The sequence below is a fragment of the Delphinus delphis genome, chromosome 3, assembly GCF_949987515.2.
Source record: "Delphinus delphis chromosome 3, mDelDel1.2, whole genome shotgun sequence".
Classification (NCBI taxonomy): Eukaryota; Metazoa; Chordata; class Mammalia; order Artiodactyla; family Delphinidae; genus Delphinus; species Delphinus delphis.
Genome location: NC_082685.1, coordinates 50,888,485 through 50,995,559, shown reverse-complemented (window position 1 = coordinate 50,995,559; position 107,075 = coordinate 50,888,485). Strand labels below are relative to the sequence as shown.

Below are 107,075 nucleotides of genomic sequence, written 5' to 3'. Positions count from 1 at the left end.
GAAGCAAGTACATATTTTTGTTAAGTTCTTTCTTCATGGACTTGACATGTTCTAGGGGAAACTAGAAGTCATGGCCCTGAGCCACCTTTCTTCAGGACTACTCTCCACCATCCGTTTTCAAAGAACCATCCACATATTAATTCTCTGATGTTCCGTGATTCATTGGCAGACTCAATGCTTTCAGAGCCCAGAGTTTTATTTGTTTGGGTTTGTGGCTCTAAAGAAGTGTTAAGTTTGCTCTACCACCGAGACTGATCAGAAGAAGCAAAGGGGAAAAGGGAGCTCCCTTGCTGGAGAGGTTCGCTTGCACCTCTGACCACCTCTGACCACAGCCAAGAGAAGCACTGGGCCAGTAGCCGGTGTGTGAAATGCCATCTACTCTTCACACAGTGAGGGGTCATCGTGTGACAGTGGAGAGGTCACCCAAGTCTCTTTTGCCAAAAATGCATATTGTTCCCAGCTGTAAGCTTGTGGAGCACAATATGTGTTTTTGCATGAAACAATAAAAGAGGTTTATTTTCACTTAATAGACCCGTCCCTCAGGCCTGGTGTTTTCAGTAGCTGGCTTGGAGCAGGGAGCACTTTATCATGTATCAAACGCCAACATTGAGCATTTTATTGTTCCCAAAGAGATTTGGCCCCTGGCAGCTGCCCTGGACATCCAAAAGGAGGGCTGAGAGGAGTCCTTCGTCAGACAGGAATTGCTTAGTATGTGGGGATGGCTGAGCGTAGGGGTGAGTGACACTTCCCCTCAACACTCACCAGGCTGAGTTCGCCTCCCTAGAGCAAACTCCGGTTTGCGCAACCACGAGGGCCCAAGAAGGCCTCTTAGCCAGAAACTTTCTCTGCTTACTTAGTGCAGGAGTTAGTAGCACAGCCTCAATAGCCTGACTGCCTGTCACTTACCAGCTGTGTGGCCTTGGGCAAGTTACTTAACCTCTCTGTGACTCAGGTTCTTGTCTGGAAAATGGAGCTGTAATACCTCCTTCCTGAGGGATGTTAAGGATGAAATGTCTTAAAACAAGTAGAATGCTTTGAACAGTGCCTGGCAATACAAGCACTCAATACAATTCATGTTTTACCACCTTCATAATGTTTGCTCTATCCACCAACCAATTATATTATTATTTACCTAATGTTCTTCTTTTAATTAACTCAATTTTAACCTAAAACTTGATAGAAAACTTTATATCCCAACTGTAAATGGAAAATTATATCATTTGCAGCAAATATAAGGTAACAGTAAATAGTAATAATAGCTGATATTTACCAAGTCCTTGCTCCTTCCCAGTCATTGTGCTAAGTGTCTTGACTTGTTAAAATACTCACAACCCTATGAGGACAGTACTGTCATTTTACAGAGGAGGAAACTGAGGTACTAACAGATTAGCAAATTTTCCTGTAGTTACACAATTAGTAAATGAAGGAGGCAGTCCAGCTTCAGACCCCAAGCTCCTCAGCATTGCTCTGTGTTGCCATGTTAACAAGAGCAAAAGTATTCTATTCCCATGGTAGATGGCTGGTGAATTAGTTTCCTAGGACTGCTGTGGTAACAAAGTACCACAAACTGGGTGGCTTAAAACAACAGAAACTTATTCTCTCACAGTTCTGTAGGCCAGAAGTCCAAAGTCAAGATGCTGGCAGGGTAGTGCTCCCTCCAAAACCTCTAGGAGAGGATCTTCCCTTGCCTCTTGCAGCTTCAGGTAGCCCCGGCATTCCTTGGTTTGTGGCAGCATCACCCCAATCTCTGCCTCCATCTTCACATGGCTGTCTTCCCTCTGTGTGTCTACCTCTGTGTCTCTTCTCCTCTTCTTGTAAGGACAGCAGTCATGTTGGATTAGGGCCCACCCTAATGACTTCATCTTAATTACATCTGCAAGACTATTTCCAAATAAGGTCACATTCAGATATATGAGGAATTAGGATTTCAGTAGCTCTTTTGTGGGAAGGGGTTGGGGGGGCATAGTTCAACCTGTAACAGTGGCCCACCTATGGCTTTGAATTTGGGGCTGAAAATTTACAAATGCTGGAGAACTGTTCATGATCAGCAACAAGCTGAGACTTTCTCCTTTATGCCAGTCAGGACTGAAGGAGTCAGGACAAGGGAAGGACAATGCTCCTGCATTACAGTGATATTTAGGGCCCAGTCCAGGTGCTAACTGATTCACTTTGCTGTACACCTGAAACTAACCCAACATTGTAAATCAACTATAATCCAATAAAAGTTTTTAAAAATAATAAAAAAATAAAATAAACTGTCTTCTGCCCCATCATTGGTACTTTGGGAAAAGAGGCTTAGCTTAGCCATATAATAGTTCTTCCAGTTTCCCAGACATCTCTTGTGAAAGGGGAAGATGGGGGAAAATGCAGCCTTCCAAAACTCCAGGCAGGGTGACGGAGGGTAAAAAACTCACCTCTCGAATCTGCCTAATATGGCTGGGCTGGGATAGCAAATTCAGACAAATAACAGAGTCTTCATTGGGGGTACGTGTAAAGAAAGGACAACAGTAAAGACAGTAGTGGGAAATCATTTATTTTCATACTATTTCAGTGAAACCTTAAGAACAATCTCTCTACTAAGAGGGATTTGAGAGAAGGGTGTGGGGAAGTGAGGAGGAGATTTCTTGCTCTGTCAGATAAGATTTTCATTAGTCGAAGGGGCCGCATAGATTTCGTAGAGTTGGGAGGTCCTCATCTTGAGTTCCCGGGCCACCTGGCAGATGGAAAAAGGCCAGCAGCAGTGCACTGCCAGCCAGTCCTCGCACAGTGTGCCCTAGGGGAGACCGGGTCTCTGTTCTGGCTCAATCGCACAGGCTCAGTTGCCTTTCCCAGGAACCTCCGCAGTATTACCTCATGGCCCATCCCACCCACTGCCCCCAAGATCCGCCACCACCCTGAAGTCATCGCCCAGGGACACAACTCCACCGCGTTACCCAAGTGCCAAGCAGCTCGACTGCTAATCGATCCTTGCAATTCAGAGACCTGCCCTCAAGACTTCAAACCTGAAACCACTGTCTCACTGACAGAAAATTCTCTGTCAACATCTTTTTATTTCCTCTTAGAACTTAATGTTTATAATTATTTTATTTACTTTTTTGGAGTAATAAATGCACATGGTCCAAAATTCCCACAGTAAGAAGGAATAGGAAGTAAAAAGTAAATCCCCCCCTTCTACAGCTCTCACCAGCCACCCAGTTACCTGTCAGGGGGCTACCATTGTTGGTAGTTCTTATATACACTTCCAGATAAATTCTATGTCTAGGCAAATATATAGATACATACAGATACATACACATTACATTTTACCTACATATATATTCTTTTTAAGTAAATCGTTACATACTTACATACCTTACTCTTTTGTTCACTTAAAAATATATCCTAGGGATCATTTCACATGAATATATAAAAAGATGCCTTTAACTAATGAGAACCTACTGTACAGCAGAGGGAACTCTACTCAGTGCTCTGTGGTGACCTAAATGGGAAGGAAATCCAAAAAAGAGGGGATACACGTATTTGTGTGGCTGATTGACTTTGCTGTACAGCAGAAACTGACACAGCAGTGTAAAGCAACTATACTCCAATAAAAAAACAAATAAAATAAAAAGATGCCTTTTTATCTGTCCACATCTTAGTAGGTATGACATGTCTGTCCTCAATCTCTCATTGTACCTCAGTCTCAGCTGCACTGGAAATTGGCTCTTTGAAGGGTCCCCAGGGAACCCCCAAAGTGAATTCTGTATATGCTGATGGGCTACATTTTAAGTGAGATTATCCCAAGTGTATCCTCCAAATTTGGTGCACTTCTACCTATCATCTTCTCTGGATGTAATAAGAGACAGAGAAACAGAAGTGGTCAACGATCTACATTATAATAGGTCCCCCTTGGAAATACCCTTCACAATGTGGCATTTTCGTTAATATATATCCTAGTAACAAATGAAATCAGAAATTTCTTCCCTTTCCTTTCTCAAAGTATTCCACTAAGTGTGGTGTTTTTAAGCATCCTCACCCACACCTCATTTTTTTTAAAAAATCACAGGTTTGAAAGGCATCCAGGTTCTCATACAGATCCAGCTTCACATATATATCCAAACACACTTACCCGTATTCTATGTCTCTCTCTGGTGCCAATTCTTAGTGCAAAGGTGGACCCAGGTAACAATGGCCAACAAAAACACTCTCCATACTGCCTGGCGATGTCACACTCAAGACACATGGGACAAATGAGACCACAGAAACCTGTCAATAACCACATAAAAGCAAGCTCAGGTTCTCAGTTGTGCTTAGAGCAACTTCACATCACAAAGAGCATTTATAGCCCTATGCCATCAATTTAATACTGCATTGTCCCCCTGCAATCAGGGACTGAGAATGAATGACCAATTTGCAAAACTCACTATATGAGAATTGCCATAACTGAGCCACACCAAAATTGTCTTCTTTTGTTAAACACTGGCAAAGCTGAACCTGCCACTATTCTGATAACGTTCACTACAGTAACTGTTTTTTCTGTCAAGAGAAAAGCATTAGATAATTTTTTATAGTTGAAACATAACTGTTGCTTCTCTTATGTTCATCTATCTAATTTCAATATTTAAAATAGACACAGTATAAGATACTTTTGAACAGCAGGCGTCTTCTTCTATAAATGTGATTGAAAGCTCTTATATGGTACACTGATTCTGCCTGCTATTCTTATAAGGACTTTATTCTATTTCTCAGGCCAGAAGGTTTCTCTAATGTTTGCAGTTGCATGGAGCCACTGACATCTGCCAGTTTTAATCTGTAAACTAGTAGAGGCTTGGTTCCTTGAACATCAGCTGGAAACAGTTGGTCATTTATTCATTCATTCATCTTTAACTACTGATATTGTTTCCTACACATCCTGCATGAACCATTAACACAGAGGTTCTCTTTTAAATACGTTTTGGGTCACGGAACCTTTTGAGAATATGGTGATAGCTATGAACTTGCTCCTGAAGGGGAGAGAAAAATACATGAACACAGACATGCAAAATTGTGCATTCAGTTTCACGGGGTTCAAGGATCCATTGAAAACTATCACTGGACCACAGGTTAAGAACCCCCAGTAAACGATTAAGATGCTATATCATTGCAAAAGATGACAACCTTGATGAATACAAATAATTTGAACTATGAAAGAGCAAAAAAACTAACCATAACCTTTAAAAATGTATTCAATAAATGTTATTGAGGCATAATTTATAAACAAGAAAATGCACAAATCATAAATGTTCAGTTGGATGAGTTCTGACAATCATATCCACCCACGTAACCAAACGTGTAGAACACTGCCATCACCCCAGGGAGTTCCCATGTGCCCCTTCCCAGACAATCCCGGTCCTCCCACCCCCACTCCAGACATATCACTATTCTGATTTCTATTCCCATAGATGAGTTTTACCTCGATTTGGACTTCGTATAAGTGGAATCATGTTTACTTTTGTATCTGACTTCTTTTGTTCAACATCACATTTCTTGAGATTCATCTATGTTGTTATGTATATCTGCAGTTTGTTCCTTTTATCGTTGAGTAGTATTACCAATGTATAAATGTTCTACAAATTGTCCACTCTCCCATTGTTTATTCCATTTTTTGCTATTATGAATAAGCACTATGAATATTCATATACAAGTCTTTACGTGGACAAATATTTTCATTTCACTTGGGTGGATTCCTGGAAATGGAATTGCTAGGTCATGGGGTAGATTTACGTTTAATTTTACCAGAAATTTACAAAGAGTTCTCCAAAGTATTTGTACCATTTTACCCTCCCACCAGCAATGTATGAGAGTTTGTTGTTCCACATCCTCACCAACATTTGCAATTGTCAGCCTTTTTTATTTTATCCATTCTAATGAGTGTGAAATGGTAGTGTTCATAGCCTTCTAGTTCACCAGACACAAAGGCTTACATGCCATGTCACTAGCATACTAGAAGAATTCCTTGTCAAACACCTGTCTCTGTTGCCTCATCCCTCCCTCCCTCTTCAACAGTGAGGAGTGCAGAGTTCCACTCCCAAATTCAGTGACAAAGAAGCAGAAATCTAGGAATGCTGTTTTATCTTAGAACCTCCAAGGGATGTGCCTGGACTTCTCCAGTTTCATATAAGAGGTGAGGTAGAACATGTGCATGGAGGGCATGAGGACTGGAGTGGAGAGGGGGACAAGGAGCAGCCTATCTGAGAAACAGAACATCTATTTCGTCAGGAATCTTAAGAAAATCACGAAATCATGTATTATAGGCATCACTTGGCCCAAAGCAAACACTAAATTCATCCTTGATTAAGTCTGGGATGTTTTGTCCCACATTTTAAAAAAATCATTACTCCTAGCGAGATCAGCAGGTCCCACTCAGCACTGACAACTGGTATCAACAGGTCAGAGGACAGCAAATGGCCCATGAACGTGCAGTGAGTTCAGAGTGGTAATACTGTATGCAACCCTGAATTAGGGGACTTTGAAATCATGGCACATAAAAATCAATCAAAACTTATGCATGAATTACAAAATACTGTAGTGTATATCCCTGCAGATAAAAAATTAATCAAAAGTTGCATAATTATAAAGCTAGCAAGCTAAGTGAGTAATAAATTGTCTTTACCCAATTGCCTGAGCTGCACCACTTTAACTGGCAGAGAGAAATGCCCACCATCCTCAATAAGCATATTGTAAAGAAGTTGTTTTGTGCACTGAAACTCCTGTACCTTATTTTTATGACTCATGTAACACATGCTGTTAATTTTATTTTTAAGCCTTTCCATTTGTATATCCAGGTTATCTAAGTGTTCATTATGAGGGAGTACTAGATACTGAGGAAACACACCCAAAATTCAATTACCTTGGGACAGAAGTCAGACATGATAAAAAAAAAAGAACACTATAAAAGCCAAAGTTTTATTATATAATAGATAATATTTATACAGATTTCACCATGTGCCAAGCCCTGCTAAAAGTACTTTGCATTTAGTAACTCATTTAATTCTCACAACAATCCTATAAAATGTACTATTATTAGGCCCATTTTACAGATGAGCAAACTAATGCCCAGAGGACTTAAACAATTTGCCCAAGTTCATACATTTGTTAAGAAGGGGCAGAGGTCACGTTTGAACTCAAGTAGTCTGGCTCCAAAGTCTTAACTACTACACATACCACATATGCCCAAATGTTCTCATGTTTTATGTATTTAATTAGTAAATAATTGTGGACTTGTGTGTTCTAAGACAGTGCCCTCACTACGACTGTTTGGTATTTATTCCTGTGGAGAGTCTGAAATCATGCAACTTCTTTAGGAAAGATCCTTGGGTCAGGTGTACCGAGATGGAGTGCTGTGGGATAAACACTGTGCTCAACAAGAGATGCACAAGGGTAGGATGATGGAATCCTTTGTCTTCAGGGGGCTCTAGGAGGAAATTTCGCTAAATAAATCACAGACCAAGGATAAGTATCCAGAACATACAAAGAATTCCTGAAAATCAATATATCAAGGATTAAACAGAAGAAGAAAATGAACACAAGACATGAACAGTTAAAGAACAAATACAAATGACCAAGAAAAAACATGAAAAGCTGCTCAATGTCGTTAGTAATCAGGGAATTGCATACTAAGATGATCAGAAACCATTTATTACCTATAAGAATGCCAAATTTTTCTAAGGTGTTTTTTATTTTTGAATTTTGTTTTATTTATTTTTTAATACAGCAGGTTCTTATTAGTCATCAATTTTATATACATCAGTGTATACATGTCAATCCCAATCGCCCAATTCATCCCACCACCACCACCACCCCCCTGCCGCTAACCCGCCTAGGTGTCCGTAAGTTTGTTCTCTACATCTGTGTCTCAATTTCTGCCCTGCAAACCCGTTCATCTGTACAATTTTTCTAGGTTCCACATATATGTGTTAATATATGATATTTGTTTTTCTCTTTCTGACTTACTTCACTCTGTATGACAGTCTCTAGATCCATCCACGTCTCAACAAATGACCCAATTTCGTTCCTTTTTACAGTTGAGTAATATTCCATTGCATATATGTACCACATCTTCTTTATCCATTTGTCTGTCAATGGGCATTTAGGTTGCTTCCATGACCTGGCTATGGTAAATAGTGCTGCAATGAACATTGGGGTGCATGTATCTCTTTGAATTATGGTTTTCTTTGGGTATATGCCCAGTAGTGGGATTGCTAGATCATATGGTAATTCTATTTTTAGTTTTTTAAGGAACCTCCATACTGTTCTCCATAGTGGTTGTATCAATTTACATTCCCACCAACAGTGCAAGAGGGTTCCCTTTTCTCCACACCCTCTCCAGCATTTGTTGTTTGTAGATTTTCTGATGATGCCCATTCTAACCAGTGTGAGGTGATACCTCCTTGTAGTTTTGATTTGCATTTCTCTAATCATTGGTGATGTTGAGCAGCTTTTCATGTGCTTCTTGGCCATCTGTATGTCTTCTTTGGAGAAATGTCTATTTAGGTCTTCTGTCCATTTTTGGATTGGGTTTTTTTTGTTTTTTCCTGCGGTATGCGGGCCTCTCACTGTTGTGGCCTCTCCCGTTGCGGAGCACAGGCTCCGGACGCACAGACTCAGCGGCCATTGCTCACGGGCCCAGCCGCTCCGCGGCATGCGGGATCTTCCCGGACTGGGGCACGAACCCGTGTCCCCTGCATCAGCAGGCAGACTCGCAACCACTGCGCCACCAGGGAAGCCTGGGTTGTTTGTTTTTTTAATATTGAGCTGTGTGAGCTGCTTATAAATTTTGGAGATTAATCCTTTGTCGGTTGCTTCATTTGCAAATATTTTCTCCCATTCTGAGGGTTGTCTTTTTGTCTTGTTTATGGTTTCCTTTGCTGTGCAAAAGCTTTGAAGTTTCATTAGGTCCCATTTGTTTATTTTTGTTTTTATTTCCATTACTCTAGGAGATGGATCAAAAAAGATCTTGCTGTGATTTATGTCAAAGAGCGTTCTTCCTATGTTTTCCTCTAAGAGTTTTATAGTGTCCAGCCTTACATTTAGGTCTCTAATCCACTTTGAGTTTATTTTTGTGTATGGTGTTAGAGACAGTTCTAATTTCATTCTTTTACATGTAGCTGTCCAGTTTTCCCAGCACCACTTATTGAAGAGATTGTCTTTTCTCCATTGTATATCCTGGCCTCCTTTGTCATAGATTAGTTGACCATAGGTGCGTGGGTTTATCTCTGGGCTTTCTATCTGGTTCCATTGATCTGTGTTTCTGTTTTTGTACCAGTACCATATTGTCTTGATTACTGTAGCTTTGTAATATGGTCTGAAGTCAGGGAGTCTGATTCCTCCAGCTCCGTTTATTTCCCTCAAGACTGCTTTGGCTATTTGGGGTCTTTTGTGTCTCCATACAAATTTTAAGATTTTTTGTTTTAGTTCCGTACAAAATGTCATTGGTAATTTGATAGGGATTGCATTGAATCTGTAGATTGCTTTGGGTAGTATAGTCCTTTTCACAATGTTCATTCTTCCAATCCAAGAACATGGATTACCTCTCCATTTGTTGGTATCATCTTTAATTTCTTTCATCAGTGTCTTATAATTTTCTGCATACAGGTCTATTGTCTCCCTAGGTAGGTTTATTCCTAGGTATTTTATTCTTTTTATTGCAATGGTAAATGGGAGAGTTTCCTTAATTTCTCTCTCAGATTTTTCATCATTAGTGTATAGGAATGCAAGAGATTTCTGTGCATTAATTTTGTATCCTGCAACTTTACCAAATTCATTGATTAGCTCTAGTAGTTTTCTGGTGGCATCTTTAGGATTATCTATGTATAGTATCAAGTCACCTGCAAACAGTGAAAATTTTACTTTTTCTTTTCCAATTTGTATTCCTTTTATTTCTTTTTCTTCTCTGATTGCTGTGGCTAGGAATGCCAAAACTATGTTGAATAATAGTGGTGAGAGTGGACATCCTTGTCTTATTCCTGATCTTAGAGGAGATGCTTTCAGTTTTTCACCATTGAGAATGATGTTTGCTGTGGGTTTGTCATATATAGCTTTTATTATGTTGAGGTAGGTTCCTGCTATGCCCACGTTCTGGAGAGTTTTTATCATAACTGGCTGTTAAACATTGTCAAAAGCTTTTTCTGCATCTATTGAAATGAGCATATGGTTTTTCTTCTTCAGTTTGTTAATATAGTGTATCACATTGATTGATTTGTGCATATCGAAGAATCCTTGCATCCCTGGGATAAATCCCACTTGATCATGGTGTATGATCCTTTTAATGTGTTGCTGGATTCTGTTTGCTAGTATTTGGTGAGTATTTTTGCATCTATATTCATCAGTGATATTGGTCTGTAATTTTCTTTTTTTGTAGTATCTTTGTCTGGTTTTGATATCAGGGTGATGGTGGCCTCATAGAATGAGTTTGGGAGTGTTCCTTCCTCTGCAATTTTTTGGAAGAGTTTGAGAAGGATGGATATCAGCTCTTCTCTAAATGTTTGATAGAATTCACCTGTGAAGCCATCTGGTCCTGGACTTTTGTTTGTTGGAAGATTTTTAATCACAGTTTCAATTTCAGTGCTTGTGATTGGTCTGTTCATATTTTCTATTTCTTCCTGGTTCAGTCTTTGAGGTTATACTTTCCGAAAAATTTGTCCATTTCTTCCAGGTTGTCCATTTGATTGGCATAGAGTTGCTTGTAGTAATCTCTTAGGATGCTTTGTATTTCTGCAGTGTCTGTTGTAACTTCTTTTTCATTTCTAATTTTATTGATTTGAGTCCTCTCTCTCTTTTTCTTGATGAGTCTGGCTAATGGTTTATCAATTTTGTTTATCGTCCAAAGAACCAGCTTTTAGTTTTATTGATCGTTGCTATTGTTTTCTTTGTTTCTATTTCATTTATTTCTGCTCTGATTTTTATGATTTCTTTCCTTCTGCTAACTTTGGGTTTTGTTTGATCTACTTTAGCTCCTTTAGGTGTAAGGTTAGATTGCTTATTTAAGATTTTTCTTGTTTCTTGAGGTAGGCTTGTATAGCTATAAACTTTCCTCTTAGAACTGCTTTTGCTGCATCCCATAGGTTTTGGATCATTGTGTTTTCATTGTCTTTTGTCTCTATGTATTTTTTGATTTCCTCTTTGGTTTCTTCAGGGATCTCTTGGTTATTTAGTAACATATTGTTTAGCCTACACGTGTTTGTGTTTTTTACATTTTTTCCCCTGTAATTCATTTCTAATCTAATAGTGTTGTGGTCAGAAAAGATGCTTGATATGATTTCAAATTTCTTAAATTTACTGCGGCTTGATTTGTGACCCAAGATGTGATCTATCCTGGGGAAAGTTCTGTGCACACTTGAGAAGACCGTGTAATCTGCTGTTTTGGATGGAATGTCCTATAAATATCAATTAAATCTATCTGGTCTGTTGTGTCATTTAAAGCTTCTGTTTCCTTATTTATTTTTCTTTTGGATGATCTGTCCATTGGTGTAAGTGAGGTGTTATGGTCCCCCACTATTACTGTGTTACTGTCAATTTCCTCTTTTAGAGCTGTTAGCAGTTGCCTTATGTATTGAGGTGCTCCTATGTTGGGTGCATATATATTTAAAATTGTTATATCTTCTTCTTGGATTGATCCCTTGATCTTATGTAGTGTCCTTCCTTGTCTCTTGTAACATTCTTTATTTTAAAGTCCATTTTATCTGATATGAGTATTGTTACTCCAGCTTTCTTTTGATTTCCATTTGCATGGAATATCTTTTTCCGTCCCCTAACTTTCAGTCTGTATGTGTCCCTAGGCCTGAAGTGGGTCTCTTGTAGACAGCATATATATGGGTGTTGTTTTTGTATCCATTCAGCAAGCCTGTGTCTTTTGATTGGAGCATTTAATCCATTCACGTTTAAGGTAATTATCGATATGTAAGTTCCTATGACCATTTTCTTAATTGTTTTGGGTTTGCTTTTGTAGGCCCTTTTCTTCTCTTGTGTTTCCCACTTAGAGAAGTTCCTTTAGCATTTGTTGTAGAGCTGGTTTCGTGGTGCTGAATTCTCTGACCTTTTGCTTGTCTGTAAAGCTTTTGATTTCTCTGTCGAATCTGATGAGATCCTTGCCAGGTAGAGTAAAGTTGGTTGAAGGTTCTTCCCTTTCATCACTTTAAATATATTGTGCCACTCCACTCTGGCTTGTAGACTTTCTGCTGAGAATCAGCTGTTAACCTTATGGGAGTTCCCTTTTACGTTATTTGTCTTTTTTCCCTTGTTGCTTTTAATAATTTTTTTTGTCTTTAATTTTTGTCAATTAGATTACTATGTATCTCGGCATGTTTCTCATTGGGTTTATCCTGCCTGGGACTCTCTGCGTTTCCTGGACTTGGGTGGCTATTTCCTTTCCCATGTTAGGGAAGTTTTTGACTATAATCTCTTCAAATATTTTCTCAGGTCCTTTCTCTCTCTCTTCTCCTTCTGGGACCATTATAATGCGAATGTTGTTGCATTTAATGTTATCCCAGAGGTCTTTAAGGCTATCTTCATTTCTTTTCATCCTTTTTTCTTTATTCTGTTCCACAGCAGTGAATTCCACCATTCTGTCTTCCAGGTCATTTATCCGGTCTTCTGCCTCAGTTATTATGCTATTGATTCCTTCTAGTGTAGTTTTCATTTCAGTTATTGTATCGTTCGTCTCTGTTTGTTTGTTCTTCAATCTTCTAGGTCTTTGTTAAACATTTCTTGCATCTTCTCGATCTTTGCCTCCATTCTTTTTCTGAGGTCCTGGATCATCTTCACTATCATTATTCTGAATTCTCCTTCTGGGAGGTTGCCTATGTCCACTTCATTTAGTTGTTTTTCTGGGGTTTTATCTTGTTCTTTCATCTGGTACATAGCCCTCTGCCTTTTCATCTTGTCTATCTTTCTGTGAATGTGGTTTTTGTTCCACAGGCTGTAGGACTATAGTTCTTCTTGCTTCTGCTGTCTGCCCTCTGGTGGATGAGGCTACCTAAGAGGCTTGTGCAAGTTTCCTGATGGGAGGGACTGGTGGTGGGTAGAGCTGACTGTTGCTCTGGTGGGCAGAGCTCAGTAAAACTTTAATCTGCTTGACTGCTGATGGGTGGGGCTGGGTTCCCTCCCTGTTGGTTGTTTGGCCTGAGGTAACCCAACACTGGAGCTTACCTGGGCTCTTTGGTGGGGCTAATGGCAGACTCTGGGAGGGCTCACACCAAGGAGTACTTCCCAGAACTTCTGCTGCCAGTGTCCTTGTCTCCACAGTGAGCCACAGCCACCCCCGCCTCTGCAGGAGACCCTCCAACACTAGCAGCTAGGTTGGGTTCAGTCTCCCTTGGGATCACTGCTCCTTCCCCTGGGTCCCGATGTGCACACTACTTTGTGTGTGCCCTCCAAGAGTGGAGTCTCTGTTTCCCCCAGTCCTGTAGAAGTCCTGCAGTCAAATCCCACTAGCCTTCAAAGCCTGATTCTCTAGGAATTCCTCCTCCCGTTGTTGGACCCGCAGTTCAGAATCCTGACGTGGGGCTCAGAACCTTCACCCCAGTGGGTGGACTTCTATGGTATAAGTGTTCTCCAGTCTGTGAGTCACCCAGCCACCAGTTATGGGATTTGATTTTACTGTGATTGCGCCCCTCCTACCATCTCATTGTGGCTTCTCCTTTGTATTTGGATGTGGGGTATCTTTTTTGGTGAGTTCCAGTGTCTTCCTGTCGATGACTGTCCAGCAGCTAGTTGTGATTCTGGTGTTCTCACAAGAGGGAGTGAGAGCACGTCCTTCTACTCTGCCATCTTGGTTCAGGGCTGGCCACACTCTAAGGTTTTTAGAGCATGTCAAATGCTGTGGGGCACCACAGAGAAATAGGTGCTCCATACACTGATGGAGATGGAAACTGGCACAGTCACTTTGGAAAGCAACTTGGCTGAATCTCATAAAATTTTAAATACTCTGGGATTCAGTAACTCCACTTGTTAGCATCTACCCTAGAGTAATGCTTACACATGCACACAAAGAGGCCGGTACAAGGATATCCACTGCAGCATTATTTGTGGCTTCAAATTTAAAACAAGAGTACATTAATAGACAAACGTGTAAATAAACCATGATGGTGCAGATCATACTAGGGAATAATTAAGAACACAATGAAAGATCAATTAAGTACCAACAGAGATAAATCTCTAAGACATATTTTGAGTTAAAAAAATCAAATTGCATAATGATATTACAGCATAATACCATTTATGCTTTGTTTAAAAAGTTACAAAGCAATAGTATATGTTACTAATAGATGCATATGTAAATACAGAGAAAAAGATCTGGAAGAAAACACTCCAAATTGATTTAATAAAAGAGTGACATGGTTCCCTTTTCTGTAATGTTTCATTTCTTTAATAAAGTGAACATATTCATGTGTTATTTGTGAAGTAAAAAATATATATATATATGCAAGTATGTGTGTGCACATGTGTGTGTGTATGTGTGTGTACTTTTTTTAAAAAAGAAGCTCAGGCTCAAGAGAGATCCATGCCATAAATTCAGCCTCTTCCCCTTCCCTCCAAAGGCCTAGTGGTCATGTCAGCTCCCACAGCCTAAACATTCCTGGCCTATTCTCTAACATGAACTCCACCCTCAAGCATGGAATGTGGTTCATCATTCATCCCTCTAACTCACAGGGGGAGTCAAGATAAAAAGAAGGCGGCTACACAAAACCACAGTGTGGAGCCCCAAAGAACATAAGTAGGAAAGGTGTGTGGAAATTGCAGCAAGGCACATTTCAGGTCAATTATCACAAAGAGGCAGAATCTAACAATAAGAGATGCTTAAAAAAGGAATGGTGGGGGGCTTCCCTGGTGGCGCAGTGGTTGAGAGCCCGCCTGCCAATGCAGGGGACACGGGTTCGTGCCCCGGTCCGGGAAGATCCCACATGCCGCGGAGCAGCTAGGCCCGTGAGCCATGGCCGCTGAGCCTGAGCATCCGGAGCCTGTGCTCCGCAACGGGAGAGGCCACAAGAGTGAGAGCCCCGTGTACTGCAAAAAAAAAAAAAAAAAGGAATGTGGGGCTTCCGTGGTGGCACAGTGGTTATGAATCCGCCTGCCAATGCAGTGGACACGGATTCGAGCCCTGGTCGGGGAAGATCCCACATGCTGTGGAGCAACTAAGCCCGCGCACCACAACTACTGAGCCTGCACTCTAAAGCCCACGAGCCACAACTACTGAAGTCCGCATGCCTAGAGCCCGTGCTCCGCAACAAGAGAAGCCACCGCGATGAGAAGCCCATGCACTGCAAGGAAGAGTAGCCCCCACTCACTGCAACTAGAGAAAGCCCACATGCAGCAATGAAGACCCAACTCAGCCAAGAATAAATAGATAAATAAATAAATAAGGAATGGGGCATGCTCATACATTGTGGGAGGGAGTGTAAATTAGTACAACTTCTAAATGGAGAGCCATTTGGAAACATCTATCAAGATTTAAAAAGGTACGTACTATCTGACCAGTAGGTTTACCCTCAGCAATTGTCCAACAGATAACTCACGCACATACAAAATGGCACCAATACAAGAATACTCACAAAGCATCGGTTTGAATAGCAAAAAGTCTGGAAACCACATAAAGATCCACAAATAAGAATTTTTGGATAAATAAATTATGGTACATTCATACAATGGAATCTATGCAGCAATTTAAAATATTAGCTTCAGAAGTGCTGATATGGTCTGCACAATATGGTCACCTATATTGTTAAATTAAAACAAAATAAAGATGCATAACTGTGTGTGTTTACAATTCTATTATTTGTGTCAATTATATATACCACATATACAGAAAAAATCTGGAAGGATAGATACCAAAATATTAACGATGTATATCTACGACACTGGGATTACAGGATACTGCTTTCTTCTTTTATAGCCTTTTGCATTTTTCTTTTTTACCATGATTATATGATACTTTTATAATAAAAAGCTTAATCTATTTTCATTAAAATTTTTTATATATTTATAAGCATATAGACTATATTGGGGCTCAGGTAAGAGTGGTGTCCTCTGAGGAGAACTGGGCAGGGCAGGAGGGCAAGGATGGAGTTGCTGCTTTTCATATACCTAAGGGGTAGGTACTTTTGAATTTTGCATCACGTACCTGGTAACCTATTAAAAATCTTTTTTTTTTTTTTAAGCACTGAGATGGCTCCAAGGGAGAGGAGCCCTCCTCTCCAGAAATGTTCAGAAAGCCAAGGCTGTCAGGTCCTTACCAGGCTTGCTACAGAGGGGACTTAGACAAGCTGGTGAGGGGCCAGACCAGCTGACCCCAATATCCCTTCTGAATCTAAGTCTTTGTGATTGTTTCAATGAAGTGCAGGAAAGAAGGAAGCAAGTGAGAATACAGGTTAAAATTCATTCATAGATGTGTCATTCAGGAAATATTCATTAGCGCCTTCTATTGGTCAGGTGCTCCGCTGGGCAAGACCAGTGAGCAGGACCAGTGGTCCCTGCTTTCAGACTGCAGTGTACAGTGTACAGTTTACCCAAGATACAGTTCAAGGACATGAATCCCAGTCTGAGGCCTTTTCATGCCTCCTTCCTCTTCCAGAAAACCAAAGAAATTCTTGGACTGCTTCACCCCACCCACGTTGGGCCTCTGATGGCTTCTTGTCCACACAAAGCCCTTTACTGCCTGGTGCTTGTGGTGCCTCCACAGGAAAGGTGATTTTAGTGGCTGGTTCTTTCCCATCTCTCAGGTATCAGCTTAAGTCAGTTCCTCAGAGAGGCCATCCTTTGCCCCCTGTAATTTCCTTTCAAAACACCTTGTTTACTTCCTCCACAGCACTCAGCACCACTGCAATTATTTTGTCTATTTGCTTATTGCCTATGTACTCTCAGAGACCGTCTCTGTCTTCGTCACTATTATATCTGTAGCGCCTATCACATGACCATACATAGGTAGGAACTCAGTAAAGGCTGGCTGAATTACGAACCAGTGTTGATTACACCTTCCACATAAACCTCCTCTGGGGCAACATCACAAACACCCCCAGCTGGAACAGCCAGCCTTTCACCCACAAGGCCATTTCACAGCCACTTATTTCACCTCTGCTTCAGCTTCACATCTGAGCTTTCAGAAACCACATCCTCAAAGGACACAAAAGCACCCATTTTCTCATCCCAGGGCAGTGTGAATTCAGAAGAAAGCACAGAGGTGGGAAGAGGGAGGCAGTTTAAAAACCAGAAGTGCAATTAAATGAAGAAGCAAAATGTCAAAAATAAATGGAAATTATCACTCTTCATAATGTACCCTTTGCTTAATGGATGACAAATTGTAGCAGTAATTCTCAACATTTAATGGTAAACTATCCCAAGATGGGAATCTGACGTGAAACAGTCATGGAAAGAAGATGTCCCTTTTGTTTCCAAGTTTGTCACAAGTATTGTCACAGTGATGTGATTAAAATAAAACTTTGTGGATGAAGTAGCCCTTTTAAACAAGGAAGGAAAAAAACCTAAGACTCATAGCACTCATACTCCAGCTGCATCCTGGGAATCATGGTGCAGATCACCAGTGTATAAATTGATACTGCCTATAAATTTTTTCTTGTGAGACCATTAGCTTAGAGATAGTATGAGCAGTTACAAAATGGAGGCCCATCCAGGGAACAACAATTAGGACACAGTACATTTGAGATCAGCCGGTACTGTATATTCATGGCCTCTCCTCCACAGATCACGTCCAGCTGTAAAGAATATTGTATTCTCCACATGTCATTCCTTCTTGCCCCTAGAATGGGCTCTCCAATGGACAAGCAGGGACCCAGAAGACCCGTGTGGTTGGTCTCCTGAACACTGATGGGGGTGGAGCACAGAACTAAGCAGTGAAACAATGTTTAAGGCTGAGGGGGTGGCATGTGGTCCTTCCTTTGGTCAACTTTTTAGGTACTCTTGGGATTGGGCAGCAACCAACCTAAGTCTCCTGATTCTACTCTTTGCTCTCAACACTCTGGAAAATAAAAATTTATAACAACAATGACATTAATACCTATGATTTACTAAGTGCATTATTGTATATTTGTTGGAATTTTCATAGTAACACACCCCAATTGTAAATTTAGGAATTTATCCCTTCCCTATTGTGGGAAATAAGAGAACTGTCATTCAAAATGCCCTGGCCTAGTCAAGCAGCAGTCATGACCTAGGCTAGGCAGATTGGGCTCCATTGCTGAAACAGCAATTCTCAGACAGGAAAGCAAAAGGATTAAAATGTTTGGAGTTGACCAGATTTTCAGCTATCTCCTGATAATGCATCTTGTCCCTCCTAAGCTTAGCTTTTAGTTGATTTCCTGATTTTGTGAGCTACCCCATAACCTTCTAATGAAATCCTATGTTTGCTTGTGTATTAATTTCCTAGGGCTGACATAACAAAATACCACAAACTGGACATCTTAAAACAATAGAAAGTATTCTCTCATTGGAGAATTCTGGAGGCTAGAAGTCTGAAATTGGCGTGTTGGCAGGCTTCGTCCTTCTGGAAGCTCTGGGGGAAAGTCTGTTCCATGCCTCTCTCCAAATTTTTGGTGGTTGCTGGCAATCCTTGGCATTCCATGGCTTATAGATGCATTATTCTAATTTGTGCCTGTCTTCACATGGCCATCTTTTCTGTGTGTGCGTCCAAATTTCCCTCTTCTTACAAGAACACCAGCCACTGGCTTAGGGCCCACCCTAATCCACTATAACCTCTTTGTAACTTGACAACAATGCAAAGAACCTATTTCCAAATAAGGTCACATTCAGAGACTCCAGGTGGACATGAATTTTGAGGGGACACTATTTAACCCAATATATACCATACAACCAAAAAAAACTCTGATCCAGTTATGTTCCAAGCCAGTGTTCTAGAGAGGGTTCTGTGCATTATCTGCTTTAATCTTGACAACCTTTAAGGTGGGCACCTTTATTTACCCCCATTTCAGAGCTGGAAAAATGAAGGCCCTGAGAATTTGTTCAAGGTCAAATGGCCAGTAAGAGGCAGAGTTAAGATTCAAGGCAAGGTCTATATCCAATACAAATGTGCTCTCCTAACCACTACATTATGTTCCAGGCTTTGCTCTACTTGGAAATGCACTGATACCCTCACCCCTCCAACCACGAACTATAAGCTATGAAGGGAAAATGGTCCACTCCCCAAACTGGGGCTAGGTCTCCACATCTCCACGTGGCTATTCTGCCTTCTCTGTACCACAGTACTGGGTGACAACCAAAGTCAGAGAATGTGGACAAGAACCAGGAAGAATCCTGAGTGATTCAGAGAACAGCTGCCATAATTGTCTGGTCAGAAGTACACATGGGTAGCTGTGGCAGGAAGAAATCTGCTGAGCTCTGGGTCAGATGGTCAAAGGGACAGCGATGGAGGATAGTGTTTGGTGCTGGGCGGTCTCTTCTCTGTGAGGCCCAGGCAAACAGTGAAGGCTCAGGCTTGGATGATCAGAGCACCAAAAATTTTGTTCGAGTTTCTGCCTCAGCCAAGACTCAGCTGCATAAGGACGTGGATCAGGTAGCAGCTCAGAGCTCTCTGGTTGATCCATCTTGTGAGGCTTTAGGATAAATCCAGGTCTTGCCAGACCCTCTAAAGGGTGGGGGAGCCATATTCTTCAAAAATAGCAGATCCAGAGTCTGTTGAACTTAAGAGATTGGCCCTCATCCATCAAAAAGGACAGCCCCCCACGCCACCCCCCACCACCCGGCAAAAAAAAAAAAAAAGATTCTGTGACCGAGTTACTCCCTAGGGCAAGAACATCAGGTCCTGGAAAAGGATACTGACATGTGGTACCAGAGATGGGTCAGAATGTCCTAAGGTAAAAATAGAATCAATGTGCTTTGAACTTCAAACCCAGTGGAAAATCATGCAGCTAGAGGGCAGTGTTGTTGGTACTTCTTTACATCTAAACCAGTGTCTGAAAAGATTTCAATCAACAAAGGGAGCTATTCAACCTAAATGCCCATCAACAGAAGAATGGATAAAGAAGATGTGGTACATATATACATTGGAATATTACTCAGCCATAATAAAAAGGAACGAAAATTGTGCAATTTGCAGAGACGTGCATAGACCTAGCGACTCATACAGAGTGAAGTCAGAAAAACAAATATCATATAACATCACTTATATGTGGAATCTAGAAAAATGATACAGATGAATTTAGTTGCAAAGCAGAAAGAGAGACACAGACATGGAGAATGGACATATGGATACAAGGCGGGGAGGGAGGAAGGGATGAATTGGGAGACGGGGATTGACATATACACACTATTGATACTATGTATAAAATAGATATATAATGAGAACTTACTGTATAGCATGGGGAACTCTACTCAATGCCCTGCAGTGACCTAAACGGAAAGGAAATCCAGAAAAGAGGGGATACATGTACACGTATAGCTGATTCACTTTGCTGTACAGCAGAAACTAACACAACATTGTAAAACAACTATACTCCAATAAAACTTAATTTAAAAAAAAACAAAGGGAGCATCTTTTTATGATTGGTCTTATTCAATGACTGGTCTTCCTCACTATTCTGTGAGGAAAGTACTACACTTTCCTTACAGAAATACTAGAGATAAGCAAAAAGAAAAACTATTCATTAGCGTACCATCTGGAGACACTTGCTGTAAACATTTGTATTTATATCCTTCCAGATATTTTTCTAAATATTCCCCCTAATTAATGTCTAATGTACATGGTTTTACAATCTGATTCTTTAACTTAAAATTGTATCTCAACATTTTTCCATCTCAGGAAGTATTATTCTACAATATGACTTTTCATGGCTGTATAATTCATTGTATTGAAGCCCCCACTGAACATTTAGGTTGTTCCAGATTGTTGCTACAATAACCAATGCTGCAACAATTTAATGATGCTGCTAAATCTTTGCACATGATTTATTTCCTTCGACTAAATGCCTAAAACTGTAATTACTGGGTCGAAGGCTACATAACACTTGAGGCCCTTTTTATAGGTGTTACTAACCATTCACTGGGAAGCTTGTACCAATTTATACTCCATCAGCTGCAGATAAGGGAGCCCATTTTGTGTGTCTTTACATGCAATGGATTTTGTCATTTAAAAAAACCTTTGAAGTCATCACTTATTTTATAAAAACATCCACATCCCTGAAAAGCAAGATCCTTCCTGCCAAGGAGTGTATTTGAGTCACTAGAATATTAGTCTAGTTAGTCTGAAACCATTTAATTTCTGTCCTTGTGCCTGATGCAGCTTTTCTACCCACTGGTGTTTTAGGAAAGAAAATAGTAAAGGAGAACTTAAAGGAAGAGAAAAAACATACAAATTCTCCTATCTCTGCAGACACTGAAGAGGCCGGTGCTCCAGTCCCCACCAGTCTGGACAATCTTTGTGACTGTGGTCCTGCCACTGGCTCCCCGGACAGGCTGCTTCACCACAGCCTGGGCTGGTGCATGGCTCCTGGAGAGTCAAGGATGGTGATTAACTTGGAAACAAAGAAGATGGTTCAGAAGGATAATCATCAAGCCAAGACACAGTGATAAAGAGACAGGGACCCAGTGATGCCCAGTGGCTCTTATTTCAGAGCCCAAGCTGACTTCACCATCTCCCTCCCTCCTCCTCCATCACACCTCCTCTGATTTTTTGCCCCATTTCTATTAGTGGCATTATTATTCCAAGTTCTGTCACTCAGACTCAATGTCCAGTCTACTTCCTCAGTGTTTCTCAGTGTTTAAAAATAAATTCACAAATAAAGCCCCAGCATGCCACTTCCTGGAAGCCTGACCTTGGTTAAGTGGCTTAACCTCTGTTTTGTTTGTTCAAATTTAAGATGAAAAAACTACCTCACAGGGTTATTATGTGGACTGAAGGACAGGTAACTTGTTTATTGTGCACACAGCCTGTGTAACAATGTGACCCTGAGTGAGGCTGTATGCAAGGATTTTGAAACTTTGTTGAAAAGACAAATAAGGAATTGGACTGAATGGTACATCTAAATCTGGACGAGGCTACTAAAGTGGGACAGGTAGTATCATTTAAATGAATAACCCAGACTTCAGAATATATCTTGATATCAAACCACTATATGGTTGTCCTCGTGCAGCCACATAGTACAACTCTGGTTCGATTTTCCCTGAAGGGCATAGATATTCCACTCAGTCATTCTGAAATAGAAATACAGGCCCAGGGGGTGGGCTTCAAAAGTGAGGTGAGAAAAAAACTTCCTTCTTTTTCTGGGGCTGAAAGTTAGTTTTGCCTGAATGCCTACCCTGGGGATACCTGGAGTGAGTCCTATAGTGAAGGGTACGCTGTTATCTAGCCTCATGGAAGGGGCATGTCAAGAGTGGGATAGAGGGGCCCGAGAATGAGTCTCAGCCTGTACATAGTAGCAGTTATTCTGTTTGGGGCTACCCTTTTAGCAAGCTTCATTAAGAGTTTTGTACCTGGTCTCTGATGTGTTATGAGGAAATAAAGAGCTTGCCTCATACTTGAGAGAAAATAAAAAGACAGCAGAATTTCTTCCTGTAACAGCCGTTGTTACAGTAATAGTCACCAAAGTTCTGCACCTGGGACACCTGGGACACAAAACCTAGAGGCCAGAGTAGAATACTCCTGAGCATCCTTAAGGCAACACCCTGTGGGCATCTTGCAAACAGCTGTGGAGCCCTTTGAGAACCTCTGATTTGGGACATTAAATCCAATGGGATTTCAAGTTATCATAATATGGGGAGCACTGTTCTTGTTATTATGATCACATCTCTCTTTCATTCCACCAATACTACCCACACCCTCCCAAACCTGACAGCACATTGGCTTGTTAAAAAAACAAATTCCCAAGCCTCACCCCAGACCACTGTACAGGACTCCAGGGATGAGGTATAGAAATCAGTGTCCATAATAAAGTTCCCAGGCAATGCCCACGTAGTCATCCTGATAACAGCCTGAAACCTGATACAGGTGGACTTGGAGACCACTGATGATCACTGCAATGGCTTCTGCACCTCCTACCAGGTAGGTGGCGATGTCAATGTAACAGAGATGGCAAGGAAAATAGAATAGGAGGTAAGGCAGAAGGGAAGAGGATGCTGGGAGCACAGCCAATCTACAGTGCCAGTGAGACATGAGGGGCATCCCAGCCAACAGCTGGGAATGCTGCACAAGAGCTTGGAAGAGCGAGTAGAGTTGGGAGTGACCTATCTACAAGTGTGAAAGTAGAGCTATGAAACATCCCCACCCTTTTATCCATTTGGCATTATAGACAATATGTAGGGTCTAACAAGCTTTTCAAGAACCTATCAAAGCGTTTGAGACCTGGAAAAAAGTATTGGCTACAAAATATAAAAACTGCAAAGTTGGGGCTTCCCTGGTGGCGCAGTGGTTGAGAGTCCACCTGCCGATGCAGGGGATGCGGGTTCGTGCCCCGGTCCGGGAAAATCCCACATGCCGCGGAGCGGCTGGGCCCGTGAGCCATGGCCGCTGAGCCTGTGCGTCCAGAGCCTGTGCTCCACAACAGGAGAGGCCACAACAGTGAGAGGCCCGCGTACCGCAAAACAAAACAAAACAAAACAAAAAAACTGCAAAGTTGAAATTAGTTAATGCTCAATTAAACACAAAAACCTAGCATGATACCTGTCACATGAATGTCCAATTTGGAATTCACACATATTTTATTACATTTGAAAACAAATTACAATTCTCTCATTTTGCAAAAAAAAAAAAAAAAAAAAAAAAAAAAATCCAAGAATGAATGACTGCTGAGAAGCAACAGCTAATCATAAATTACTCAAAGCCAAATAATTTCAAAAGCAAAATTATTAAAATCCTTTCACTTAGTATACAGAAAAGAAAAAGGATATAACATAGGTATGGGTACATGTTAATATATTTGCTATGATGTGGGCTAACGCTTACTGCTATGGATTGAATTGTGTCTCCCCAAATTCATATGTTGAAGATCTAGCTCCCAATGTGACTGTATTTGGAGGTAGGGCTTCAAGGAGATAATTAAGGTTAAATAAAGAATAGGGGTAGGATCCTGGTCCAATAGGACTGCTGGCCTTATAAGAAGGGAAAGGCCATGTAAACACTCAGAGAGAAGGCTGCAAACCAAGAAGAGTCCTCACCAGAACTGGACCATGATGGCACCCTGATTTTGGACTTCCAGCCTCCAGAACTGTGAGAAAATAAGTAGCTCTTCCGTAAGCTACACAGTCTGTGGTATTTTTTTATGAAATTCTGGGCAGACTAAGACACCTATGAAGACTTCAGATTGGTCCTGAAGAAACTACCTCTATACATATCTTCTCTCCTCTACTTCCATGTGAACTCCTTGAGGTCAGGGGGCACCTGCTGCTTCTCCCTGTATCCCCAGAATCCAGTGCACTCCTTGAAAACTAGTGGGTGCACAACAACTGTTGAATTGGATTAAACTCAATTCACACATCTCTTCCATTATATCTGAGTCCTCCTCAAATCTAGCTACAGATTACGTGACCTTAACCATGTTTCATTCTCTAGTAAAGGCACAACTCTCAGGTGTGAATTGATTACATAAAAACATCAAGAGTTTTTATTGAGAGTAGCCTAAAATCTTCTTGCATGCCTCCACATAACCCAGGGCATTTACCTCTCAACGTGATCCCTGCAAGCTGGGACTTCCATTATTACACTAAGAGTTTCCAGCAATTTTAGTAAAGGAGTTTCTTAGCGCTGGGCCCCTAGATTAGATTTTCCCCTGAAACGCACTTAGAGCTTGGAGCCCTAGAAGAGAATTTTCTGCTTCTATCTCAGCATTATATGTGTAACACCTATTATGGCAAGGAAGCCTGTCCTCTAGCTATTGCAAATCAAATAACTAAGAGGGTAGCTTTTCCTTGGTGGGGGAAAAAAAGGGGTTTTTGTGTGTGTGTTTGCCTAATTTTGAACTCAAGAACTGTATTATTTTCTTTCCTTAATACTCTGAATCTTTGGTGATTTTTATATTAAAATGTTTGAATTGACATTCATTAGCTAAAACATTTCAGTTCAAGATTATAGCTCATGTGTCAAAATTAAAATAACAAGCACAGCTACCCTTCACCGAGTACCTGCTATGTGCCAGGCACTTAGTAGTTCCTTTAAGAACTGAATAATTATTCAGGGGCTGCTACAGGTGTCAGACTAAAGTAGCTATTGCAGCTTCCTACATAGCTTTTAGCTCTGTATATTACTCTAGATAGATAGAATCTTACACTACCAGTAATAAGAATGAGTTTGGAAGCAGTGGGTGAAGCTGATGGTCACACAGTTTCTAAACCAGAGTAGCTATCCATTTGCCATCAAATTCAGCAACTTCTTCATTTAGTGTAAAGAGGACAGAGCTTCGATTCAGGCACACTAAAGTACAAATGTGGCTCAGCTGCATTCTAGTTGTTTGACCCTGTAAAATACAACTTGTCCCAGTCCTCAGCTCTCGTCTCCTCTTCCATAAAGTTGGACTTAAACTATCGTGCCTCCATAGTCGCCCTGAGGATTAAACAAGATTATGTACTTGGCATATAGTAGGCATGCAGTTGATGGCAGCTACCGTTATTATTTAAATTAAGGATCTTGCACATACCCTAGGGCATCCTGAACACTTTTCTCAGAAACGAAGAACAGAGGGAGGAGATTGGGGGCAGTTTCTCAGTTGTCATATGTGCTACCCAAATACCTTAAAATTCAATCAGGGTGACTAATCATCCCAGTTTGCCCTGGCCTAAGGGATTTTCCAGGATGGAAAACTTTCAGTGTTAAAATTAGAACAGTCCCAGACAAACCAAGAGGGTTGGTCACCATAAAGGAGAGAAGCAGAGAGAGGCTTCAACTGGTGGGAGGCAGAGGACTCACTGCAGTCATTCTAGTTATCAGCTCCTACCAAACAACGGATGGGACACACAGCCTTCCCCATTTTCAGCCTTACCCTAACCTTCACCTCTTCTAGCAGCTAAACACATTCCCCACTGCATGTTCCCACACACCTGGTGCTTCAGCCTGGGGGGGTTTCATGTCACCCTCTACTTTAATGAAACTTGCAGTACTAAGAGTTTGTTCTGCCTTCCACTGAGGCCTCCTTGATGAACCATTTCAAACTCTTAACTGAAGTCAAAACTCTTGAGTTTTGGTTTCAAAAGGGTGGAAATTAATGGCAGCCACCAGAAATAAAGTTTCACTTGGTCAGGGTGCAAAATTTTCAGTTAAGAGTAGAGACACCTTTCCATCCAAGCCAGCTCTTCTCTTTCACCAGCCAAGCAAGGCCAGAAGGAAATAATCAGTTGCCTCCTTTTCAAGCACACATGGGAAATGATAGCAGCTTTCTTCCTGAGCCCAGTTTTCTTTTTCCTGGCTCCTTATAGGAGGATATTGATTTGATATTCCAACCAAAGAGCAAAAGCTGGGGGTAAAATCACCCTACTCCCTACCTCAAGCTGGAAATAAAATGTTGTTCATCTTCAGATGATATGAGTGAAAGCAATAGAGGTGAGTGTGTGTTGAGGAAGGAAATATCCTCAGGAAACTCAGAGAAGTAATTTCCAAACCAATTCATAGTTAATAGGTATTTTCTTGTCACTTGGGATATCCTTTTCCCTTCAACAATAAGCTGATTCTAAACTTAGGTTCAATCCAAAATGAAACATCTAAAGAATGTTGCCTTGATATTCTGGAACCTGAGGTCATAGCAGTGTAACTGGCAGACATCTTATTTCTTTAAAGACAGGTACACAGTTAACTGTGGGCATGTCCGTCTTACTAACCTGAAGGGAGATACTGCTGAAGATATAGTGTAAGTTAAATAAAAAGAAAACTACTCTTTGGTGGAAAAATCCCTTTGCTTTAAGAGATAACTCCAGCAAACATTTATCTAGCTAAGTGTCACTTGACCTTTCCTTAGGGGACTCAAAAGGCTACAGATTTCCGCCATGCCTTGTAACTGAGAAGTAGTGGGGGCCTCTCATCATCCCCAGGGCTGCTGGTCCAATTAAGCAAGAGGGTATGAGTCCCACAAATAACCTGAAAACAGAGACAGAAAGAAAGGTCTTGCAGCACAGATATCGTGCTTGAGACCACGTAATAAAAGATGGTTTCCTAAAGTTTAAGCTACGCTAAGTTGTCCCAAGTCTCTAAGGATTTTTACAACTTTTAGAAATCTCCTACTCTTCCATGGACTTCATTGAGCATGCCGGGAAAGTGTTGCTACTTCTTCCCTACACAGCCCAAATGGAATCTGGTGAACAAAGCAGGGTTTGGCTGGTGATCGCCTCCCTACTGCTCTGAATCTTCAGGGTCTTAGGAGCCTCTGAATTATGTCTCTAGAGCATGTCTTATAGAGGCACGGACACCAGAAACACTAGGAAAATGTTCCTAGAGGAATAAAATTAGAGAAAATTGCACATTGAGGGGAGGGGTCTGTAATGAAAATTCAATGTTATTTATACTAGAAAGACAACAGGCGGAAATTGCCAACTCTACTATATATTCTCATCAGACCCATAGAGAATGATTGTTTACGGTTCTGAACTTCAAAGCATTTACTTGAACAGGGTTGTTAGCAAAAGCCTATATAATACCACCCAAATCAAGATCCTTCAGATACAGCTTCATAATTGCCTTCACTCACTAGGTTCTGGACAACTCTCATTGTCTTCTTAACTGTAAGGATGCATCCCACATGAAGGACAGCCATGTTTCTTCTGCTTACCACTCTATTCCAAGTGCTTAACACAGTGTTTGAAACACTATTAATAAGCACTCAATAAGTTGTTGAATAAATGTGCTATATATGAAAATTCAAGTTTATAAGAATAACAGAAATTAAGTGATTACTAGCTTTGCAAAAAGATTTACAATAAGATTCCTTTGAAGAATGAGCAACCATTGCACATGTAAGCTGATCCCATATTTTAAAATTTCATTTGTGCCAACTTTTCTAATCAAACATCTATTGTATGAAGTGACCAATCCACATGCCACACAGCTCTTTCACCTAAAAATAAATGAAAAAGAGAAAGAAGAAAAAGAAATGTTCTTCTTTATAGAAGAATGACAACTATTTATGGAAAAGAAATGGTAACTGAAACCCAGTCCCCTGAAACAGAGTCCCCTGATGAGTTTATGATTAACCACTCTATCCAAAACTTTCTCTTTCTTGTCCAGCCCCTCCTCCCCTCAGGACTGAGTAGTATCAAAGAAAAGGGGAGACTGAAGTCGAGCAGGACCTTGCAGGGCCCTCTCAGGTACAAAAGTCCCTCCATGTTCCCTGTTTCTTATTTGTAGAAAATGGCTTTAGTCTCCTAGACCTTCCCCCTAAGTTCTAAAGGGCTAAGACTAAGGCAATTACTAATTAGGGAAGTGATGGAATGCAAAAATAAAGGAAAAGCAAATAGTTCAGCAATAAAACAGAGGCCGAGCTCCTCCTAAAGGGATATACACACAATCTGATGCATATCTTCGAGTTGTTCTGCAGAAACTAAGACCCCCAACCTGGAAGAAGATGGTGACGATCTGCTGACCATAAGCACAGAAACCTCAGACTAGCTGGAACCAGAAAGTTGATGATTAAGATTCCCAAAACATTAGCCTGTTACCTCACCACCAACCAATCAAAAGAAAGTCCAGGAGCTACAACCCTCACCCCAAATGTTGCCTTTAAAAACTCGTACTTGAAAGCCATCAGGGAGTTACAGTCTTTTGAGCACAAGCTGCCTGTCCATTATCCTTGCTTGGCACCCCGCAAATAAATGCTGCACTTTCCTTCACCACAACCCAGGGTCAGTAGCTTGGCTTTGCTGTGCAGCAGGTAAGCAAACCCAAGTCTGGTTTGGTAATAATTTTCGCATTAGAAAATCACCATTTTGCACAGTTTCCAACATAATTTATTCAGGAAAGGATCGGGGGTAATAAAACCATTAGGTAAAAAATTGGGAACAGGACATTTGCAAGGTGCTAAAACATCCTCTACAGATTTCTAACCGTAAAAGAAATAACGGATCTTAACTCTGGAGAAATACTCAAAATGTATCTTTACAATGGAAAGTCCTGAGAGTGTTTTTTTAAAATGTATCTTTACAACAAAAACTCTGAAAGTGATTAAAAATATGTATCTTTATAATGGAAAGTTCTGCAAGTGATCAAAACGTATCTTTCAAAGGAAGAGTTTGAGAAATTATCAAATTTAGCATCACTAAGAGTGGGACAAACTGATATTACGTATCGCTTGATATGGTACAACAGGAAGTAATGTTTAACCTAAATCTCTTTGTCTGTAGACCATGCTGTCCAACAGAAATAAAATGCGAGTCACATATGCAATTTAAAATTTTCCAGAAGCTACTTTTTAAAAAGTAAAAAGAAACCGATGAAATTAACTTTAACATATTTTATTTAATCCAATTTATTCAAAATATTATTTCAGCATGTAATCAACATAAAATTGAGGTGTTTTACATTCTCTTTGTCATAATAAGTCTTTATTCTACGCTTTTACAGCACACGTCAATGCAGACTACTTACATTTCAAGTCCTCTACAGACACATGTGGTTAAGTGGCTAAATTATTGGGACAGCACAGCTCTAGACCTAACTCCAGTATAAGAAAAACAAGGGGTACAACAAATCACCACTTAGTCCTCCAAAGTGAAAATGCAGTTAACCTCTCCTTTGTCACATTCCTTAAGCCCTTAGAAGTAAGGACAGTGTCCTTACTGTTTGATATGAGTGTTTTTTTTTGTTTTTCATGTGTGTGGGGAGGGGAGGAGGGTGTTTGTTTTTCATGTGTGTGGGGAGGGGAGGAGGGTGTTCCCTACCTTATAATCAATTAAGCTTTAAGGATGGCAGTGAGCAGTTAGAAAACTTAATTGATGCTGTAAGTCTTGGGTGGCATCTAAGTATTTTCTAATACAGATATGAAGTTATATCCAAAGATATTAAGGAGAGAAAATAGCATAACAAAGTATCAGCTAACACTGAGAACTTACCTGAGCCAGGCACATAAGTATCTAGTAAACAGTCATCAGAATGACTAAGTGAATGAATTTTTCAAGTGAAAAACAGAAAGACAAAACTACTACAAACTATAAAAGACATGAAGGAACATATCTTCTCATTCCCACCTAAAAATTTGCAGTGACTCTCTAGGTAATTAAATCAACTTCGAATTTCTGCCTGGAATCCAAGAATTGTTATAATAAGGCCCAATTTACTTACCTGTTTCCAATTTCTCTCTCATTCCTCCAAGATAAACATTCCATTCCCAGCATTATCTCCCAAACAAGCCATGCATTTGCTTTCACCTCCTAGCCCTTATCCACACCTGGTTCTAAAAGCTTGGAATGCGGCCCTGCTCTCCTAGCTGCTGCTCCAATCCTAATCATCCTTCACAGCGCACCTCATCTGTGAAGTCTTATCTGACTCAAGTCCATAGAAACTTCTCCCTCTTCTGACCTAACAGCCCTGACATCGCTGGCCTTGGTCAAATACATTCTTGTTTCCCATGCATGCATTCCTTGTTTAATAAGTATGCTGCAATGGACTGGAGCTATGGAAGCCAGGGCTCTAACACATCTCTGCCACTGATGTATAGGATTTGGACAGGTCACTTGTCCTCTCTAGACCTGTTTCTTCACGTGGCCTCTTTGCTACCCCTTCAGCACACCAGCTACACGCCCCTGCCTCAGAGCTTTTACACCTGCTGTACCCTCTGCCTAATATGCTTTTTTACCCAGATTATCTGCTAACAAAACTATACATGCATTTACCCTTGGACCTACAAGCCAACTTCCATAAATTTAAGATACACTTCCACAAATACAAAACCACATATCCACAAAGTTACTCACTATATAATTCTATACAGGTTCTATAAAATATCAGAAACTTAGAAACACCTAAATGCCCATCCATAGGAAACTAATTGAATGAGTTATGGTACACCTTTACAAAAGTATAACACAGAGGAGAGAAGAGGAGGGACAGAAGGGGGCAAGGGAGGAAAAGGAGAAGGACAAAGAAAGAGATCTCCATGACCTAAAGTAAAAAAATAAATACATACATATATTTATCAAAAAATAAATTTAACTTAAAAAAGCAAGGTATAAAATAATTATCTATAACATCTACTTTTTACATGAGAAAGGAGGAAGTAAAGTACATATAAATAAATATTTGCTTATTTTTACAAAGAGACACAGGAAAGATAATCTAGAAACTAGCGAAATGGTTAGCTATAGAAGATGGGAATGTGGTGCCAGAGAGTAAAAATTCTCTGAATGCATGTAGTTTTGACTTTCAAACAGTGTAAGTACTTTACTTTTTCAAAAAATAAATAAAAAGGGGAAAAACCCATAAAATTGAGTAAGAGAAACAAATGACTTTATATTAAAACCACAAATGAAAAGGAATTCATTCAAGTAACATTTAAACACAGTGCTTTGACTATTTCCCTTAGTGAGAAACACCTTAAAGACACAAAGAACTGCAAATTTGTTTTTCAAAAAATATATATTGAACTCTACTTAGTAAATTTGTTGTTCATAGTAGCACTGCATTGGCAAGTCTGAAGTTATTAACAGAGCAAATCAGTAAATATACTGAGGTTCTTGGGAACCAGAATTTTCACTGTGTGAGAAGAAAGATACAGATATTTTCAGGGAAAATGCAAGAAAGAATTGTGGTATTAGATAAAATTATGATTTTTATATATACATATTTCTTAGCTCTGCCTGTTAGAAAAGCCTAAAAAAAAAACCCACAACTTAGTAGCAATGAGCACACAAAACACCCAGATCTTGCTTTCTTAATACCATTCTCCATTAAAATGAAGCAGAGGTCCTTGGAGAAAAAACTGATTCCTGTTCTGGGGACAGGAAAATACAAGGTGAACAGGAAACTGCTTGTGCCATTAAGCAAAGAAATGTTCCAAGACTGATGGGGAGATAGCAAAAGCACACAGGAACTAGCTTGAACGGGGCTCCCACTGGATAACTCCAGAAAATCTGAGCAGTCAAAGTATAACAATGGTAACAGATCATAGCATATATGAAAAAAAGAACCCATCAGTCCATAGTGGTTTGTAAAGAATGGTGAAAGGCAAAAAATGGAAGCAAAGGGGAAACCTCTTCTTTACAGAATAATGATACCTAATACATGTAGAAGAAATGATAAAACTAAGAACTCACCCTATTACAACTACCCATGTAGTTACTGGCAGAAAGATGATCGATGAATGCTACCATTTCCTGAAAGTTTGCTGGTAAACAGGATATTCACATAAATTTTAAAATATCACCTTACAGGCTACTTACTAATTACAAAAGGGAAAGATTGCTTTTTCAATGGAGAAATCTGAAGATACTACTTTAACCAAGTGATCAAACTTAGTATCATCAGTAATGGGAACACACCAACAAATATGAATCTGACAATCATCAATACATGATGCAGTGGGAAATATCACCCTGTAGTAGTCTTGCCAAGATTTTAAAATCTGAATCCAACCATGAGAAAACAGACAAATCCAGATTGTGAGGCAAACTTACTAGCAACTGGCATGGAGTCATCAAAAATGTTACTGTGATGAAAGACCGAAAAAGAAAAGCTGAGAAACTGTTCTAGTGTAAAGGAGATCAAGAGACATGACCACGAAATGTAATGCTTAATCTCTGAATAGACTCTGAAAAAAAAACCCTAATATTATTGCTAAACTACACTGGGCATATAAAATATATGCCCAATGTTACATTTCTTGGGCAAGATATATATATATATATATATATATATATATTTTTTTTTATTATACAAGATAATGTCCTAGTTCTTAGGGGTTACATGCTAGAGTATTGAAAGGTAAATTGTCATGGTGTCTGCAACTTACTGTTAAATGGTTCAAAATTTTTAAAAACTATATTCTAAATGCAAGGCGGTATCGTGGATAGGATCCTGTAATAGCAAAAAGACATTAGCGGAAAAACTGGTAGGACTTCCCTGGTGGCGCAGTGGTTAAGAATCTGCCTGCCAATGCAGGGGACACGGATTCTATCGCTGGTCTGGGAAGATCTCACATGCCACGGAGCAACTAAGCCCATGCACCACAACTACTGAAGCCTGCGCCCTAGAGCCCGCGTGTCGCAAGTACTGAAGCCTGCGCGCCTAGAGCCCGCGCTCTGCAGCAAGAGAAGCCACTGCAATGAGAAGCCCGCGCACTGCAACAAAGAGTAGCCCCCGCCAGCTGCAACTAGAGAAAGCCTGCGTGCAGCAACGAAGATCCAACACAGCCAAAGATAAACAAAAATTTATAAAAATACAGGCATATTAAAAAAAAAGAAAAACTGGTGAAATCCTAATGAAGCCTTTAGTTAGTGGCAGCGTACCAGTATTAATTAGTTTTGACAATTGAACCAAGGTTACATAAAATAACATTAGGGGAAACTGAGTGAAGGGTGTACCAGAACTCTCCATACATTAGATGCAACTTTTCTATAAAGCTAAAACTATTCCAAAATAAAAAGTTCATTTTTTAAAATGTACGTTTCAAGAGAAAGCAAATGGAGCAAAATGTTAATAACTGGTAAATCTCAGTTGACAGGTATATGGATGTTTACTAGCCAATTATTTTAACTTTTCTGTAGGTTTAAAATTTGTCAAAATGTGAAAAGAAAATAAAGTGACAGAAGGTTAAAAGCAAAAGAATGGAAAAAGATATTCTACCTGAACACTAACCAAAAGAAGACTGATGTTATTATACTAATGTTAGACAAAGTAGCCTTTAGGAAAAAATAAAGGAAAACTTCCTAATTAGAAAAGTTCAATTTACCAGAAAGACAGCAGAATCTAAATTTATATGCACCTAATCACACAGCATCAAAATTTATAAAACAAAAACTGTCTGAACTAGAAGGAGAAATATGTATATCCAGGGTCATGAGAGATTTCAGTACGCCTCCAAAACAAAGAGTACACCAAGAAAACAAAACGGTAGGATACAGATTTGAACAATTCAATCTGCAAGTATGACCTAATGCACGTATGTAGAATTCCACAACTGCAGAATAAACATTCTTTAAAAGCTCACATGGAACATGTATAAAGAATGTTCATACACTGGGCGATAAGCTTGTCTTTACGGGAGGAGGCGTAAGGCAGGCTTCCAAGGTGCTGGCATTGTGATATTCCTTGACACGGTGGTGATTACATAGGTTTTTGCTTTGTTGATAAATTCTGTTTCGTAGTTCATTTTTTGTGTGTATTTTATATATTTGTGTGTATATTATATATTTCTTATTGTTGGTCAGTTTATGTGCATTACATTTTACAACTTAAAAAGAGTTAGAATCCTTTAGTAAGGTAACCATCTCCCATAAAACAATAAGCCCAATGCAGCTTATTTTTCCTTCAGCATTTCAACTAGTTGCTGTTTTTTGCTTCACACCTGATGAAGTAATAGGCTTATGCTTAGAGGCTTCCTTCTACAAAACTTATATATCTTTAAACATAAAAAATATATTCAGCCCAGCAAGACATTTATTCTTAAGAGAGACACATAGGAATTGAGACTGAGGGAACAGAGAATCCATGAATCCCAACTCACACTTAATCCAAGGAAGTATAGGTTCATAGGCTCATTTAATAAAATAGGCACAATCACTTACAATAGTAAAATTATTTTCCTTTCACCTTTCTTTTTTTTGGGCAAGCTCATTTCATTTAATTTGCCTAAGTTAAACATTAAGTAGGCTTTAGGCCTCAGGAAGGATTACTTTGATGTTGGGAATAACTAAGGCTATGCAGATTGAGGGAGCAGAAAAGAATCTAATGGAGGGCAAACAAAACAGCTGCCCCAGAAGAACCAAACAAATATGACATGATTATGGCCCATAGTAATCTTAATATAATCTTTATATCTTAATCCTGATATAGTAGTAGTAGTAATAGAAGGAGTATTCAGTAACATTTACTGAAGGCTCATCATCATCATCATCATCATCATCAGTAACATTTCTAAAGGTCTACCACCTGCCAGGCATTATGCTATATATAAGATTTTCCTAGATTGGTTCATCTAAACATCTCCCAGTAAGCCCAGAAAGTAGGTAAATTACTAGTTCCATTTTACAGATGAAGAAATAGGCTGAGTAACTGGCCAAAACCACCCAAGTAGCAAGTGGAAGAAATGGAAATCTAACATAGCTAGCCTGACTTCAGAGAATGTAACCTTATCCACTCTGCTATACAGCCTGTTCCTAGCAGATAAACAATGATTTGCACTTAATGATCTCTAAGGAATATTTCAGTTCTAACGTTCTATGATTTGCTTTAATGATTCTATAATAGAGCATTCAACTAGGCCCAGTAATCTCAAACTGTATAAAGCAAAATAAGGAAGCTCAATAAAATCTCTTTACATGACCTGAAAATTTAGAATTCAGGTTCCTTAGGATTATCAGAGTTGGACTTTCGCCATATTAAACCCTTCAAGAAATGGAAATGTTTTTCCTGTCTGTCAATCAATACCTAATATTTTTTCCTCATATGAAAACAAATGGCACAGACAATATCAAATGACATTCCAGAAAGAATAAGAATTTGCAATGCTGTTGGCTTGATCCTTTTTGTTTTGGTTTTTGTTTTATTTATTTATTTATTTTTGGCTGCATTAGGTCTTCGTTGCTGGGTGCGGGCTTTCTCTCTAGTTGCGGCAAGCAGGGGCTACTCTTTGTTGCAGTGCTGCTCAGGCTTCTCGCTGCAGTGGCTTCTCTTTATTGTGGAGCACAGGCTCTAGGCACATGGGCTTCAGCAGTTGTGGGACATGGGCTCAGTAGCTGTGGCGCACGGGTTTAGTTGCTCCGCAGCATGTGGGATCTTCCCAGACCAGAGTTCGAACCCGTGTCGCCTGCATTGGCAGGCGGATTCTTAATCACTGTGCCACCAGGGAAGTCCCCGTTGGCTTGATCTTTAAACACAACTGGACTCAAGACAAATCTGATAGATGCAGATTTCTGGGGGAAATCCTAAATCCTAAAATTTCACCTAAATTTAGTGAAAATCAAATAAACTGTTTATAAACTATTGATATTAGCCTTGAAAAAATATTATTGGTGGTTAATTGGATATATTAAAGCTAAAAAAATTCTTATAAACATAAGACCTATTTGTTCTTTATACAAAATACTGAGTGATCATAATCAAATCAAAATATTCTCATTTGTTCTTTTAAAATCATCATGAGAGTTCTTTTTAAAAAGCAAAACTAGCTGCCTAATTTACTCTTTTAGAAGAAAAACAGCTAACTCCACAATGGATAAAATATAACAAGTTGTTAGATACTCCTTAGCCTCATAAATAATATGAAGTATACCTCATACAAGAAGCATACTGACACTTTTGTAATAATCTGAAATACTAGAAGCTTCTGGGAAATGGAAATAATTTGTTAAAAAACAAAAACAAAGTATGGTACAACTACTTCTCTTTGAGGCCTCAATAAGGAAAAAAAATTTATTAGGTCCAGGAATCCAAGAAAACTTAGTGTATTTACAAGTACATGCAGAATTTGATGGTTAGAAATGAAATCTATTTAGGTCCAGCCTAAGATTCTCATAGTCCATCTATAGGCACAATCATAGTAGTAATATCCCCAGAAACCAGGATAAATCTCCAATGTGTCTGAATTTAATGAACCAGATAGATCATTGTATCACCAATATCTGCCCATAGCCCATTTTCAGTAAGATGAATTTTCTTGCTCGTGAGGTCCACGTGGAAAACAGCATGCTCAGAAATGGGGGTCTTCTCAGCGTGCTCTTTTCCCAGGACGGGAACTCGCCGAGGCCCCAACAGTGGATCATCAAATCTCATCAGTTTCACTTTGGAAAGGTCTACAGCAAAAGAAAGTATCAATATGAACATTTAATTACAGTCACTGACTCAAACCCATGCCTGAGCCTGATAATTCACACTGGTTGTTATATCTAAAACAATATTTTCATCAGATTACTAAATAGGACCCGATGTCAGAAAGCAAAGCTGAATCTAACAAATCTTCATCTTCTGTCAACTTTTACCCAGATCAAAGACCAGCAGAGATTCTGGATAACACATCTCCTGAATTACAAACCAAGGGGAGGGATTGATTATATTTTTGAGTATTATCCTATATGGTCTCTCAAATCACTTTTAATACACTTCAGTTAACCATTTTTCAGAATATTAAAAAGCCTAAAACTTATTTATCTTGCTTGTCTTGCTTCCTGGAATACTTAAAAGTTCAAGAATTGTGGCTTTTGGGGAAAGATAATTTTGGAAAAAGAATTACTACTCTAAGAAATAGCATTACCAGTTTCTTGTTTTGCTCAAAGGATGAAAGTGTATTAACAAGCTGATGAGAGACAAGGAAAGAAGGGGAATGGCCGGGGGAAAGGGCGCAGGTTTTAGAATTTTGAGCTTTTGGATGAGTTCCAACCCTCCCTCGCTTGAGATTTTCCTGATCTGCTCTTATGCAAGCTGATAAGATGGCTCCTGGTAAAGACAGCACTTGTCCCTTGAACAAATTTATGATCCAACAATCCTGCCAACAACTGAGCCCAAAAGAAATTTATTTATTTCAGCAATTCTGAGACTTTTCAACATCAAATGGTTTTATTTTATATGGTAGAAAAACACCATAAATGACTACAAATGCTGATTCTGGATTTACAGCTCATTCTAAGTGTAGCATGGCTAGTTTATACTTAACCTGATCCACAGAAACTGAAGATATTTTCTGAATTACTTCCCACCCCTTTCTAAAGTAGATTGCTGGGTGGTCCATGAGCTACACTCCCTCATGTTGCCTTGAGAGTATGAAACTTAGCATGAGAGGGATAAGGTTTAAAAAAAGATAAAAGGAGACATTAATGCAGCTGGCGGCTATGCCAGGAGTACAGGTTATCCAGGCATTCTATTCTCCTTGGGAAACAAAGACTAAAGGACTACAAGTTTAGGGTAGGGATCCTGGGGCTTATAGAGCAATTATCTGCAACTACCATGAAGGCAAACCCTGCCAAGAGTCTTTGTAGAGTCTCTGCAGAGGCCATACAATCTATCCCCATATACAGCACAAGCCCTGAAAATTAAAATGGGAAAGGAGCACTTACAGTCTTCATGACAGCTATGGTCTTATTTGGGGGGAAGAACACAATTCATTTTAACAGCTACTGCAATTCAACATGCACATCAGTGATAGCAAATTATTTTCTTATGGAAGTAGTGACAAGTCCTACCGGCAGATTTTATGCACAAAGCCTTTTACTGAAGATCTGCCTCTGTCTCTCTCTCTCACTCTCTCTGAAACAGACCTCCCTCATCATTCCAAGCAATGCTGAATCAAACTATTTCAAAGAAGCCTTAATACCCAACCAGGCTTCTAAGTGGCAAAACACATCTGCTTTGATGTTTCACGATGTAGTTCACTACTGCCAATAAAATTACTGGTGCTTTCTTAGTGGTTTTACTATCTTTTCTTATCCCAGACCTCTCTTATCATTGAAAATGTTGAAATTTAAGTCTGCAACTACACAAGATTTAAGGCACTTAAAGATGAGAGTGATTGAGAGTCCCTAGGGATTGATAATGTGAAATGGAGCTTTTCACCTCCAAATTATTAGTTCATATGTGGCATGGGTGGTAAGTGATTTAAAGTCATTATCGTCAAATAGTTGCTCCATGGCCTTTGTGGACTGAATGACGATTTTAGCTAGTGCCTCCTGGACCTAGATCATAATCACCCTCAATACAATTGGCACTAATTGGATGACTTGCTGGCTATCACAGCAGACAGACTGAGAAATATGTTATTGAATTTCACTCCTTTCCCATCTCATATACTCAATATACTCAGTCCCCTTAGATATCAAAGTATTCTGAGGGCTTCTGGAAAAGTCTTAAGTTTAGAGCTTTTCTGTAGATACTTGGAGGAATACCAATTGCAAACTCCCCCTAATATTTCTATCTATTTTCCAAATTCACAGTAGCCACTAATACCAAACTTAAAGCACTTCATGATAATATTATTCACAGCTAGAATGACAAAGGATGTAAGAATTATGCCAGAGGCTCAGTGAGAAAAGACGAGCTAAAGAAAACACATCAGTACAGTTCTAAAGAACCTAGTCAGTGCTGCATCTGAGTGTATTTAAAAGGGAGTCAGGTTTAACATTATATTATATAATCCAATTTCCAATACAGGAATAAAACTTCTTATGCACTATAACCTCATAATAATCCTATCCAGCATGTCCACACAAATATCTATTTTCTTTAGAAGCCACCATATTGTTCTTCAAAGTTAAGAGTTCTTCCTATTACAAAAATTTCTCATGACTGAATATATGCAATATAAAACAGCCAAAAGGAAGGCCACAAAAAAAAAAAAAAAAGGAAGGCCACAAAACGGCTTCCTATATGTTCACACTTCAAAATTTTCAAGTTCTGCTTTTTGTGGCCTATAAGTTCTAAGGATGGCATTATCATTCTACAGTACCTGGTTTATTGAAGGAACACGCTAAATGTCTACAACAAAATGGATGAACCTGGAAAACATTTTGCTAAGTGAAATAAGACATACAAAAGAACAATATTGTATGATTCCACTATACAGGTACCTAGAACAGTCAAATACATAGAGTAGAAGAGTAGTTACCAGCGACTACAGGGAGGAAGAACGGGGAGTTACCATTCAATGGGTACAGAGTTTCAGTTCGGGATGATGAAAAAGTTCTAGAAATGGATAGTGTGATGGCTGCACATCAGTCTGAATGTACTTAATGCTACCGAACTGTACACTTAAACAATGACTAAAATGGTCAATTTTACATTATGTATATTTTACCACAATTTTTTAAATGTCTGCAAACAAAAATATTCCTAGTCCTAACATATTGCTGGTACACAGTGAAAAAAGTATCAGTGTTTCCCTCATGCTAGTACACACTTTCCCTTCACCCTCACAGGTATAATTCTCAAGGCCCTATCAAACAATGTTTTCTCCATAAAATCATCGCTGATCACCACAGCTGGAAATAATGTCACCTTTTTCTGTGTGTAAATTTTACTATATCTCTCTTACTGTACTCAGCAGTTTCTCCTTAGATTATGATTATGTACTTCAATAGCTTAGTCCCCTACTCCTTCACTAGATGCAGCCTCCTAATGAACAGTACTTTGTGGACTCCCCAAAGCCCCTAGTACCTACAAAGGAGTCTCTGCATACACACTTATCTCTACACACACTACACATGATATTCTCTCAAGAAATGACAACAGAAGGTACACGAATGACTTCAAGAGAACAAAAAATACATGGTAGAATGAATTCCAAAGGGCTATTTTAAGTCTTCTATGTAAATGGAATGTTGTTACCCTGAATATAATTCCATAAATTGGTCACTGTATGGGATTTGTAAATCTTTTCAGAAAATTTTATACTGATGGTATTTGGCCCAATCAACTCTTGATTACCATAAGAAGAGAAGAGAGAGATTATGCAAAATAGGGAATCTCAACATTAATTTGTCTTCATAATTTGGAAGAAAAATAATACAGAAACAAACTAATTCCCTTCACATTCTTCTCAGCGTAAGACCAGCTGAGTAATTAAAAAAAGAAGCTATACAATCCCACTACTGGGCATATACCCTGAGAAAACCATAACTCAAAAAGAGTCATGTACCACAATGTTCACTACAGCACTATTTTCAACAGCCGGGACATGGAAGCAACCTAAGTGTCCATTGACAGATGAGTGGATAAAGAGGACGTGGCACATATATACAATGGAATATTACTCAGCCATAAAAAGAAACGAAATTGAGTTATTTGTAGTGAGGTGGATGGACCTAGAGTCTGTCACACAGAGTAAGTCAGAAAGGGAAAAACAAATACCGTATGCTAACACATATATATGGAATCTGAAAAAAAAAAAAAAAAACCAGGTCTGATGAGCCTAAGGGCAGGAGAGGAGTAAAGATGCAGACTAGAGAATGGACTTAGGACATGGGGAGGGGGAAGGGGAAGCTGGGACGAAGTGAGAGAGTAACACTGACATATATACACTACCAAATGTAAAATGGATAGCTAGTGGGAAGCAGCTGCATAGCACAGGGAGATCAGCTCGGTGCTTTGTGGCCACCTAGAGGGGTGGGATAAGGAGGGTGGGAGGGAGATGCAAGAGGGAGGAGATATGGGGATATATGCATATGTATAGCTGACTCACTTTGTCATACCACAGAAACTAACACAACATTGTAAAGCAATTATACTCCAATAAAGATGTTAAAAAAAAAAGCTATAAGTTGTTATATCAAATCTAATCATAGGAGATCTAGACTTAATCTTGCTAAGAAATTAAGATTATTTACATATTTTACCCGGAGGCACACTGTCTAAAAGAAAGAATATGAGCTTTGGAGTCAAATATATCTAAGTTTGAATTCCAGCTCCAGGATTTACTAGCTGTATGAACTTTGCAAGTTATTTAGCCTTTCTAACCTCCATTTCATCATCTGCAAAAGGGTAATAATACCCTAAATGTTACAGGGTTGTAAAAGGATTAAATGGCCAATACATGGCAGACACTCAATAACTTTTACTTCTCTTCCTTCCCCAGGAACAGATTCTGTCAAGCAGGTTAGTTTGGAATTAAGGGAATATGCTCCTTCATTCTGAATACTTCTGAGCATTGGAAATTGCTTATTACAATTTTAAAGCTAGATGGAATCCTGGAAAAATATCTAATCCAGTGTCCTCATTTCACTAAAAGAGAAATCAGTTTAGAGCTTAAGTGACATGGCCAAGCCACCAAGCTACCTAGTCACAATGCCCCAAAAGAAAATATAGGTGTCCTGATTCTGGGTCCAACACTCTTTCCACAACATTACATGACTGTCCCTAAGCAGGACAGTTACTTTTCTTTCTCCCCTCTGCTTAGAACTCATCAAATCCACAAGCTACTGCCAAATGTGCACTTCAAGGAAACCATTTACCTTTGATTCCTCGGTCCACCTTCATTAAACGCCGGATTATAGAATCACGGTTATCTCCTTGCCTGATTTCAATTTTGGTTGAGAAGTGGCCATTGAATGGCTGAGAATTCACTAGGGAAACTGATACACCAGGCTAAGAAAATAAATAGAAAATGACTGTTATAAGAAATCAAACTTGAATACTGCTGAGGGAGAAGGAATCTCTGCTAGATTTTTAATGCCCAATGAAAGACAGATTTAATTCTGGTATTCTAAAATCAAGACCAAGGGATACTCAAATATGAAAGAAAAAATGTACAAAAAAAAAGCTCATGCTTATAACCAAATGCCTAGGTAAAAATGACTATGAGTACACATATCAATACGGATGATGGATAAAAACAATAATTCTATTTTCTCTTCTAAAACTACCACCATTTATTGAATTCCTACTATGTACCAGACACTGTACGAAGCACTTTATAGACATTATTCCTGTATCCTGAAAGGCAGTTCCTTAAGACCCTTTTTCACAGATGAAAAGCTGAGAACCAGAAAGATTAACAAAGTAACCCAAGGTCACATAGCTAGTAAGAGGCAGAGTCTCATCTTTACTGAGAATAAACTCATTTCTATGACATACTAACTCCCACATAATATAAACGATATAGTTAAAGAACTTGCTCATTATTTTAAATGGAAAAAGTCAACTGAGCCTTATGAAACTTAAATACATAGTAGCTTAATGGAATGCTTGAAAGAAGCTTGAAATAAACATATTTGTATGGGGAAAACTATTTCATGTACCTATATTCATGGCCCAAATGACTGTACTTTTAAAAGCCACCATATCTTAATGTAATGAGACTATTTATAATCTGATGATAAATTTAGGAGGTCTGTATGATCATGATTACTTCATTCTTTCAAAATAGACTTCTTCTGCTTGCTGCATTTTCAATTAAATGTGGTAAAAGTGGCAGGATATATGTAAGTCCTCTGCTTATCAAGAAAAGTAGGGCATTTTATGGACTCTCACAATGGCACTCCAGTGAACTTTACCAAATGCTGCCATTCTGAATGGATTCTTTAAGAGTTAATAAATAAAATCTCCCCAAACTTCAAAACCTATTTATCTTCACCAGTAATGGTCAAAAACTAAGAAATTAAAAAAGCATTTCCAGTATAATGGGAAATGATGCATCAATCTGGTTTATGCCAGAAACCAAAAGTCTTGAATACCATTACTAAACCAAAACTCATCTGAAATATGAAAGCTCCTTTTCACTGTTTAAAGAAGTTTCACATTTCAATGTCCACTATCTTTTTTTTTAAGTCAGGTTTTGAAAACCATATTCTTATTTTTAAAATCACAATCAACATCTGATGCTACCTGTGATAGTAGAGTAAGGAAAAGTGAGGGCTGCATTAACCAGGGAATTAGAGGACCTCAAATCCAGACCCACTACTAACCAACTAAGTGGCCTAAGCCAAGCTAATCATTTAACTTCTCTGGACCTCACTTCTTTCCATCGTTAAAATGATGGTTTTAGGTGTAAAGCTCTCTAAGGTCTCTTCCAGCTCTAAAATGCAATGATTCAGTGAGATTCTTTCAACTTACTTCTGTTCTAAAAACATTAAGTGGTTTCCCAGGACAGCAATCTTCCCTGACTTTATCTTCTGCTTCAGAGGCAAACTTGACTTCTATGTGTTCTAGCTAAGTAGAGGGGAAAGATGGAAGTCATTAGTATCACTTAATATGATTGGAATTAGTCATCACCTCATTTCACCAAAGAGCAAAACCAAGTTCTCCACTTATCATAAAATGGCCTGTGCAGTTTTATTATTTTCCATATAAACATTATATGAAACCTATCATCAAGTATTTAACACTCATGTTAGATGCCTCATAGTATGTTATTTATATAGTCATGTTTACCATCTTCTATCAGGAAATCTGGCATCTACCTGCTGCCTAAAACAAAAATCAGTATAAAAGGCTTTCACTCAAATAAATGGAAAAACTCAGAAATGTAGCAAATTGCATATACCTGAATACAAGATGACCCTAAATAAAGTGTTCCCATTGTCCCAGTGTAAATATCCAAGAAGTTTTTTGACCTCCATGAGTATATATGAACATTTAGAAATATACATAAAATAGATGTCTACTAATACTTACTTTATTAACACATTTATAATTACATGGCATAAAATGCTTATTTAGAAATGCTTATTTCTTCCATTCCTGTATTTCATAAGACAATTTTATTCAAACTCGAAACCTGTACTTTTTTATATTAGTGTTTTCATTATTACTAGAACCACTTTTTGAATCCTCTAACACAATTTCCTATAGAAAATTATCTTTCCTTCTGCCTAAGGTGAATGAGAGACAGCATTTTTAGAATCTATATATTAAATTGTCAGTGGGGCAGGAAGATGGAATGGGGAGAAACTCAGATATGTGAAAGCTACTGGTGATGTTCTAGTTCCTGAGTTGGGCAGTAGATTCATGGATGGTGATTATATTACTAATTAAGAAAAAAAAACAGGGCCAAACATGGACCACTGATCATATATAATGAATCAAGGATTCTAATTAATCCAAATCTGTGATTCTGAGGTCTTAAAGGGAGGGGGGAAAAAAGCAATCCAGAATACCCCATAATATGAGAGATTTTGAAAGCATTTGAATATAAGGCCTCTCCTAATTTTTTTTTACGGATAATTTTGAGAGGAAATCCAGGCATATACAGTTAGTATTTTAGGAATAGAATAACTGATAAGTGAAATAAGAGAACAGATCATTTCCTCTTCCTGTAACTTCTATACCACCCATTCTCTTTCCCCCCAAAATATATTTGGCAAAGGTACTAAACATAGAAGATGAAGTTTATAAAAAGGTTTATTATAAAACTAAAGAACTGGACTGTTTACGATAGTTAACTAGTTGTTATAATCCCAGGCCCCTCTTACCTCAAGGGAATTGGTCAGATAGACTATATTCTCCATGAGCACTGCCTGTTCGTCAAATTCTAATTGCAAATCCAGAACACGAGGTCCCATCTTCTCCAGATTTTCCTAGCAGCCAAAATGGTTTTGAAAAACAAAATCGCATTACGAATATGATGAAAAGAACATATTTCTCCCAAAGCAATCAGTGTCTCAAGTGATAATATCTTCAAATTTGAACAGTTAAAGGAAAGGCCTTGGACTCATGGTTTCCCTTATCTATGTTTGTTCGCTAATGAAATTACTCGCTGAGAGTAATTATCATTTAAAGTATGATAAGATTAAGACAGCACTGAAGAGACTAGAAGGACAAGGTTTTCAGATTTATAAAAGAAATATGATTTCATCATTGTTAATTTACCCTGACTTTATATGCAAATCCAAAGAACTCACTTTGACAAGGAATCAAACAAATGTCTTAAAATACCCCTTCAGGTAACAAATAAAATAAAATAAATTAAATTAAATGTTCCCAAGATACCACATCTGTAAAGCTATTTCAAGAAACAGTGAATTAATAATAACCAAACAAAACATTCCTATAAATTTAAAAATTTTTTTAAAAGTCAGATTATATGGGTACTCAGATAATCCTGCGACATATAAAAAACCATTTCTTATTCTTAATTTTAACATTAAATATCAATATTTGCTGCTCAAGATGTAACCTTCAAGACCTAAGTTCATAAGCACAAATACAGTTAACTGCCTAGAACATGTTTCACTTACATGAAAGTGACCTGACATGATTCTTAATATTCACTACCTTCATTTACCATCCAAGTTGTTTCTTTTCCCATGAGGTGCTAGAAAACCCTTTTCTTATTCCCAGATTTATTAAACACTTTTCAAAGTTTCAACCACTAATTTGCCTCATAATACCAAGTAAAACCAATATTACTGAAAAAATATTTTACTACTCAAAAAATCTAACACTGGTTTTTCAAAAAGCCAACCTTTGAATCTAGCATCATTTAAAATCAGTTTCACTGGATTCTATAAAGCATGTCACCAAAATTAATTGCCTCTGCAACCAACAATGGGATATTTTGTTGATTTCCCCATATTGACAATGGATCTGACATTATGACCAATGGCACTAGCTGGGAACCAATGAATTACGAGCATACCAGCAAATATAACTTATTATTGTAGGTCAAGCCATGATTTTAAATTATTTCTGAAACTTCAAATACCATAAGGCTCAGACAGTTGACTCTGGTTCTAGGAGAATTAAAACGCTTTCCTAAGAACACAATCTACTCCAATACAAGACAAGCTAAGAGTTTTGGTCTCTTATCAGGCAGGTATCTGTAGCCCACAAGATTCAATAATTAATCTAAAGTATAAGAATAACCATTACATGTTTAGCAGGCTGGAAGACACTGATATACATTTTCTTAAAAATGTACTGAGCCTACTTTTTGACAGGTAGTATTAAAATGTATTATGTGTATTAATTCATTTACTCCTCACAGCACTCCTAAAAGGTAGGTTCTATTAATTTCCTATTTTATAGATGAAAAACATTGTGGCCCACAGAATTTAAGTGATTTGTCTAAGTCCTCCAAACTAAAAAGTGACAGAAAACAGGATTTGGGCCAAGATTTGTCTGCCCCCAGAGTCTGAGATCTTAAGCAATATACAGTCTTCTTTCTGTTTCTCTTTGTCAGGAAATCCTCCAGATCAGTTATATATATGAAAAAGACTAAGAGTTTAACCCAAAGATTCTCAATGGGGGAGCTATGGTGGGGGACTGATTTTGCTACCAGGAGATATTTGGCAATGTATGGAGGCATTTTTGGTTGTCATAACTTGAGTAGGGGAGGGAGAAATTCTACTGGCATCCAGTGGGTAGAAGCCAAGGACACTGCTAAACACCCTATAGTGCACAGTACAGCCTCCCACAACCAAGAACTATCCAGCCTAAAATACACATAGAGCCATTGTTGAGAAACCCTGATCTAACCACTATGAACAACGTTTATCCCGTTAAGCTAAACCTGTACAAATGTAGAATCTTGTTCCAGGAATAGGATCTAGTAAAAATACCCCAATGTAAGCTAAAAGACTGTTTCCTCCTTAAAGTGAAAAGAAGAGAAGGTAGAATATGAAGAGAATCATTTAGTGCAGTAATTCTCAACCAATTTTTCTTCCACAATACATATATTTCACACACTCGGCAATTCCACAGGTAAATCCCAAATCTGATCACTCATTTCCACAACCACTGATTGAAAAGTGCTATTTTAGCAGATTTCTTGGGGGAGACTGTGCCCAAAGTGTTCCTCTTACTTCTACTATCCTATCTAACCATTACCCATGTGGTCACAGCTGCACAAGGTCCACAGCTTACCTTAATCATGGCGACAAATGGCATCACTTTCTTCATGTATTTCTTCAATTCTGGCAAATTGACTAGTTCACTAGCAATGACCTTGTTATCAGGCAATTTTCCACTGTTGGTCTAAAAAAAGAGTGGGAGACGAATGTGAAGAAAAATATTTTAAAGATAATATAGGATAGTAGATGTAGCCAGACATGAAATGGTGGCCTCTACCAATCTGCTAGAGAGCAGCACAAGAAGGTGCAGCCTCTAGCATCACAGGGAAGTGAAAGGTAAATGAATAATACAGAAAGGAGTCAGTCTCCTCTTTCCTCTAAATTCAAAGGACACATGTTTTTTCGGGTAAAGGAGAAAAGCATGTGCATGATGCTGAAATATTTAATTTTCCCTTACACTAATGATACTCTAGGATTGTAACATTAGATCTTATCTAGTGATAAAATGGTCTTATAAAAATCCTATTTGTCTTCAAACTTCAAACTTCTCAAAGCATTTCATTAGTCACATCAAAATGAAAACTATACAACTATCATATAAGATGGATTATAATGTCTGCTTTTGAACACTCTGCCTTATAAATTGTTACCACAAATGTGAAAAAAGAATCTCTAACTATCAACCTGTTAAAAATAATATAATTTCTATCTACCAAAAATAAATATCTATATCATAAGCATTAATATGCACACAGTCCCAAATGAGCTGCCTGAATTTAAATTCACTCGTGCGAACATCAATAGAGGAGAAATAAAGTAAGCGGCCTTTCCAGACTTTTGGGTGACCTATTTTCTCCTTATTGTAAAAGAATCACACCAAAGCCAAGGGTTGGGAATAAATCTAAAAGAAAAGTAACATACAGTAAGATTTCCAATAATCTATTTACTTTCAATTCTAACCTTTACTAGAGTACATAGGAAAAAATATTTTCTCCACTTGCCAATACGTTGCTTTGAAATACATAAGAAAAAGGAGAGGGTGGAACACACGCTTTTTTCCTTATGTCACGAAAAAGGTGCCATATTGAACGTAAGAACATTCTTGTTGATTATAAACTGACATTCTTTTAGTTCTTTTGGATGAAAACAAATGAAAATTTTAAAGGAAGCTGGTCATTCCAAATAATGCCAATAGATGATGTTGATTTCAAACTATGTAATCTAGTCAATAAATATAAGTAAAAATATAACTTCTAAAAGAACAGTGGTGATTAATTTTTTAATATCTGGGACATTACATACCATATTCGGTTCTTCTGCTTCCTTGAAAATGCTGGTATGAATATATACGCCACTGAGGCAAAATTTCATTTTTCTAACTACCAAAGTAGCTTTTACTCTTTTACTTACCATAAGTCAAAAATCTGCAAGCAGATTCTAAAAGCTACACTCCATTTCTATCAAACGCAATTGAAGGAAGAGGTAGTTCTCCATAAAAACAGGTTCACATATTGTAGAATACAAAAATACTTGCTCTTCTCTTTCCATTAAATCTTACAAATATAAAAGTTCTTCTGAGTATTTCTTGGTTAACCATGAAAAGTACTGAGGCAAAATTCCAATAAAGGTCTAGAAAATCAAAGCTAAGGATTTTTCCTTTATATTACCACTTTATGCTTTGGCCATAATCCCTATTTGGTCTCTCTCTTTCTTTCTCTTTTTAAAGTGCGCCTTAATGGTTTCTGTCCACCAATAACTGTTGCTTATAACCTGAGCAAAAATTCTACAACATATACTTTGTTTCCACATTTTGAATGTAAAAGGAAAAAGGAAGGTGAATTTTTTTCTCTAGGAAAACCTAGAATTAAGTTTAAATATTGAGTTCCCTTTAAATACAACTATCATATTTAATAGCTATTTACCTGACAATCAAAAACACAACATCAAACTCTCCATTTCTATGGGTAATTACCAAATTGGACATTTTCTTTTAAATTACTCAAGAGCCAAGCTTCAAATTTTTTCAAACATAATAACGTTAAGCCGTCATGAATGCCAGTGTTCAAGGCACAACAAATCCAAAATGCAAACTCAGCCCTTTTGCTTCATAATTTTAACCACACATATGAAAAAGTCCCACACCTTCTGATTACATACAACTAGATCTAGTATTTTTTTATGAAAGTTTCAGAAATGATGAAAAACAGCTTTTCCCTCGGCATCCTCGGCATCCATTTAAGAGCCACCAAGGATAACAAATGGCATTCCATGTGTAAAGGTAATTAAACAAAGCTGCCTGTCTTTCTTCCCCTAGACATTGCCAACATCCTAAAAACAAAAGCAGCATAGGCAGAACACGACACTGCTGGGGTGAGGTGGGGTGGGAGTCTATTGAGAACGTCACCTCAAAGTGATGACGCAGAACTGACAGGGTGATATGTTGCCAAGACGGATAGTTCTTCGCCACATAGATGGTGCAATGTGAAGGCTTCTGAGGGAGCTGCTTGTCAGTCTTCTACAGGGCAGAAGAAAGAAAAAAAACATTTAATCACTTTCATATACACCAAAAATGAAAGAACCCTCTCCCAGTATATAGCACTACTGCCTTTAACTTAAAAAATATGCATACAATAGAACTGCATTAGAAATGAAAATAGCCCTACATTAGCAATGAAAATGGCCCTAAGGAAAGTTGTCTTTATTTTCATTACTATTAAATGTTATTTGACCAATAACTTTTAAGGAATGACATTAAAAAAAAAAAAAAAGACTTCACCTTCCCTTTAGCTGGTATCATATAGTTCTTGAGTCGCAATCTAAGGTCATGTGCTACTTCCATGAGATACTGAGAGGAGCGTATCAAGCTTTCATCCACAGGACCTGCCAGAGGCCATGAAGCATTCATAACTGAGTCAGGCTTTAAAAAAAAAAGGTTCAGTGAGATTAGACAACACAACTATTTTATGATTCTTGGTTACAGTTTCATACCAAGACATGGTGTGTAACTGTGTGCTCAAAGTTCAAACCTGACTACACATAACACGCGTCCACAGACCCTGATCTAATGTTCCCTAGAATTCAAGCTGTGAAGTCTGACTCTACATTCTTAATTAGCATCCATTTGTACAAGCATATTGATACCCACACACATATGCTCACTTTCAAAGAAAATTATGTAATGCTAATTTGCCTAAATTTAATCTTTGTTATATAAATTATGCATACTCTCAGTTTTTATCCTACTAATACATCCAGTACTGAAAGTATGGCTATTTGGAATATATATCATGAGCACATTTTTGCATTGTTCACACATTGAAAAATACAAAAGAGCTTGGCTAATAATGCTGGAAAGGAGTTATTAAACCAGCCAATCTGTTTATCTGTAAGCCTGGGAGAAATAAATTTATCTTCACAGTAAGAATGCTAATATAAAATCCCTGAATATGCAGCCCTATATATGCCAGGAATTTTATATAAAACAAGAATATTTATGCAAGTATACACTTCTATCTTTGTTTATAAGCAGCTCATAACAGTTATTTACGTCTTTCTCAGTATTTTCACCTTTCTAAACAAACAGTTGAGAAAACAGTATTAGTTATAGGTGTATTCAAATACATTATAACATTTCCTAATAAGAATTAGGTGATAAACAACACGCACAAAGTCACATTATTAAAATATATACAATAAAAATAAATAAATTTTTTAAAAATTAAAAAAAAGGGGGGGGCCTCCCCGGTGGCACAGTGGTTAAGAATCCACCTGCCAATGCAGAGGACACAGGTTTGAGCCCTGGTCTGGGAAGACCCCACATGCCACGGAGCAACTAAGCCTGTGTGCCACAACTACTGAGCCTGTGCTCTAGAGCCTGCGAGCCACAACTACTAAGGCCACGTGCCACTACTGAAGCCCGCGTGCCCAGAGCCCGTGCTCTGCAACGAGACAAGCCACCACAATGAGAAGCCCACACACCATAATGAAGGGTAGCCCCCACTCGCCGCAACTAGAGAAAGCCCATGCACAGCAACGAAGACCCAACACAGCCAAAAATAAATAAATAAAATAAATATATTTTTTAAAAATTTTTAATAAAATAAGATTAAATATATACACCGTGTGTGTATAAATTAAGGCATATATACCCGATGTAGCTTCAATTTAAGTGCTGTAATAATTATGAGATAATGAACCCAATATTATTCTTGAAATACTCATTTTCAGTCTTTCTCTCTTAAGTCACATTATTATCCCAACATTTATTTAATGAGGCCCAAATCAAAACCACCCAGAACATCTAAAATGCATAAAGTTACCTTTCCCAGGAGTGTCCAGATGTGCTCACACAAATGAGGACAGAATGGAGCCAAAAGAAGTGTCTGAACTTCAATAAACCGGAACACGAGGTCTCGGTGCATCCCTTCTATGGCCAATTCACGGTACTTATCTTTCGCAGCCTACAAAATTTGGAGTTATTTACCATTTCTCTCCCCCACTTCTTTAAAATAAAATTATAGGGAAAAAAACTCAGTATCTCTGTTTTAATGCATTTTTAAGTATTTAGTCTTTTAAAATTCCATAATAAACTTTAGTAAAGGTTTTACTTTATTTTTAACAACCTGAAAATAAATGTGTATCAATCCTTAGGTTAAAAACAATAAATTGTTTAAATTTATACATCTTTGATAATCTTTGCTATTAAGCATTTCTTTTTAAGCATTTCTTAGCCATTTAGGGTTCTTTGGGGGGCGTTGTTTGTTCATGTCCTTTGGTAATTGTTCTTTGGGCCATTAGTATTTTTTTGATGGGCTTGTCAAAATCCTGAAATACAGACTGTAAATAATTTTCCAGTTAACTGTGTATTTTTAAGATGATTTCAGTTATGATTTTCTTATCTATGTTGGCAAATTCATCAGAACTTTTTTGATTATTCCTTTCTTTTGTTTTTATGATTAGGAAATCTTTTTTCAATTCTAAAATCAAATAAATGTTCACTTAGCCCTGTTTTTCAGAAAAAAAAAAAGTAAATCAATCCTAACAAAAGGATAATGCAGTTTTATACTGATTCTCAAGAAAATCTGAAAAAGACATTTTGCAATGGACATAAAAGATGAACAATTTAAACTGTGTACTAAGGGTGAATGCTCAGTAGCATGTATTAATAGCATCAAAAAGGCTGTAAATATGACACACTGCTATGCTCAGCACTTATCCTTATTTAATCACATCTCTGAAAACCAAGTTACATAAATCCCAATGTGATATTTTACAAAACTGACTGAGGAAAGCTACATTTTTACTTTAAGCACTTGAACTGCCAAACTTGAGGATATGCTGACACCTTGTGGAAAACCTCAGAAAATGTTTGCTTTCAAACTAATAGCAATTAGTTACAATTATGCCTTTGTTTTTTATCAACTTTAAAATGTTTTCCTGGAAAATGTGTCTAATTTTTAGATTTAACCTCTTTATTAACCCACAGCTCAACTAGGAATAGAATTACTTATATTAAAGAGACATAATACAAAAAGTACCCAAGAAAACTATTTAAAATCACAATGTATTGAATATTTTACAAATTTTCAGTCTCCACTTAAGATGAGTTATAATGCTACAGCAGGAGGGGAAAAAACAAGAAATACATCATATTGACACTGACGTATTTTATAGCTACGAAAAGAATAGCCTACCTGAAACTCAAAAAACCCTGTTTTCAAAGCTTCTTTAAACATCATCTTTTCATAGTTTTGATCTGTTTTTATAATGCCTGCATTCATTTCACTATTGAATAGGAAAAAAAAGGTAATTGAGTTTAAAGGCAAGTATATATATATAGGTATAAAAAACTTTCACACATACTAATAAACATTAAAATGAGAACAATGCATGAAACATTTAAGACTGCTCAACCACAAAACCATCTTTGTATTCCTCAAAACTGACCACTGCAGCCTCGCACTGTCTATCCACTCTTGAGTGTTGTCGTAACACTACTTAGGGCTCCTGTTTATGAAAACACAGTTAACCACATGCTTGTTTAAAAATTCCTTGATGGTCACCCTGATACCAAAACCAGACAAAGATACTACAAAAAAAGAAAATTACAGATTAATATCACTGATGAATATAGATGCAAAATTCCTCAACAAAATACCAGCAAACAGAATCCAAAAACACATTAAAAGGATCATACACTATGATCAAGTGGGATTTATCCCAGGGATGCAAGGATTCTTCAGTATACGCAAATCAATCAATGTGATACACCATATTAACAAATTGAAGAAGAAAAACCATATGATCATCCTAATAGAGGCAGAAAAAGCTTTTGACAAAATTCAACACCCGTTTATGACAAAAAAACTCCAGAAAGTGGCCATAGAGGGAACCTACCTCAACATAATAAAGGCCATATACGACAAACCCACAGCCAACATCATTCTCAATGGTGAAAAACTCAAAGCATTTCCTCTAAGATCAGGAACAAGAAGATAAGGATGTCCACTCTCACCACTGTTATTCAACATAGTTTTGGAAGTCCTAGCCACGGCAATCAGAGAAGAAAAAGAAATAAAAGGAATACAAATCGGAAAAGAAGAAGTAAAACTGTCATTGTTTGCAGATGACATGATACTACACATAGAGAATCCTAAAGATGCCACCAGAAAACTACTAGAGCTAATCAATGAATTTGGTAAAGTTGCAGGATACAAAATTAATACACAGAAATCTCTTGCATTCCTATACACTAATGATGAAAAATCTGAAAGAGAAATTAAGGAAACGCTCCCATTTACCATTGCAACAAAAAGAATACAAGACCTAGGAATAAACCTACCTAGGGAGACAAAAGACCTGTATGCAGAAAACTATAAGACACTGATGAAAGAAATTAAAGAGGATACCAACTGATGGAGAGATATACCATGTTCTTGAACTGGAAGAATCAATATTGTGAAAATGACTATACTACCCAAAGCAATCTACAGATTCAATGCAATCCCTATCACATTACCAATGGCATTTTTTACAGAACTAGAACAAAAAACCTTAAAATTTGTATGGAGACACAAAAGACCCCAAATAGTCAAAGCAGTCTTGAGAGAAATAAACGGAGCTGGAGGAATCAGACTCCCTGACTTCAGACTATACTACAAAGCTACAGTAATCAAGACAATACGGTACTGGCACAAAAACAGAAACACAGATCAATGGAACAAGATAAAAGCTCAGAGATAAACCCACACACCTATGGTCAACTGATCTATGACAAAGGAGGCAAGGATATACAATGGAGAAAAGACAGTCTCTTCAATAAGTGGTGTTGGGAAAACTGGACAGCTGCATGTAAAAGAATGAAATTAGAACACTCCCTAACAACACACACAAAAATAAACTCAAAATGCGTTAGAGACCTAAATGTAAGACTGGACACTACGAAACTCTTAGAGGAAAACATAGGCAGAACACTCTTTGACATAAATCACAGCAAGATCTTTTCTGATCCACCTCCTAGAGTAATGGAAATAAAAACAAAAATAAACAAATGGGAGCTAATGAAACGTCAAAGCTTTTGCACAGCAAAGCAAACCATAAACAAGACGAAAAAACAACCCTCAGGATGGGAGAAAATATTTGCAAACAAATCAACGGACAAAGGATTAATCTCCAAAATATATAAAGAGCTCATACAGCTCAATATTAAAAAAACAAACAACCCAATCCAAAAATGAGCAGAAGACCTAAATAGACATATCTCCAAAGAAGACATACAGATGGCCAAGAAGCACACGAAAAGCTGCTCAACATCACTAATGATTAGAGAAAGGCAAATCAAAAGTACAATGAGGTATCACCTCACACCAGTTAGAATGGGCATCATCAGAATATCTACAAACAACAAATGCTGGAGAGGGTGTGGAGAAAAGGGAACCCTCTTGCACTGGGCATCATCAGAATATCTACAAACAACAAATGCTGGAGAGGGTGTGGAGAAAAGGGAACCCTCTTGCACTGTTGGTGGGAATGTAAATTGATACAGCCACTACAGAGAACAGTATGGAGGTTCCTTAAAAAACTAAAAATAGAATTAGCATATGATCCAGCAATCCCACTACTGGGCATATACCCAAAGAAAACCATAATTCAAAAACACACATGCACCCCAATATGTATTGCAGCACTATTTACTATAGCCAGGTCATGGAAGCAACCTAAATGCCCATCGACAGACAAATGGATAAAGAAGTTGTGGTACATATATACAATGCAATATTACTCAGCCATAAAAAGGAACGAAATTGGGTCATTTGTTGAGACGTGAATGGATCTAGAGACTGTCATACAGAGTGAAGTTAAGTCAGAAAGAGAAAAATAAGTATCGTATATTAACACATATATGTGGAGCCTAGAAAAATGGTACAGATGAGCCAGTTTGCAGGGCAGAAGTTGAGACACAGATGTAGAGAACAAATGTATGGACACCAAGGAGGAAAGTGGCGGGGATAGGGTGGTGGTGTGCTGACCTCGGAGATTGGGATTGACATGTATACACTGATCTGTATAAAATTGATGACTATTAAGAACCTGCTGTATAAAAAAATAAATAAAATAAAATTCAAAAATTAAAAAAACAAACAAAAAAATTCCTTGATGGAAACTTTATTAAGAAGCCCAAAATGCAACATGAAAATAGCTTTACTAAGGCTGTAGTCAGGTTTAATTGTTGCATTTTAAACAACTGACATTGGATTAAAAATATATTCCTTACACTACCCTCAGGCCCTTCATAATTTGGCCTAATATGGCCCCAACTTGTTTGATCTCCTACTTCTGCCCTCCACATACTGTACACTTCAAATAAATACCATACTCTTTCCATGGCTTTCTCCTCTCCTTCAAAAATTAGGTTTACTTTTCAAGAAACCCAGAACTCACATGCCATCTCCTCTAATTTCCCTCTATCCCTACTATTGCACTTATAATTGGTTGGGTAAGTGTTTTTCTCTCCTGCTAGACTACAATGAAGGATCAAGTCTTATTCATCTTTGTAATACCAGTGCTTCGGATGTTTCTGATACAAAAAGACTGATAAATGTTTTTTGAAGGAAAAAAGAAAAGACAATTCTTTCCCTTTAACCTACTTTTCCTTTAACCATTCCACCCTCCTCTAATGCAAGACAGCATGGTAAAATGGTCATGAGAATGGGCTTTGGAGACAGAAACAAATTCATATCCCAAGTCTGAAATTACCAGCTTTGAGACATTTAATGAAATACTTAATTTTTCTAAGCTTCAATTTTTTTAACTATAAAATAGAGCTAATATCTTTATCATATAAAATTGCTAGAAGGCTAAAATCAGATAATGGATGCAAAGTAATTAGCATAGTACCTGGCACAAGTAAGCTTTCAGTGAATAGTAGTTATTATTAACATCTAATTTATTTAATAAGGAAAAAAAAGAAAACTTAAAAATACAGCAGGACTAAGCAACTCTAAAGTACAAAGTGGTTGGGGTCCATAGATTACCTGGCGAAAACTCTATCATTGAAGGTGTTGGCAGGACCACTTCTTAGGCTATCCCAGTTGGCAACCATTTCTTTCACCCATTCCACCCAGGTGTACAGACGGAGAATACCTGCATCTGCCATGGTTTCCACAAAGTTAGCATCTTCAACAGTGTCACCAGCATCAGCCAGAGCCAAGCGCATTCCTGGAAGAAGAAAAAAAAAATCAATCGATGATTTAAAAATGAGGTTACTGCATATCAACTACGTATCCAGTTGAGTACACTGCCAAGCCTACATATAAATTAAGAAATAACAAACGCTTTAAAGGACTGCATATATCAACAGCAAAAATAAAGATCACCAAAAGTAGAATCCATAATGATGTTGCTAAAATATCTGAATTTTCTGTATTGATTTGCATACACTTAGCATCAATATGTGTTTCTTCTCAGGCATGTTGAGTTAATGAGATAAAGTGATCTTTAATGAGGCAGAGGGAAAAAATGCTAAACTGGGGAAAGATATCCCTATCAACATCTCAGCCTCATTTATAGGTAGCAAAATATTATTGTATTTTAATGCAATAAGAACACACAGAAGTGGGCTCCCCTGGTGGCGCAGTGGTTGAGAGTCCACCTGCCGATGCAGGGGACACAGGTTCGTGCCCCGGACCAGGAAGATCCCACATGCCGCGGAGCGGCTGGGCCCGTGAGCCATGGCTTGCTGAGCCTGCGCATCCGGAGCCTGTGCTTCGCAACGGGAGAGGCCACAACAGTGAGAGGTCTGCGTACCACAAAAAAAAAAGAACACACAGAAGTGCCTTATGTGCACAAATACAGATTTTCTTAGTCCTAAAAGCAGATTCTTCCAACTTTCCTACTAACGAAATACAACTTTTCAACCAAAATCTTCCATTCTAAAATATTGAAAAAATCATCAATAAGAGTCTAAGTAAATTACAGGACATCCTTGCAATGGAAGACTATATTGCTGTAAAAGAGTGAGGTAACTCTTGTGTATCAACATGAAGTGATCTCAAATACGAACTAAGTGAAGAAGGCAAATTTCAAAACAGTATGTAGGGTATATGCTACCATCTGCGCCTTAAAGGAGGAGATGAGAATATGTAACATCAAGTTATGTATGCATTAAACATCTTTTACAATACACAAGAAGCTGAACACATTTTTTTAACTTTTTATATTGAAGTAATTTTACAGTTACAGAAAAGATGCCAAAGATGAGAATAAACATATACCATCTACCGGACTCTCTTAATGTTAACAGCTTACATAACCACAGTTTCAAAAGCAGGAAGTTAACATTAGTATGATACTATTAACTGAACTACAGAGTTTATTCAAATTTCACCAGTGCTTCCTCTAATATCCTTCTCTGTTCTAGGATCCAATCCAGAATCCCACCTTGCATTTGACTGTTGTATCTCCTTGGTCTCTTCAAATCTGTGACAGTTTCTCAGTCTGTCCTGGACCTTGACTTCTGATGAACAGTAGTCAGGTATTTAATAGAATTTCTCCCAGCTTGGGTTTGTCTGATGTTTTCTCATGATTAAACTGATGTTATGAACCTCTGGCAAGAATATCACAAAAGTGATGCTGTGTGCCTTTCTCAGTGCATCATTATCAGGGAGGTAGGTAATGAGGAAAAAAAAGAAAACTTAAAAATACACCAGGACTAAGCAACTCTAAAGTACAAACCTAAGCAACTCTAAAGTGCAAACCTTCCTCACTTGGTCAGGTAGACTGTCTGCCAAGTTTCTCCACTGTAAAGTTACTGTTTTTCCCTTTGTGATTAAGAAATATCTTGGGAGAGATACTCTGAGAATATGCAAATAATCTTTTTTTTTTTTTAACTTTCACCCATTTATTTTGGCAACCACTGATGGATCTTGTCTGTGACAATATTACTATGATGTTTGTCTAATGGTGATTTTATATTTCACTCAGTCCTTCTACTTTATTACTTGGAATTCTTCTGAAAGGAAGAACAGTCCCTACTCCACTTATTTATTTATTCAATTATTACTATACATTCATATGGATTCATAAATATTTAATTTATTCACTGGGTTATAATTCAATACTATCATTATTTACTTTGTTTCCTAAACTGCTCTAGCGTGGACAATTGGGAGCCCCGTCAGGTTGACTCCTGTGCCCTTTCAAACTGTCCCCATCCTTTTTTAAACATTTCCTTACTTTCTGGCATCATAAAATGTTCCATGCTCATCTTGTATGTTCCCTACTCCAGCCCTCAAATCAACCCTTCTCCTAGGAACCCTAGTTCCTTTTATTGGAGAATGGTATTTGGAAACCAAGATCTCAATGCCAGGTGTTTCATTACCCATGGGCTCTCTCAGCAGAAAGAACTAGGAAAATAAATGCATGTATACTAACCCACACATTAATCTATGTTTATTTTTATATCTGTATGTAAAATAAAACCTGTGAGTTCATATTGATGTTGCCAATTCCAATCCAACACCACAGGGTTCATTCTAGCATTTCCTCTTGACCTATTTATAGCTTCTGACAATGAGCTCTCATCTATAATATATTTATTTGTTAAATCCCAGTAAACCCATAAAAGTTTCAGAATTGCTAATCTACACCTCTTTAAAAGAAAATAACTACAGTATTTGTGCACAGTTCTTTTTGCCTTACTGTGTTCAGTCAAAATACTGTTTTTCTAAGTAACTTAGGTTAGTTCTTCCCCAACCCCTTCAGTGCACTCTCAAACTATAGTAGCCATGATCAGCAAATGATCAGCCATGATGACCAAAGACTGGATTACATAAGAAATGACTGGTTCTTTCAGGTTAGACAGTGCATTTCTTCTCTTGACAAAGTAACAGTTAAATGGAATAGTAATGAGGCCAGAGAAAACATATTTTTTGAAGAAATAATGCTCCTAGGTTCAAGTCACTTATATGTATACCAAATATGGAGGAAATACTTTGAAAAAGGTTCCTACATACTTAACATCTCTACAAACCAACTATTTTTTTTCTTTAAGATTTTTTTTTTTTTGATGTGGACCATTTTTAAAGTCTTTATTGAATTTGTTACAACGTTGCTTCTCTTCTATGTTTTGGTTTTTTGGCCGCAAGGCATGTGGGATCTTAGCTCCCCGACCAGGGATCGAACCTGCACCCCCTGCATTGGAAGGCGAAGTCCTAACCACTGGACCTCCAGGGAAGTCCCCCTACAAACCAACTCTTTAATCTTAGAAGTAGCATGAAATTAGGAACAAACCAGGTAGCACTTACAGTGAGTTTCCTTTGAAAGAAGACTAATAATCTTAGCTTAAATCTGTTCCTAAACAGATCAGATCAGCAATTCTTATGTTTTAAAAATTACGTTCCTGTACACAAAGAAAACATGAATATTTTAAAGTACCGGTAAAAGCGAAAGAGAAAAGCAATGAAACTGAAACAACAATGCTAACTTGCCTTCTGTAATATGAGGAGAACTGGACACTATGCAACAGCAATAACAAAAAAGCATACTCACCATCGGCTGAATATTTGTCAAGAGCTTGGGTCAAAGTGAGGAAGTTGCCTGTGGATTTTGACATCTGAAAGAGAAAGTCAATGATCAGGCATTAGTAAGAGTATATATAAATAAAATAAACCAAATCAGCCACATCAAATTAAATAGGTTGGCCACAATCAGATAAAAACCAAAAGGATCAGAAGCATGGAAAGGAAAAGATACCTTATACTAACTTTATAGAGGAGAAAACTGAAGTGACTTGTCTGAGTCACTAATCTAGTCAGTGACAAAGCTAGGACAGCATCTCCAGTCTGATACTCAGTCCACGGCTCTTTCCATTAACCAATACTGTCCCTTGGGAATTGGTTTACACACATGGATGATTCCACTATAACTCTGGAATACTTCAGCTGGTCATAAAGAAGAGCTTTAGGGCCTCCCTGGTGGTGCAGTGGTTAAGAATCCACCTGCCAATGCAGGGGACATAGGTTCGAGCCCTGGTCCAGGAAGATCCCACATGCCGCGGAGCAACTAAGCCCGTGCGCCACAACTACGGAGCCCACGTGCCTAGAGCCCGTGCTCTGCAATAAGAGAAGCCACCGCAATGAGAAGCTTGCGCCTCAACCAAGGGTTGCTGCAACTAGAGAAAGCCCCACTTGCTACAACTAGAGAAAGCCCACGCACAGCAACGAAGACCAAACGCAGCCAAAATAAATAAATGAAAGAAAAATTAAAAAAAAACACAGAAGAGCTTTATAGCAATTAGAGTCATTCAGAAATGAATGGACAAGCTCATGAGGTCAAAATTAGGGTTTTAGGGAACCTCCTGTCATTAGGGTCACAACTGGCTACTCAAGTTGTGCTCTGCCTGAAGGCAGCACAACTAAGGAGGAACTGTGCCCAGCCTAGCAATCTTTACTATTTAAAAAATGTTTATGTTTTTGTAACTTTGCTGATACCAAAGAGAGGTGGTCATTCTATCAATTTTCTATTATATGGCAGTAAAATATTTTGTTCTAATAAAATGAGTGTAATGTACATATAGCACAACAATGTGGAGACCAAAGGAAATGTCATGTTATAACAGGATTCCTATTTATATACTCACATATACATACACCCATATATACACATACATATATATAAATACATATATGGTTCACTTTGTCCTACAAAGAACAAATGAGTTTGATAATCAAAAGTCCTTGTTGGGGCTTCCCTGGTGGCGCAGTGGTTGGGAGTCTGCCTGCTGATGCAGGGGACACAGGTTCGTGCCCCAGCCCGGAAAGATCCCACATGCCGCGGATCGGCTGGGTCTGTGAGCCATGGCCGCTGAGCCTGCACGTCCGGAGCCTGTGCTCCGCAACGGGAGAGGCCACAACAGTGAGAGGCCCGAAGTCCTTGTTGATTTAACAAAATCTATAAAATAGCTATTTTTCAGCCTAATGTACAGGTTACCTTACATGAACTTTTTTATTCCCTTTCAATATTAGGACACTGGTAAAAAATAACATCTCATTTTGCAATTCATATCATCTGCTACGTTTAAATCTATAACTATTTTCATTATGACATACCTATAGCAATGAATATTCTTTTACCATTAATATTCCATCAGATGTAGCAAGATTCACTGGTTGGAACAAATCCAACTTATTACAATTGTTATTAATGAGAAATAAATAATATTGTAACTTAATTTTTTTTGTTTAGTTGAGGAAGGGTGCCCCTTTCTAATGTACACAAAAGCATCATGGGGCAAACAAGGGCTTGTCAAGAGGTTGGCATAATTCCTGGTGAGGATATTGAATAATTAGGTGAAGTCTTATGTAGCATAAAAAAAATCATATATTGAATATATTAGTAGTGGTAATGAAAAAGGGAAGTTGCAGTAGTATGAGGAGAGAGATACCATTTGGAAAGAAGCATTAAATGACATTTTAAAATCCTATAAACTCCAAAATTCTATTATTCTAATTTAGTGGCCAGTCACAGTATAAAGCAAAAACCACCAAATTATTTTCTCAACTTAATGAGAAAGATATTGTTGGGTCACAATGCTAGATCTTTACATTTCCTGTCCCTTTCTCTCTCTCCTCCCGTAAAAATTTGTGTCACCCTTTGCCACTCTAATACAAATGTTATAATAGGGAAGTTTTCCCCATCCCACCTCTCAACTAATACTATCTACTCCACTCACTCAATTTTAAAATAAACTTCTCATTTACGCTGGTAGTCCTAAACATTTTAAATGGAAGATATTTAACTCTCTGATTTTCACATTCTTTATTTCTTTAAAAAGTACAACATCCTAAATCTGAAAAACTTTTCTGTAGCATTTTAACCTTTCAAGAGGCAATGAGCCTTACCTTCTCAGAGTTGAGGAGGAGATGTCCATTTGCTCTCACAGCTACAGGCCATTTATCACTTGACAGGAAAATGTTTAAAGATAGAAAATAAAACTTAAAGATTATGGTTTAGGCTTAAAAATTTGAGGTAAATGCTAAAAGATTCATAAAAGATTGCTAAGGCAAATGTGCAGGGATATTAATTGAGTCCTGTTCATAACAGGAAACCAATGAAAACAAGGAAAGTATCCATTAGTAAAGGACTGGTTATACTGATATAAACTATGGTACAGGAATACAATGAAATACTACGTTAACTATTTTTAAAATACAGGCACAGCTATATATATATAAATAAAAAGATCTTAGAAATATACTATTACAAGGAAAAAACAAGAGACAGAATACTGTCTATAATGTGGCATCTTTGTATAAATTAAAAATAAACAAGTATAGATATCTGCTGCTGGTATATGCATACACACGTTTTCCAGAAGAAGTCACAAGAAAGCAGTAGCAGTGATGAGCTTTGGGAAATAGACTAATACAGGGAAAAGGGTGAAAGTTCACTTTTAACTTTGTACCCTTATGAGCTGTTTGAATTTTCAAACTATGTACATATCATTCATTCATTCTAACAATGAGATCATGTAGAGGGTAATGTTAAGAGCAAGAGTTCTGGAGCCAGACTGCTGGGTTCTGCATCCTGGTTCTGCCATTGCTGGGTAACTCTGGGTAAGTCATTTTGAGCTCTCTATGCCTCACGAAGGTTCCTTGTCCGTAAAAACGAGGATATTACAGACCTTCCTCGAAAAGTTGTAGTGAAAATTACACGAGTTACTAAAAGTGATTAGAAGAGTGTCTGACAAAAGCACTTGAAGCTACTACTTATCTTTAATTTTTAAAACCCTAATACATGTCCAAAACTTGATGCAAGGGGATAAATATTCAACTATATTACTAACAAGTACTTCTGAGACACCTGGTATCTCCAAAAATACATTTTAACCAACAGAGAAAAATAACTGGATGACAAGAACCACATCATATTTATTTTATTCCTCTTCTTCAAAATCTCCCTTTTATTCTTGAGAAAGAAAATGTAATCTCATTCTAAATGCAATCTCATCCTAAATACAAAAAGTCCCATGAGATTGCTTTGGTTTTACAAAATTAAATTTGAACAGTGGAAGGGGTTTGTTTCTTCAGCTACTTGAGGACAGGAGGAAAAGGCACAGAGACATGTCTGGATCAAGAGGGAAGATGATAGAAGGATTACTCTTGAGCACATGGTATTAACAAATGCATCTTTGACCCAGATTCTAGTCAGAACATCACTACTTAATGCTGGAACCTTGGGGCTCTCAGCTCTAAAGGGATGTTTCCTTCCCATTCTAATGTCCTAGGCTCTGTCTGAAATCGCCTTTATTCCAGCATCTAACAGGTCAAATGAGTCATGTAACAGGTCAAGGGAATTACTGACAGAGTACCTGAAATGTGACATGCTTTGGTGGCCCAAGGTAGGTACGAAGATTTCTGGATATAACAGATAGGAGGAGGTGTGCTTTCTCCTTCAGTACATTTAATATAAGAAAAAGAATGTAACTGTTAAATCTAACTATACCCCCCCACAATAACATCTATATATTTGAAGCCACAAGGCACCCTTGTCAATAATCAATAAATTTAGTCTGCATCTTTTTTGGCACTCACCTTTCTTCTGGCCACATAGCCACATGATTATAAAGGAAATATGAAAGATGATTTGGAATAAGATCCTTGCCAGAGGCTCGAAGATCCACAGGATACCAGAACTCAAATTCCTGCTTTAACTGATCTAATTTTTCCTTTGGGATCTGAGTTTTAGGAAATGGAGCCTCCTTGAAGAAAACATAATCCCAAACTTCCTTGGTCATCTGCTGTGGTCTGTATTAAAATAAAAGAAACAAACAAACAACAACAACTATATATATATATATATATATATATATATATATATATATATATATATATATATATATATATATATATAATTTCTTTCAAAAAATCAGCATTCTAATCCAACCATGAAGTAGGAAACACTTTCTTAATGTTTTACAGTAACAAATGAGGTCAACAGACTCCCGTAAGAATGAAGAATGGATAATAGAGAAGGGGCTATTTACTACTTTCTTTCTCAGTTCAATGCAAAAAAAGCAAAAACATCATGACAAAATTCCACTAAATGAATTCTTATAAAAACTAATTATTAGAATTTTCTGGCTTCCCTGGTGGCGCAGTGGTTAAGAGCCTGCCTGCCAAAGCAGGGGACACGGGTTTGAGCCCTGGTCCAGGAAGATCCCACGTGCCACAGAACAACTAAGCCCGTGAGCCACAACTACTGAACCTGTGCTCTAGAGCCCGTGAGCCACAACTACTGAAGCCCGTGCGCCTAGAGCCCATGCTCCGCAACAAGAGAAGCCACCGCAATGAGAAGCCTGCGCAATGCAATGAAGAGCAGCTCCCGCTCACCACAACTAGAGAAAGCCCAAGTGCAGCAACAAAGACCCAACACAGCCAAAAATAAATAAAAATAAAATATATTTTAAAAAAAAAAAGAAAGAATTTTCAATACATAAATCAAAAGATCACCTCATGCTAACAAATTACATTCCTTCCCCTTATCCATTTACCAACCTGATGCCCAGTGGAGACTCTGTCTGTCCACGCAAGTTACCTCCCTGCAACAGATGTGCAACTGTGTAAAATGCCATGTAAATAGTGGAGTCAGAGAGTGATTCAATCAGCCACTGCTCATCCCACGGCAGACGAGTACCTGTGAGATAAAAAGAAGATAATTAATGCATGAGGAACCTAAGAGACACTTCATCTACAAAATTCACATTTTTAAGAGCAGGTCTATAGCACTGACAAAGCTACTTATTTAGGTTCTTAAGTTTACTTGAATAATTAATATAAATAAACCAGTAAATAAAAAAAACAAAATGGTTGAAGCACTAGAAACTTTCTATTAAAAAGAAACTGCATCATAAAACCTATATGGGGGCTTCCTTGGTGGCGCAGTGGTTGAGAGTCCGCCTGCCGATACAGGGGACGCGGGTTCGTGCCCCGGTCCGGGAAGATCCCACATGCCGCGGAGCGGCTGGGCCCGTGAGCCATGGCCGCTGAGCCTGCGCGTCCAGAGCCTGTGCTCCGCAACGGGAGAGGCCACAACAGTGAGAGGCCCACGTATCGCAAAAAAAAAAAAAAAAAAAAAAAAAAGCTATATGGGCATTAGATACTTCTACCACCAGGTAGATGGTAAGGGACCACATCCTAGTTTCCTTCACCCTCTAACCAAAACCTCTCACTTCCAATTCAGAAACACACTGGAAGAGAAGAAAAAAAGGTGAAGTTTTAATTTGCTGTGTAACTGGCAAAGTCATTCAAACAGAAAATTTTGAAGTTTGCTTACCTAAGCCATAAGTTCTTGAGCAAGCATGCTCTTGCAGCCAATCTAAGGTAGCTTCAAAATTCCTCCTGGTCTCCTCACAGAACCTGGAGAGAGTAGAAGATAAAGTATCTCTCTCCAGCTTCATTGTCTTCCCTGTTTCTCATCTCCTTCCCTATCACTTTCTCCCATCTTACGTTTCCAGGTTCTTCAAGCACTGGGATGTCTGTTTTTTCCAGTTCTCTTCTCCATAATCCAAGTACCTGGGGGTGGACGAATTGATTAAAAAAAAAAAGTCAAGGATAAGCAAAGTGACAGAAGGAAATTTCTTCTTGCTATAAGAAAAACTAACCACTGGTCACACAGGGCCACGACGCATTCATCTGAAGACCTGGACATAACTTGTTTCTCTGGTTCCATGTAAATATATGCATCTCCCTAAACGGAAGTAAATAAAAATATATCAGATATTATGTCAAGGCAATCTCTATTCCTCAAGGAAAAGAAAAGTAACATTTTAGAAAAAAAAATGCTCTACCACCCATAACCAAAACCCCAGGTTTTCATTATGTCTTCCCTCTTCCCAGGGTAGAAGTTATGTGCTTTTCTTTCTGTATAACACTTGCTTCTGAAAAGGCGTGCACCTTCATCAAATGGATCACCACCTTCTCTAGGTACAGCTTATTCCTTTTCAGAGTGAAAGATGTTTAACAGTTTCTAATGCTATGGTTTGAAGGTTAGGCTGCCTAGGGCAGCCTTTTATTCTTGTTATAATAAAAATATAAAGAGGAGGATATGGGGAGGGGGAAGGGTGAGCTGTGACAAAGCGAGAGAGAGGCATGGACATATATACACTACCAAACGTAAGGTAGATAGCTAGTGGGAAGCAGCCGCATAGCACAGGGAGGTCAGCTCCGTACTTTGTGACCGCCTGGAGGGGAGGGATAGGGAGGGTGGGAGGGATGGAGATGCAAGAGATATGGGAACATATGTATATGTATAACTGATTCACTTTGTTATAAAGCAGAAACTAACACACCATTATAAAGCAATTATACCCCAATAAAGATGTTTATACATATATATATATATAAAGAAAATAGATGCACAGAACCACTGCCTTTAAAAAAAAAGAGATGTACAAAAATTAAACACAGAAAATACTTTTACTAAAGATTTATAGCATCATGAAAAATTCCCACTAGAAAACTGACCATAAATTTTACTTTTAGAAAAAAATACAAATATCTTTTAATGTATTATAATCCCAAACTTATTAGGCTAGGATAATTTTTAAAAATAAAATTCAGCATTATTATTCAAAAAATGATTCATTGCTCTGTGTTCTTAATGCAAGTTCTTCACACTGAACTTAAATAGGTAGGACTTTGGTTTAAAGATGGTAAATTAAAAACAGACACTTAATTAACTCTGCTCCCTCTCAAAATTCTAACAAAATAACAACAAAGAGGCTTTTTTTGTCTTAATGGTATGAAGCTACAAAGACAACAAGAATGGGAGAAGAAATAACATCAACCAAATTTTGGAAACTAAAAAGTAAAATGAGTGACAATTGTATTAGCAGATCAAAGGAAGCTAGCTGAATCCTAAGCCCACAGAAGAGAAGGCTGAAAAGCAATTCAGTTTGCATTACAGAACCTCCAAAAAGACTCAGGATTTGTGGCACAAGATAGTTCTGGAAGAGGAGGTAACGTGAGACTGGAAACAGGGGGACTAACTGAAGTCTTTTCAAGAAGTTAGAACCCCAGACACCCTAATCCCACACCATGCAGACAGGCAACTGCCCCTTCCTATGCCAGCAGAACAGTGAAGGTTTACTCTCTGGAGAGGACAAAAGAGAGTCAACCAGAGGATGAAGTTGAGGGTATGGGTATCATAGTGAAAAAGAGGGATTAAGTGAAAGTCAGCACATTGGGTGTTGGAACCCAACCTAGTAATCTTCCACCATTTAGCTCCCAGAATGCTCAGTTAGTTTAGACCGTTTAAACCGGAAACTGAAGAATCTTCTGAGGGGAATCTAACAAACCAAGAAGCCCTAATTAACATCAAGGCTAACATCAGGTCTCCCTAAGGTCCAAATGGACCTTCCAGATCTCTCCCAGCGAAGCCCAGAGACAAGCCCTACCCATATCCAAAAAGGTTCCAATCATCTTTTTGTACCCACTCTTAAATACCAATAGTCTTCCTCAGATTAATAAGAGATTAAAGTTTCATACCCCTGAAACAAGAATAGCGGCATCCTATAAAAAAAGGATCAGATAACAATAAGCTCTTAAACTGGCTCTGAGTTGGTAAATGCTGAAGCTGGGTAAGAGGTACATAAGAATTCATTATACTACTCCATTTTTTCATAAATTTGAAATTTTCCACACAAAGAAAAAAATTTTAATGAATTCTTAGAAACATTTATTTATACACACACACACAAGCACACAAGTAGCAGATATAAAAAACACAGAAGGGCTTCCCTGGTGGCGCAGTGGTTGAGACTCCGCCTGTCGATGCAGGGGACACGGGTTTGTGCCGCAGTCCAGGAAGATCCCACATGCCGCGGAGCGGCTGGGCCTGTGAGCCATGGCCACTGAGCCTGCGCGTCCGGAGCCTGTGCTCCACAATGGGAGAGGCTACAACAGTGAGAGGCCCGCGTACCACAAAAAAAAAAAAAAAAAAACAGTAAACAAACGAACAAAAACTCACAGGAAGAAAAAGGTGAGGGACTCCCCCAGATAGAAGAGCAAAAGAACTTTCAGAGTCTAAGAGATCCAATATCTGAATAATAAGAATTCAGAGAGCAAAAATAAAGAATGGAAAGGGATAAAATAATTAAACAAAAAAGTCAAGAAATTTTCCCAAAATTGGAGAACATAAGTTTCCAGATTGAAGGAGCCCAGCATACAGCCAGAAGAATGAATGAAAACTGACCTACACCAAAATAAATCTTCATGAAATTTCAAAATACTGGAAGAAAAGAGAAGATTCTATAAGCTTTGGCATGGTGGGGGGCAGTGCAGGGAACAGTGGAGACACAGGTCACTTATAAAAGATCCATTATTACCAGAATGGTTTCGGACTTCTCAACAGCATCACTGAACCAGAACACCATGGGTAATGGCCTTCAAATTTTTAAGGGAAAATTATTTCCAACCCAGAATCCTACACCCAGGCATTCAAGTATGAGGACAGAATAAAGATACTTCAGACATGGAAGGTCACAAAAATTTACCTTCCAGGCACTGTTTTTCAGGAACACTACTAGAGGCAGAGCATCACCAAAACAAGAAAGTAAATAAGAAAGAAGAAGCCATGGGAGCAAGGAAACAGCAGATCCAACTCAAGAGAAGCAAAGGAAATCCTAAGTAATGGTGGAGGAACATCCCAGATGACATCTGTGCACACCTACAGTAAGCAAACGCTGTGGATAATTACAACAGGCCAGAAGGCTCTAGGAGAACGTTCTCTAAGATGTAAACAACAGCATACTCATGTGTTTGAAGGTACTGAGAGGAGAAATAAACAGTTGGGACAGAGTTTGGGGATGAAGTATTGATAACTGTATTTAAAAGTAAGAAAAGTGGGGGGAAAAAAAGGGCAGTTATTAACTCTAGGGAAAACCAAAAGCTAGGGAAGAGAAGTTCTCATTGTATACTACATTATGGATCAGCCATGTCTCAAAAACGTACACTGACTACTGCTCTAACATAAATTATAACATACCTATACTAGGAAGATGGGGGGTGGAGAAGTGTATACAAAAGCGAGGTTAGAGAGGAAGCCACAGGTTGGAGAAGAGTTAAATCTTGATCTTCCACAGTAGGAAGTCTATGGCTGATGGCTAAAATTGAAAAATTTTTAAATTACACTACAAGTATTTAGATTAGAGATCTATAAGAGAGGCAGAGGTCAATACTAAAAGAAATAACTAAAAGAGATGCAAGTAAGCCTGTCCAAGGAAGAGAAATTAAAGAGAATGTGGAAGGATGGAGAGGAAATTGCTGCTTTTTTTATTTTAATAAGACTTACAGATCATTGTCTCTCTGTATTATGGGTATACACAACTGTCAAAAATAAAAATTCAATTTCAAAAGTTAAGTAACTCAACAGAAAAAAGTTACAACAAAAATGAAGAGGGGGAAAAAGGATTAAAGTATAAAGTACTACATAAAGAACTGTCAACTACCAGTACCTCGAATGGTTACTGCCAGGAAGCATCACTAAAATTCTCTGGGCGTGATTTGTACATGCCAACTTTAGAACACTATCTTCATCAACATTACAGGTGGGATGTTCAAGTTAAATGAACTGTTAAATAGGTCTCCAGTTTTATATATAAATAAAATTATACCTTTAATATAGCTCCAGGTTCTACTACAGAACTCACTGCTAAGTAACACTGTAAAGTCTATTAACTGAAAGCTCTTCTCCTAAAACAGCGTTCAGAGGATAGCCTATTACATACAGTGTCAATCATCTTGTTTTTAATAGTCTTCTTTACATCTTGGACCTTCTGTCCCTTAAATCCATCCACCAACATTACCTAAAAGGATGAGAAGTAGGGAAAAAGCACATACAATTAAAATTTGCTTTGGGTGCCCCCCCTAGAACTTTCCCTAACTAAATTTACTTGCACACACAACCAAAATATTTTTAGTGTGAAATTTATCACATTTAGAACCATAAATTTTTATTTTGGCACAGCTTGGACAGCTAATATTTACAACACACTTGTTTTTCTTTCAGTATAACTAGGATAAGTATTATGAACACGATTAGAAAGAAATGCTCACTTCCTTCCCACTTCTCAGGTTTCCATGTGAAGAGAATTCCTCTACCCTAACTCACATCATTCCTGAAGGCTTTAGGAGAAGGAACTGAGCAAATGCAGCTCGGCCCCACTTAGGCTTCTCTTTACAACTCCGCCTGTTGCCAGCAAGCATTCTCCTTTGCTTGCCCATGTGATAAACTTGGCTCTTAGAGGAAGGCCTACTGTTTTTCAACTCTGTCTTTTACGTAGCGGGGAGACTTAATTCTAGGGCAAAGTAATGACTTGCCCATTGGTGTCACAGAGCAAAGCTACAATCCCCTTCCAGCTGATACTCTGACCTCCATCTATCTGACTCCTGTTGACTCTCTCAAATAGTTTCTTTCTTTTTTTTTTTTTTTGCCACACTGCACGGCATATGGGATTGGGATTTTAGTTCCCTGACCAGGGATTGAAATTGGGCCCTCAGCAATGAGTGCAGAGTCCTAACCACTGGACCGCCAGGGCATTCTTAATAGTTTCTATCTTAAGTGGAAAAGACACATGTTCTTTTTTCTGCCCCAGTTCTCTAACGTACCAAGATGCTTCATATCTACTTAATCCATCATTATGAAATTATAGTTATAGATCATTATGGCACAGGGGCTAAAAGCACAAATCTTAGAGCCAAGATGCCTAGTTTGAGTCCCAGTTCTGCCTCTGCCTGGCTGTCTGGCTGATCTTAGGTAAATTACTTAATCTCTTAGTGCCTCAATTTCCTCACCTATAAATTGGGAATAAGTGGCACTTCACAAGGTTATTTTGAGATATAAGTAAGTTAATATATAAATGCTCTATAAGTGTTGGCTTTTACTGTCATCCAAAACGTGTAAGTTACTTTTAAAAAGGACGTACAACCAATTCTTGGTTATCCAGAGAAATGAAAGTAAAGGTAAAAATAAAGAACATTCTCACTTACAGCCTTAAAAATCTTCATTTCAACCTCAAGTCACTAGCAACTTGATTGAGTTTTTACTTTCTCTAGCCTCATCATCTTTCCATGGAAATGTAAGCCATGTTAACATATGCACAATTGAGGAGAAAAGAGAGGTTCACAACTTGTCTGTTTTGCTAACATGGCATGGAATAGGCATTAACAAGTAAATTAATGAACTGAATGAAACTGCTTATTTAAAATATGAACTCCACAATTAAGAGAGCAAAAGAAGGGACCAGGTATGGTCCATGCAATAAACTTTTGGAATTTATTGTAAAATAATATGAACTAACTTTATCTTCTCAAGAAATTCACTCAGAGATTAGAGGGCACAAAAATGGAATTTCCGTAAATACTATTGGACCAAAACAGATTAAAAAAATAAATTTGGAAATAGAAGAACACAATCTTATAGTAATCCCTTCTCAAAACAGGATAGAGCTGAAACAATATTGAATTTTTCTATAGTTTTTTTCTAAACCACTAAGAAGAAAATCACAGAGCATGGAGTAAGTAAATCAAATAAAAATGATAACAAAATTATTACTTACACCATCATAAAAGCCTCTTAGGTATAATTTCTCCTTTGCTTCTGCAAGTTTTTCTCGGTCATTCTGGCTCTGAACTTTCAACTCATCACACATGGTTACAGCAGAAAGCTGTCCAAAACCTGGAATTTCAATGACTGGCACCTGCAAAAAAGAGCAATGTCAGAACTTATTCACATTGAATAAACACAAAAACAGCCCTAAAGGCATAGTCCTTTTGCCTCTACTGTCCAATGAAGTCACTTCAGATCTTATATATCACTAGGGCAGTGTCACACATTAGGGACTAACATCCAGATGTGAATGTGTCTTCCTACTCTCTATAGGAACCCCCCGCATTCTCTGCACCATCCCCCGCACTGTCCCTCCCTCACTACATACACAACTTCCCCAGCTCTCAACCCCACACTGGCACATAATTAATTAAATAACGTTGAAACTAGCAAAACGCTGTAAACAACTAAATCTATGGATGGTCTTATTTCTGGTTTATATTAAGTCTTCTGGATTCTTCATGAAAATTATTCACTAGTAATTTAATTTTTTTTTCTTCTGCAGATACTAATATGAAAACATAAACATTCATGAGTAATATGGCAAAATTTTGTATTTAGAAGCCTGGAAATTGGCCACACTAGAAAATAAGCTACTATAAAATTGGTAATGCTAAAAGGCTATTTGTTTGTTTCAGAATTACAGGTGCCAGGTGCTAAGAAAATGTCTATTGCTGGTTTTTCTTTTGCTCTTATCCACCACAGCAGATATCATGTTAAAGCAAACAAACTCTTAAACTCCCTCTTATTTCATACTCTACCAATTATGTAATTCTGTGACAAGTAAAGTGCTAGCTGCTCTTTGTTCTCTAATAAAGAAATGGATATTAATATTCTGAATCATCTATGTACTCACAGGCTCAAATGGCAAGACCATGTCATCTCTAATTCCATATTTTGCTCGTAAAGCCTACAAAAAAATTGGAAGTTAATATTAATGATCAATAGTTCACTGGTGCAATAAGTCCCCTACATACGAACGCGTTCCGTTCCCAGAACACATTCATAAGTCCAATTGGTTCATAAGTCCAATTTGTTCGTAAGTCCAACAAAATTACCCTAGGTACCCAACTAACACAATCAGCTATATAGTACTGTACTGTAACAGGTTTATAATACTTTTCACACAAATAATACATACAAGACGAACAAACACAAAAAATAAAGAAAATATTTTTAATCTTACAGTACAGTACCTTGAAAAGTATATTACAATAGTACTGTACAACAGCTGGCATACAGGGGCTGGCATCAAGTGAACAGGCAAGAAGAGTTACTGACTGGAGGAGAGACAGGAGGTGGGAGATGATAGAGCTGAAGGATCATCAGCAACAGGACACGGAGGGCAAGCTGCAAGTTCACTCATGCCTAACATGGATGGCATAGGTTCTGGTTCCTTGCTGGAACCAGATGCACATTCGCAGCTTTCAAAGTTCACAACCTGAAGGTTCGTATGTAGGGGACTTACTGTACAATCATTAAGAGAAGCACCCTCCAAACTTTCTTAAACTATTTTTGTTCTTCCCTCCACAGAGAGCAATTTTTTAATTTTACAAAATATCTCAAGAAAGGACGTATGATTTTAAAAAACTAAACAGTTTAAGTTAGAGTGAATGACTTAAATGATGAAACTGTACAGCCAAAAGCAAAAATGCACACACACACACACACACACCCCACTTAAAATGAGGTTCATATTCCAGGTTGCAATGAAAATGTGAGTATCAGAAAATTTTTCTCAAACCTTTTTTCAAAAGTTTTACGAAATCCATCACATCAACAGGTTAAAAAAGAATAATCACACAATCGTATCAACAGATGAAAAAAAGTATTTGGCCAAATCCAATACCTATTCAAGATAAAAACTCTCAGTAAACTAGAATAGAAGCAGATTTTCTCAACTTGGTAAAGACTATGTATAAAAAACCTACAGCTAGGGAATTTCCTGGCGGTCCAGTGGTTAGGACTCCGTGCTTTCAATGCCAGGGGGCAGGGTTCAATCCCTGGCCGGGGAACTAAGATCCCACAAGCCACGCAGCGTGGCCAAAGAAAAAAACAAACAAACAAACAAAAAACCAACCTACAGCTAAAATCATACTTGATGATTTTCAAAAAATTCAAAGCTTTCCCACTAAGATCAGACACAATACATATCCCCTCTCACTACTCCTTTTCAACATCATACTGAATGCTCTTGGTAATTAAATAAGGCAAGAAAAGAAAAGGTATACAGACTGCGAAGGAAGACAAAACTGTCATTGTTTGCAGATAGCATGATCACCTATGTAGAAAATCCAAAAGAATCAACAAAAAAAACGTCCTAGAACTAACAGGCAATTATAGAAAGGTTGCAGGATACACGGCTAAAACACAAAATTCAATGGTGTTCCTATATACCAACAATTAACAAGTGGAACTTGAAATTAAAAACACAATACCATTTACATTAGTAACCCCCAAAATTAAATACAGTTGCCCCTTCAACAACATGGGGGTTAGTGGTGCCAACTACCCCAAGCAGTCAAAAATCTGCATATATCTTTACAGTCAGACCACTGTATCCGTGGTTCCACATCTGCAAATTCAATCAACCACAGATCACCTGGTACTGTAGTACATATTTATTGAAAAAAGACTTATAAATGGACCCGCACAGTTCAAACCTGTGTTGTTCAATTGCACTTAGGTACAAAACTAACAATGTAAATGTAAGATATGAGGAAAACTACAAAACTCTGATGAACAGCATCAAAGAAGAACTGAATAAATGGAGAGATATTCCATGTTCAAGGATTAGAAGACATAATGTTGTCAAGATGTCAGTTCTTTTCAACTTAACCAACAGATTCAATACACTCTCAATCAAAATTCTAACTAGTTACTTTATGGATATCAACAAACTGATTCCAAAGTTTACGTGGAGAGGAATAAGCCCCAGGATAGCCAACTCAATATAAAAGAAGAATAAAGTTAGAAGACTGACACTGTCTGACTTCAAGACTTACTTATAATAAAGTTATAATAACCAAGATAGTGTGGTGCTGGCAAAAGAACAGACAGATAGATCAATGGAACATAACAGAGAGCCCAGAAAGAGTCCCTCATAAATACAGTCAACTGATCTTTGACAAAGGAGCAAAGGCAATACAATGGAGCAAAGACAGTCTCTTCAACAAATGTTACTGGAACAACTGGACATCCACAAGCAAAAAAATGAATTTAGACACAGACCTGACACTCAACACAAAAATTAACTCAAAACAGATCATGAACCTAGATGTAAAACACAAAGCTATAAAACTCCTAGAAGATAACACAGGAAAAAACCTAAATGTCCACGCATATGGTGATGCCTTTTTAGATACAACACCAAAGACATAATCTATAAAAGAAATCATTGATAAGCTGGACTTCATTAAAATTAAAAAGTTCTTCTCTGCAAAAGACAACATCAGGAGAATTGAAAGACAAACCACACACTGAGAAAAAATATTTTCAAAAAACACATCTGATAAAGGACTCTTAAATATACAAAGAACTCTTAAAACTCAACAATAAGAAAACAAACAACCTGATTTAAAAAATAAGGCTTCCGGGAGCAGGCTCTGGGGAAGGGGTGGCAGGCACCATGTTGGGCCCTGAAGGTGGCGAGGAGAAGCCCCTGAAGCACGCCAAAAAGCAAGCCAAGGAGATACACAAGGAAGGTAAGGCATTCAAGCAGAAACAGAAGGAGGAGCAGAAGAAACTCAAGGAGCTAAAAGCGAAGGCCGCAGGGAAAGGCCCCCCTAGCCACAGGTGTTATTAAAAAATCTGGCAAAAAGTAAGCTGTTCCTTGTGTTTGAGGCAATGATGATCCTAATTCCATTCCTGTTTAAACATCTGGACTCCCTGCCATAGTATCTGTTGCCACTTATAGCTAGAATGAAGTGTTGTCTTGGAACCTATTGTACATTTAAGAATAAACTTTTGTTAAAAAAAAAAATCATACAGTGGCTCATCTTGTCTTTAGTTCTTCTCAGCCATTTCTACCTTAGCTATGAGACCTGCATAAACCCAGCCCAGAGAAGCCTGCCAAAATGTGTTCTTAAATCTTGGTTCTATCCTGAATTCTGTACCACCTGTAATTAAAACAACTCATTTAAAATAAATAAATAAATAAGCCAAAGACCTTAACAGACAAATCTCACCAAAGAAGATACACAGATGGCAAACAAGCATATGAAAAAACACTCCACAACATCCGCCATCAAGAAAATGCAAAATAAAACAATGAGATATAACTACACACCAATTACAATGGCCAAAATCTGGAAAACTGACAATACCAAATGCTGACAAGGATGTGGAGCAACAGGAACTCTCATACATTGCTGGTAAGAATGCAAAATGGTACAGCCACTTTGGAAGACAGTTTGGTGGTTTCTTACAAAATTACACATACTTTCACCATATGATACAGCAATCGCACTCCTTGGTATTTACGCAAAAGAGTTGTCTATACAATATCTTGCACACGGATGTTTACAGCAGCTTTACTCATAACTGCCAACACTTGTTAGCAACCAAGATGTTCTTCATCAGGTGAATGAATAAATGTACATCCAGACAACAGAATATTATTAGTGCTAAAAAGAAATATGCTATCAAGCTATGAAAAGACATGAGAAACCTTAAATACATATTGCTAATTGAAAGAAAATCTAAGAAGGCTACATACTGTATGATTCCAACTATATGACTTTCTGGAAAGGTAAAATTACAGTGACAATTAAAAAGATCAGTGGGGGGCTTCCCTGGTGGCACAGTGGTTGAGAGTCCGCCTGCCAACACAGGGGACACGGTTTCGTGCCCCAGTCCGGAAGGATCCCACGTGCCACAGAGCGGCTGGGCCTGTGAGCCATGGCCGCTGAGCCTGTGCGTCCGGAGCCTGTGCTCTGCAACGGGAGAGGCCACAATGGTGAGAGGCCCGTGTATCGCAAAAAAAAAAAAAGATCAGTGGGGACTTCCCTGGTGGTCCAGTGGTTAAGACTCCACACTCTCAATGCAGGGGGCCAGGGTTTGATCCCTGGTCAGGGAACTAGATCCCACATGCTGCAATGAAGATCACACGTGTCCTAACTAAGACCCGGAGGGAGGGAGGGAGGGAAGGAGGGAAGGAGGGAGGAAGGGAGGAAGGGAGGAAGGGAAGAAGGAAGGGAGGAAGGAAGGAAGGAAGGAAGGAAGGAAGAAAGGAAGGGAGGGATCAGTGGTTGCCAGGGGTGGGAGGGAGGAGAGACGAACAAAAAGAGCACAGAGGATTTTTTTTTTTTTTTTTTTTTTCCAGTACGCAGTCCTCTCACTGTTGTGGCCTCTCCCACTGCAGCGCACAGGCTCCGGACGCACAGGCTCAGCGGCCCAGCCGCTCCACGGCATGTGGGATCTTCCCGAACCGGGGCACGAACCCATGACCCCTGCATCGGCAGGTGGACTCTCAACCACTGCGCCACCAGGGAAGCCCGAGCACAGAGGATTTTTAAGACAGTGAAAATCCTGTGTATTATAATGATGGACACATGTTATTATACATTCGTCCAAATCCACAGAATGTACAACACCAAGAGTGAACCCTAAGGTAAACTACGGACTTTGGGTGATTATGATGTGTCAATGTAGGTTCATCTTCAGTTAAAAAAAAAAAAAAAAGTACCACTCTGGTGAGTGATACTAATAATGGGGGAGGCTATGCAGGTGTTGAAGCAGGGGGTATATGGGAAATCTCTGTACCTTCCTCTCGATTTTTATTATGAACCTAAAACTGCTCTAAAAAAATAAGTCTTAAAGATTCTATGGGGAGCTTCCCTGGTGGCGCAGTGGTTGAGAGTCTGCCTGCCGATGCAGGGGACACGGGTTCGTGCCCCGGTCTGGGAAGATCCCACATGCCACGGAGCGGCTAGGCCCGTGAGCCATGGCTGCTGAGCCTGCGCGTCCGGAGCCTGTGCTCCGCAATGGGAGAGGCCACAACAGTGAGAGGCCCACGTACCGCAAAAAAAAAAAAAAAAGAAAAAAGATTCTATGGGGACTTCCCTGGCGGTCCAGTGGTTAAGACTCCACGCTTACACTGCAGTGGGGCGTGGGTTCTATCCTTGGTCAGGGAACTAAGATCCCACATGCCACACAGCACAGCCAAAAAAAAAAAAAAAGAAAAAGATTCTATAAATTTTACATCGATATTTAAAATTCAAATCATAGAAAAACATATAAATATCAAGGAACAGGTTAAAGGTAGCATTTCAAAGATACATGCATAGCTTTTTAGCCTAATCCAATAATTAGTTCAGTGGTACCTAACCAATGAGATGATGAAGAGGAAATAGGAACATGAAACACAGATACTCACTTGCTTTTTCTTCAAGTCTCTGAAGGCAGCAAAATCATCGGGGGAGTCAGAAGGAACACTTGTGACCACACCAGTACCTTATAAAAGAAACTGTAGAATTAACTAATATAACCAGAATGTGTTTCACAAAGAATTTCTAGAAAGAAATAAACTCTTTACCTTTATCCTCCTTGATGGTGAGCATTGGGAGAACATAGATCACCTTATAGGATGTTAAAGGCGCAGAAAGTGATGCACCAAGAATATCCTATGTAAGAAAAAGATCAGCATAAAACAGAAGTAACTTATTCTAATCATTAAAATTTAAAACAATGTTAACATTTTAAGCCCTGAGAAGCTAATAATCAACAGCACTCATTCTTTTATACCTACTAGACTAAAAATAATTGAAAATAATTATAATACCCAAATCTTGCAAGGTTGTGAGGAAATTAGTACACTTATACATTGCTTGAGGAAAACAATATAGGAATCCAACTTGGACCCAGCAATCCAATCCTAGGAATTTACCTCACAGGAAAAAGAATTGTTTTTTCTTTGAGAATCTCCCCAATGCTGTGTTAACTACATTAGCAAAACCTGGAAACAACTAAAACTTTAAATGATAAAAAAATCACTTAATAAAATATGAAACATCAACAAGATAGAATACTGTATCTCTATTTTAAATGATAATTAGGAAGACAAACTGAATTATAAAGATGTATCTTAAAAGAAAAAATCAGAAGGTCGGATAATACTGGACCCATATTCTCATATATCAACAAACAGCTTGCGGGGCTTCCCCAGCAGTCCAGTGGTTAAGACTGCACACTTCCAATGCAGGGAGCTGAGGTTCAATCCCTGGTCAGGGAACTAAGATCCCACATGCCGCTCGGCACAGCCAAAAAAAAAAAAAACAAAACAAAACACACAAACAGGTTGCAGCTGCTTGTTTACCTAAGGAATGCACTTTTCAATTCCATATAGTTCCCACCCTTCCACTTTATTAATATACATAAGCTGCTTATGGAATTTATAGTCATATAGGATAAAGGCTAAATATAATAATAGCCTTAAAGGTTGAAAGCTATTTTTAAATTTATACCACCCATTTTCCTCATTCCAGAATCTGTTCAAATTAACATGGAAAAAAGTTGCATTTAAGAACAGGAAAAAAACACACCAAAAATATACACATTTATGACTTAACACATTTGACTGTAATGTATACCTCAATTAAAAGGTTTTTTTACATGTTTTCTCAAGCTTCATTTTTGACATTTTCCTCTAAATTCATGCACTAAAATAAAGTCTGTTACCCAACTTACCTCTCCCATTAACTCTTTAACAACAGGCACCACTCCGTTGTCCTTGGTAAAGCCCTGGTATGACATATTCCTTGCGGCTCTTTGGGTGCAGATGAATATATCTCCATTCACTGTCTCAAATCCAATGTACTTCATATGAGGGCAAACCCAACAGTTTGTCTGTCCAAACATGGTCTCAGGTCTGAGAGTAGCAGCTACCAAGAAGATATTTTTCCCTTTCAAGCCACTAGGAAGAAAAAATATACATTTATGCAAAAAACATTATGGATTCCATCACAACTATCTGATATTTCAAAAAGATGAAGCAGGGCTTCCCTGGTGGCGCAGTGGTTGAGAGTCCGCCTGCCGATGCAGGGGACACGGGTTCGTGCCCCGGTCCAGGAAGATCCCACATGCCGCGGAGAAGCTGGGCCCGTGAGCCATGGCCACTGAGCCTGCGCATCCGGAGCCTGTGCTCCACAACGGGAGAGGCCACAGCAGTTAAGAGGCCCGCGTACGGCAAAAAAAAAAAAAAAAAAAAAAAAAAGATGAAGCAACAATTCTTCTACCTATTAAGGTAGGTAGCAAACCTACCTTAATTTGGATGGGTATGGCTCAAGCACTTTCAACTTGATTAAAGTATATTCCTGAGGTCCAACACCCTAAACAAAATAAAACAAAAATTCAAGGGAGAAAGAAAGGCTTGGATTACACCTACTAATCTATGTGACAGATCTGATTCAAATTTCTAAGATGGGTTCCTGCATTGTTAGAATAATTCTTTCTTCCAATGAAGAGACTGCCAGTGGTGTGCTGACCACATGGAAGCCTAATGTGTAAAAATGACTTGAAGACCACCATCCCACCCCACACCAGACCAAAACCGATCAAGGAGGCCCAGACTGTACTAAGTAAGATTTGCTAAGAGCTCCCTTGAGAGGGAAGAACAGCGGGAAAAAAAAATGAAGTGACTTGGATTAATCAGCCAAAATAGTGTTTGCCAAAATGGCAGTTAGAAGATACAACCAACATCAATCCTACAGAGCAGTCATCACAGACATACACTGGACCAGGGGTCAGATGATGTGCATTCAAAACCTAGCTTGGGCCCTCAGTTGTGGCTTGACCCAAGGAGTCACAATCACTCTGAGCCTTCTTTTCCTCATCTGTAAAATAACTGTGCTGTGACTCATACAGGACTGTCCTGAGGAAAACCTAAGATAATGATAGGAAAATGCTGTGAAAAACTATGATGTACTATTGAAATTTAGGATACTGCTACCACTGACTATATTAAAACTTAGCATAGTAAACTGGGCCTCTGAAGGCCCTCAAATCTTTCAAAATTTTGATTAACACTCATTTCTGTCAAATAAGTTACATCATAATTGAAGGCTGATTTTGAAAGGTAGTTGCTAGACTACAAACGTGTTCAAAGGTGGTAACAAAGAATGACACACTCATAGGGACTGCAAAGTTCAGATCCTGGCATTGCTGTTGATTTACTGTGCCAAGGCTTTAGGCAAATGACTTACCCTTACTTCATTCAAGTATTACAAGGAATAATGTCACGAATGTGTCCTACAGGAATGTAGAATGAACTGATGTCATGCATGGCTGGAAGTACTTTGGAAATAAGTAAGTAGGCATGTGACCAAAGCAAGTATAAATGGAATCTGCGTACATCAGTTAACCACATATCTCATTACCTTTCCTCATGCTCTCCTTTTAGAGCAGTGCACTCTCCAAGCAGTTCTTCTCAAACATTAGCAGGCATATGAATCACGCTGAGAACACGTTAAGACAGGTTCCTAGGCCCCACCCCCAGAGCTTCTGATTCAGCAATTTGGGAGTGAGGTTCAAGAATCTGCTTTTCTAGGATTTCCCAGGCAGTCCTGTGGTTAGGACTCTGCGCTTTCTCTACCAAGTTGCCTGGCTTCGATCCCTGGTCGGGGAATCCCACAAGCCAGGCACAGCAGCCAAAGAAACAAAACAAAAACAAAAAACAGACGAACAAACAAAAATGTGCTTTTCTAACACAAGCTGATGCAACTGAACCTAGTGCTACTCTTGGAGTAGCAAGGTCCTTGACAAGATACAGGTACCTATGATGACATTCTGCCTCTGGCTTAACAGCCACCAGAGTATCATGACTATACACCTCAGCACTGAAATAAAGTGATTTTTAGATTTCTAATCTATTTCTTAAACTCTATGCCCACATTAAGAATTATTACAATAGGGACTTCCCTGGTGGCACACTGGTTAAGAATCCGCCAGCCAATGAAGGGGACACGGGTTCAAGCCCTGCTCTGGGAAGATCCCACATGCCACAGAGCAACTAAGCCCATGTGCCACAACTATTGAACCCGCGTGTCAAACTACTGAAGCCTGAGCGCCTAGAGCTCACACACCTAGAGCCCATGCTCCACAACAAAGAGAAGCCATCGCAATGAGAAGCCTAAACACCACAACAAAGAGTAGCATCCACTTGCCACAATTAGAGAAAAGCCCACATGCAGCAACAAATACCCAACACAGCCAAAAATAATCAAACAAGTAAATTTATTAAAAAAAAGAATTATTACAATACCTACTCTATGGCACAAATAATTACCTCTCCAGTTTGTCTGTCATGATCCATACAAGGCTGTCCATCTTTTGGAGAATAAATGGTATACCTAAAAAATAAGTAAGTGACAAATATTATTATAACATACAAGTTTTATCCTAACATATTTGCCAGTGTTGCAACTAACCATCACAATATTTCTTCTAACTAAAACTTCTAACTGAGCAAATGTCTACATCATTTTTATGCTTTTATGGTGAGTTCTACTGCCAACACAGTTATTTAATGAAAGCTTTCTGCCTTCATCAAAGGTAATACCACTGAAAAATGTTCACTGATCTTGGCTTTATGGTATGAAACAGAAGACTGTAAAATATAAATTTGCCTTTAAAATGAAAATAGCATAAGGTAGACAGCAGAAGAAGAACTACAATCCTGCAGCCTGTGGAACAAAAACCACATTCACAGAAAGACAGACAAGATGAAAAGGCAGAGGGCTATGTACCAGATGAAGGAACAAGATAAAACCCCAGAAAAACAACTAAATGAAGTGGACATAGGCAACCTTCCAGAAAGAGAATTCAGAAAAATGACAGTGAAGATGATCCAGGACCTCGGAAAAAGAATGGAGGCAAAGATCGAGACGATGCAAGAAATGTTTATCAAAGACCTAGAAGAATTAAAGAACAAACAAACAGAGATGAACAATACAATAAATGAAATGAAAACTACACTAGAAGGAATCAATAGCAGAATAACTGAGGCAGAACGGATAAGTGACCTGGAAGACAGAATGGTGGAATTCACTATTGCGGAACAGAATAAAGAAAAAAGAATGAAAAGAAATGAAGACAGTCTAAGAGACCCTGAGATAACATTAAACGCAACAACATTCGCATTATAGGGGTCCCAGAAGGAGAAGAGAGAGAGAAAGGACCTGAGAAAATACTGGAAGAGATTACAGTCAAAAACTTCCCTAACATGAGTAAGGAAAGAGCCACCCAAGTCCAGGAAGCGCAGAAAGTCCCATACAGGATAAACCCAAGGAGAAACACGCCGAGACACACAGTAATCAAACTGGCAAAAATTAAAGACAAAGAAAAATGATTGAAAGCAGCAAGAGAAAAACAACAAATAACATACAAGGGAACTCCCATAAGGTTAACAGCTGATTTCTCAGCAGAAACTCTACAAGCCAGAAGGGAGTGGCATGATATACTTAAAGTGATGAAAGGGAAGAACCTACAACCAAGATTACTCTCCCCTGCAAGGATCTCATTCAGATTCGATGGAGAAATCAAAAGCTTTACAGACAAGCAATAGCTAAGAGAATTCAGCACCACCAAACGAGCTCTACAACAACGCTAAAGGAACTTCACTAAGTGGGAAACACAAGAGAAGAAAAGGACCAACAAAAACAAACCCAAAACAATTAAGAAAATGGTCATAGGAACATACATATCGATAATTACCTTAAACGTGAATGGATTAAATGCTCCAACCAAAAGACACAGGCATAAAGGGAACCTACCTCAACATAATAAAGGCCATATACGACAAACCCACAGCCAACATCATTCTCAATGGTGAAAAACTCAAAGCATTTCCTCTAAGATCAGGAACGAGACAAGGATGTCCACTCTCACCACTATTATTCAACATAGTTTTGGACGTCCTAGCCACGGCAATCAGAGAAGAAAAAGAAATAAAAGGAATACAAATTGGAAAAGAAGAAGTAAAACTGTCATTGTTTGCAGATGACATGATACTACACATAGAGAATCCTAAAGATGCCACCAGAAAACTACTAGAGCTAATCAATGAATTTGGTAAAGTTGCAGGATACAATATTAATACACAGAAATCTCTTGCATTCCTATACACTAATGATGAAAAATCTGAAAGAGAAATTAAGGAAACGCTCCCATTTACCATTGCAACAAAAAGAATACAATACCTAGGAATAAACCTACCTACGGAGACAAAATACCTGTATGCAGAAATCTATAAGATACTGATGAAAGAAATTAAAGAGGATACCAACTGATGGAGAGATAGACCATGTTCTTGGATTGGATGAATCAATACTGTGAAAATGACTATACTACCCAAAGCAATCTACAGATTCAATGCAATTCCTATTAAATTACCAATGGCATTTTTTACAGAACTAGAACAAAAAACCTTAAAATTTGTATGGAGACACAAAAGACCCCGAGTAGCCAAAGCAGTCTTGAGAGAAATAAAGGGAGCTGGAGGAATCAGACCCCCTGACTTCAGACTATACTACAAAGCTACAGTAATCAAGACAATATGGTACTGGCACAAAAACAGAAACACAGATCAATGGAACAAGATAGAAAGCCCAGAGATAAACCCACGTACCTATGGTCAACTAATCTCTGACAAAGAAGGCAAGGATATACAATGGAGAAAAGACAGTCTCTTCAATAAGTGATGCTGGGAAAACTGGACAGCTGCATGTAAAAGAATGAAATTAGAACACTCCTTAACACCATACACAAAAATAAACTCAAAATGGATTCGAGACCTAAATGTAAGACTGGACACTATAAAACTCTTAGAGGAAAACGTAGGCAGAACACTCTTTGACATAAATCACAGCAAGATCTTTTTTGATCCACCTCCTAGAGTAATGGAAATAAAAACAAAAATAAACATATAGGACCTAATGAAACTTCAAAGCTTTTGCACAGCAAAGCAAACCATAAACAAGACGAAAAGACAACCCTCAGAATGGGAGAAAATATTTGCAAACGTATCAATGGACAAAGGATTAATCTCCAAAATATATAAATAGCTCATGCAGCTCAATATTAAAGAAACAAACAACCCAATCCAAAAGTGGGTAGAAGACCTAAATAGACATTTCTCCAAAGAAGACATACAGATGGCCAAGAAGCACATGAAAAGCTGCTCAACATCACTAATTATTAGAAAAATGCAAATCAAAACTACAATGAGGTATCACCTCACACCAGTCAGAATGGGCATCATCAGAAAATCTACAAACAACAAATGCTGGAGAGGGTGTGGAGAAGAGAGAACCCTCTTGCACTGCTGGTGGGAATGTAAATTGATACAGCCACTATGGAGAACAGTAATGGAGCGTCCTTAAAAAACTAAAAATAGAATTAGCATATGATCCAGCAATTCCACTACTGGGCATATACCCAAAGAAAACCATAATTCAAAGAGACACATGCACCCCAATGTTCATTGCAGCACTATTTACAATAACCAGGTCCTGGAAGCAACCTAAATGCCCATCAACAGGCGAATGGATAAAGAAGATGTGTTACATATATACAATGGAATATTACTCAGCCATAAAAAGAAATGAAATTGGTTCATTTGTTGAGACATGGATGGATCTAGAGACTGTCATACACAGTGAAGTTAAGTCAGAAAGAAAAACAAATATCGTATATTAACGCATGTATGTGGAACCTAGAAAAATGGTACAGATGAACCAGTTTGCAGGGCAGAAGTTGAGACAGAGATATAGAGAACAAATGTATGGACACCAAGGGGGGAAAGCCGCTATGGGGGTGGGGATGGTGGTGTGCTGAATTGGGCGATTGGGATTGACATGTATATACTGATGTGTATAAAATGGATGACTACTAAGAACCTGCTGTATAAAAAAATTAATAAAATAAAATTCAAAAACTAAAAAAAAATTGCAAATTGCTTTTAATTAATCCATATAATCAAGGAAGAACTTTATAGAAGATTTTATAGAGCAAAAAGATAAACTAAAACACAAATAAATTTATTTTTCTACTTGGCTAGAATACTTAAGAGAATCTTTAGTGAGAACATAAGAGGGAATCTTTAGTGAGACCCCTATTCTCCCTGGTTCTATTTGTCACAAACACTAAGCAGCTCAGAGAAACTGAGACACCAGCCAAACAAGAAGGAATTCAAAGGAAACAAGAGAACAAAAAGAGAAATTATAAAAAGAGAAAAGATAATGGAAAAAAGTAAGCTCTGGGGCACACTGAATTATAATGCAGGAATTACATGATTTTTACTTTATTATACCGAAGGACAACAAACTCACCGCTTCCCAAATTTAATTTTACTTCTTTCTCTTAATGTTAAAAACTGCCACCTGACAAACGAGTCATAGTAAGGATTAACATCAGTGGTGATGAAGGAACGACGCCAGTCTACCTACAGAAGGAGAAAGGAAAAGGTAATTTTTGAGAAATTTATATGGTCTCTATGAACAGGAATTCCCATGAATCAATTATTTACTCTTCTACTCCTTATTTTCCAACTTAGAATTATATCAAAAATATCAAAGGAAACCAAAAAATTTCAAGTTCCACCTATTAAATATATAATACGTCATAATTATGTTAATTTGTGCTTAATATGTAAGTTTTTAAACACACACATTTACCTATTAAACATACAGGAATTATAAGAAATTAAGAAGGAGCATTTACATAACACCTTTATGTATCCCTAAATATTCAAGCTACACTTGGGCTTCTTCTTATCTTTTTTTTTTTTTTTAATTTTATTGAAGTATAGTTGATTTACAATGTTGTGGGCTTCTTCATATTCTTTGAATAGAATGCCTTTCTACTAATTGTTAATATATGTATATACATTCCAAAACAACAAATATTGAAGTACTTCATTGCTTACATTGAGGCCCATGTGGTTCTAATCTGACAATAACAGTACTGAGTCATTACTGGAATATACTATTCTAAATTAAGAGGTAGTCCAAATCTCATTCAATCACACAAATATAATGTATTTTTCATATATCCTTAAACTCTGGGGGTGATGGGCATACCTTCAAACCCATTCTCTTCAGATCCTGAACAGCCAGTGGTGGGAAATAGTCAAGCCAATATTCTGCTTCAGAAAATTTGACTATCTCTTCATCAGACAGACCAAGGGATTTCATAATGTCCCACTGGTATTTAGAAGATCCAGCTTTAGCAGCAGCTTTACTCTGAAAATAACAGCAAAACCAAACTCCATCAAAGAATAACTAACAACTGGCTAACAAATTCCAGGACCACAGTAATTTTAAGCGAATAATCCTATTTGGTAGTTTTTTAAAATCTAAAACAATACTGTTGACATGTCAGAATAGTGCAGGATCTGGATGTACTGTTCTGTTTGCCAAACCATATAGTCTGATACCTGGATTCTGACACCAAAGATAACTATCAATACAGAGGTGGAACCATAAAAAGTTACCATCACAAAGATAAGATCTTAGCACCAAACCTTCTCTATTTCCTTTTTTCAAATACCATATGCATCTTTTTTAGTTATGAATAAGCTGCTAACAAGAGTTTCCTCCTTTTCCAATATTTACCAATATCAAAAAGGTAACCACATGCCAGGGACTGGAGGTAGGCAAAAAGGCTGAATTATAAAAAGGTAGGACAAGGAATCTGGGGGCTGAGGAAACTGTTCTGTATAGTACTGTGGTGGTAGAAACATGACTCCATGCACTTGTCAAACCAACACAACAATACACTGTGAAGAGTGAGAGAGAGATGGAGGAAAGGAGGGAGGGAGGGAAGGAGGAAGAGAGGAAAGGAAAGGAAAGGAAAGGAAAGGAAGGAAGGGAAGGAAGGAAGGAAGGAAGAGTTTACATTAATTAAAAAAAAACTCATTTAAAAAATATAAAGAAATTTTTTTAAATGTATAAAGAAATAAATACAGACACGTACATATAAGTGGGTTAGTAGACATACATATATTTCCTTGCTCTTTCTACTGAGAGGACCTAGAAACAATGAGCATAACTAGTACTCGGAACTTAGTTTCTAAATACTATATTTCAATAAAAGGAAAGAGGACTCCTTGGAAAAGTGGTTGACTCTGGGGCTAAAACAGGGAAAATACAAAATGAGCCTGGAGCATCTTGTGGCACCTGAATGTATAGAAGTGCTCAAAAAAAAAAGAAAAGAGAAAGAAAGAAATAGAAAAAAGAAAAAAGATGGGGGCATGTCAAATGGACACAGGAGCCCACCTAAAAGATTCCCCCAATGGCCATTGCTAGAACAATTTGAGCAATAACAATAACTCAAAAAAACCCAATAGGATTAGATTATAACCCAAAGAATAAATAAATATGCATGATTCCACACTGATATAAAAAAGAAATTAACAGATAAGTAAATGAGGGAGAAAGAACAACTTTTCCTTTGAGAAGAATTCCAGATAATAAATGTAGAAGGAATGAGGGAAACTGAAAATCACCATTAGAACAAAATATGCAGCAATAACCGCTGCAGGGAAGATCCAATGATGAATGCTAAAATTAGTGAGCAAATATATAAAAAGAAACAAGATATTGGGACTTCCCTGGTGATCCAGTGGGTAAGACTCTGCACTCCCAGCACAGGGGGCCCAGGTTCGATCCCTGGTCAGGGAACTAGATCCTGCATGCATGCCACAGCTAAGAGTTTGCGTGTCACAACTAAGAGTCCACATGCCACAACTAAGAAGCCCGCATGCCACAACTAAGAAGTCCACATACCACACACAACTAAAAGATCCTGCATGCCACAATGAAGATCCCAAGTGCCACAACTAACACCCAATGCAGCCAAAATAAATAAAAGTCTTTAAAATATAAAGTATACAATGCAATGGTTTAAAAACAAAAAAAGAAACAAGGTATTATTTCCATAGCCTCAAAGTATCTCTCTCAAAACAAACATGAATTACAAAGGGAAAAATAAAATCTTCACAGGAGAAAGACCTAACAGACACCACCCAAACCAAATAATCAAGGTTAACAGCACCAGTAATAAGATATATCAATATCTTATACTCCCTGATATGATGCACTGAAGACACATCACCTCTCAATCTACTCATGAGAAAGCATTCGACAAACCCAAAATGAGGGACATTCTATAAGTTATCTGACCAGTACTCTTCAAAAGTGCCAAGATCATGGAAGACAGAAAAGACATGAGAAGGAAATGCAAAATGGGATTCTGGACTGGATCTTGGAACAGAATAAGGATATTAAGGAAAAACTGTTAAATCCAAATGAAGTATGTAGTTTCTTAAACAGTATTGTTCAATGTTGGTTTCTTAGTTTTGAGAACTGTACCATGGTTATATAAGATGTAACTGGGTTAAGATTCTAAGGGAACCCTGTACAATCCTGTAATTCTTCTGTAAGTCTAAAATTATGTCAAAATAAAGTAAAAAGGGGAAAAAAAGGTAATCAAAAACTGAGAAAGATAATTCTGCTTTATTACTTTTTAAAAATTACTGAGTATTTTTTATGTGTCAGGTACTATGCTAGTACTGGGAATGTACATATAAATCAGACAAATATAAATATAAAACTTCAACCAAAATAAGTATGATCAAACCACCAAACCTTTTTTCCTTTAGCTTTATCCTTAATTATTATATCTTCTGTTTTAATACTGATTTCTTCTTCTTCCTCTTCCTCATCTGGAAAATCAGGGGGGCAACCATAAAGCTCTATTTCTCTTTTCAATTTATCAGCACATGCCTACAAAAAAACACAACATTAGAGATGGTAAAGTTAAAAATTCAAGGTGGAAACAATTTGAGTTCTGTTGTTGTTTCTATGGCCAACTAAAACTGACTCTGGGGCTTCCCTGGTGGTGCAGTGGTTAAGAATCCACCTGCCAGTGCAAGGGACACGGGTTTGAGCCCTGGTCCGGAAAGATCCCACATGCCGCGGAGCAACTAAGCCCGTGCGCCACAACTACAGAGCCTGCACTCTAGAGCCCTCATGTCACAACTACTAAAGCCCGCGTGCCCACAACTACTGAAGCCCACGTGCCTAGAGCCCATGCTCCATAACAAGAAAAGTCACTGCAATGAGAAGCCTGTGCACCGCAACGAAGAGCAGCCCCCGCTAGCCACAACTAGAGAAAGCTCGCACACAGCAATGAAGACCCAACACAGCCAAAAATAAATAAAAAAATAAATTTATTTATTTAAAAGAAAAACCTGACTCTGAAATTTAGGTAGATAGGACAGACATTAAGTTAGAATACAAACACTGAAAGATGAAGGGATTTATCCAAGGTTATAAAGCTAGTAAGCTGCAGAATTAACAACATGAACCTGCATTTTCAACCCCAGCTCTTTTCAGCTGTACCATAAGTCCACTGTCACAAACAAAGATGACACCAAGTAGACAGTGTTAAAGTTATGAGAAAAATACAAATATAGAATTGTGAATTTCAAAAACGGGAGGGGAGGGCTTCCCTGGTGGTTCAGTGGTTGGGAGTCCGCCTGCCGATGCAGGGGACGCGGGTTTGTGCCCTGGTCCGGGAAGATCCCACATGCCGCGGAGCGGCTAGGCCCGTGAGCCATGGCCACTGAGCCTGCGCGTCCGGAGCCTGTGCTCCGCAACGGGAGAGACCACAACAGTGAGAGGCCCGTGTACCAAAAAAAAAAAAAAAAAAAAAAAAGGGAGGGGACACTTCTATGAAGAATTTCAGCTAACAAGAATGAGACAACTAGAAAGTCATCATTTTACAACCACAAATTCAATAACTGAAAGACAAAGATAATGAAAGGATGCTAAAACCACTGAGTTACTGGGTAACCAAATATTCAGAGGCTCTTAAGGTATCATCCCACAGATTAGTTTTTAATTAGAAAAGAGAAAAGTTACCTTTAGAATGAGGAAATCTGGCAGTTATTAACTTAATATCACTAAAATGACACAAGTTGCCATTATATGACTTTTGATGTGATACAGTGGGAAGTTCCAACCTCATCAATGTAGTACTGGTGATAACCAAATGCAAAGTGTGATCCACAAAATAAAAAGGAAAAAACCACCAGAAAGGATACATCAATGCTCAATTTCGTGGAGTGGATAATGGGACTATGACAATGTAGAAGAATGCCCTTGTTCTCAACAGATACAAGCTGAAGTGTTTAGGGGTGACACGTCATGATGTCTGCCAACTTACTTTCAATGAATTCATACAAAAAGGGAGAAGAAAGTGTGCATGTATTGTATGTTGAGAGACAGAACTAGAGCAACTGTGGCAAATGTTAATACTTGGTAACTGTAAGTGAAGGGTACATGGGTGCTCACTGCATTATCATTTTACCTTTCCTATAGGTTGGACATTTTTCAAAATAAAGGACTGGAGAATAAAAAGAAATGAGATATATTTCCCAAGTCCCAAGGATTTAGGGAATCCTTTCAACTGTAGTTTTCTTGCCCATCGTTTATTGAAAATTATTTTTATTATGAATTTATGACAAATTTAAGACACTTGCAAAAATGACCAAAATATGATAGAATTGTTTATTATTTTATGCCAACAGCCTATATATGCCATGAATGCACAAAACACTGCCCATTTTACTTGTTAGTAGTTATCATCTAATTCTAAAACAGAAATATGAATACATAAGGAACCAAAAGATATCAGCATTACTTAGAAATCACTTAGACCTTAATGTGTGCCCTTAAAGCACTTCTCCAAATGTTTTCTAAAAATTAATTTTCATGATAATAAATTCAGTTCACTTCAAAAAACACTCTAACGTAATACAGAAGTACATATTGGAAAATCCTATTTCAAGCTCTTGAATTGGAGGTTTAACTTAAGCTTAATTTGCTCTAAGCTAAAAAGAGTACAAAGCAATCCCAAAAGCAATCTTACCTTAACAGGCATTCCAGTACAGTGTAAACCAAAGGGAAATAGACAAGTTTTTCCTTTCAATCTCTGGTACCCTACTGCAAACTATAGAAAAAAAATTCAATTTAAACTACAAATTTAAATGCTAGACGAATACAAAATTCTGACTTTTCACAAAGATCATGAGTTTTCCTCTTCACATCTTCCTTTAGAATACCAGTTAGATTTTATAGTCATTGCAAAGTTATCCTTTTTTTTCTGTCTTTTCACCAACCTAGAAATTACTTATGAACATGTATACATACCTAGACCCCTGCACACACACACATACAGCATGTGAAAATAGAAAAATTAAATTACTTTAACATAAAAACCATGCTTAAAATTAAGGAATTCTAAGTTCCCTTACAGGAAATAAATTCTATAGATGCTATTTTCTTAAAAATAGTATTTATTAAAGACCCTCCCATCCCATTATATTAAACATAGAGGAAGCTTTACCTCACATTTGGATAAAGAAAATGTATGTCCCAAGTGAAGGCGCCCATTCATATATGGATATGGGAAGGTTACAAAGTACTTGTCCTTGCTGCAAAACAATCATGTAAAAAAGAAAGTACAAAAAAGAAAATGTTAAATTCTTTTTACAATTAAGGGTGGGGTCATGGGGACACTTACTATAAATAACTTGTTTAAATTTTAGTTATTTAACAGACATTGAAAATTAAATTTATAAATCCAGAAATTAAAAGCTCTCTAAAATTGAAACTTGTTTTTGATTTAGAAAAACTAAGATATTTATAGGTGGCTATTAAAAAACTAAATATCCTTGTAGCAAATATTGGAGGTTTAACTTAAGCTAAAATACTGAGTTAAAAATGATATACTAAAAAAAAAAATTAATAGGGAGACTGAATTAATTTACTGTTTTACTGATTAAATGAGATATGCTTTCATTAGATATATATAAAGCAATTCAAAGCCTCTCAGGTAAAATAAAATATCCTCAAAATTACATGATATGTGGTAAATTCCCTTAAAAAGCACCTTTTTAAAGCTGCTTAATGTATTATGTTATACTCCTTTTTTCTATGAATCAAGTGTATCTGACAGACATATGTAAGTTATAAAGCACACCTGCACTTCATAAGTGACCACCTGTAAACACACCATCCAACTTATGAACTCACTGAAGCTACCCGTGTGCTACTCCCCACCCTCCCACCAGACAGAACCATTATCTTGAAATTTACTTTTGTCATTCCTTTGTTTTTGAATAGTTTGCACATAAGTCTATGCCTTTAAACAATACATCATTTAGTTTCACTCGTGAGCTTTTTTCGTTCAGTGTTATAAATTACCTTAGATTTGACCAAAGTTCTAGAATCAAACAGAAACTTCAAATTATAGTTTAAAGTATAACACCAGAGACTTTGTAGTAGAGCAAATTCTTTTCCTCTCTTAAAAAAAAAAAAAATTCCATTAGAGTGTAGCTTAGTAGCAAGGATAGACTTTGGAATCAGAAGTCCTGATAAGAAGTCCAAGCCCTGTCAATTCCTAGCCATGCAATCTTAAGCTGGTTACTTAACCTCTCTGTGTCTCAGTATACTCATCAATAAAACAAAAATTAAAATATTGGTAACCTTAAAGCGTTACTAAGAACATTAAATGAGAATATGCATGTTAAAAAATGGCCTATTTCCTATTGCCTTGGCATACTGAACAATACCTGTTCAATATTAGCTATTATTGCTATTGTTGTCAGTGCATTTCCTCAACTCTAAGAAGCACATTTTTCTACAGCCCAACGTATCTGAAATTGTGACGCATCTTATAATTGATGCATATATTTACTGTGGTACTGTGTTGCAGCAGTTACTTTGTTTTTCCCCAATATCATATCATTATCTATGGTCTGTCTTCTAATAAACAATTCTTAACATCAAGGCAATACAGATTTATAAAATAAGATCTTTAAATACAGAAATCCTTCAAAATTTATAATCTGTGCCTTTGGAGATAATTATCACTATAATATGAATCTCTGTAACAGAATGACTTGCTATTATCAGTCAGCAAAGATAAAACTTCAAAACATTTTCCTTTGTCTAACTATGAAAAGTATTAGTTTTTAAAAAAACTTTATGTAGGAAAAAATCCTTTAAGATTCCATAGGAAAGAGGATGCTAATTTGAAATAGAGAAAGTGGAAGTTACCTCCTTCAGCCTGTTTCAGACATTGTAAATACAATCTGCCTTATTCCTTCCACAGAGCAGTCTCTGCAGCCAATGGTTCTGGAAACACAAGGTGTAGAGTTTCACAAACTATTACTCACCTAGTCTGTTTCTCTAAATTAGATGCATTGACCTCAAACACTTTCTTGGCATCCCATTTTTGTTGGACTTCTTTCTCAATCTTCTTCAAGAAGTCCACTTTGGTTGTTCTTTTTCTTTCCTATTGGACACAAAAGAGATAGACTAATACACTCTATATTTCAGCAGACTTGCTTTAAAAAAAAGAAAAAAAATTTGGGTTCACACAGAACTGAGCTGTTTATTGACAGATTAATTTTTCCATGGTTATCTTTAAATTTAAATGAGTAAGACTAAAAATTAGGGCTATCATGACCTGATAGGGTTATCCACTTCAGACGTCAAAGGGATGACTAAAGAATTACTTAAATACATAAAAAAGCTGTGAAATACTTGTTTTTAATTAGATACTACAATATAACACCGTTGTCAAATGTTCCTATTTAGTTAAAATAGATGAATACTTAGAAAAGCATAGGATGGTGCAGTGCCTGCTTGCCCAGCTGCAATTATGCCCACCAAAGGAGGATGGTGAGGCCTAATGGGTAGAGGCTGAGAGAGGATTAGTCATCTGCGTGTTCTTTTTTTTCAAGGAAACTGATGAAGAACTTCTCTCCAAAATGGTTAACAGGCTATTAATATGAAATTAAAATGAAACAGAACGGCAAACATGCCTCCAGCATATTGGATCTACCTGGCAACATTCCCATCATCCCTTATGCCACACTTGGATGAAAATAAAAGGAAAAAACATACGTGATCACTCTAACTCTGAAAATGAAGAAGGATTAGAACTTCCCTCTCAGTATGTGACTCTGTGAAAAAGAATCAGCTACTAAAAGCACATGTGCTACAGCCGAGGTGGAACATGGGACTTATGTAACTGGCAACTGGGAAAGCTGGATACCAATGGACCATACACAATCTAATTCTGTTTTGAAAACTTAATATTAGTTTCTAGAATTTTATTTTCTTGTACAAAATTATCTGAACCGAAATTAGATTTTCTTCCCCTTCTTACATGCTAACATTTCCAGATTCTGCAGCATTTTCAAATGAGAAAATACCCTGGTTCTACGTATACTGAATACCTTTACAACCTACAGGGCAAGTGACCTTGCCAAGTCATGTCATGTCTCCCTCTGTCCTTCCACCCAACTATTTAAAACACGCTTTCTACTCATATCACAGATATACTGGATTTTTAGACAGCTATTTTTAAAAATGGTTACACAAATTTGAAGTACTATGCAAACAGGACTTCTGTGCAATTAAAAAAAACCCTAAACTTACCACTATTTCTTCAATAACTATCTTAAATATACCTTGTGTATTATGTAATAAAAATAAGAGTACTAAAATTGGGTAAGATTCAGTACAAATCTACCATAGAGTTGTCAACTCTGTTTTACTATTTTCAGTTTTATATTTTTTTTCTTTCTTTCTTTTTTCTTTTTTTTTTTTTTTTTTTTTGGCCATGCTATAGGGCTTGTGGGATCTTAGTTCCCTGACCAGGGATTGAACTCCAGCCTTCCCCACTGAAATCGCAGAGTCCTAACCACTGGACCGCCAGGGAATTCCTTTAGTTTTCTTTATTTTAAATCAAAGGATTTGATTAGTAAATCAAGTTTACTATTCCTTTTTATTTTTTTAAGCAAGTTTAAGATAGAAGAGGACAAGCAACAGAAAGATGAAATGTCAGCTTACAAGGGGAGGTGCAATGATGGATTAAAAGAACACTGCCACAAAGGCAGAGAGGAAATAAGAAAGAATTCCACATTTGAAAAGTCATGGACATAAGTTTCTCTAGTACCAAAGGAAAATAAAAATGACAAGTAAATTTTTTATTTCTATAAATCCTGACCAGATCGTAATTGCTGTGAGTAGAACTTACATCAAAACACAAATCTGACCAAGTCAATTACTCTTCAGAGGTTCTCTACTGCTCTCTGGATAAAGTCCATACTTTAAACCTGGCACTCAAGGCCCTTCTTATCTCATCTTTGCCAGGCCCCTCCCTCTTCCCTCTCACCACCACTCCAGGCCTATTAAGCCACCTGCACTTTCCCAAGCGTGCCAAGCTCCCTCTCTCCCCTCTGGGCCTTTGTTCAAGCTATTCTCCCCGCCCTCATACCCCACCAATCTCTTTGCCTGGCTACCTCATCCTTCAGGTCCCAGCTGATCACCTGCCTTGATTCCCCAAGAGTGTATCAGGTACCATTCTTAATATATTCCTACCTACCAGTATTACCTCTATGATAGCACTAATCACGCAGTATCAGTATCAGTCTATCTTCCCCATAGGACTATAAGTTTGTTCACAGTGGGGACTGTGCCTCATTTCTCATTATATCCTCAATGTCTAAGCTTGTAGCAGCTCTCAAATATGTGTTGAACATTTAAAGATTTAAAAAGAGAAATGAGTAACACTGCCAGCTTTTGCATACCATGGCCATAACAAAATAACCTAAGACTAAGAACTGGGTTGCATATTTGAGTCAAGTTGCTAAGCAATTTGGACTCCTTCCCAAGAATTTCCATAAAACTAAATGTGGCTGCATAAGGAATTTCCTTCTCCAAGAAAGAATAAGGCCCTCCATCTATTCACTCTTTTCCATTCCTGCTACCAACCAACTTCACTTAGACCCTCAGCTCCTTGGCCCCCTCTTACTGCAAAATCCTCTTTTTAACAAGTAACCTGTAAGTTATAAGTAAGTCTCTCTATTCCTATACATGCTGACCCCTGTTTTCAATTTTAACATGCAAGAACTACCATTTGAAAAAAAGCTATGGCAGAGACGACAGTTTGCCTATGCGATATCCATTCCCTCCCTTTCTTACTCAGCAACAGACGCCCAACCTTACTTAGGGTAGTGCAGCAAAGGCAGTTAAGCATACTCTTCCATGGTTCCAGGAGAATTCACAGATTGGAGCTATGTGACTAGGTTCTGACAAAGGAGTTTTGAGCAGAAGAAAGTAAGTCACTTCCACCTGGCCCTTAAAACAGCCTGTACAACTCCTAATAGCCAACTTAATCTGTAGGTGGAACAGGCACACTGCCTAGGGCCCACAATACTTCTAGGGGCTCAACAAAATATTTTAATATCTTTTAGAATCAGAAGAAAAAATTAAACTTTTGGATAGAAGAAAAATCTTTAATAGATAATATTAATATATCTGTCTTTATACAACACAGTTGTCAAAGATAATTTCTAATATATTTTTTTTTTTACAGAGGAAGCAGCCCACAAAGGCAAAATTATCTAAGGCCTCATGAAGCCTTGTTGTACCTCCTATCCTAGGGTCATGCGTCATATGAAATCCCACTGTATCATTAGTAAATTCCTCTTTCCTTTAACCAACTTGAGTTGGCTTCCACTGCATGCAACCAAATAATCTCTCATATTTACCCAACTGGGTTGTAAACTCCTGGCAGACAGCAACTTTTAGAACATTTATAGTCACCTCAGCACCACATCCAATGCTAATAGACACAGAAGTTACATGACAAATATTTTTTGCTTAAAAATGACATCAACCACCCATGAAAGCAACAGTCTTCACAAGTTACTTAGAACTATGTGTTTCTTTTCACTGTACTGAGCGTGCTAAATACACAAAAGCTCTTCTTTGAGGTCTCTGCTTCTCAGAAGAACTTGTTCCTCAAAACTCAAAGGTCAATTGTAATGAAATCTGATATTGACCCCAGCATCAACTTGTTGTATAACTTTGAGCAAGTCACTTGATCAATCTGAGTCTCAATTTCTTCATTGGTTGCTCAACTAATCAATTGGTTTGCTGTTTTGTCTCATTTTGTTTCATTTTGTTTTGTTTTGGGCCGCACTGCTTGGTTTGCGCAATATTAGTTCCCTGACCAGGGATCGAACCCATGCCCTCAGCAGTGAAAGCACAGAGTCCTAACCACTGGACAGCCAGGAAATTCCCAACAATTGATCATTTTAACTAGTTAAAAGGTTATTTAACAAGAGCAAAGTTCCTAAACTTTGGCCCTACTGACATTTGGGGTCAAATAATTCTTTGTTTTCAGGGGCTGTCATGGGCACTGCAAGATGTTTAGGAACATGCCTGGCTTCTACCCACTAGCTGCCAGTAGCACACCCCCAGTTGTGATAATCCAGAGTCTCCAGACCACATGTTCTCTGGGGGACAAAATCACCCCCAGTAACGAACCACTGAACTAGATAATAAACTCTTCCATATATTCATAGTATTCTGCAGTTCTTAAAACTTTTATGCACATTAACTTATTTGATCTTAACAACAACCCTAAGAGGTGGGCAACAATTGCCCTAAGAAGTGGGCAGACCAGTGATTACCATTTCAAAGATGATGAATCTAGGGCTTCCCTGGTGGCGCAGTGGTTGAGAGTCCGCCTGCCGATGCAGGGGACACGAGTTCGTGCCCCGGTCCGGGAAGATCCCACATGCCGCGGAGCGGCTGGGCCCGTGAGCCATGGCCGCTGAGCCTGCACGTCCGGAGCCTGTGCTCCGCAACGGGAGAGGCCACAACAGTGAGAGGCCCGCGTACCGCAAAACAAAACAAAACAAAACAAAGATGATGAATCTGAAGCTCAGAGATCATTATGCCAGCAAATGGTCAGGCTGGACAAAAACCCTCATCTTCTGACTTTTATTTCTGCTTTCTCTTAGTACTCTGGCCATATCCTAGCACCACTGGCTGTAGAACTTAGACAAGATCCTTAACCTCTTTAAGCCTCCATTTCTCTATCTATAAAATGAGAATAATAATTATATCTACCTTGTACTATTATTATGAGGATTAAGAGATAATACGCATGAAGGATTTAGCATAGTGCCGGCCCCATGGTAAATGCTCAATAATGCTAACCATTATCACAGAGAGACAACTAGACATCACGTGCTTTTTATCAGATGTCAAAATGGCATTGTGGTTATGTTTTAAGAGAATATCTCATTATATTTTAAAAACTTACTGAAATATGTATGGATGAAATGATACAGGCCTTCAGTTTGTTTAAAATGAATCCTGACAGGTGGAGGAGGAGGTTCTGGGGAAGGTACGACTGAAACGAGATTGGCCCTGAACTGCCAATTATTGAAGTTGGGTGATGGGCACATGGAAGTACATAACACTATTATTTCTACTTTGTTCACTATTTAAATTTTCCAAATGAAAAATTTTAAAACAAAAAATTTAAAGTTGACTATTATCTTTATTACAACAAATCCCCAGGTCTAAGCCTGACATGTAACTAAAAGGTATTAAAACTGTCAAAACCGGGCTTCCCTGGTGGCGCAGTGGTTGAGAGTCCACTTGCCGATGCAGAGGACACGGGTTCGTGCCCCGGTCCGGGAAGATCCCACATGCCGTGGAGCGGCTGGGCCCGTGAGCCATAGCCACTGAGCCTGCGCGTCCGGAGCCTGTGCTCCGTAACGGGAAGAGGCCACAGCAGTGAGAGGTCCGCGTACCACAAAAAAAAAAAAAAAAAAAAAAAAAGTTTAAAAAAAACCTCTATAAAATAAATATTCCGATGATATGAAGGAAATTACATTGCTTGCTCTTTACAAATACAATTATAATATAAAAACTAATTTTATATCCATGTTACTCCATGTTTATTATCTTATACTCTTTACTATTGGTAAGGTTTCTTCCAGAGTTAGAAAACTTTCATTACAGGAAGGTGCTTGCAAAAGAAATTTCCCCATAGTTTACAATTGCAAATAGTACAATAATTAAGAGAATGAGCTCCAGAATGGGACCAAATGAATTAAAATTCTACTTCTTAGTAGATCTGATCTCACACCCTCTATTCTATACAGGAACATCACTTTTCTCTAACAGTTTTCCCTTTCTACAGGACAATTTCCATAAGCATACAACCACTATATAATTTCTCCTGTCCTTAAAAAAAAAAACAAAAACAAACAAACAAAAAAAACCTCTTTTAACCTTCATCTATTACCCCATTCCTCTGCTCTCCTTTATAGAATTCTTCAGAAGAGTTGTTCATACTCATTATCTCCAGTCTCTCTCTTCCCATTCATTCTTGATCACACTCTTCAATCAGGACCTACGAGGCTTTATATGACCTACATCCACCCACCAATCAACCACCACCCACTACCCCCCAACACACACACACACACACACACACACACACACACACACACACACACACACACACACACACGTCATCATCATCATCACCTCCCCCTGGATGACAGTCCTTTGCACATACAACCCTCCTTGTTTTTCACTCCACTCACACTGTTGGCTCTGCCCGGAAATCTTTTCCTCCGTATAGCTGCATGGCTTGCTCCCTTACCTTCTGCCACAATGCCACCTCAGCAAAGCCTTTCTTGATCTACTCCTTCCTGATCTGTTTTTTTTTGTTTATAGCACCTACCGGCACCTGACATATTTTACCACATACTTTAGAATGTAGCGCACACACACGTAAACACCATGAATGCAGAAATGTTTGTCTACTTTACAAAGAGGCGCTCAAAAAATTTTTGTTGAAAGGATAAATCAATGTCACATACTCCTCTTTCTCCAAATTAGTTTTTAGAAACTTTGGTGAAATAACACACGTGACATGAAATAGTCTACAAAGTTAAAGATATCAGGGCCTCGCTCATCAGCTAGCAAGAAAAGGCACATCCTCACAACAGCCAAGCCTTAAACGTGGGAGGCAAGGCCTCCCCATTCTTTAGAAAAGGATTTCTTCCCTTCAGGACAGTGGCTACCACATGGGGCCCCTAGACTCTGGCGAAAGCAGGTAACCAGCCGGGTTCCAAGGCCTGGCCTAACGGACCCTCTTCCCGCCAAAACTCACCGCCATGGCGCCGCCCGTCCGACTGTGCAAACCCACGACGGTGACTTCGGTGATCCCCCTCAAAGGAGTGGTTACAACCTTTCCCCTCCCTCTCTGCGAAGCCAGGCCTACCACGACACTAAAGCACACACTTCGCACCTTATGAGGCAATCACGGGCTCACTAATTAAGTACCTCCGGGGGCATCTCATAGCCTGCTGGGAATCGTAGTTCCCAGACCCCTGAACCCCACGTCCTACAGGCATCTATTGACTACATTTCCCAGAGGAAAACAGGCTACGGAAGTGTACCCGATAAGCCACTCAGAGGGGACCCGGTAGTGACGTCATGAGCATGTTGAACTACAAAGCCCATGATGCAGTTCGGTGTCGCAGACTGCCGCGAGTGCTCCCTGACTGACGTGGGGATAGCCGGCGTTCAACCTTTTCACCATATGGAGCTGGTTTGGGTGTCTTGTCAGGATGGCAGGATGCAAGGTGTATTCGTCCTCAGTGACTGAGGTGCTAATTATGCGTTGCCGTTGTGCACAGATATTTATCACTGTCGGTGGCATTCAGAAGTCCAGAATTTAGACATTTTGTAGCCATTTATTAACAATCTCCATTTTATTAAAGGAGAGGCTGGAAGCCTTCCACCTGGTTCCAGTGCCAAGCTCAGACTGTTTCATCCGTGTCACCAACCAAGACTGAACTGTCTGAAGTACTAGTCACCAGCCACATTGTGGCTATTTAAATTAATTAAAATTAAGTAAAGTTTAAATTTTATTTCTTCAATTGCACTAGCCACTTTTCATGTGCTGGAAAGTCCATGTGCCTAGTTGTTACTATATCTCTGGACAGTGCGGATATAGAACATTTCCATCATCAAACAAAGATGTATTGAAAAGTGCTGATCCAAGACTTTCACTTTCTGGTGGTCAGATTAGTTACTCTCACATGCATTCCTTTATTAATTCAATAAATAATCATTAAGGATCTACAAAGCACTTGGAGGGGTGGAGGTGTGCCCAGCCCAGAAGTGTGTCTTCCTAATGGAATAGTGGGAAAAAAATTTTTAATAAAAATTTTAACAAAAATAAATTTTGAATTATATATGTGTAATATATATTGTATTTACATTTTTCAACAATTAGTTTTGAAATATAAATTTAATGATGGCCTAACACAATGCCTGGCACGTGGTATGGGCTCAATAAAAATTTGTTGAATGAAAGGAAGTTAAGAATGAACCTTAGGTTATAGAGAACCTACCAGTGGCTCTCCTGCCTCCAGGCTCTTACACGTACAAATACTCCACATCATTTTCCACACTCTCTACCTACAGCTACTAACCATTTAGACATCACTTCCTGACAGCCCAAGTCTGGGTTGAATGTCTGTTCCTAAATATTCTCTGAAGCACCCCCTTCCTGCCCTCCCTTGGGAAATTTATCTCACTGAATTTTAATTGCCTGTTGATTTATCACTAGAGTTAAGCTCTATGATAGCAGAGGCTGCCTAGCACAGTGTCTGGCACATAGTAGGTGCCTTATAAGTATTTATTGAATGAATGAGAGAATCCTCATCATGCACAGCTCTTATAACTAGGGTTAGGCTTTCCTGTTCCAATTCTGCCCTAACCAGTACTATTTGTCATCTTTGACTCCTCAGCTTGCAATCCACGTTGGTTATTGAAATTATTCATACAACCAATATCTATTAAATACCTCCTATGAACATGACATAGAGGTAAGGTATAGTAGGGAACAAGACAGACACTGCCCCTGCCCTCATGGAACTTACAGTCTAAAGTGCATGAGCCATTAAAGAAGAAAATAAACAAGAGATTGTGTGATGACAAATTATGAAAATTATGAAAAACCTATCTCCATGCCTCCAACTGCATTCTTTTTAATTTTCCTATTTAAGTGACAAATATATTTTTCAAGGGTCACTTGGTTTTCATTCATTTGACAAAAATTTAATTCACTTATACTATATACAAGGCACTATCCTAGATGCTGGAAATACAATTCTTGAACAAGACAAGTGCAGTCACCTCCTTCTAGTGGAAGAGGCAAACACTGAAGCTATGGGAGCGATGGGAGGCCATGGAAGGGTTTTAAGTAAGGAAGGGACATGGTCCCATTTGTGTTTCATAGAGATCTTTCTGAAGAAGGGTTGAAAGGGAGCAAAACTGGAAGCAGAAGGCTGTTGCAGTTGTCCAGGTGAGAGGTGACAGTAGTTTAGACTTTAGTGGTGACAGTAAAGGTAGAGAAAGGTAAACAGAGTCAAGAGGTATTTAGAAAATGAAAGTTATTACAGCTTAGTAATATGGCTTTTTAATTGGGAATCATTGATTCTTTGCTATGCCATGTGGATTACCCCCTCTAGATAAATGAAATTAGAAAGGTAGCATAGTGGATATTAGCTCAGGCTCTGAATCAGACCAAGTTCATCATTTACTACCTGAGTGACCTCAGGCAGTTCAATTAACCACTGTAAAATAAAGGTAATAATAGTAAGTACCTCATAGAGGATTAAAGGAATAATATGTATTTAGGTATAAACCCTGTATATATATGCCCAGCATATAGTAAGCACTTTAAAATGTCAGATATTTTTATTACTATTTTAGGAAAATTGATCTATAAACACTAATCTGAATCTGATTAAAATAGAAAAAGCTTACCTGCACCGCATAATAATCTCTTTCCTAGCCTAACTGAGCTAGTTATCACCATATAATTGTGGGGTATGCCTTCACCAACTATCAGACCATATTGTGCTCATTCTTTAAAATGCCACAACAGAACTCACTTCTGCCTTATTTTATTTTGTTTTTCTTCCAAACCCACCCCACCGGTCACTCTACTCAATTCAATTGAATCAGCATTTCTAAATTCAGATGCATAAAGCTATAACTAGCTTTGGCTTGTCTCTGAGTCTCTTTATACTTGTTTTTCATGCATATTTACCTAGCTTCCCAACCTTTATATGACACAGTTCAAGGAAGGAATTGGGGGCATTTATTTTCATACTTGTTCGACAAACATGGCACTCAATAAATATAGTTGTCACTTCCCTATCCTATTAGACACCATTTGTTTTTAAATGGGTTTTTTTTCCAACATTAGTGTTCTACCTTAACTTTTATGTTTCCTGAATGGTGAACAGTTTTGTTTTTTTTTTAATGACCTAGGCAATGAATATAAAGAGAAGGAGATCCTTCTAGGCTTTATGGACTTTAGCTGATCCCGGGGTTGCTCTATGTGCAGCCTCCGACAGTTACTGGGCAGCAGAGGAAGCGTGTGTGCAATGGCTGTGCTCACTGGCCTTGGAGTCAGTTGCCGGGGTCTGACTTGAAGCTCTGTCCTGTGCTAGCTCTGCTCCTTCAACCTGGGGACTCTGGGTCCTCACATGTAAAATGTGTGTGATGATAGTACCTACTTCCTAGGCCTGCTGTGAAAATACAATGAGCTATACCAAGGAAGGTGATTAGCCCAATGTGTGGTTCATGGGCTAAATGCTCAAGAAAGATTAATCTAAAGAGAAAGAAAGAGAAGTGGTGAATACGGGAAGCCAGTTTGATCAGTGCTGTGGTCTGGTCTGAATGTTTGTGTCCTCACAAAATTCATATGTTGAAATCCTAATGCCCAAGGTGTTGGCATTAAGATTTGCGAGGAGCTTAGGTCAGGAGGATGAAGCCCTTTTGAAAGGGTTTAATGTTCTTATATAGGAGAACCCATAAGCTCGCCAACCCCTTGCACTTTGTGAGGATACAAAGAGGAGTGTTCGACCTGGAATGGGCCCCTCACCTGGCCATGCTTGGCACCCTGATCCTCAGACTTTTGGCCTCCAGAACTATGAGAAATAAATTTCTGCTGTTTATAAGCCACCCAATCTGTGGTATTTTGTTACAGCAGCCCGAACAGACTAAGACAGTCATTTAATTAATGGGAATTCTAAATCTGATTGACATGAACTAGGAACAAGTAGCCATATTAATTAGAGAGACTTTTATATTTAGACAAATGTAACCAAATTAGAGAAGTTGCACTTCTCAAGTACCAAATTTTTGAGAAACCCCTGTTGCCTAGATTTCTCCTAAAGTGGTGATACTTGTAATTCTTGGGAATTAGAAATCACTCACTCATACCATGCCACTCCAGACTCAGGATCCACATGCTTCAGCCTGCTCTTGTCAACGTTGCACAGAGCATTGCCAGCCGTGTCATAGGGTCATATGGGAAATGTGACACTTGAGTTCCTAGATAACCTACCTATCTAAATTGTTACCAGCATTTCCATCACCATTGTGAAGTAGTCCAGGGGCTTCTTAAGAAACACAAGGAGGGAAGGAGAGGATGGACAGATGGATGGAAAAGAAGAAAAGGAGGAGAAAAAAAGAAATAGGTAAAGACAACCAATCACATATCATTGAGTTTCCAATTTCAGTAGCTATATTTTTGAAATTTCTTTTGTGCATTTACAACACTTAGGATTCCTATTTTTACAATAACAATGAAATCAGACCGGTCTAAACTATGTCTTTTCCCATTGTCTTTTCCCACTAAGAGATTTTACCTTCCACATCATCAAATTTCATTTCTCTGCTAGATCATACCAATCTACATTCATACCTATCTTCTAACCTAATGCAAGCAAGCAGACAAACAAGCAAAAAAAAAACAGAATGAAATGCAAACACATCCTCCCTATCCCACCACACCTTTTGGTACCTTCATTGTTCTACTCCCCTTTACAGTAAAATTCTTCAAGAGGAGTGTCATACTATCTCTGATTCCTCTCTTCTCTTTCTCTCCTGAACTCTGACCAATCATGTGTTCACCTCCTCCATTTCATGGAATTGTCCAGGTCATCAATGACCTTCATGCTGCCAAATCCAATGGTCAATTCCATGTCCTCATCTTACTTGATGCAAGAACTACATTTGACACAGTTGAAAACTCCATCCTTCCTGAGGCACATTTCTTCTTTCTCTGTTCTCCTCCTGCCTCATTGGCCAAGTCTTCTCAGTTTACTCTACTGGATATTACTCCCCTTCCTTCTAAATAGGAGAATGCCCTAATGACCTTTCTATCTAGGTATACTCACTTCCTAGGTGATCTTATTTAGGCCCATGGTTTCAACACACTTTACATGCTGATGAATCCCCAGTTTTTAACACAAGGCCCAATCTCTCTCATGAGCTCCAGACTCTCAGATCCACCTGTCTACTTGGCATTCTACTTGGAGTTTTATATTAATTATCTATCATGCCTAAGAAATTACCCAGAACTTAGTGGCTTAAAACAATAATAGCCATTAATTATCACTCACAATTTCTGTGGGTCAGGAGTTTGGAAGCAGCTTGTCTGGGTAGTCCCGGCTTAGGGCTTTCATGAAATTGCAGTGAAATGCTGGCCCGGGCTGCAGTCATCTGAAGGTTTTACTCTGGCTGGAAGATCTGCTTCAAACATGGCTCACTCACAAGGCTAGAAAGTTAGTCCTGACTATTGGTAAGATGCCTCACTTCCTCTCAATGTGGGACTCTGCG

At 38.3% G+C, this 107,075-nt stretch overlaps 2 protein-coding genes across 2 annotated transcripts; both read right to left on the bottom strand.

The window, feature by feature from the left end:
• Window positions 1–2,562: 2,562 nt before the first annotated feature.
• PLAC8L1 (PLAC8 like 1) lies at window positions 2,563–26,573 on the bottom strand. Its single transcript, XM_060006867.1, has 4 exons — window positions 26,449–26,573; window positions 21,333–21,469; window positions 4,109–4,245; window positions 2,563–2,773 (listed from the first exon to the last, which is right to left on the bottom strand). The coding sequence occupies exons 1-4, from the start codon at window positions 26,571–26,573 to the stop codon at window positions 2,633–2,635; spliced, it is 540 nt and encodes a 179-aa protein (XP_059862850.1). The 3' UTR covers window positions 2,563–2,632.
• Window positions 26,574–36,500: 9,927 nt separating this feature from the next.
• Window positions 36,501–101,682, bottom strand: LARS1 (leucyl-tRNA synthetase 1). Its single transcript, XM_060008609.1, has 32 exons — window positions 101,539–101,682; window positions 94,718–94,836; window positions 92,884–92,971; window positions 92,407–92,487; window positions 90,120–90,257; window positions 87,552–87,713; window positions 86,802–86,914; window positions 82,760–82,823; window positions 80,737–80,804; window positions 80,164–80,389; window positions 79,013–79,100; window positions 78,854–78,930; window positions 73,334–73,387; window positions 72,428–72,568; window positions 70,598–70,675; window positions 66,473–66,558; window positions 66,318–66,383; window positions 66,145–66,227; window positions 65,367–65,505; window positions 64,404–64,616; window positions 62,712–62,769; window positions 60,361–60,424; window positions 56,847–57,030; window positions 53,007–53,097; window positions 51,633–51,773; window positions 50,090–50,230; window positions 49,718–49,828; window positions 47,387–47,497; window positions 44,995–45,099; window positions 43,637–43,732; window positions 42,037–42,169; window positions 36,501–36,894 (listed from the first exon to the last, which is right to left on the bottom strand). The coding sequence occupies exons 1-32, from the start codon at window positions 101,542–101,544 to the stop codon at window positions 36,689–36,691; spliced, it is 3,531 nt and encodes a 1,176-aa protein (XP_059864592.1). The 5' UTR covers window positions 101,545–101,682; the 3' UTR covers window positions 36,501–36,688.
• Between the last annotated feature and the right edge of the window lie 5,393 nt (window positions 101,683–107,075).

Coding starts and splice junctions, on each gene's coding strand:
- LARS1 (XM_060008609.1), bottom strand. Junction 86,915..87,551: donor TGAAGAGAATGGGTTTGAAG/GTATGCCCATCA, acceptor CTCCTTCTGTAG/GTAGACTGGCGTCGTTCCTT. Junction 70,676..72,427: donor TAAGAGGCTTTTATGATGGT/GTAAGTAATAAT, acceptor TCATCCTTTTAG/GTAATGTTGGTGGATGGATT.
- PLAC8L1 (XM_060006867.1), bottom strand. CDS start 26,573: ATGAATTGGTTTGGAAATTACTTCTCTGAGTTTCCTGAGGATATTTCC. Junction 21,470..26,448: donor CATTTTATTTCCAGCTTGAG/GTAGGGAGTAGG, acceptor TTGACTCTCCAG/GAGCCATGCACCAGCCCAGG. Junction 2,774..4,108: donor GAGAGAGACATAGAATACGG/GTAAGTGTGTTT, acceptor GGTCTCCCCTAG/GGCACACTGTGCGAGGACTG.